General features: G+C 40.2%; 1 protein-coding gene across 6 annotated transcripts; it reads right to left on the minus strand.

The window, feature by feature from the left end:
- Positions 1-11,894: 11,894 nt before the first annotated feature.
- SULF1 (sulfatase 1) lies at positions 11,895-74,897 on the minus strand (the record flags this gene model as incomplete). Of its 6 annotated transcripts, XM_084259954.1 has the most annotated exons (19): positions 12,688-12,718; positions 18,119-18,152; positions 19,071-19,194; positions 19,301-19,443; positions 20,831-21,003; positions 21,456-21,521; positions 21,932-22,026; positions 22,121-22,217; positions 23,325-23,571; positions 26,359-26,575; positions 40,170-40,299; positions 41,313-41,369; positions 41,630-41,758; positions 42,298-42,473; positions 43,494-43,644; positions 54,173-54,342; positions 56,367-56,518; positions 68,988-69,227; positions 74,726-74,864. In XM_084259954.1, the coding sequence occupies 18 exons, from the start codon at positions 69,211-69,213 to the stop codon at positions 12,688-12,690; spliced, it is 2,418 nt and encodes an 805-aa protein (XP_084116080.1). The 6 variants fall into 6 exon arrangements, with proteins under 6 accessions (XP_084116077.1, XP_084116080.1, XP_084116082.1 ...); XM_084259956.1 differs by lacking the exon at positions 41,630-41,758; XM_084259955.1 differs by lacking the exon at positions 41,313-41,369.
- Positions 74,898-144,179: the final 69,282 nt, after the last annotated feature.

Consider the following 144,179-nt stretch of genomic DNA (forward strand, 5'->3'; position numbering starts at 1 on the left):
ATCTTTATCCTGTCAAAATGTGCATTCATTTTCCTTTGATGGGAGGTAGTCATTCTTCACAAAATACACAGGCTAAGAAAGTATAACGCTTGGAGTTAAAAACTTCAGTATTAATTTGTGATAACATTAAGATGTAGAAATCAAACACACATACCAGAGCAGATATATGCATATTTCTGTCACGATACAGGCAGTTGTCTGGGTGGTTGTTACTAGCACCATACTTTTTCTAAAGAAGAAAATAACCAGTGATAGCTTGATAGGAAGAGCTTGGCTGTCCTTCAGAAACATGTGCTAGTCTAGAAACTCTCAAAGGAGAGCCAATGGCCTCATTTCATGTCTGAGTGGCCGCCTGGGACCCGTTGGGCCCCTGGCATCCAGCAACGGCACAGGGTTCAGGCTGGCACTGCTTGCTGCCTGCTGCAGAGACAACCCTCAAGTTGGGGGGTTTGCCTGCCACAGTGCCTGGTACGAGGCTTTCACCCTGGGGAGAGGGTGCCAACTCAGACCCTGGGTCCCTCTCCTCTGCCCCACTCCGTCTCTCCCACTACCCAGTGCTGGGCAGGCTGGTGGGACAGGCCTGGAGGTCCTAGTTCTATGGTTTGTCCAACGTGTGGCCACCTTGCCTTTTTTCAGTTTCATTGGAAGCTTCTGTGAAGGCAAGAGCTAAGAATAGAAATTGTCTGCAAGCGTGGACCCGTGGGACGTGATGTGGCCTTTGCTTATTCCAAATTACTGTAGTTCATTTTCTCCCCAGGAGATGCTGAGTCTTTCTAATCAAGTATACTTGGCATTTCATTTCTTGCTCTGGAGGCTTTGTAGTGCCATGCTTATGATGCACTAATGATGTCTCAAAGGGCAGAGAATGATTTCAGGTGGACACTAGGAGGTCAAGGCTGGATTTTGCCCTGCAGGGAAGGTCTTAGAAGTTTAGGAAAATAAAAGCACTTTTCAAAAGGACTTAGCGACAGTCAGGTTTGGATTTTGCCATGTAGAGAGGTGGCATGAAAATAAGTAGGAAAGAGTGGAACTTCTACCTGGTTTTGAACGGAGTTATTCCTGGTTTAATTTGTAATTTATAATATGTAAGCTGATCAAACATTTTATGGAATCAAGTCCTTGAAATTAAAGGCAGTATTCTCCTTGGCATCCACTGAGTTGTCCTGGGAAGAATAGATTTTCCTCTTCTCTTTCACTGGCTGCCTTTCCTTATCTCTTGACTCTTCTTGATCAGTACATGGGACCCCCGTGGGGCTAGTTCCCCTGCTTGAAATGGTGGGTGTTTATTTCAGGTTGTCTCAGTTCATGTATGTGGCTTATAATGATTCCCACTCTCTCTCTACCCCAAACTACAACACAGAGGAATACAGTTTTAATCACCTCTTGCTCTTCTGTACCTTTTGGGGTCAAGCCTGAGAATTTTTTTTCCTCAGCCACCAGATACAATTCATCCTCAGTCAGCATGTGCCACCTGAGATGTTACCATCCTGATAAATAAATTTCTTTGGCTCAACGGTATTTGGTATATATACTTTTGCCATAGGAGGTCAGAATAGATGATAAGAAGGTTTCCTTTCGCTTCAGTCACAAACGTTTAATGCACCAGGAATTTCCTGCCATGGCAAAAATTGAAGCCAAGTAGTAGGACAAAGTGTGACTGCAGCCCACACCCATCCTTTTTAATCACTTGCCCTTTTTAATTATCCTGGGGTGAGGTGAAGAGTGACAATCTTTTCAGATACCTCATAAGCAGAACATTTAGGGAACTGTAATGGGCTGGAGATGAATCTTCAATCCTGATCTACTCTTGTTTCATGCCTTCTGTGTGTGCTTCTTTTCCACGTGAGTAACAAGGGAGAGTAGATTAGGCTCGTGAGCTCCTCAGGAGCTGACGCTGGTGGCAGAGACTGAGAGTGACGGAGGCAACACATCTGCAACTGCTGCTGCTTCTGAGCTGCTTTCGAGGGAGTGCAGGACTTACTGTAATGGAGACCACCTGTTTGTCTAGGAAATCCCAACCCTTCCACTTCTAAAAACATTCATTTTTTTGGAAAACGTGAGTAACTAGAATGCAGAAGGGAAGACGTTCATTCACTTTGGAAATACCAAAAAAGCCTTGTTTGCGTACTATCAATAGCCTTTTGATTTTCCTTTCAAATTAAATGCAAAACAAAAAGTAATGTGTCACTTTTCAAGCACATTTGTTAGCGTTTTTGGATATAGATAATTTTGACAATATGAATACATTTCTACAAAATCACTTAATTATCATCCTCTGAAAGAAAGGAAACCCAGACTCCGGCCATTTTTCAATCGATTCCTGGCAAAGTGTCTGTTGTTAGTCGGCTACAGCAGTCTGAAGTAAGCCAATGGAGGCATGGAGGGGGAAACACGTTAACTTCCTAGAGAAGTCAATTCCAACATTGTCAACATTGACTGAAATATGGACTGAGACCTGCTGAACAAACACTATTTTCTGAGTCTGCCATTGCTGAAGGAAGCAATGACAATTATGTCATCCCTAGCAGTAGTCAGGATCGATGCATGGTGCTAAACCCACTCACAAGAAGGAAAAAAGGAGCTTTATCTATCACCCAACAGAGGTGGACATGCTGTATTCCTGCTGGGAAATCCTCTGACTGTAGCACATAAAATTACATTGACTTGTAATTCCTGCCACCTTCCCTCTCTACACCCAAACACTAAAGGTTGGATAGCAGTAGGTACAGGAAAAGGTGAACCTTGCCCATGGGCTGCAATTGGTAGCAAACCCAGATCATCTACCTGCAGTTAACCAGCCAGGGATAATGTGGAACAAGGACACATGGCGATTAGCTACAAGTCCACAAATAGGGGTGCAAATCTCCTCATCAGTTTACAAGGCCCTAAATTCGTTAAAAACACTTAATTATGTTTCTTATTTTTTCTTTTTTAAATCTAGTTTACTTAATTCGTAGGATTAAGTATTGGTTCACTATGGCTCTGATCTAGCAGAACACTTAAATACGTAAGTTTATATACTTAAGTAACACCTTTAAAAATAACACATATGTGCAAGTATTGGGCTGAATCCCATCTGCATTCAAAAGAGTTCCTCCCACAGAGTGATTTCCATGCAGCTTTTCCCCCCCTCGGATTCAGTGATCACTGTAGCCAGACTAGCATGAAGTAGTAGTGCTCAAGTGTTCCCCTGGGACATTCATTTGTGGGTACTCCTTACACCTGACAATGGAGGAGGGCTTTCATTTTCAAATATACTTCCAAATATTTTGTGGGCATGCTCAAAGATACAGTCTAGCTCTTCCTGCCATTCATTTATTTTATTGATTTCTGGATGAAAATCTGTGTGCTCTGTGGGAAGATAGATTAAAATAAGGGCATCCTTCTGACTTTAAAGCCAGTGTAATTGCTTGAGTAGTGCCATAGGTTCAGATTTTGCTCTTTCACAGAGTTTGGACCTAGAAGTGTCTAGGAGAGTAGTCAGCACCTTCTGTACTGTTCTTGTGGGTTTTCCCCCCAAATACCTGCTGCCTTACTCCACTGTGTGTGCAATACCACAGCTCCTTGTGGTGTTACGCTGACATAAATATGATGATAAATAGGTCCAAAGTGTCTTACTGAAGTTTTGGAGCCAGATCCTCAGCTTCATCATTCCAGTGATGAAGTTGAAGACCTGGGCTAGTACATTGGGTTGGACTTTAAGGAGCCGGTGCTTTAGCAATCAGGTGTGATACCAAGTGCTTGTTTAGCTTTTATACCCTGGTTATGGCTTCTGTTTTCTGATATGGACAACAAAATGTTTCCTGAAGAAGTTTATCTTTCTCTGTATTCTCGATAATGTGTCTTTTGCACTGGCATGGGAGATGCCATGCTGCAGTGTCTGGTTGCAACATGAGGCTCCCCCCACTGTCATTTGCTTTCTAGGGGCTTAAAACACCTGGTAATGGAGATTTACCTGGACTGCAGTCTGAGTCCACATTGCTTTGGACAGAACGTTTGCCCCTAGTAGATCAAACCTGTATCAACACATCAGGTTCCTCACATACTGGACTTGATTTTATAGACATTTTTATCTGTTAGAGAACTCAGAAGATAAGCAGATGGCATCAGGGTGGTAGATTCAGTCTTTGGTATTGACTTAGGGCTTTCCTTTTTTAGTTCTAACATCTTGTTTTATAAATCAAAAGGTTACATGTAAACATTGTCCAGGAGTGGAGATGTGCAGCCTTCAGCGTAGGGACTTGGTGCCGCCAGGGTTCACGTAATTCTTCTTTACACTGAATATCACAGAGAGATGTCACTGTGTGGCCAGAGGCTTCAAAGCCTACCTGATCCTTAGGAAGGGAATTTCCTCTGTCCTTTCCACAGGATATATTACATATATTAAGGAGGCCGTTTAGTACGTGTCTGTATCCCACAGTCAATAGCTGTAGATTTTATCACACGTGCCCCAGTCCTTCAGATAAGCTGTTGTCTTTTAACTTAATGCAGCCTTTTAAAGACAGACTTAGCTCTGCAAGTTCAAAGTAGCTCCAGACTTTTCTTGGCTTCAAGTGTTACGAAGTAGAAGCTTCTTTATTCTGGATCCATTCTACTGATTGTTACATTATCAGTTGTGTTTGCTGTATTTTCTTTTTTTTTCTGTCTCAGACCAGTTATCACAATGTTTTCCTGTAACAACATTTTGTTCATGGTACAGAATAAGTGAAAAGCTGTGGAATTCATGAAGGGCTACAAAAACCCCATCCAAAACATTGTTCACCTTGAGGAAGGGTGAGCCAGCTTGATAATCTTTAGACAAATGACTAAACAACACTGTGGTGCTACTAGGTACTGAAATATTTTATGATATTCACTATGACCTAAATGACATATTCAAGTCACGTCAGTGATGTAGCTGCATCTGTTTTTGTTCTTAAAGTCTGGACTGCTCCAGCAAAAACAGTGTTTGTAATTCCTGGTGGGCCAATTCCTACCTAGCTCTTCTGTGGGAAAGTAATTTCAGGAGGCAATATGGGGTCTGGCCCAGCGCTAACAGCGAACAGACCATGGAAATCTCAGGTAGGATGCGTTCATCCTGCAGCAGCACGTTACTTTATTTAGTGGCTTTGCTTTAGCAGAGGCTGAAAATAAATTCTGTAGAAATGACAAGAAACACTGGACTAAATTCTGGGACCCCTGAACCGAGCAACATTAGTAAGTGTTTGAATGAAACTGAGGTATCAGATCTGAAGTATTAATGTTCTTCCATGGAATACCAGAATGAGAGGAACAGAATAAGAGCAGGTTCTAGCTCTAGCAATGGAAAAAGGCCAAATCTCGTGAACTTTACAAATAAGCTACGATTTAAAACAGAGATAAAATTTTTCCCTTCTTTTTTGATTTATGAAAGGTAATTATTTTGTGTTACTGTGCCTGGACTGCTCATGCAGAGGAGGCATCTGTATCCTAAATGGCGCAAAGAGGAGGTGTACTCCCGACCAATGGGTCAGAAATGTTACCTCTTTCACATATTCCGTATTTGAAAACATGGAAGGCAATTTCAAAACCACCACCACCACCACCAAAAAAAATAAGTATATAAAATCATCCAGGACTGAGTTTCTGTACAAAAAAAAAAGGGGCTTTCCTCCAAGAAGACCTGTTCTTTTCCCCAGTCGAGCAAATGGGAATCTCGCCCTTGGCTGCAGCACGTACCTCTACCAAATGATTTCAGATCTGAGCAGAACAGCAGTGGTGTGTTAGGAGCATGGAGCGGGCACACTGCCTGTAACTCTTTAGTTTTGTTAAAAACTCATTAGTAAGCCAATGTGTAGAGTAGTAGGGAAATTTGTAGAGTATGTCTGACTGTATGAGTGTGTGGGTGCTGTGCTGTGGTAAAAAGAGACTAATTGGTTTATGCGGTTTGTTTTGCATACTTTAGGCTCCTGTATGGGTTTTTTTAATTGATATTTATTTCTCAGCAGAGCTTAGAATAATTTTAAAGCTGTGTAACACATCATTTAATGAAATCTATTGTCGGCATCTGTTGTAAACATGTGTTTACAAAACAAACTCTTGAATACTTGATATTTGGAAATAAAAAATAGCATATCATGTGTGTTTTATTTCTGACAAAAAGCAACAGGAAGGATATGTGAGTTGCTGTGTGGTAGTTCTGCATCAGGTGATCGAGTATTTGGTCTTTAAGTATCTGGTCAGACAAACCCAAATCTTTCTGCTGAATTCAGCGACCACTGAATCACAACTAAGTATTGGTCATGCAGAAATAGTTCCCTCTAGCATTAAATTCATTATTAGTGATATGCTAAGAAATAAAAATCTGTTTTAATTAGATATTGACAGTAGGGTACAAGTCTGTGTGCATCTACACTGTTCACTAAAAAAGGGCCACACATGAACACAGGGACCGAACTCCTGATGTCCACCCTGCTTAGTGCTTGGTTCACTCCTTGGCTCTGATCTGGATCATGCCAACAAACTACGTCCCTGTGGTTTGTGAGGAACGGCAATATCACAGGGAGCTCCTGCATGTCTGAACTGCCTGAGCCAGGTTTGGTTCCCCCTGGTCACTGCAACCACCCAAAACCATGGGCTGTGTGCTTCAGGGACCCCCCACATCCTTGTGCAGCACCACGGGGGTTTCAGCACACACCATGGTACCATGCTGTAAGTGTTCCTGTGTTACCACAGGGATTTAAAGTGGAAGGAAATGTAAATTATACTTTGGGTCCACTGGAAGATTAGCACAGAGCTAAGGGGAGACCCAGGGCTACGTGCTGCATAATGTGGATGGGGCCAGCCTGACGTAGCAGTGTGACTTTGGTTATGCAATTTGGTTTTGGAGGTAGGTTTTCTATTCTCTGGACTCACTTGCTTTCACTTAAGAGTGTGTGTATATCCACGGATGGAAATTGTGTCCCCAGGCAGCCTGGCCTTTCAAGATCAAAAGAAAGCAGGTTGAAGTTGAATATATTACTCTAGCCACGTCTCATTATGGAGCCTGTATACTGGAAGTCTTTTGACCTGTAGTGCATGTTCCATAGCCAGATGAGCTGTGGCATGTTTCTAAGTTTTGAAAGTTCCTCACAGCCTGGTGTAGCGTGAACACTATGAGCCCCAGCAATGACCAAACAGAGCAGCTGATTTTGCATGGATTCAGGGCACAGCTTGTCTTTCTCAGGTATCCAAATGCCTTGAGTTTCAGCCCACAGTCAGAAAATGCGGTGTTGTGCACAGCACCCAGCAGATTCAGGTCCTCAGATGGCAACGCAGCTTTGGCTCCAGAGAGGAGCTAATGTTTCATGGATGGCAGAGAAACCTGTGGCACCCAGATCCTGTCTGACTTCCAACTTCAAAGTAAGAACTTTTTCAGTTTTCATTTCCAATAGATAGAACCACACAAAAAGGCACCTTGCAGATTCCCCTGCGAGTCACCTGTACTGAAGACTAGAAACGCTAAATCAAGGAATTTACTGAGGATGAAATTGTCACCAGTACATCACCTAGCACATCGAGGGTATCGTTGCTAGTTGAAAACAGGATAAATGGGTGACCTTGGCAGGGGCTGTGAGCATAGCAGGGTGCTGCTATGTGGCTCTGCACTGACATCTGCTGCCTGAGGGGAGTAAAGTGGCCCCAGACATCTCCCCGAGGGGGCTGGCATTGCTTGCCTTCACACGGGATAGGCGTTGTTTAAATGACTCTCCAGCTTGTACCCCACTGATGACACAGCGGTTCTTGCTGCAGAATGGTGGTGGAGCACACAAACTGCATTGTTTTTTTGCTGAAACTAAAGGGAGAAGCTTTATTACAGCATCACACCTTGTGTGCACCAGCCACCCCAGGTACTCGAGCATCAAGCCCAGCCCTGAGAAGATCTTCCCTGAACAGGGCCGTTGTAGCTCCTGGCTTCTTGGCCCCAACTGCTTCACCTTTCCCTTCATGGGAAGACCCTTTCCTATTGCGCCTTAGTGACTGGCAATGTAGGCAGCTAGGGGTTTGGGGGGGTGAAACTGGGTGTTTCTGTGCTCAGACCTGCACTCTGAATGTCTCTTCACTCGGCTGTCACATAAACCTAGGGGTGGCAGAACTCCAGAATGATGCTATGATCCAAATGCTACCCAAGAGCCTTGACATTTTTTTTATACAGCTGTTGGTATATATTAATGCTTCAGGAAAACCAAGATGTTCCTACCTATAACAGCAACTAACAAGTGCCCGAAGTTCTGGAAATGAAGCATTTCCCATCTTTGCTTTTCCTGAGGGCTTGTAAGAGGTGTCAGAAAGTGTCTCACAGAGTCCAAGGATGTGGAGGCAGTGCTGGCTGCTTTAAATCCCAGAGAAATGTTTTGGGTTGGAAGGGACCTCTAAATATTATCTAGTTCAGAACCCCCCTACAATGAGCAGGTGCATCTTCAACTAGATCACGTTGCTCAGAGTCCACTTTAACCTGATCTTCAATGTTTCCAGGGATGGGGCATCTACCAGCTCTCTGGGCAACCCATTGCAGCATCTCACCACCCTCATAAAAAATTTCTTTCTTATGCCTATTCTGAATCTACTCTTTTTTACTTTAAAACCATTACCCCTTGTCCTATTGCTACAGGCCCCACTAACATGTCTGTCTCCGTCATTCTTATACATGCTCTTTAAGTGCTGAAAAGCCATAATGCTCCATCTCCATGGAGTTCTCTTCTCCAGCCTAAACAATCCCAATTTTCTCAGCCTTTCCTTACAGGAGAGATGTTCCATCCTTCTGATTATTTTTGTCCTTAGGACCTTCAAATTACAGGACTGAAGCACATCACATAATATTGACACCTCTGAAATGTGTGCAAGATTCCTGTCCACCTCCAGGCCCTCTTAAGAAAGTAGATAACTATGTAATGCCTTTCAAAAAGGACAGTCCTGCCATTTTTTTTTACTGGAAAAGCCCAGCAGGTCCTCCTCTTGGCCCTCCCCCTGCCTGCTGTGAGCAGTGCTTGCCCATTAAATCAGATTTAGGCATTTGTTCCCGAGTCTGCAACAGCCTGGTGCCTGACGATGCACTGTTCATGGACTCGACTGCCTCAGTTACGGGACAAGAAGTATTGTACAGAAAGAAATGCAGAGCATATGGGGATGGCAACACACTGCTTAGGGCACTCACTTAGGGATGTGACACCTTTTGACCTCTTTCTTTTGGTCTGGTTTCCTATTTGATGCATGTTTCCGGAGAACAAGGGTCAGAGTTCATTGCTCCCTGCACCTCTTCGTTACAGAATGAGTCTTTTTCTCCACACCCTAAGACAGAGCACTATCCTGGAGAAAGGAAGGCAGGAACAGTGCTTTACTTCTTGGAACGACTCATTGTGCAGCTCTGTGCACTGACTTCAAGGAAGATAGGTGAATCGGGGATTAAAAAGAAGATAAAAAATCACAGCACGTCATAATCAGCACTTTCAAGCTTAGGAAGACGCTACCTCTCCCATTTTCTGCCGGAGTACTCAGCTCTCATAGAAGAAGGAAGGACACATGGGGTGAATGGGTGGCCCACACTATTGCACCATTCCCTTCTCTATCTCCACCCATGTGTTAAGAGAGAAGAAAGCATCTTGCTTTCCAGGGGTAGGCATCTTTCAGGGGTCTATCTAGCATTAAGATGACTGATTTTTGAACGCTTAAGTTAACCCCTTTCCTCAATCCCATAATCACCTGTAACTTCATGTGTGCAGAAGCATCAGTGTCCAGGGACTGTGTAGAAGAAAAAAGACCTTAGCCAATATTAGCTTATGGAGCTAACCTTATTCACAGGCCATGGAAAAAACATAGAGTGCAAGTAAGAGACAGTTTACCATGAAACATAAATTCCCTTTTGTGAAGACCCTTGTATGAGGAGACACTCCTTCTGTCTAGAGAGAGATCTGCGGTCCGCTCTTGTTCAGCCCTGCGTGCCAGCAGCCTGCCACGCTTTGGCCTCACAGGGAGAGCTCTGCACAGAGGGGGGGAAGTGGCAAAACAGTAGCAGTGATACGCTTCTGGGAGCTACTCCTGCAGCTTGGTGTGCTGGCTTCAAGGAAGAAGAAAGGATCAGGTGAATTGGGGATTAGAAAAAGTAAAAATCACAGCACGTCTTAAACAAAAAATATATATTATTGACAATCTGCAGGAATAATTTATCACTAAAAGAATGTAGCGTGTTAGTTTGTTACCCCGTTGCTTTAAATGTGGGTGGATTCTTAAAACCGAAGCTGTTAAAAAACCCAATTTAGTAAGGAGCAAAGCTGGATCATCTGGACTTCTCTGAAGCAGGTAAAGTAAAACACTTTTTATTTCAAGAAATATTGCTTCTAGACTTTCCCGAAGCCAGAATTGTTCTATAAAAGTATCACAGAAATATTGTACAAGATTTAAAAACACAGTCTGTATCCTAGTAACTTAAAACCTATGTACAAAGAGCATCATTCATGACCATAAATACGTTTTTCTATCAATCAGCCCGTGACACATACATCAGATAAGGAGCTAGTAATTTTAACATATGTACAGAGTCCATCAGAAAGACTGAGCCTTAAAATTATTAAAATCCTACTGAAAGAATTTCCTTTTTAAAAAGTTTCGACTTAAAATACAATGCAATGAATGTGAGTTTAACCCGCAGTGCTTGCAAGAGCCGAAAAGTACTCGCTACACTAAATAACGCGTAAGAGATAGGAAACACACCTGTGAATTGGACACCGTGGAATTACACCTGTTTGAGGTAATTCTCTTTTGTTGTTGCTGCACTAATTATTTAGAGATTTAGAAAAAAGCAAGGGAAGACACTAAGTTTTGACTAATACGGATTTTCGAAGTAAATTTTGTATTATACTTTATAAAAATTAAGGTTTGGTAAAGTTCAAGTACAACAACAAAAATTATCTAAAATACTATTTTGTACCTCATGTGCCTTGTGTATCTAAACCAATGTGAATCTAACATATGGTCTTATCGTTCCCTTTAATGCCTGTTCAAACAAAACCAGTTTAAGCCTCAAAACAATAAAAATGCTTTTAAGATATTGCTTAGGATAGTAAAAATCAGATGCAGTGACAAAAGCACATATGCACTGATGTAAACCTTTCTATTGGTATCAGAAGAGAAAAAAAAAAGGTCAAAAAACCTTGTGGATTTTTAATACTGACAATATCAACGTATGGGGAAACAATCCAATATAAACAAACCCTCCTACAATTAACAATCATTAGCCATACCTTTCTGAGAGTAAGTTTAATCAAATCAAAGTAACAAAAAACATGCAATATTTTTGCTAAAATAATATTCAAGGAATCTGTTTCAACAGTCTGTGCTGCTGTTTACCTCCTTCCTGTCAATCTGTTTATTGATTTCACAATTACACCAGGCAATGAGCAAGCCAAGAACACGTAAGGTCATAGGTTCATGGGTGGTATGGCATACAGGTTTTTCAAAGTGCATATTTACTTAAAAACATGACATTAGGAATTTCCAGTGGTTAAAATAACTTATGAAAAAGACATTACGCGGACAGATTGGGTGGACTGAAACATTCATTCTTGGTGGGATCATTTGGAAGTAGCAAAAGTAACTCGGAACATCCTCTTCGAAGAAATAATTTGTAGCTTTTGGAGAATGCACGACTGCATTTGAAAGCTAACACTGTTTCTCTTCACTAAAAACTGGGAATCTGGCTTCCCAGTGGGGAAAATTGCTGTGAAAATATGTGCGTGGGAATTAGAGAAAAATAATAACGCACACAGACAAATACTGAGTCGGGCTCAATTTAGCTGCAAATTGTGTCTACAATAAACATGGAATGTCAGTTGTTGTGATTACCTTTATTAGTTTGCTAATAAGAAAAAGGAGAACTTATTTATATCGGTTTGCAACTTGATCTAGTCCAAGGAGAGTGGAGTTGAGGCACTGCCTTCTACGTTCAGGAGCTGTGAAATTTCCCCTGCAAGACTCTGTTCTGGTTTATTAAAGGAAGTTCCTGTTTTCTGGGTACCGATAGATGAATCCCTTATGGATACATTTACAGGCTGATGAACAAGGGGTTCATCGGACCTCATGGGAAGATAGATTTGATCTTCAAATATGTCTTCCACAGCGTCACTGTCCTGATGAGTGTCTTTTTGTGGGATGCTGATGGGTTGTAGCATGAAGCCATGCCGGGACTCCAACTCTATCAGACCGTTTCCACTGAAATCCATATCAAAACGGTCCGATTCTTTATCCTCCATCCATTTTTTCGCTTGATGATTATTTCTCCAGTGTGCATCATTCAAACTACTTTTCTCAGGAATATCATTGTTTAATTCAAGTTTCCTCTCCTGACTTAAATTCACTGTGCTCAAAGCGAGGGCTGTGAAGTCCGTTGGCGTGATAAGCCGCAAGTCTTCTGCAGGAAGGCCGCTCGACTCTTCCGCAGAAGTCATTTCCACCAAGGTAAACGGTGTGGATGATTCGTCCCCATCCTCATTTCTTTGAGCAACGTTAGCCTTGTCTGTTTTATTTTGCTGGTAGTAACTGTTCAGCAGTGCAAACATTCTATCTACATCCTTCAAGTAATTAGTCCAGTCAGCCAGACTAAGTCTATAGTTGTATCTGTATTCATATACACTTTCATTCACACTGTACAAGTCTTCCAGTCCTTGCCAGTTGATGTCTCCAGTGAAATGGGGCAGGTTAGCCTTCCCATCCATCCCATAACTGTCCTCTGTTGAAAGAGAGAATAAAACCTAATGATGAACACCAGCTAAAAAGTGCAAGCAAAGCTTTCCCATGTGTTGCTACTCCAATTCACCTGAAAGCACTGCTATTCATAACGTCACCACTATTGATAGCGTCACCACTATTCATAACGCCACCACTATTCATAACGTCACCACTATTCATAATGTATGTAGCTCAAAATGTAAGACACTCCACATCTTCTGTCATCGTATTGATGGCTCAGACCTCAGGCATGTTCACAGGTCCTGCCAAACACACAGCAAGAAACTCCTTGTCTTCTGCTATGTCCTTGGACTGAGTAAAACAAGAGCAAAATCTGGTCTAATGAGTGTCTATGATGACAGGCAGAGATAAATCTTTCTTCTGATACTTCAAGGCAGGAAAGGTGTTTTGATACACAAGTAATCCAATTGTCTTCCCTGAGCCCTTCACCAAAATACTGAATAAACGAGCGATGGTTAAGTATAAAAGATGGGACTGGCTCTGAAAGCCATTACTGACCTGAGCTTAAACAATGCCTATGGGAATTTGGTGTGTGGGTAGCTTGAGATATACGGTTGACAAACCACCTGTCTAAGTTTTATTAAATAAATGACAACTGAAGGTCGACAAACCACCTGTCTAAGTTTTATTTAATAAATGACAACTGAAGGACATACCTTATTTACTTCGTAAACATTCATTTTAATTTACTTTGAGGAATTAGGCTGTAAAAACTTTGAGTGAATTAATTTATAGGACTGAACCACTCTGTCAAATAGTATTAAAATATACATAAGTATAGAAGCTCCCAATTGATTTCTTTTTTTATTTTTAAATTTTAAAAAAAATCTTTCAGAGAAAATGTCCAACAGCTTTATCAAATATTAAGTTTGAATAAAGGGTGTACATATGTCTCTGCAAGTAGTAATGGGGATGCATTTTTATACTGATCACAGCTTGGAAGAGCAAAGCCATGAAGGAGACCCATTTCCAAAGGATTTAAAAAAGTCACTCACTTGACCCAGCTTATCAAACGTGCATTGTCAAGTAACGCTGAACATCGCTATTTCATTTAATTCACTATGCAACCTGTGTTCAGTCCAAAGATTTTATCAACAAAGTGGACTACAAGGAAAAACTAATCAGGTAATGCAAAAGCCTGTCAGGGAAAGTGGCGAAGTCGTCCTTACAAATGATGTTGCAGGCAATATTTAGTAATTAGTTCACTGAGATGACTTATTCGCTTTCTGAAAATTGTACAGGTAAGCAGGCTTATAGTAAGTACCTCGGAAATTCAAGTGGCTGTAGTCCAACAGCGTGAACTGGTATTTGTCAACATCGAGCCCTTCATCCTACAGTGAGTTCTTGGCATCTCCATTATTTTTTTCACATTTTTAACTTGACCTTTCTCTTTGTTCAAGGAAAACAGAAGATACTACTTATATCTATCATTTTATACTCTCTGCTTCTTGTCCAGCTTGGGATTTTTCAGTGGAAAAATGATCTTTACTCCATCATACAGGAAGCCAGAAAAGCACCATCATGGTCAGAAAAAAACGTGAGATTTTCTTAAGATGAGTGGCCTTATCCTATTCCCACCAAAGGGAGACCTCCTCTTTCCTTACTTGTAAACACCTCAGTCTTAGACCTTAATTGATGTTTCTTCACTTAATACAAAAACAATAATTATTTTAAAACTTAAATATCTTATTTTTTTAAAGCAATTTCTAGAAACACTTGGCGAACTCCCTGTTACAGGAGGCAACAATTTTTTTTTATTTTGTAGAGCAGCTATGACAGAGCATCTTTCTTCTTTCTTTTCCTGAAGTAGACAAGAGAAATGAAATCATGCCATGACCACGTGAGCACCATCTCTGTAAGTCAAATTGTGGAAAATTTGTTTCCTGAAACAAAAAATAATTAAATGCTGCAGAGGTTTCAAGAAGGAAGTCTCATTATTCCAGTGCTTAGAGGCATAAAGGGCCCTAGAAAAGATCTTAGGAAGGGATATAGTTTTGAGGAATTTAATTTTTAAGATATTAACCACACTGCAAATGTGACAATGTTTAAATTTTTCTCTGTTATAACTTGTGTTGATAGGGTTTTTTTTCCTTTTCTTTGCCAAATCAGAGCCTTTATAAGAAAACAAACTGCTGAAGGAACAGTCAGTAGACAAAGTGGTTTGGTGTGTGAAGGCAGAAACTGAAACTGGAGTGCTGGTGTTTGACCAGTAACAGGTTGGAGGATGGATGAGGGCAGTGGGGGGCAAAGCAGGGACCAGAAAGGTAACAGGGACCAGAAAGGTAACTGGGACCTGAGGATCCTCTCATGCTTGTCTCAGGTAGTGGGACAAACTGGCTGGGGTGGCAGGGTGGGCAGCAGGGATGTCAGGAGGCAGGTGAGGAGAAGCAGGGTTTCCATCAGCTTCAGGGCAATAGGACTATGCTGCATGAAAATAAGATCAGCAAGGAGTTTGCTGTGTTCCTACAAAATAGCTCCAAGACTCAGAGCTACATGGTCCTTCGTGCTGGAGCTATTTTTTCCCCCTCTAAGCGTGGCACTGTTTCTGCAGTCTCAGAGGAGTTTCGGAGCTGGAAAGGCACTAGGAATTGTTCCATGAGCTTTGTGTCAAGCAGAAAAAAATAACTTGCTTAAAGTTGTGTACATACACGTTAAACAAATAGGAAAGCGAAGTCTGAAGGTCCTAGAGCTGGCTGTATGTTCATTGACCAAGCAAGTCACCTCACAGCTTAATTCCACACTTCAGTGGTAAGCGTGACAAGTTTCCCACTGAAATGGAAGTATATGGGGGGAAGGAGAGAGGAAAGAAAAGGTTTTCCCCTGTAAGAAATCTCATTACAAATAGACGTGAAATAAGAAAGTGCAGATGAGTTGCATTTCAGTAACAGCACGGCAGCAGTTTCCTTGATCAATATTTTGGAATCTCTCAGCTATGTCATAAACCCAAAAGAGAGAGAATTGTTGCTAACTGTTCATAGTAATACATCTGAATTTTTAAAATCAAGCATTAGCTAAGCTTCCTTCTCCAATTATCACAACCTGGAGTCCCATGATGCCATCCGTGGCTGTGTTGCCTCAAAACTATTATGAGATTTGGATCTATCTCTGCTGAGACTAAAGACAAGTAGGTCCAGTCATCTCCTTGGGTGGCTTTGGAAAACATCAGACAAGCAGGAGAAAAGAGAAAGCAATATCCCACATACTGTAATCATCCATGTCTGTGGAGTCATGTGCTGTCCATCAAAGGACAGAGGTGACACCCGTTCTTTCCTACTGATGCTCTCTCCCTGTGTGTTAAGCAAACAGCACTATGCCTAGTGTTTCCATATGGCCTGGTGTCCCATTTTTGTACTGGCAACACAGGTCATGATGTAGTAACTCAGGATGTGTTCAACTGGAAACAGGTCTGGTGGAAGAAACTATCTCACTTTTCAACTTGGGGAAACCTAGAGAGGGATTCCACTCTAAGACCAAGACACCTGGATCCAGGTGTCATGGCAGGTGTCTGAAGGAAGCCTAAGGGGTAATTCAGATGACAGGGATTTTTTGTTTCTGTTGGTTCCTCTGCAGGCATCAAGAAATGGATACTCTAAGAGATCCTTTTAGTGATTCCTGAGAAACTTTTTCTGTTAATTTAATTGTTGTTGTTATTTTACAGAAAACCTCAGCAATTTCTAGCATGATGGGGCTTGAACAAAAATGCTGAACTTGAGTAGCTGTGTATTCTGAGAAACTGGGTGGGTGGAATGGCACAAAGTAATATCACTTGTTTATACTATACCTGCTATTTATCCCGGGAGCAGAATATTTACTGATTTGGTCAGAAGTGAAAATGTTTTCATTACTAAACAGTGTAGCAAGATGCCATTTACAGATCAGTCCTCTGTGCTTTACTATTTCATGCAATCCTATAATTCAAAAATGCCATTTCTGTTAGATCTGTGGTTAAAATGAGGAATGGTTACAAGCCTGTCTTCTAATGAAAGAATTAAAAGCATAATTATAAGGATTACTTTCTATTATTGTAGTAACCAGTTCCCCCCAGACTGTAGTGAGCAATGCAAACAACTGGGATGTAACCAAACAAAAAATCATCATTTTCCTACATCCCAAAACTACTCAAATGAGAAAATGCAAAATTAGCTGCAAGGGAAAAATAGCTGCTTAAATTGGAGATCTGTAAAACACTGAAATGATCTTAATTGTCCCCTGGCTGCTAGGAACTAATAACAAGGCTCTTTCCAGAAGACCCTGTGAAAAACAAAAGTTTCGTGGTGACTCGTATGCTCCTTCAACCCAGTTTATGCCTCAGGCAAATAATGTATATCAAGAGCTGCTCCATCAAAGTGCATGGAGTTGAAAATGTATAAAACTGATATACCATGAGAAGATACCAAGTCTAAATATGACACTTGATGGGCTTCTTCTAATCTGGTTTTTTTTTTCCCCTGAGTACAAGTATTGCTGAATGTAGAGCAAGTGCAGTAGTGTTAAGAGGTGTTTTCAGTCTCTTCAGGGCTTTTGCTTTATGTTTCACAGATTCCTCCACCATGAGTAACAAGGCTCTGCATGATGAACATGTAGGAGTAATAAACAGCAGTCTTTCTTGTACTCCTCAGATATAGCTATAAAAAAAGGCATAAAACCCCCCTTAGGTATAAAAAAATCCCCCCTCATCTGGTGCCTTTCCTCAGCTCAAATATTGCAACCTTTTAAAGAAATTTTGTTACATGCATGTGTGAGCTGGTCTGAAAGCATCGTCCCCCCCGAGCCCAAAGGAGGGTTTTCTGCCACAGTCTTTCTGTCACGCTTATCAGACTGTCTCCTGCTGGCTTCTGACCTCACATTGAGCACTGCCTTTGCTTAAAGTGGCATCTGCCAATATTTCCTGAAGCCAGTAAGAAGATTTTACATTACTTCCATAGGTTTGGTTAGTCTTTTTGGGCTATTTTTTTGGACTCATAAACCTCACAAAACTTTTAAAGCCCGTTGTTCTACATTTCCAAGGCAGCTATATAGTCTTCCTAAATAAAAACAGAAAAAACCCCCCACCCCAACCCATCCAAAGTGAAACCAACAACAGGAAAACAACCCAAACCCCAGTGATTATTTTGGTGTCATTTACCCTGTGTAAACATCTAAGAAATACAGGCATGAAATATGAGCTGCATGAAGTCTTGCTATGACAATGAGCTACGTTAAATGCAGAATGGTAGGTCTAAAAAACAATGGCCCAGTTCAGTGTAGAGTAGTTAGAAAACGCATGCATCAAAGCTATGTTGTGTGCAACATGGCGGGATACAGACATTAGTTGAAATGGACTGGGGTCATGCAATTATTTGGAAAGAAGCTGCTGAGGAGAATAAAAAAGTGTGGATACCTGTGTGGATCATAGCTTCCTCCATCTTTATTTCCTGATATAGGAAAATACAAGAGTAATTTTTGTTAGTGTTTAGAACTTGTAAAACCATTCACAATGTAGTTTTCCATGCACAGCATCTAATTCCTAAAAAGAAATGTACTGTGTTAAAGACAGAGCTGCAGTCCAACAAAGATTTCCTGGAAGTTTTGTATAAAAGAACCACAGTCTTTGAAAAATAACAAAAGCCCCAATTAGATATCGTAAAAAAAAGAGAAACAATTGTAGCTGAAGAAAGAAATACAAAGATGCAACACCACAAATTATATGGAAGGGAGTATTCCTGTAAAGAAAAAAAAAAATAAATCACAATATTTAATCAACCAATTCCAAGTGCAATGAATGCCACAGTTATGAAGTATACAATTTTGTACTCAGAGACTTTTGTAAGGAAATACTGCTTTCCTCAAAGTTGGAGCAGAGTACTGCTGGTTAGATGTTTGCAATTTCAATGCTCAGTTGGGGTGTAGAGCCTGAGCTTGTGGATATAGGCAGACAGCAATTGGAAATAAACATGGGATTTAATACCTCACCTGCTAGTGGGAACTAACAAAACAACCTCAAACCCTAACCAAGAAAACGCTGCAACAGAGAAAAGAGTTATGAATATCAAGATCTGCATATACTTGTTATTAACTTGAATACAATGAAAACCTTCCTGCAGTGTTTCTGTCACATGTCTTTGTTTGCCATTAATAAGTTGTCTAGAAAAACCTGTGTGAACTTGCAAAGAAGCTTCCTGGTCATGCAGCAGTGCAGGATGGTGTGTGGGGATTGTTCCAAACTATTCAAAGCAATACTTAGGATACAATTAGTACTTCAGCGGAAGAAAAAAAAAAAAAAAAAGAAAAAAGAAAGAAAAAAAAAAAGAGGAACAAAATGGAAATGATGTAGTTTTCTATTTTTCTTGTACCTGTTTCAAGTCCCTTTGGCCTCGGATTGCACTGCTTATAACCTTGACAGCTTCGAAGTTCCATCAGCTGTATGTGTAACTGATTCAAAATGCCTCTTTCCACTGTATGGACTGTATTAGTCAGCTGAGAAAAAGAGGAAGGGGGGAAGAAATAATTGTTAACAGAAATTAAAAAAAAAACATGGAAGGACTTTGTTTTACAACATTTTGTAACAGAGAAAGGGGTTTACCTGATAGGGATCAGTGTTCATATCAAAATATTCCAAGAAGCCAGTTGCAAACTCACAAAAGAGAAAGTTGTGGGTGTCATTAACTGTCCGCAAGCACCAGTAAGTGTTGTTATTTGAGCTTGTGCAAGCACAGAAAGAGCCCACTGTAATTAAAGAAACAAGTTATTGGCTTTCAGTGAAAAATAATATGCTTTTTTTCTTCTACTAGTGAAACTTCTATAGGTTTTCATGTACTTAAGTTCCAGATCAATTTAAAAAAAATCTTATATTTGACTAATATTAGATTCACATCTAAAACAGAATAAATGTTTGTAACATCATTTCTACAGACATAAGGTTAATGAAAGTAGGAGATAGTAGATCCTATAATTAACCAGACATTCTGCTCTGAGCTATATATGGTTTGTTGGGATTGAGCAGAATTCAGATTTTAGAAAAAACAAACAAGACAAATCCTGATCCTTAAGATTTGCGTACAGGAACCACTGGAATTGCTTACTATACAGAACAATACTGTTTTCTCTAACATGTAACCTTAATCTAGTAAAGTCCCTTAGATGCAAGTACAACAGAAAATGACTTGTAAGAATTGTAAGCACTACAGTGGAAGGCCAGATTGCTACCTGACATAACAGTGAGATGGAGTTGAGAAAGCATGAGTCAGCTTGAAGAACTTCAACGTAAAAGGTATATTAGCAGAAGTTCTAGTGCAGTCGGAACAGATGACCACTAGGAGACAACATCTTTCTCCAAATGAAAAATTGCTCTTAGGAAATTTTCTGCTTCAAGTCAAATATCTTGCAACTTGATCATCATTTGATCTTGAAGTTTTTGGAAGTAAAGTTTTAAATTTCTTCTTCTGCCACTAAAGATGCTATTTTGTTGATGCTGAATAAGCAGAAATGTTGAAGTATGCCTCAATAGGATGGTTATCTGTATACCCTGAAGTTTAAAGGAACTTAAAATATACCAGGTGAGTGTTCACAGTTGTGATTTTTAAATTCTTTTATAATATAAAAAATGGAAATTATGGTAAGAATTCATCAGGGATAGCATTTATATTTTCATCACAGTAAGGTGGGATACACTTTGAAACCAAAATCATAAAATGGAAGTAGACTTCTGATGTGCTGAAGTTTGCGACAAAATTAAAACCCAAAAAGGAGTTATGACAATTGGAAGAGCAAGGCTTTTGTTAATAACTGGAAACCCAATTAAAAATCCTATGAAATATTTTGTCATCTTGATCTCCGAGAGATGACACAAATCTCAGTGGCTGGTTACAAAAGTCTATGTTTTAGACCTCTCCTTTTTGCTTTTGCAGCATTTAGCATCCAGCTTTTTGTGATAAATTCATATACACAAGTGAAGTGACAATTTCAAGCACACTCACATGACATTGTTCATACTTAAGAATAATGGCATTAACCAAGTGCCAGTTCTAAATAATTCTCTGATTGCATGAAGTGGAAACTGTAACACAGCAGAAGATACATAACTTAGAACATGCCTGCACATAGACAGACTTACAGTTCCAGAATGGCGCTGTTTGCCAGTGGTTGTTGTCATGGGTAAAACATGTCAGTCCAGGAAGGCTACACTCATCTCCTTTCTTCTGGCGCCTCTTGCCCTTCCTTTCCTTCTTCCTTCGACGGTTCTCTTTGAACAGCTGTAGTTTTCCATCCACTTCCTGTGCTGCTTCTCTGTTCAGAGAGAAAGTTGGGCATGGCTTACAGAGAACTATCCATATTTGATTAATAGCAGCACTAGCAGATTTTATGTCTTTCTGGCTTTTTTGAAGAATAGAAGGTGAGAATATCTTAGCTTCTAGTTTAGCTTCTATCCCAGCTGTTATGACAAGTTTTCTTCAGTAAGCATTAGAAACGAAGCATTGCTGCATTTAAATTTAACTGGATCTTTCTAACAATCATGAGATTAGTGTATGTAATTATTAACTTCATCCATTTTCTATCAATAGGCTTTAAAAATATTCTCTATAGACTTTCACAAGTCTCTCCAAAACTACTGACAGTTTCTCCAAAGTTTGCTATGTGACCTCTCCTTTCCCTCTCCTTCTCTCTTCCCCTCTCGACAAAAAAGCCAACAAATCAAAAAAAAGCAAGCTGAGAGAGTGAGATGATAATAAAAATCTTACTTGAAAGGATGAAGATGGCTTTTGAGTTTCTCTTGGACCTTTACCCCTTTCTCCTTGTTGTAATAGCTATGGGGAAAATTATCAGGAATTATCAAGTCATGAAAACATTTTCAACACAAAAACAAACCAGAAACACTCTCTTTGACATTTTCCTAAGGAACTATACAGAATGATTTAAGATTATAATTTCATTTGAAGAAGTTGTATTAGTGGGAGTGATCCTATGCTAGGTGATGGCAAAACTGCAGCTGGGTTCAAAAACATTAGTAGAATACAAATATATTTACTTTTGAAATTTTAACTTTTATCTTTTTTTGGTTCACAGTAGCTTCTAGTCTTAAAAGTGCTCTACCTAAAATGAGTACCTACACTGGCTATAAATACCAATGAAGTTTGTTCTTTTCTCAAAAAACTTGGAAAATATGTAAGCCTTAGCAGTCGGAGTAGCTTTCAGTGTTGAAAGCCATCTCTCTTACCTCTGTTTACTACAATCACATTCATCTGGTTTTCTTCTTTTGAGGTGTCCTCTAACCTCTCTCAAATTCTTGATTTTGTCTTGGAGAGCTTCAATCTGCCAAGAATATTGCCAAGTCATTATAATTCTTTGGAAACATAGCAGTGCAAAGACTTCACCCAGATTTTAAAATACCTCTAATACCTCTTACCTCCTTATCAATGTAAGCCTTGTGATCCTTCCAGGCTCTGGCAGATTGGTACAGCTCCCTCTCACAGTGAATAGTGTCATTTGGAAGAATAAAACATCTGTAGACATGAATTTAACAAATAAGGAAAAGAAGGTCAATGGTTTCCCAATTGCTTACCCTGCTATTTTCTTTCTTCTAACACTCCTAAGCAATTCTTTGCTATACTCTGTTAAGAAATAAATAAAGTCTATATGGTCCTTATGTTGACTTAATAATGTTAATAATTACTTCAATGTTTCCTCTGCAAAATATATTAAAAAAATCCTTGTCCATGACAGATGCTCTGGGTCTGCTAAGCAAAAATGCAACAGCAATCACAGAAGCACAGAATTGTAAGGGTTGGAAGGGACCTCAAGAGACCATTGAGTCCAACCCCAATGTCATCTTGGAGATTCTTAATCCAGTCATAAATGAAATTGAAACTTAAACAAAAATCTGTTCAAAATTTAAAGCCTCTTTAACCCAAAGTGCAGGTTTTTATTCAGAAAAGATTTTATTTATTTAAAATTATTTTTATGTTTTCCTTCATGTTTTTGGAAAAAAAGAAAAAAAGAAAGAAAAATGCTATTTATATTTTGAACAAAATGAAAAGGTTAAAACTGAAGATGTTTTTGCCTGGATCTGCCTGGCTTTTTCAGATCAATCAGATTAGCTCTTTTAAACTAAAAAATACATTGAGATTTTTGCCTTTTCACTCAGATTTTAGAGTAGGGCTCAAAATTGGAATCCAGGCATCTTCCAGAATAGAAGAATGATTGTGGTTTAACAAAGATGATGTAATTGATCTACACTGTCTTCATTTAGAGTGGGATTTCAGACATCTCAAATTTATGCCTCTATGCTAAACTGATAGCCTAGACTTTGTAAAGAACAGAGTGTCAGCTTCACAGGGTGATCGGTCTGTTGTAAGATGCATGTTTTGATACAAAGATGGTTTTGGTCTCTCCCTTTGGAGATGCCTACACCTTATCAGAAATGAGACTAAATTAGATGTCTTCCTTTAAAATACACACACAAATACAACTCAGGTTTGTCTAAAATCTACAATGATAGATATAAAGTATTAAAACTTGTAATCATAAGATCCTAAAAATGGAAGGAAAGAGAATGCAATTTAAAACCATTTTAAGTAAAAAAAAAAACACATTAAAAAAAAAAATTGTACTTGTGTGTCACTCTGACAGAGCTGGGTTGAGCTATGGCATCAGTGCTGTCAGCAACCATTGTGTCGCCAGGACCGCCATCAGTATCTTCTGCTTCTTCCTCATTTTTAGCGTTGTGACGCTTGGTGATACTTTTGGTCTTTAAGACTTGCAGTTCTTCCTCTTCCAGATTTATGTCGTATATTTCGCCTTCAAATTCCACAGACAAGGACCGGGTTTGGCGAGTGTGAACAAATCTGGGTTTGTATTCTGAAGCAGAAGAAAGAAACATTCTGGATTGCACAAACATTTCTACATGACCCATGCTATGGACACACAGCACGCTCCAAAGAGCAAGAATGCCGTTCAGTAAAACTGGATTATTTTTTCTTCAGCTTCACAGAAACTTATATTTTGAGATCATAGAATCATAGAAGGGTCTGGGTTGGAAGGGACCCCAAGGATCACAGAGTTCCAACCCCCCTGCCATAGGCAGGGACACCAACCTCCAGGCCTGGATCTACACAGTGTTGCCCAGGACCCCATCCAACCTGGCCTTGAACACTTCCAGGGACGGGCCATCCACCACCTCTCTGGGCAGCCTGTTCCAGCACCTCACCACTCTCTCTCTAAAAAACTTCCCCCTAAAATCTAATTTAAACCTTCCCTCCTTTAGCTTTATTCCATTCCCCCTTGTCCTGCCATTGTTTACCCTTTAAAAAAGTTGATTCCCCTCCTGTTTGTATGCTCCCTTCAGGTACTGGAAGGCTGCAATGAGGTTCCCCCGCAGCCTTCCCTTCTCTAGGCTGAACATGTTGGCACCCACACTTTCATGTGTAGCATGACAGTATATTGCTTCAGGGTTTGCATTTCATGCTAGTCTGACCTTAAGCCACAGTTAGCATCTACATCCACAAATAAAACCAGTATCTTAGAAATCAGATCTTTAGAAAGAGACACTCAAAAAATCAGAGACCACAGGATTAGACACCACTTTAGAAAGTTAAACCATTCAGTACTGTGAAACAAGGTCACACCTGTGAATTGGCATGTGAGATGTTTGACTTGCTTAAGAATAAAAATTAATTAAAAAAGGATAACACCTTTTCCTTTTCAAAGGTTCCTTTTCAAAGCTAGGGACTAAAAGGGCAAGAATCCATCATATATCAATATGTATGTATCTGTATGTGTCTATGTATATATACTTTGACACACACATCATCTCTATCTATGTGTAGAAGTCATAGACCACCAAAAACTTGCTGCATTATAGACCTGCTGTGAGGTTTACTGTGTCACATTTACCTATTGAAAGCTTTGAGTTTAACAGGTTTCCAGCTGTTTTGGTTACTGTGTTGGGTGTTTTTTCATGTGCAGCAATGTATATGCATTGAATTAACTAAGACAATTAACACTGTGAGGAGCATCTTCCTGATTTATAACTATATTACACCTAAATAAAGTAATGCAGAAAGATTCATGGGGTCAGATGGGACAATTTCTGGCACTGTAGCACACTCTGATGCTATTTATTAACCAAGTCACAAAAAGAATCTGGAATATAAAAGCATCTTATCCATGTGTCATCTAAAATCTGAGGCCTGAACTAGTCATTTGCTTAACAATGTCTCATCATCACAAGTCTTTCTGTGCTCCACTCAGATAAGTGCTAAGATACATTTGGAGGAGGGAAGAGGAACAAGAATGTTGTAAAGGAGGAAAGCATAACAAATGGAGATTTTTCTGATGCCCCCTTCATATGTTTTCCACTCTTCCCCCTTTTCTCTGTTTACGTCACTTTGCCCATCATTGCAATCACCATTCAGCCCTTGCTGGGATGCTGGAAACAGCTTCTATTTCCAAGGTGGACAACAGGCAACTCTCCTTAAAAATATCGCTTAGGGGAACGTTCCCCAGTTTGGGGGGTCACCCTGTCAGTCTGTGACATGTAGACTTCTGAGCAGCGTTCTGCCTGTACACACCGTGAAGTTCCTTAGATGGTACTAAACAAATGGAAGAAATTAGATCGAGGCAGCCTTTAGTTTCAACAATGAGCCAGCTCTAGACAGACAATGTTGTGGTTGAATGTACAAAGAATACCGGGGATTCTTGGTCAGATCCAGAGTGGGGGAGGCTTTAAATCAGGAAATATTTTTAATTATACTGACATTATTTTCTTATTGCATAGACATCTGTGTAGCATCTTCTAACTTTTGCCTTTCTCAGACAACTCCGCTATCTTCCTGTTTTAAATACTCATTTTTATTTCATTCCTGGGTCCAGTATTCTCGAGGAGAGCTGCAGAATACAGCCTGCTCTTATACAAAACCTGAAATCCGGGTCTGCTTGCCTGTAGCTACAGGACTGTTCACTTTCATCCCTGGGCAGACAGAAGAAAACAGCTTGTTCCATTTAAAACAACTTTAAACAAATTGAAATTCTTTAAATAGGCTTCTTTGGTAGAAATTATCCGCGGAAACAAATCCGAGTCCCGCTGTCCTAAAACCCGCTTGCACACGTTCTCTTCGGCCCACGCTCCACTAGAGGACACTGCGATCTCACTCGTGTCCCGGCGGGGACGCCGGCTGCTGGCCCGCGGGGAAGCGAGAGCCGAGCAGCGTTCCAGGCGGAGAGCAGCCACAGCACTGCGGCGTCTCGCGTGGAAAGACGCCTGTGGAATGCCGCCAAACAGCACGGGAATCCAGCCTTAACGAGGCAAAAACCCGCTCGGCCGGGCCATCGGCAGGCAGCGGTGCTGTCTGGGTGCACCCGCGGCGGGCGCCGGGTTGCCGCGCCCGAGCAGCGCGATAGGTGGCCCCAGAGCATCGCCGCCACCTCCGCCCGCCTAAAGATGATCCCTCATCGACGTGCAAAAGATCGATACTGTTGTGATTATTACCGCTATTACAGAGGCAATTATGTAGAACCTGGCTGCTAATTACGGATGGATTCATTAGATACGGAGGTGAAAACAAGAGTGCGCTGGTAAACCAACGCTCTGCTCGTCATTTCCCATTGCTCTTTGCCCGAGAGTCCGAGAGACCGGGTAGCACTTACTTTGCGCGTTAGGGTTCCTCAAGAACTGCCTTTGATTCTTCCTTTGGGTCCTGCTGTTCCGGTAATCAGTGTCTCCACAGTTGCAGTCTTTGTCTTTAGCACTGTATCCCCGGGAGTGTATGCTGCGGGTCCTCTTCCTGATGGCAAGTATGTCGCTAGGTACTTTACACTTGTGGATCCGAAGTTTGCCGGAAGCATCCTCCGTGCACTGCCACTTCTGTGAGGGAGGGAAATGAAGAAGGTTTCACAGCTGCCTTCCAAAGCCCTGCTACTTGCAGGTGGGTTGCAAAAAAGAAGACAGGCAAATTGCTTTAAAAATTAAGCAGCCCCTTAAATAACGAACTGAGAAGGGAAACATTTCAAGGGACTAAATTCACTCACATTCTCCTCAGCGAATCTCTCATGCTAAGCAAACATAAACTTAAATGAAATCACTGCAAATCTGCATAAAAAATACAACCTAGCCAAAAAAGATATATAACTCAGGAGTTTCTAGACTAAACACATCCCCGAAAGGAGCAAGTAAAAAGTCTAAATTTACTGAGTCACAGAGTACAGCTGTCAGGGCTGTTTTCAGCAACTCTTTTTTCCTTTGAAAAAACAAACTTTGTTCCTTTGTTCCATGAGCTATTTCTAACATGATTCAGTGGAAAATAATAAAAATAATAAAGAAATTCCTCAGAAATGATGATAAACTGGTTCAGTTGCAGGTTTCCTTGGAAATGTGGACAAATTGTGAATGTATTCATAGCAAAATACATGAACTGCTAAGAGCTACTAATTTATTTCCTTACCAACAGCCAGAGCTAGGACCTGCACCCTAAGACATGCCCCTGCAAACCATGCCACTCAGACCTACAAACATTGCTGGCTCTTTATATTTTATGTGAAAAGGGAGAAGCCTGAAAGTGTGATACTCCCAGCCAGCATCCCTACACCCAGCAAGTGCAAGCCAGGACCTACCTTAGGCACCCTAAACAAGTAAATTATCTTGGGTAAACTGCTTTGGATACTTAAATCTCAAGATTTGTATCAGACATGGGAGAAAAAGATGCAGTTTGGAAGAAGTACCTATAAAAGGCGTTGTATGAGTGCTGGATATCAGAGCAAGTGTGGGAGAATAAGAGGAAACAGAGTTTTTTCAAGCTTGTCTGCACAGTATCTGTCTGACTTGATTATCAACATCACTGAACCAGATGGAAGATTCCAGGTGGATTTTTCCAGTGGATCCTGCTATCTTAAAAATGCTTCAGAAAGCAACTGGGATTTTAATTTCCTTTCCACACTGAACTGTCTTAAAAAAGCTAGATGACTTTTTTTTTTTTAAACATGCATAGGTGCTGACAGATCACAGCTTTTTTGCCCATGCCCAAAACTTGCCATATATGGCTGCTGGGTTATAGCTGGCACTCGTAACACCCTATGCACAAGCTAAGAAGCCTGTGAAGATTTTAAGTCAGTGGTAGTCCAAAAAACAATGGGGAGAACTAGAAATAGTATGTCTATTTATAATTTGGATACAACTATAAATGACTATTACCCAACTACAGAATCACTAGGTTGGAAAAGACCTTTAAGATCATTGAGTCCAACCATTCCTGTTCTATGCTAAACCATATCTCTAAGTACCTCATCCACTCATGTTTTGAACACATCGAGGGATGTGTGACTGGATGGTGGTGACTGGATGGTGGTGACTCAACCACCTCCCTGGGCAGCCTGTTCCTGTTTTGAGTTCACTTGTGCATCTTAAGCCACAATGACCAGACTTTGCATACAAAGCAATTAAGTTTGGCTGAATAGTGTAGAGAATGAAACTCAACAATGCTACCACTTAATTTTTGAAATGAACACTAATATCAGGTCACATACATTTTGGGAATCTCTTCCATTAAGTAATGGCTGCTCTAGACTGTTTTGAGGGTGCTGTCAAGCAGACTGAAGAGTGAAGAAAGAAAACTAATCCTCAGGTAGATTCGCTGACCTGATAACCTGAGGAGTGAGCTGATGTGCCTCCGAACAACAGCACCATGAGAGCACTCTCTGACTGAGCTGGAAGATGGATTCCATGCTCAGAGACCTTGCTTGTGGATTGGCATGACTTTGATCCTGGAACAGTAAACTATGTGTAAAAAGGCCACAGACTTGCACATGTCTGATGGTTGCCTGAAAAATTACACTCATGCTCAGACTTCCAGTCTAAACACACACCTACAAGTGACAAGGTGGCTTTCTACAAGTAAAGGTGTCTGAGATCTGTAACACTTTGCAGGGTTTTATTCTGCAAAGCACGGCACTCTTCCTACGGCAGCAAGAGAAGATTGTTGCAGGATAAGAACCAACTGCACCGCTGGATCTCCTGTGTTTGGTGGGTAGATGTTATGTGTGTAAATATATGGCACTAGTTTTTAGTGAGTCTCAAAAGCACCATTATAAAGTAAAATAAGTATTGCCTTTGTCTAACATTAATTATAGCAAGAGATTCAAGGAGTGGCTTCAATAGCCATTTAGATCACTTTTAACAGTATTATGACTAACATCAAAACAACACCCTCTGTGTTACAAGCCAGTAATAGTTTTCTATTTAAAACAGATTGAGTGTGATTCAGTTCCTCTTTTTTATTTTATTTTTTATTTTACTTTAAGATGTGCCATTATAAAGATGCTTCAGAGTTCTCAGATGGAATTTTTTAGACTAACTTTCCTGAATCCCTGCCCGTGCCAGCGTAATCAGGCAGTGAGTAGGCATTATGCAGGAAGTCATAACAGTGCTTCTGCTCATCTTTGGATCTATAAAACGCATTAATGCACATAAAAGAAGATCTGACTGATGCACTGCCCCTTCTCCCCTGATTTTTATCTTCCTTCCTACTATGAATACCCAACTATTCTTTGAAAGTCCAGGACTATTAGGTTTGGTTTCTGGGCCCCCATTTCTCCATCAATAAAAAGAACACTGGCACATACACAAACTAAGTACGTCTCCATTAAATTTTAATTTGTATATGTTTTCTTATTATCCCCATGTTTAATCTTCCTTCACACAGTGATGTTTTGTAAGACACCTAAGTGGATCTAACAATTCACTGTTGCCATAAGAATATGGGATAGTCATTGCTTCTGGCTCCCTGCTTAGGCACCCCTGTGCTGATTTATTCCCTCCCCAGAAGAACTAACTCAGAACTGAAAAAATCCCCAACTAATGGGAGTGGAAAAGCAGGGCCTTTCCATTTGGCTGCAACAAGCTGTTACATAGTTTCAGATATGTTGTGAAACTTAACCTGTGTCAGCCTTTTTTCCTGTCACTGACTCATCTTTTCCTTCTTTCATCTCATTTCATCACCTGCCCTCCAGCAATTACTTCCCTCTCACTTTGGCTCTCCACCTCATTTTCCTTCCACCTCAGTTTAACTTCAGAGGCGAAGCAAACAGGAGAGGATCCTTAATACTCACACACCACGTGGTGGGACTATCCTGCTGCGGGGGGGGGTGGGGGGGGTGGGGGTGGGGTGGGGGGAGGCTTTGCCTGTTTACAGCTGCCCAAACCAAAGCAGGGTGCATTCTGCACACTCGTTTGGGGCTCTGGCTGGCTCTGCATATGCTGGCTGCCAGCTCTCCCTAGAGCCCTCCCTGTCCTGGGCAGCAAATTGCAGAGGCAGCTTAGGAGAGGTAACGGTGTGAAAGGACTGGGCATCCTATGAAGGGCTGTGGAGGACTTTGGGTTTGTCTAGTTTGGAGAAAAAAAACAGGCCTAGGGGTAATGTAATTTCTTTCTACAGCTTCTGGAGGACGGGGAGGGGAAAAGGAGGAGCTGAGCTCTTCTCTCTCACATCTGGTGATAGGACATGTGGGAATGGTTCACAGCTATGCCAGGGGAGGTGTAGATTGGTCATTAGGAATCATTTCTTTACTGAGAGGGTGGTCAAACACCAGGACAGGTTTCCTAGAGAGGTGGTCTATGCCCCAAGTTGTCAGTGTTTGAGAAGCACTTGGACAATGCCCTTAACAACATGCTTTAACTTTTGGTCAGCCCTGAAGTTTTCAGGCAGTTAGACTCAATGGTCATTGTAGGTTTCTTCCAACTGAATGATCCTATCCTATACTAGTCTGTCCCATCCCATCCCATCCCATCCCATCCCATCCCATCCCATCCCATCCCATCCCATCCCATCCTATCATTCAGAAGCTTGAGCTGCTTAAATCTCTGCCAAACCTGAACTTTAAACACATAAGTAAACATGTAAATAAAATGCAAGTGTGACTAACATGTCAAGAGAGGTGATTCTCCCCTACTCCACTCCCCAGTAGAAGAAAGATGTTAACCTGCTGGAGCAAGTCTAGAGGAAAGCCACAAAGATGCTCAGAGGGCTGGAGCATCTCTCCTATGAAGACAGATTTGGGTTGTTCAGCCTGCAGAAAAGAAGACCTTATAGCACCTAAAGGTGCTATAAGGGTGCCTTGTAAAGGGTGCCTTATAAAGGGTGCCTGCAGGAAAGCTGGAGAGGGACTGTTTACAAGGGCATGGAGTGACAGGATAAATGCTAATGGCTTTAAGCTGGAGTAGAGCAGATTTAAATTAGACATTAGGAAGAAATTCTTCCCTGTGAGGGCGGTGAGGCCCTGGCACAGGCTGCCCAGAGAAGCTGTGGCTGCCCCCTCCCTAGCAGTGTTCAAGCCCAGGTTGGATGGGACTTTGGGCAACCTGGTCTAGTGAGGGTGTCCCTGCCCATGGCAGGGGATTGGAACTAGACGGGCTTTGAGGTTCCTTCCAACCCAAACCAGTCTGTGGTTCTATAATAAGTACACATGCTTAAGACGGGAGGCAAACACAGGACTGCAGCAGGGCTGTAGCATGAGCTTTTCCTCATATGATGAACTTGGCATGACATATTTTCTTCTGGGGTTAGAAATTTGCCCTTATAAAGTCATTTCAAAGGCAAAGGGGAGCAAATGGGCTGGTTAAATGGTATTGTTTGTACTTGGTGGTTTTGCTTTGTGCTAATACTGGCATGGCTCTAGTTGCACCTTATAGCTGCATGAGGGAGACAACAGCAAATGATTTCATAAATACCTTGGTTCTCCATTTCCTGCTGTGGATCAGTTTGTGCCACAGCCTTAAAAATAAATATTATGTTACCAAATATAATTAAGACATAAAAATTATATATTCAGTATGAAACATTCTGGTGCACTGCACTATAATATCTACTTCAGCAGGATTTCAAATCCACTGTGTTTAGTTATTAGGCTGTGAAAATATGAGAGAGTTGGTGCCCCCTTAAATAGAGGTAAAATTAATTAGACCATTCCTGAAAGGTGTCTTAGCAGTGGGCAAGCTGAGGATTTCTATGAAATATAATTACCTGGTATTTGTAGTACACTTCAATGTTAAATATCTTGTCAGATTTTATCACAAAGCTATGAAACCCTGAAGAACATGCAACCGGAAATACAACACGGTGACAGTATTTTTACAGGTGCTTTTTCTATTTGGTAATGTATGACTGACTTTGATCATTATTGCTCAGCCTAGGGAATGTTAAGATAAGGCGTGAAAAGGAAGACTTCATGAATTTAAGCATGTCCTCATTTCCCTTTTCTTCCTGTTTTAAAAGTTATGATCTAAATTTGCAAACAGTTTAGAGAAATAAATACCTCAATGGGCAGTGTATGCCTGTACCATTCTCCTCTGTTAGCAGTAACCAGATGTGGGTGAGTGTCAGGGCACCTAATCTGACAATACTGGTAAGGGACTCTGGCCTAAGGCTGTGCTACTGCAGTAACTGAGTCCTGGTTTTGCTTCCTCTATGCCACTCAAAGAGACCACGTCACACAGCGTGTTGAAAAATGCCCTGTAAGTAAATAGTAGAGAGCAGCAGCAGTTTATTTCTGCTGAGCTGGGCCTGAATACTTAGAAATGTTTATGGGCTAAGGCCCTCTACTCATTCCCACAGAGCAGTCATGAACCCTGGTCCTGACCGAGGCGCCTAAACGCTCCTGGAAATATTAATCTGTGTTGTTACTTCTCAGCAGTATTTGAACATTGCACGCGAGTGCAGCTGTTTAACAGCGTGCCAGGTTTGCTCAGGGAATTTGGGATTGCTGCATATTTGTGGAATAAAAATCCCCTCCTTCATTTTAGAACCGGGTTGATGCAGCCTGTAAAGGCAGATCCCAATTTTTGCACAATTCCTTCATAACTGGACCACCTTATATCGAATCAGATAATCCAGAGTATACTGATATGAATATATTCAGAGATGGTTATTTATATACAGCCTTACCCCCTGAGAAACTGTTCCTGAAAAGTGCAATGATCAGTGGTTCAACAAATAGGGAACCAATTTGATCTGTAAGAACTGATGTCATATAGGGGGAAATGTATGACAGACTTTAGAAATGCATTCAGTTAACAGGGACAGAATTGGAGGGGAAAAAAATGAATAAATTAATCATTGTATAACAGAAATAGCTATATAAAACCTGCCAACTTTAAGCCACTTCACAGTGTTTAAGAAATGGGAGAAAGATAAAATAGCCTAGGATGTTTACAGACTACACAATTTTGCATTCTTGATGTATAGACAAGATTGATTTTAAGTGTCACAGTTACAGAATTTCTCTTCTTTATAAAAAATGAATGGACTTCTCTAGAAGTGTAGGCACTTAGGTTGAGACATCAAATATTTATTTCACCTCCATAGCATTCTCTACCAGTCTGTAGTTAAAACTCAACATCAAGAAACTTCTGTTATTATCCAATAACTGTCCACTTTCAGGAGTAAACAAGTAGGAGCCAATGAAAAGGATAAACTTAGTCATTCAGTTATAAATAGTACTGATAACAATCTGTTATCTTTGGGTCATATACATTTAATATGCAGAGGACTTAGTTTATACTGTATTTTAGTGAATACTTTAAAATGAAAGAGAATCTCAAAGATATACTACAAAAGTTCTAAGAATTACCCTTGCACAATCTATGTTTCCTGTCTAAACATTTTTTGGTGTGTAAAATTGCTTTTTGAGGAGCCAAAAAAGTCTTTCTGTTAGAGGACACTGATAAGATGGCTGTACAAATGCTGAACAAGGTCCTAGATTTAAAGAGATGAAACCAGTGATCTTCTCAGACTGGAATATCTCTGGATTTTAACCAGAATCAAGCTGGTACTTCAGATTAAGAATTGCTTAAATTTGAAGAATTGTCAAGTCTGGAAAGAGCTGTCTTCTGTTTAATAGGAAACTTAAATATTTAGGCTGAAATGTGAAATATTTAGGCTGAAATATGAAATACTATGCTTTGAAGGATTATTTTTAGAGATAAAGGAACTTATCTTCATATTTGGTTTTAACTCGTAAACAGAGTGGTATTTTAACAAGGGGTATCATAATTTCTGGCAGTTCCTATGAATTCTTGAGCAACTAAGTTGCAGGCATGTTTCTGTCAACTATGAGGGATGACTCTTCAGGGTATAAAGTGAGCAGTAAGTGCAAGAGCTGTTCACGACAGCACTGAATTACATACTTAGTTTTAAGCACATGACTGGTCCCAAACACATATGCTTCCAGTTAAGCCTGTGCATAGATGCTCTGCTGAATTATGAGTAAGAAAAGGTGGTATCAATGGGCAGATGGCAAAGATGACCAAGCTGATGTTCCGGTAAAACAGGTTGATTTCCAAGGCCTTTCAACTCTTGCAAGCATCAGGAGGATGTTTTGAAACCAGGAGGACCTATGAGTGATATTTTATATGCCATATCATAATTTTAGTTGGGTTTTAGTGAGTGCTCAGGGTCTGGCTGTCAGTGTCTGGCCAGCCATCTGACACTTCTGGCCTGCTCTTACCAGCTGATGTGTTTTTATTCATATTCCGCAGCTGGTCATAAAGCTGACCTTTACAAATGTATGGTCTGTGATATTTATTTTATGAGAACATAGATACTTGAGCCAAACCAGACTACACCTAATAAGTCCTATTCTAATTTCCTTTACAATATTATCTGTAAGCTGATTGATGGCAAGTGTTACTTTAGCACTACAAATAAACATGCTTTCAACTGAATGCTGATATGATAATGTGATAAATGTGAAGATGGACAATAAAATTAAATTCTTACTCTAGATTTTCAAATGGTGAAGGATACGTGAGAAGTTGAGTGTACGAACTATGTAACATGCTCTTTGGATCAGAGCCAGAAGAATCTTGCACATTTACCGCAGAGCTGATGCTTGGATTCAACAACATGTCTCCAGTGACTACCTGTAAAGCCTTAAATCACACTGAGACCTAATCTTAACTACAATCTCACTGTACAGTTTTCAGGTGTATTCTCCAAATGGAACATTATTTCTTCAGAGCGATGTCAAGATATGCTTCCTCAGAAGGAAACATTCTACATCTCTGAAACTGAGGTGCAAGAAAAAGTGAGCTCAAGGGAAGTTAGCAGCTATGGCATGATACCTGTGTAGCTGTTTGAGTTCACAGGCACACATGTCATGCAAACATGGGCAGCCCGATGCATTTTTCCGTTCTGCCCACTGTCAGTGCTTACTGGAGCTGGCAGCAGACCACTGATCTTTACAAGTTTCAGACCTTTGTTGTTCACAAACTGGCAGGTAGTGCTAAGCAGATGGTAGGGGATGTATGCCCATAAAATAAATAGACCTGTGTCTGGGTTTGGCTGCCAAGTCATCCAACCTAAGAGCTAAAATTTTAAACGCCAGGTTTCACAGTCCTCATTTGGGGCGGTACCTTATTTTTTCCCCTCTGTTGGGAAAATTTTAAAAGTAAGGTTGTGATTTATGCAATTTTTGTAAGACGATAAAAATGCATGTTTGGCTGTGGATTTGATACTGATTGTAAATAATGAACAGCACACTAGAGATCCCTGGCCTATCAGTCATGAGACCTGGGAAACAGTGTTCAGTCCCAGAAGTCAAAATTATGCCTCAGGAAAATTTCTATGACTCAGGCTGGTGGAGAGAAAAAGAATGAATACTTATGAATTAACTGAACTCCTTAATTACATGTTTAGGTAAGGCAAGAGAGGAAAAACTGTGTAAATGAAAACAAAGTTAGCATGCTTTTTTTTGCTGTTTTCTAAGTATTCAGAAGAATTTCATGCGTGAGAAGATGGAGCGAGTTCAACAAAAATAATCTGCCAGAGGATTTAAGAGCAGCTTGCCTCTAAACCTCCTGAACTAACACATATTCTCATCTCAGGTAATTTAAGTGGAAAGTGGAGAGGAAATTTGTGTCATGATAAGGCTGTATTAATCCAGAAAAACCTTTGTTCACATGCTATTATTTCCACTCTATGGGAAAATTGACAAAGTTTTAGTTAAAAGTTTGCACTGACTGATCCCTGTTTTAAAACAACAGCAGGGGTAGTTCTTTCTATGCTGTGTGCCTTTTCACAGTAAAGATGAGAGGAGAAACATGTACTAATGAAAAAAAACACAAACCCTGCAAACCATTTAAATGCCAAGACACATCAGTGGTCACTACTAAAACAACTGGGCTCAATCAGGTGAGCTCAGTAAGTTACATCACATAAACTGGTGACAAATTTGGCATATAAACCTCTGGTTCTCATTATAATTTCTTGAGGGCTTTCTGAGATGTACAAGAGGGACTGCAAAGGAAATTTCTACCCTCCACCAAGCCCCAAAGCTGAGCAGAGAGTCCACCCTGCTGGTCCTCCCTTTGCAGGGGGAATGAACCTGGCCCAAGTGTGATGAGACCAGCTGTACTGTGGATGAGTGCAGATCAACAGCTGGGTCAGAGCAGGAGCCCTGATATCCAGTCTGTATCCAAATAGGGCATGGGCAGGTGATGCATAACTCATAAGATGGACAAAATTAACAGCAATTCCCAAGTTACAAAGCTGAGGAGAAGGAAGAAAACATGGAATTCTCAAGTCTAGGTATTAAGCAAGGAAAAATTAAGAGCATGTGCAACTCTGGAAGGAACATCTGGAGGTCATTTGTCCAACCTTCTCCTCAAAGTAAGAACATTATTAGATTTTGCATCCCTGGAAGGACCTTCCATAGCCTCTTTGGGCTTCAGTGCTTCATTATTCTTATAGTAACATTTCTTTGAACACACCTAGTCAGACTTTCCCTTGCTGCAACTAGCTTATTGCTTGTAACTCTTCTGCTGTGCACCTCCAAGATGCACCTGGGTCTGTCTTCTCTCTAATTAGCCATTAGTTAGTCGAAGCAAGTAATTAGATTCCCCCTTTGCTTTCAGTTCTTCTGGTTAAAAAAAACTTCTGCCCTTCTTCAGTACATCCTGACCACCTCTGGGGTCCTCCGCGGGACTTGCTCCAGTGTACCAAAGTCCCTTTGCTAATGGAGGTCCCAACCTAAATGCAGCACTCCAGCTGCAGCTTGCAAGCACCAAGAAGAGGTGAGTGACCACTTCCCATGACCCATTAGCTGTGCTTTCACTAATGCAGTTCCAGCAGGCAGTCTTCTCCCCTGCAAGGGCTCACCACTGATCCACTGGCTGAAGGTAACTCAAAAGTGAACATATCCATGCACTTGGGCACGTTCCACACCTGATATGCTTTCAAGGAGATGAGTGAACTTTTGGAAACTGTCCTTCTGTGAAGGGGATTATGAAAAAATAGCAAGGGGAAGGTGGTCTATGGTGAAAATGATGTAATCTGTCAATGGTGCTGAAAAAATTAAATTTAAAAAAAATTATGAGGAAAGAAGTTTAACTTAATTTTGCCCGCATTTTATAACTATTTTTTCCTTAATGAAACAAAACTTGGGTTTTTTGTAACTCATAAGCCTTACTCTTTTGCAGCTCAATGTAATCTATAATTAAATTTCTGGACTTCTATTTTTTGCAAAGTAATTTGGAACTTAAATTGATTCTTGCAATTATGCAGAATGTTTTCTTTCCCTTTTTATGTTTACTTACTTTCAGTTAGAAAGTGTGCATAGAAAAAAATTGAAATTTTGAAACTTTCATTTAAAAAATGGTCTCTGTTAAGCCAGGTTCTCTTTTCTTCCTCCTTTTTTTCTAAAAAAAAAAATTTATTTCAACTTGACTTATTAAATAGAAAGATGAAGCAATTATTTTCCTGAGTACTACATCCTTGGAGATTTTGGAACCAGCAGATCTCAGGATCACACCTCATTTCAATACAGGAAAACCCCCTCCCAATAGTGTTCTCCATTTCAAATTAACCAGATACTGACTTAAGTAAGCTAAAATGAAGAACAAGCTCTAAATGTACTAGACAGTACATTGGTGTATTAGTTCACCAAACACTTACTCTTAGTTACATTTAGCAGCAACTTCCCACTGACCGGGAATTTAATTATTTAAAAATCTGTCAGCAATCATTTGTTCTGTGAAAGTGATTTTACTCTAAGTCATGTTAACAGCAACTGGTTAGAGTAAATTTAGGAAGTATTACAAACCACCATATTTAAAATTAAGATTTTATATGTATATATATATGTATCTATGCAATTGAAATTAAAGATTTTAATCTCAAAAGATGACACAAAGTGAAGACCCACATAATAATATTTCCTTTTTCTCTCTTCCAAGAGGTACAAAATAGCTAAGGTGGAATTCAATGAGGGAACCTCATATTAAGCTATGATGCCTCATATTGCACACTGGAAACCAGCTGTGCTAAAGTAAAATTATTTGGCCTATTAGCTTTTAATTTTCTTCAACAGCTTTTCAATATGGACAAATTCCTGTGGACACTTATTTTACACAGCAGTGCCTTGCCGATGGTCATGTCATGTCCTATGTCCCTCTTTAAATATATTCCCTTCCTATTCTATATTGATTTTCCTGTTAGCACCGGACTATTTTGGTGTCCCTGTTTAAAAAAATAATTTATATACCTTCATGGCTAGGTGTGAAGTTTGGTCTTAAAAAGATCACTTTGGCCCTGCCTTTCTTTCAGCCACGAAGGATGGCTGCTGGGCTCTGTGGAGCTGATGCATCTTCAGCTTTTAAAGGACCTCGAGGAAGTTTGTAGTTGGAAGAGCCACTATCAAACACCATTTCTCTTATAAGATCTTTGTTGGCTCAAGACCTTCTTCCTGCTCCCTTTGATCAAACATGATTCACTGATAAGGGATGGAATGACAAGTCTACCACAGTGGGCTGTGAAGAGGGCTGCGAACAGTGTTTCCTACCCATCCAGGTGTTGTATCTGGTCAAGATGCTTAATCTTTTCTATTCACATGTGGAACATTAAAGCTATTCTAACTCGGGATTTTGGCATAAGAGGTAATAAATATAAGAAATAATTGCAAAGAAAATATTTTGGCATTTTAAAACTAAACATTTTAGCGTCTAACAGTCTAAATGACTTCATTGATCTCCTTTAGTTTTTATAAAAATGTTCAGTTTTTCAAATTTAATCTCTGTTTACAATGGCAGTGTTTGAACTCCTGAAAACTTTGCCCTTGGGTGAGACTGCAATATTGTGTATATCCCTTCAAAAGTGTCTGCATTTAAGCAGCATGTGTGAGGTGAGAGCTGTGGCGGAGAACCTGATCGAGGATGTGCCAGCCAAAACATATTCGAGTCCAATCTGGGATTAACCAAGATTTACTGTAACACTACGCTCTAATGAATGAGAAGGGGAAAGGTGGGGTCGGAGCTTTTCTCTAAGTGAGCAAGTTCTCCCCAGCGCCCTCCGATTTGCTGTGTAGAGCCCTACCTGCCCTGGGCAAGGCACCATGGGTGGCTGCAGATGGTATAGTGGAGCACAGTAAGGCTTTATGCTCCTGTTCAAAACAGCTTGCTGATATTTCAGTGCCAGGCCTATGGCTGTCTGCAGCAGTCTGAGCAAACATCTAAGCGAAAGGCACGAGCGCCTGCCTGTGAGAAATCACCTCACACTCCTCCAGAGAGGTGTCTGAGGACAGGGATGGAGGGGTAGGATGGCAGAGTGGGGGTAAGCCACTGCGTGGGGGGCCCCCGAGCGTGTGCCTGGCTGGGGGTAGTGTCAGTGGGAAGGCAGACAGCTTCCTTCCATGTCTCCCTAGTAAATTCATCTCCATATTTTACCATAGGTAGTGCATTAATTCAGAATGGTTTGAAGAGAATTTGGAGTCAGACTCACTTTTCTTGTAATATAGCTCACTCCCTGTATGTGCACTGCAGAGCTGCAGGTGTAAGCATCCTAGTCAGGGATGCAGTAACTTCTGCTTGCGTGAGCAGGCAATTGGATCTTTGTGTCAGTCAGGCATTCTGCTGAAATCATTAAGGCTAAGCAAAGAAAAAGTAGTGCTTGGGTATTGCTGTCTGGGTCCTTACAGCGACCACAAGCAGTAAGCGTCTCTGAGCAAGGGAACTCTTCTATTAAAGGTGTTTCAATAAATAATGAAGTATGATGATTACCAAGTGTGTTGTCCAATTGTTATTCCAGCAAATGAAGTCATGTGTAACCATAGGAGTTTGCTCCAATGATTCTGAATTACCTCAGTGAGTATAAACTTTCACTGGTCTAAAAGATCTCTCCCTTGTAATTATTTGAATTATCTTGCATATTAAGCAATGCACTAAAATAAAGAAAAAGTAGTAATCTAATGTTACATTTAAGTGTAGGAGTCTTACCATAAGCCCTGTACTGAGATGGCGAACTGAGGACAAGCCCTCTAATGCCTTAAATTGGACCATTGCTTAGAGCAATTTACATCTGGTTTTCTTTGCTCTGGAGATATTCAGAATAATAGGCTATTCCAAATGCCATACTCTTCATATTCTTTTGACTCATCATGAAAAACAGGTACATAGGAGACTGCAGTTGCTTGTGGCTTACCTGTCCTGGCTGTTCACAAGCTGTCTGGTATCTTGCTTGTTGGCATAATTCTTTTACTCTCTCATATTTTGGTAGTTGATTTGACTGCTGAGTGGTTTTGTTGGGTTCCTCCTTTTTGCGTAGAAATTTTCTTTAAAAAATACAAAGTTCAGTTTAGGCACATTCTTCTAAAATCCATGAATGATTAATGCAACTAGAAAAGTAAAGCTACTTGAAGATTTAAAGTCTTCTCAGGGGAAAAAAATCCCCACATTTTTGTAACTGACCTTCAACGTAGGTCATGTAGTGAAAAAAAAAAAAAAGGCTCAGGTGATTTGCTGGAAATTACCCAAAGTGAAATAAGGGTTGCTGAAATATGTCTAACTGATACGGTTCAGCACCATTCATACATAAATGTATGTTCTTCCACAGAGCAAAACATGCTGAAGTAGTACTCTGCTGGCTGAAAAGCCTTGCTGAAGAGACTACGGGGCTTCTGTACTCATTCAGCACTATGTTGACTGTATCTTATTCATTGCAATGTGTCTTATATGCCCTGTTTTGTACTACATCACACAAGATATCCATAATCTGTAAAGCCATAAAATGCCACGAGGAAATTGCTGTACAAATTTTTACCTAGAGTAAAATTTTCACAGCAGTAATTGGCAAGATGAAAGGGTATAAAGAGGTACCAGTGAAAAGAGGAGTGGTTATAGACATAAACCTCATTTACACATAAGTTTTTCCTTAGCTAGAACAGAAATGAAGAATGCTGCCAATATGTGATGGAAAATACAAAATCAGTTGATAAGAGGATTCTGCACAGCTGGATTTGAAACAGAGATTTGGAAAGAAAATGAGTTACATGATGACATAAGTGGTCAGAAGTACGATGTTAGAGAAAAAGAAGGTACCGGTCAGGAGAGTCACCAGAAAAGCATATTTTCAAATTTCTTCAGGGGCTGTGATTTAGCAGCACAGCAGCCTGCAAAGCCAGTGGTGGGAAACTAGGAAACAAGTCAGGCCTCTAAATTCGCTGGCAAAATTTACTACTTCACTGACCATAAAAAAGGAAGAGGAGTGACTGGAAAGGAGAGCATGTACAAGAGAGTGTTCCCAGTAGGCAGGCTCTCCCAAAACTCTCTCACCCCTAATAATTACCCTCTTTCCACCAGAAATGTGTCACGCCAAATTTTGGTCTTCTTGTTTGTTCGGAACCTGAAAGCAAAATAATAATATTTAGTGCTGGCACCTATGTATAGTGCTGTGAGTGTTAACAGTTTATTTTTGAAAAATCACCTCTCCACTTACATATACCTGCAATTTTATAGGTGTGCTATTTAAGAAACTCTTCAAATGTGAAAGCTGTGGCCATTGGCATGACATGGCTCATTTTCACAGAATCTTTTTCCACTCAGATGTTGATTTACTTAGGTATTTGCTTCTGAACTGGCTAAAATAACCCCGCTGGGACCCACCTGTTTCCTGGCCTCTCCAGGTCCAGAAGCTTTAGGACAGATTTACCATCCATATCTGGAGGCGTGTCAAGTCCTGCTATATCCAGAATTGTTGGAGCAAGGTCAATATTCAGAACTATTTGAGGCACTCTGCAAATCAACAGGAAAGGTCATAGTTGTCATGTGTCCAATATGTAAGTCTTGACATTCTATTCGAAACAGAATGTTAATTAATGTTTATTGGGGCTTTGAAGATGTAAATCTCCACAGAAGTGTTAAGAAAATCTGCTTTGAAGGCTACAACTCCAAGAACAACAGGCCAGTACTGCAGGTTGGCATCACAAAGAAAATGCTGAGCACGATAAGACAAGGAGATCCAGTGGTTACAATTCTCTTATCTCATTGACTTTGAGGGCATGATGCCATCCGTTCACCTAAACCAGAAAGTGAGCAACTACTTTTAAAAAGCAAACCCCAAAGTGTAACCCTTAAATCATGCAACTTTCTCATCTGCGTTATAACTCATTAACAATATGCAGAATGAAAGATGTGCCTCTTCATAAGACTCACTGCTTTGCAATAGTAGGGCATCCTTTATGCAATGAAACTAGGCAGAGTGATAATTACATGCTCTTAGAAGTATTTTACATTAGGTTCAACAGCTGTGCCAGAGACATAAGAGAACATACACTGATCCCGGCTCTACACTTGGACCACGAATAAAGAAAGGAACTCGAATATCAAAGTCATATGGCATTGACTTCCCCTTGACCAGTCCAAACTGCCCGATATGGTAACCATGGTCAGCGGTGTAAATAATGTAGGTATTCTCCAGTTCTCCCATCTCTGCAAGCATTTGGTATAACTGCAACACATCATAAGAAAAAACTTAAAATTAAACGTGCAAAACATCTTTTGGTGAATAACCATCATGCATAATCCTCGTTTTACCCTTCTAAATTCACAGAATCAAACATGACATTGACGAGGCTGTTGAAACAGACATTCTGGTGTGGGACTTTTTTTTTTTTATCTCACCTTTACATTTCATCTTTACATCTCATCTTTAGTGAGCTGCTAAAAAAATCAACCTAAAAGTTCGACTTCGCATTTGACAGAGGGGAAAATGAAATAGGTCCAGAAAATTAAAATAGAAGAATATGGAAGTACTAGTGTAGTTGCATTTGTATGTCCAGAAGTCATTGTGTACTCAAACACAGCTTGGGAAGAAAAGTCTGCTGCAACTTCAGGTTAAATGGTACCCAGATTTGATTTACTGTGTTAGTCTACAACCTTCTCATTCCTTACAGTTGTGGGCTTGGGAAAAGGCTGTAAATTTTTATTAAAGTTTAAAGAAATCTCTCTGGGGGAAGATCTTTGGTCATGGTGCTTGATTTTGGAACAAAAAGTCATACAAAGTACACCTAATAGTTCATGTATCATGTTACCTATAATTAGCTGTACACTGCATTGCCTAACTTCTGCAAACACTAGCAGACTGACACCTGAGTTGCTGTGATTTGTCAATTCCCAGATTTCAGCTAAGGGACGAACTGTAAAGGGAGTGTGTGAAATGAATAGAAGTTGGCATGTGTGCACCTGTGTCTATCCATGTGTACATGCAGGTGATGCATCTTCTGTTAATACCAGGCTTTATTTTAGGCCTGGTGACTTTTCCCTTTAAAAAAAAAAAAAGTAGCCAGCTTATTCACCCAGAAATTAAAAGGACCAAGTGAGGAGCTTGGCCCTATGTTGCAGAGAACCAGAATTCATTTATACTGAGGATATGTGGTGTAATTCTTTTTGTAGCCCAAGGGTTTTTCCCAGGCTGCGGCTGGAGAAAGTGACAAGTAAGATTGCATTCACAGTAGTTTCTTGCACTCACTCTTTCCATAGAGTCATCAACTGACATCAGGGTCTGAAGTCTTTTGCGCTGCAAGACATTTGTAAACTCCATGTGGATAGGCAGCATGGGGCCTGTGTACTGCATGATCCAGTGCTTGTCCATGTTCGGTGCATAGTTATAGCTGGGAGTGCTGGGAGGAAAAGAAAGGGTCTGAGAAGTTGTGCAGTATCACAAACATTGGAGCAACGTGGAACTCCTCTAATACTGGAATAGTCAACAAGCAGTTAAATCACAAATTCCATGTGGTATCTGGTATTTTTAATGCCAAATCATAAAACATCATAAAACATCATTTCAGAGGCTTCCAGGCTTCATTGGTTCATACATTTGTTCCTCAGAAATCTGTAAACACTTGCTTTCTGAGCTTTCTTTGAGGTTTAAAGACTACTACAAGGTGCATATTAAGATTTGGGATATGCCTCAGAAGAATCTGTAATCATTAAAAACGCTCATATGAATGGTGCATCCCAAAAAGATAAGCAGAAAAATGAAGGAATTCAGAGATCAAAGATGACGACTTCTTCAGTGAGGAAATTACCTTTATATTAGCACAAGTTAAACAACACTCACAAGAAAGATATTAACCTGTGGAATAAAGACATGTTCTAGTCAGTACTAAGAATGGCAACACTGGTGTTACTAGTTTTCAAGACGACCCAAAGAGCAAAAGCACTGACTTTTTTTCCAAAGGCAAGTACAAGTGTGGGCATTGCCAGGACCCTGAGTGCTACCCCTGTGGGGCTGGCTACCCAGGCACAGAGTCACATCTGGTACAAAGCCATGCTGCGGCCTTGAAGGAGAAAGTTAAGAAACTGCAGAAACTGCTGTTAGCAGCACTGTTGGCTCCAGCCTCATGTTCAGTCTCCATCACTTGCCCTCAACCCTCCTATTGATTTCCAGTGATGTGGTAGATGTGCGAATTCCACCTGTACCAAAATAATGTTTGTGTGTTACTTTTCCAATGTGAATGCAAAGCACAGAGCATTATCAGCATAGGATGAACTATACCCACAATACTGAACTAAATGCTATTGATACTAACTCTAACAAGTATGGCGCAGTGTCCTACTGATGAATGGTGCTTTAGGAATTCACAAAAACATCAAAGGAAAAATTCAGGAGAGGTGTTTTATCCATGGGTGATGAATTTTTGAAGGATATTGTCAAAGAAATAAGAATATGTTCACAGAATCATAGAATCATAGGGGTTGGAAGGGACCTCGAGAGATCATCGGGTTCAACCCCCCTGCCAAAGCAGCTCCCTAGCACATATTGCACAGATAGGTGTCCAGATGGGTCTTGAATATCTCCAGAGATGGAGACTCCACCACCTCCCTGGGTAGCCTGTCCCAGGACTCTGTCACCCTCACCGTGAAAAAGTTCTTCCACATGTTGGTGCAGAACTTCCTATGCTCCAAAAATGTCACCTGTGAAGAAAAAGTACTGCAAAAAATATGCCAAATATATTTGTGGCATAGATATACACAGTATAAATGCTCTCCTTCAACCTTGTTATATACCTGGCACACATGACAACTAAAAAGTGAAGAGAAACCAAACAAAGCCCCCTACATACAACTACTTTCCTTCTCTAACACTTGCAGAATTTAGGCTTTGAGAATCTAGGCTTTGTCATTTTGGTGAAGTTTTACTTTTTCGCCATTTCTAATACATGGCAGTACATGATACATGTATTGCAGTATTACATTTGAAAAACAAATGTAAATAGACAATGAAAAAAATCTGTTGTGTGTTTGATAGTTTGATTTCTACTGTTCTTCCTCAGTTTACAACAAAAATGAAATTCAATATTAGTTGACTGTTTAGACACTGAGAATTTTAATGTGTGCATTACCCAAAGGTAAGTTTTCCTCCAGAAATATTTATGTGTAGTTGCCCTTTTGTGAGAGGTAGCACTGAATAATATCCAAACTTTTCATACTGATAACTTAAAGTCACACCTTTGACCAGCTCTTCATTTAGCTTTTGTTTTTCTTGACAGGGTTGCGTGAGATCACAGAATGGTGGAAGCAGTTGATTTTACTGAAGCATTTGACGTTATTGTATTACCTATTAGGTGTATAACCGATAAGTATATATTGTGAGGAAAAAAGTCGGCTGAATGGACAACATAATAGACTGATAGTAAACTGCAATAAATTAATGGAGGCCACATTTTAAACTTGAGACCATTTTTGAGAATTTAGGTAGAATTCAAGAAGTATTAATATATCAAGTACATACAGCTAGTTTTGACTAATCTACTTAACCACTAGCCTCAACGGGAAACAGAAGAGAGACCGTGGTATCACAGGATTTGTGAACAGTGCCTTGACTACATCCTTCCTAAGAAGTATGGAAAGTTTAGCAAAGACAAACATAAATTGAAATTTGTTTTCTGATGGAAACTTTTGTTTCAGGTTGAAAAGTCAAAATTTTCACATTTCCCATTGTAGAAATCTGATTTTTAAAAGGAACTTTTACACCACCTCAAAGTTAATGAAACTGAGCCTGGGAGCACGGCCCTCTAGGTAGCTGGTTTGCCAGCAGCCCCAATGGAGCCCTAGACCTTGAAGAAGCAAGTCTTAGAAGTTTTGGTCATCAAGTATTAGACACATTGTCAGAAAAAAAGGATACTTGCAGTGCAAACTTTCCTCTGTTTCTTTGGAAGTTTGTCAAATGAGGTGCTTTCCCATGAAAGAACTCAGTTTTGATTAATCAGCATTTTCCAGCAAAACTGGGTTGGTTTTTTTTTCAGCAGACTCCTGAGTGCCCCCGCCACAGAGGGATGAGGTGGCTGTGAGCCACGCTCAGCCGGCAGCGCCGTGACAGCCTGCTGCTGTGCCAGGAAGGAGAGCCAGCTGCTGAAGCAGGCTCAGGTCTCACGTTCCCAGGCCATTGTCAGAAGCCTCCTCCATGTAATGGATAGTCTTTAAAAAGCAGCACTCAAAGATTTAGCAGGTTGGTTAAAACCTTTCACAGACACTTTCCAAATGCATTTTGAATTTTCTGGGTGAGAAATGCAGTAGGAAGAGAGTGAGCAGAATTTTCATCCCAGACAATTCAAGGAACAGGACCTACTGTGAAATATCCAATGCCAGTGGCTGATGAGGTGAAACAGAGGTCTGAAGCGGAGGGGAAAGAGTAATAGGGAAGAAGTAGAAAGGAAACCAAAAGCCCCAGAACCTGTCTGTGTTCACTGCATACCTCTTCTTGTGCCTTGCAGAAATCCACCAGAATGTCACTGCTTCCCAGGCACAAGACCTGACATTACCCTGAGATCTGTCTACCTTCTTTTGGAGGTAAAAAATCCCCCTAAAAATGCAACAGAAGTGAATTCTGGGGATAATGTTGCTGATTGCTGAAAACCCTTCCAAGTAGACAGGTCTCTTCCCTGTCAGTGATAACTGTTTATCACAAGATTTTTTTTCTTCAAGCAGCAGGAGATATCAACTAAATGTTCATCTGTTATAAGCCCTTGAAAGTCTCATAGCACAGTCTGTCACTGTTTCTATTCTTCCATTTTTGGGAACAGCTTTGCTCTGTATTGACAAGTACTACTGTAAAGTAACACAGCCACATACATTTCCTTGATTCCTCTAAACAGTGGGGATATAGGGTTGAAGAAATGTGACATGTCTTCTTTAGTACATATGTTGGTCCATGATCAGCAGACAGCTCTAGATACTTCATTATTTTAAGGTTGTCCATGGTCTCTAAGTCTGGCAAGGCTTGCATGCCTGTCAGTTATTGCTGGGCTGCCCCTGAACAGCTCAGATGCTGCCCCAGAATGCAGTGAGGAGAGGTTTCTGATTTCAAGGTCATTCTTGCTAGTTGATTGGCAAAGAGTGAACCACTTAAACTGCTGAATGTGCACCTGGAGACTGACTGAGAATTCATTTTAAATGTTACAAAAATAGAAAAAAATGAAAACGTACTCCCCTTCATACAGGTCAGTTCTAAAATGACCAGCAGTGTGCTGCAGGAATATTAAATCTGTAGAGAGGGTAAGGACTGAGAGAACAAATGTTTTCTAACAAGATAGAGTATTTGTCATTCTGGTAGTCTATACCAGCTTGGGCAAACCTAGATTGCTTCTTGGCACTCCATGACAGGTTTGTTCTAGCACTGGTCAGGACACTGGAAGGTAGAGGTTCATAAAAATCTCAAATTGACACCTCCAGTTTAATTAAAAAAAAATCAAAATCCCAAAATACTTAACAATAAGAAATGTGGAACCCAGTCGGGCACTCTCCCATAAATGCATTCTCAGAATGAGAAAAATAATTTATCCTGAGATTTTGTAGTCATTCATTTATATAAATACATTTACAGAGAAACTATCCCATTTTATGTGCACTTTTGCAAAAACCCAAAAAAGAAAATTAGTATCAGCCTTCTCCAGCTTTAGATTACAGCCTCCTGAGGAAAGGGGTGACTCGTTTAGTTCAAGTTCTCTTAACAGTTAATGTCTCTGCATCAATGTGCATTGTTTTGTTCATGCTACATAATGGAAATTGCATTCCCTGTCTATTTGCCACCTGTTAAACTGCAGCAGGAAAGCCTGCAGTGGCGATAACAGAGTGTTCTATAGGTTAGGGAAGAAGTAAATCTTCATAAACAAAAGCATACTTTTCTCTCTGAAGAAATATACACCTTGAAATCTATCATTTATCTGTAAACATTGGTTCAAATAGATACTCAAAGTTGAGAGGAAAGGAATTATATTAACATTCAGCTTTGTGGCCTGACTCCAAAAGGTCTTAATAACCTTCAGTTACATCAGCATTTCATATAATGCATTTTAATTATGCTTATTGTCAATATATTTACTATATTTGTATATTTAAATTTGAAGTTCAGAAATGATAATGCATCTTATTTGGCTTCTAAGGTACCACAATAATTTTAAGTTAGACAAGAAATAAAAAAACCCCAGCAACCCAAACCAACAGATGCTTGTACTGGGGCACCTATTGAAATGGGGTCCTCAAATAGCAAATCATTCAGAAATGAATTACATGATCATTTACCAGTAATGGAACTGCTTTTTCTGAAATATTCAATGAAATAAATGGAGTAAAGTCCTTCTGCAAATTATTATTACAAAAAGATACTTCATGAGTCAAGAAAAGAATGAGAGATTCAGCTTGGCTAAATGCTGTTTACACAGTTGTGGTATCTGTGTGGAAAAGAAATAAAGCAGAGTATAGCATGTTTTAAGAGCTCCCGGGATTCAGTGCAACTTTAAACTAACATTTGTTTTCTAAAATTCGATCTAAATATATACATTTCCATTTCAGATGTGTTAACAGGGAAAGAAACGAGCACGTTTGCAAACATTTGTTCAATTGCTCATACTATAAATCTGTGTTTGCCTCTATTTACCATCTAATTCCCTCCTGTTTTTATCCAACAAAAGAAAATTTTGTTCAGAAAAAATGCTGCCTAAAAATGTTGATTGTGAATAATTCCATTGAGTTCTCAGGGGTTTTCATCCCCAAAGTGTTTGGCTAATCTTCTGTTTGGATTGGGAGTCCTCCAGTTAGTGAAAATAATACAGTGCTTATATGCCCTAGGAACATTTTAGTTTCACAAAAATAGAAGTCAACAACATTGTAAAAGAATACCTATGGTAAAACTCATTGTGAGAACAAAATAGTTTCTGTACAAAGTTAACACCTATATTATTCTTTGAAATATCATTAGCGATTATTGCATAAGTGGTCATGTTTCTTCAGAAAAAAAAAAGTAAATAAATAAAGGAAGCAAATCCTTTGTTTCCAAGGGAAAGTAAACTTCCAGGTTTAACACTATTCTTGGAAAGCAGAAAGATTCTGAGTAAAAATAAGTATATAAATCCCCCATGACGAGTGGCATTGTAAGTGTTAATGTGAAGTTGTATTTCATCATTCTGGGTCTAATTTGCTGCCATTTAAAAGGGGAATCTTTTAAACCCAAAGATATTTATGTATCTGGGGATGTGAGGTACAAAAGTTTCCCCTGCCAAAGTGTAACACAGCTGCTATATATCGGAATACAAAAGAAAAATAAGTTGTTACCTGTTACATATAACAAATTTTTATTTTTGGAAGATTATTTGTTGCTGCTGCAGAAGCAAATTGGGTGACTGGAATCTTTCCACATTTCTATAACATGCTATTTCTTCTAGTCCTGTTTAAAGTCACACATACAATGATGTGTATGATAGCATTGATAATTTATCTCTAGGTCAGGAGTCCAAGTGGGCCTCAGGCCAGCCATGACAAGACACGCTGACATGTCAAGATTTATTACTGCCTACTCTAAATCCTTCTCTAAAGGGTAAGTGTCCACATTACAAGAAATACCGTTGCAACTGGCAGATGTTTAAGACTCGGCCTCAGTGACTAGAAGGCACCACAAATTCTCAGTGAAGACCGCTCTGGGGATTTGGAGGTGCAACAGTAATGCTCTTCATGCTTCACTACCACAATCACAGTGCTATCAACAGACCTGGTCATTCAGGACCTTTCATACTATCTCTAAATGGACATTTAAAACTCTGCCTTTCATAACACCTATTTCTCTTCACATTATCTTGGGAAGCTTTCTGACCCCTTCCCAGATGCCATTCCTAGCAGCTCCTCCCAAGATATTTAGTCTGGCAATAGTATTGCTTCCAGGTAACCATAAAATCTCACTGTCAGGCCTCCCGTCAGCCCAAGGATCTTCAACTCAGCACAGCCAGCAGTGTTTCAGACTTCCATTTTTTATATTCTTCAGTAAACCTGCCTCCCACAGATTATTTCTTCTAATGTTTGTTTACTTCACAGCTTATAAACAGCTAAGGTCTGATTCACAGTTCCCCTAAGACTGGTTCACACTGGAAGGTAAAGGGAAGTTAAAGTGCCAGAGGCTCTGAGCATAACTGAGAATTCAGGCTTTCATTAGAGCATCCTTTGAGTCAGAGGTTTCCTGCTCAGCTGTCTGATGGAACAAGTTTCCCCTGTAACAGCTGCCAGGGAGACCTACAGAGCCACCTCTTGTGTCATAACTTCATAACTCTAATAACAGCATTTCCAAAGGTCTAACAAACCCACTCCCCAACAGATGATGTTCATCACTACAGCAATAATCTGTGTATCGCTTTCATCTAGTACCTCTTCTCTGGTCCCATTTTCTTCCACGGAAATAACTTCTGGGCATGGCTAGAGTACATGCATTAGTATGATTTATTTTCAGAAAATATGTCACTCATTATGGTGACAGCAGCCAGCATAAACTTTCAGAAATATTTTTAGGTGTCAGAAATAGGACATGTTTTAACGAGGAGAGGTGGGAGAGTGGGAGGGAAAATGCACTTAAAAACAATAGTGTCTGCTGCTTCCAGTAAGACACAGTCTGCTAAACTGGAGCTAAAGAGAATTAACAGGGATCACTTAAAATTAATGATTAAACAGCCTACACATCATTACCTTTCTTGTCCTTGTAAGACTTCATGTGTCACCCCAGCAGGCTGTTTGTGCTGAGGCAGACAGGACTGAAAGTAGTTCTTTCTCTTCTTTTTGGTTTTGATGGTTTTTTCATAAATCCTACGGATTTTGCTGCAGCATTCATTTGATATTCCTTTTTGTATGCTGCCATGTGGGGAAATAAGCCCAATGGATGCCCACATTTGAGGTTAGAACTCTCCCTGAACTCCAGTGTCTCCTGCTGTAGCTGCTCCACTCTACATACATGCAAGTGGAAAACTTCTAAACAAACTTCTGATTGTGTTCGATGGTGCTGTTGTTTGTTTTTTGCTTTTTTTTTTTAATGTATTAAGGACAGTATTTCAATCAAATGAGAGGTATTTTCCCAGCAAAGAAATGTCACATAATTTAAGGGCCTGCTTCAGCTACTGCCCTTTTAAAGAAAACTTCCCCTCACATGTGGTTAACAGGCTATCTTAATCCTTGGTTTGTAGGTATAACCTTCCATCTCAGTTTGTAGAGCCAGCAAGCAGCTTTTGACCTGGTTTCCCTTCTTTGTTTGAGGTAGGCGTTACAGTAACATGATATAGCAACTACATTTTTAAAAACAAAATCCAAGGTCAGATGGCTGTCACCCAAGGTCAGAGAGAAAGAGATTCAAATGGTGCTTGACCACCAAGGAAGAAAACCTAAGGGTTAAACGTTCAAATTACACAAACCTTGGCAGGAGGGATTTTATTGTTCTTGTGCTGTTTTCACAGGGAGCACCAAACACTTCCGTGAGAACTGAACTTATGTCTTTTAGAGCACATTGTTAATATTTTTGCTAGAGAAGTCAGTTATTTGGAGGCTTCAGCCACCCAAATTGGCAGCTTATCTTCAGTTTGTCTCATTTCTTAGTCTGCAGACTGAACTCTAACACATGCATGCAGTCAGTCAGTGAAATAAGAAACATGAAACAGCCCAGCAAGGATTTCTTGAGGTCACCAGAGGAAAAAAATCTTTGCGAGAAGGTTGCCAAGAAATCAACAACACCAGAAGACAAGAAGCAGCACAGCTGAGTCTCATATTCTGGGCTGTTTCACAAGCAGCCTAGCAGAGCAAGGTGTTTAGACCCCAGGAATCCACACAAATAAAAATTAATCTATGCAACTGCTCAAATGCAACTAAGCCCACAAATCAATAACTAAGAGCTTTGCTTGATCTTTGCAGGTGTCATGCAGCCTATATAAAGTGGAGAGTCAGTTATTTTTTTTGGAAACTGGCTAAACCCATTGGCTCTAGCATCACCAGCTAGAAAAGAAGTAGGCTGAAAATACCAAGCCGTAGACAGTGTCAGGATCATGTTAACCCAATGCAAGTTCCTACAATCCTTTATCTGGAGACAGTGAACACAAGTAAAATGAGTTGCTCTGGCCTGGGGAGAGTTAGGTTGAAATACAATGATTCAGTGCTTTTCTTCCAGACACGGTCCCTACAGCTAAGCGGAAACAGTTTGAATCCTACCCTCCTGTATGATGGATAGTCCCCCAGCAAACAGGATGGCTTGCCTGAGGCCAGGCAATCTGTGCCACTAAACGGGACACAATCTGTTGAGCAGAGTGGGAACAATTAGATATAACTCTCTTGCTATGAAAAGGGATGATTGAAAGAAGACATGGGAGAAGTCCATTAAATCAGATTTTGTGACTATTCACCAGTGGCATGGGCAACCTCCAGGTTTAGAAGGAAAGAAAAAGCAGTCGTCTGTTACTAACACATGGAGTGGCACTGGTAGCAGAATGGTGGGGTTGCCACTGTAGTTCAAAGGCAGGTTGGACTGATGCAAAGACAATGGAGCTCAGTGGCCTGGATGCTCCCCCTAAACTGATGGTTTTCAGAAGCTAGAAAAACAAGGAAAAAAGAATATCTCTTGGCTGTCTTTTCCCTCAGTGTTCCCTGCTGCTTTCTGCTGGAGCCCCAAATTCCTGTTACTAAGTTAGATCAACATGGCTGGTTCCATGTGCTCATGTCTATCTTATTTTACCTTTAGGACACAAAAGGGTGATAATAATTCTTCAGGATGATTACTTGAGAACACATTTCAAGTGAATATTTACGAACTAAAGTAGCAACCTCATCAATTCTGTATGCAGCTAAGAGTATCTGAAGAACTATGAAACAGTGCTGACTATTATTTTCAAAGTCTAGTCTCAGGAGCAGGGGATGTTGAGAACATAGGCTCAGAAAAATATAGTTAAGAATGTAAGGTCAGAGAAAGTGGCATATCTAGAAAGTAGCAGCCAATAGAAGGACAGAAAAATACAAACTGATAAATCAGTTCATGTATGCAGTTTATGCAGTAACTTACTCCTTTCAATTTCAAACTGTTTAATGCAGCTGCAAAAAACATCCCTGTGTGTGAGCTACTGCAGTGTAAAAAAGGCAATTTTTTACAAGGAGCATTTTCACTGTGTGATGAAGCAGGTTCCTCCTCATTTTCTGAGGCTAAATCCATTTACAATACAGCTGTAGTATTTTATTACCTTTTTTCCCTTTTTTCTTTTTTAAAAAGAATACAGAATAGTCAAGATATAAAGCAAGGTGTACAATTGAGGACTACCCTTAGATTTTTAACTAGAGTTGGCTTCAGGTCTAGAAACAAGAGGTACAGTTCTCTCTTCTTTTTTTTTTAATTTTTCTTTTTTTAGTATAGTGTAATCATCAGAAAAGATTAAGCATGTTATTTTAAAATGAAGTCTGATAGGCTATTTTGGGAACCTGCCAGTATCTAGTCTATAAACAAATCTGGTGCACTCAAAAGCTACAAAAGGGTGTTTTACTCTCAATGCATTCAGTTATTTAGAGCCCAGGAAGTGCATATCTTAGAGGAAGACGAAGGAAGTAATATCTTTCCAACAGATCCTGACCTGTGCCTACATATTTTCAGGGTATTGTAAGAAGCTGCCCTTACAAAGCCAAATACTGACCTTTTAATCTCCCACAACTTCCCAGGAAGAAAAGAGCTTCTCTCTGTTTTAATAATGGTCAGAGCTGTCACTCTCCCCAAAAGGAACAAGCGCAGCAAAAGAAACAAGCATCATTCGGCACTTGCTATGGGTTTCTTATATTTGAATTTGTTGTCCCTATACCATTTCCATAATCAAATACCTCACAAGAAGCAGGTTCAAGCAGTGGGTCTGGCAAGGTGTGATTTTGACTTACATATGCTGTGAAGCATTGGGGTAGAGCTCTGAGAACTGCGGTGCCGAATCCTCGGGGCCATGGGGTGCAGCGTGGCTGATGACCATCATTATAGGCCTATGGGGATATATCCTCTTAGACATTCTGAAGTAATTAATGCTCTCATTAGTGATTAGGTCTGTGAAGTAGTCCTGGAACATACGATTAACACAAAGCAAAAGTTACAAAGTGCATGATTAATTAGATCACATACTATCATGTTATTATGTTATTTTCAAGTCCTCATTAAAGCTCGGATCAGGAAGTAAAAACATACCATCAAAGAGATGTATGATTCAAGGGACCATAGGGGAGACTGGGTGGTAATTACTTTCTTAAGCAGGCAAGACCACATAAAATGAGACAGTATTTTGCAAATCAGATACAACAGAAGGCATTAAGTAAATAAGATTACCAGATTTTGTAATATAATGCTAGTGACATTTTAAATGACAGGCTGTACTGACAAAAATATGTTACTTGAATTTCACTGATAAAACACTTTCCCAAGCTGAGGGCTCCTAACTGCAAGTAATCATTGACTATTACTTGGTTTTGCTTACATGAATATTTCTTGCAGGCTCTTTGCTCAGAATGTGCTTTTGTATGTATACAAAGTGGAAGAAAGCTACAACAGGCAACAGAACGCAAAAATCTCTATCAAAGAAACTGCAAGTGTGAATGCAGGGAGCAGTGGAATTCCTACAGGCTCTGTTCGTTTAATTGTACAACTTTAAGCAGTGCAGCTGCTGAGATTAAGGTTGTGACTCGCTAATAAACTGGCTTAACCTACAGCCAAGGTGGCAAATGGAAGCCTACAAGGGGAAGGGAGGAAATGGAACTAAGAAAAAAAGATGAAAACTTAAATTAAACCACCTGCCACCTTGGAGCATTCGCTGTTGGCCTGGAGGTTTAGTGCGAGCTTCATTGAGAAAGTGCTGAGACAATGTTTGTAATTTCAAGCACTTCCAGGCATGACTAATCATATGTTGTGGATTCAAGGCCCTGAACAGCTGCAAAAGCAGAGCCTGAGGGACAAGGTCTGTGTCGCATGTCAGTGTTAGGACAAGCCAACCAGCTGTGAGCTCCTCGCTTGCCCGCTCTCTGTCCCCGCTGCCCTTCCCCTCTCCTGTAGCAGGCTTGGAGCGCACACAGTAGCTCCGGCTGCTGAAATCCTTGCAGGGATATGGAAGAGACAGTGAGGGACCTTTTGGTGTTCAAAATGGGTAATGAGTGCCAGGTGCTGGTGGTGGGATCACTTCTGAGTTTGTGGCCTGTTCAAGTGAAATGCCTGTGTGATTGCTCTCCTAATGCACGCTTACCCCTCCTATTGGCCTACATATTCTTGCTACATATGTGGGGTGTGGAAGGAATGTATAACTAACCAATACTCTATTTTCTTTTTTTTTCTAACTCTATATAAATATATAATTAGTATCATGTAATTTCTACGGGTGGGGAAATCAGAAACAGGCATCGCGAGCTTCCAATAAAATCTCATTACATGGGTCAGAAACCACAGCTGCAGCATCTGTATCATCTTCCCTGAGCAGCAGTCTGAGGAAATTCCAGATTGCTTTCTGCGCCCTGGAAAGTCTGCGATCTGCACTCCTAAGCCCTTCCGAGAAACTTCACAGCAGTGGGCAGGTCACCTTGGCACACTTTCCAAACTTTGTCAAGAGTACAAACAGATCTGCAGTTTTCCAACGGCCGTGTTCTCCTGCTTATCTATTCCTATAGTCATATCCGGAGCCTGACACCACAGACGCACGGCCTTTTCTTTGGTGTGCACTGTATAATTGAAAGGTTTCTTATGTGGCTAACAACTGACAACACTCCTCTAGCCTTAAAGTTCAGTAGCACGAGGGGCACGATTATTTTGGGGAAAAGGCCTTTATTTACTATTTGCTTCTGCCACTGAACCATCCCTTTCTAGCAGAAAGAGGCAGGCAGTGAGGGAGGAATCACCAGGCTGCACCAAGAGCCCTTGGAAAATCCATTCTATCACAAGATTAATATTCTCACATTGAAATTGATCTGAAATGCCCTGGAGAGAAAAAGACATCTCAATTTCTTGGCTGTAGCTGGTTAATTAATTAATTATCTGGTTAATTAATTATCTGAAAGTGATTTTTATATGGATTAATGATGTGGCATTGATGTGTCTGGAAAATACCTTTGCATAATCAAATCCATGCTTCTCTTTGTTACCATTGCGAGAAATGGTGTAATTATAGAAGCGAGAGTTCTTCACTAATCCAACCCACTCTCTCCACCCAGGAGGGATGTAGCTGCCATTGTATTCATTGAGGTATTTCCCAAAAAAAGCTGTGAAGGTAAAAAAAAAAAAAAGAACACGCACACACATGAGACTTTGCAAACCAAGTCTTTTAGTCTGAGTCAAAAGCATGCATGAATGAAGATAAATGTGTTAGAATGAGTCAGTTGCTTCATCAGAAATGTTCCTTTTATACCTTAGAGGGTTTTGAAATTAAAATAGTTATTTCCAGAGTTTTTATGAGTGTTGAAAGCCTTCGTGACTTTAGGTTTTCTTCTTAATCCTTTGGAATCTAGTCATTTGAAATAGTCAGGTTTTTTGTTCTTACAATAAGTGTGTTTCTCTTGGTTTCCACTTGAAAATGGAATAAAAACTCAGTTCCCAGAGGAAACATCTGAGAAACACCTTATGGTTTTAAGCAAGTTCTGTGATGTTTTGGAGCTTGTCTTCTGACTTTTCAAAGTCTGGGTTTGGCAACCTAACGACATGCTGGTTTGATAAAAGGTCTGGGAAGTTCAAATCTCCATCCCACTGGGACGCATTCAGATAGAGGAAGAGGGAATCTCCACACAGCTCTCCACACATTCCCAAGAGGGAATCTCCACACAGCTTCCAGATAGGCAAAACTAATGAAGAGACAAAGGTTCATAGGTCAACTACTCTACCTGGTCTACCAAACTAAGTGTATATTTTTCTGTTAGCTCCAGGTGACAAGTCAGAACCCTCTCAGACTGAAACTTTCAGCCTTAGCTGTTGGGCTCAGGAGGGTTTGAAAGTGCTCCTGCCAATTCCTCTGGAATGAAGTAAAAAGAAAAATAATCTCACAATGCAGCGGGCTCCCAGCTATCTGGGAGTTGTGAATGGTTTGTGCCAAAGATACACAGACACCAAAAGGAGGCCAGCTGGCTTTGGGAAGGTGGATTAATGCTGGCATGGCACCATGGCACAAGCAGCCGTATTGCTTCTAGGGACATATGGGTATGGAAGCTCTTTAGCTGCTTGTGGACGCTCTCTGGTCTGAATAAAAAAAGTGTGTTTGGATGGCTCTGCCCTGCTTTTCCACTGCCTGAGGAGTGTGGTGACAAAACACCTGACTGGGCCCACAATTTTGGTTATTAGGGATTTGTTAGCTCTGGCTCAGCCCCAGCAAGTTACTGTGGTGCCTGAGCAACTTCAAGGTTTGCAATTTTTTTCTTGAGATTTACAAGTCCTTGGAGGGTCACCTGTGTCCCTGGCAGTCAGCACAAAGGTACTGAAGGTTTTCACAAAAGGAGACAGCCCTGAAGAGAAGGGAGTGAGAGAGACCTCTCCCTGTTCAGGAATCAGGCTACTCTGAGCAATGGCCTCCCATCTCGCTGCACCCCTTCATGGTGCACAGCCCCTGCCCTTCCTGCCAGCCCGGTCTTAGAATCACAGAATCATAGGGGTTGGAAGGGACCTCAAGAGATCGTTGGGTCCAACCCCCCTGCCAGAGCAGCTCCCCAGCTCATATTGCACAGATAGGCGTCCACATGGGTCTTGAATATCTCCAGTGAAGGAGACTCCACCACCTCCCTGGGCAGCCTGTCCCAGGGCTCTGTCACCCTCACTGTGAAAAAGTTCTTCCGCATGTTGGTGTGGAACTGCCTGTGCTCCAACTTGCAGCCATTGCCCCTTGTCCTGTCTCCACAGACCACTGAAAAGGGGCTGGCCATTTCCCCCTGCATCCCATACTTCAGATATTTATAAACATTAATAAGGTCCCCCCTTAGTCTTCTTTTCTCTAGGCTGAACTGTCCCAACTTACTCAGCCTTTCCTCATAGGGGAGATGCTCCAGGCCCTTAATCATCTTTGTAGCCCTTCTCTGGACTCTCTCCAGGAGCTCCTTGTCTTTTTTATACCAGGGAGCCCCGAACTGGACACAAGACTCCAGGTGGGGCCTGACCAGGGCAGAGTAGAGGGGGAGGATCACCTCCTTGGTCAGCCCCAGGCCAGCCTGTGGAGAGCTGCTGCCCAGCGTCACTGCCTCAGCTGGGCTTCAGGACACGTCAGAGCCACGTACTTGTTTCCTACTAGGAAATGAAATTACTTTGGAGAACCTCACATTCAACGTAACCATATTCAATCCAACCAAAAAAGCACATTTGTGGATGGACTTAAATAATTTAGATCTGATTGATGTGGGCATCATGAACTTCCTGCGAAAGCTGGTGGAAAAATCTAAATGTTCATAATTATGGTACAATCAAATCATATAACTGCTAACTCTCACTAAACATAGGTTACAATCATATATAATGTTACTTTCTTATACCGTGTAGAATGTGACATATAAACAAGTCCTACAGACACTAGACCAGGCTTCCAGCTCTTCTCCCACAGCCACTCTGGAAGAAACCCAGCAGCTCTCCTTTTTTCTCCTGAGGCCAACCAGAAGTCAAGAAGCTTGAGGTGAAGAAGGTGACTGGGGCATGGGGCTATGTGCCCAGTATCGTTGCCTCCTGGCATGGAAACCATACCTCTCCTCTAAGACAGCCAAAATGGGTTAAACTCTCAGAGAGTCAAATGTCTAGGGAAAGTGTAAAGGTGAAGTGTGAAATACTATTGAAGGTAAGCCCAGAAAAGAGAAGAAGAAGAAGAGAGAGGGACAACAGTGAAGAAAATTATGAGAGAATGAAGTGACTGAGAGAGAGGAAGCATTACCAAGCAAGTAAAATCAAGGTTACAGTCTATGGTTACAGGGGAGATCTGAGGTCAGCCCTCCTGAGTGCCATCCCAGATCCATCAGCAGCTACTGTATGACCTTGAGGAACCTCTGTGTACTGTGCTCATCTGTAAAGGACTGTACTGCCAACCTGCCTCCCACAAAGATCAGAGGCTTTCAAGCTGTAAAATGGAAGTTATGGCAATTTATCATGTAGGATGGTTTGATAGCCCCACCTATAATTAAGATTGACTAATACTAAGACCTGAACTATGCTATTTACAGTCTTGCCAAACTCCCATCATTAGTGATGATAGTTTCCATGCTATCTGACTCAGGCTGCATTTTGCTGTGTGGAACATTTTAGCCAAACAGTTCAGTAATTTCCAAGAAAAAGGCGAGGGAAAAATAAAAGGGTTTGCCTGTTTGAAAATTATTGGCAACTTTTCTCTAAGAAGTTCTAGGTTTAGATGTAGTGCCTTTGTAAATAACAGAGGTGGCTATGAAAATCTGCCCCAGAATGGCCAAGCTCTAAAAAATGATAACATGCAGGATTACCAGGAAAGAGTACGGCTTCTCAGTTTAATGTCACTATAGGGTGTTTCTTTATGGACCAGAGAAAGTCCCCGCGGTTTTGGATTTGGCACTAAAATACAGTCAGCTCTGCCCTCTCCTCTCCTCTCCTCTCCTCTCCTCTCCTCTCCTCTCCTCTCCTCTCCTCTCCTCTCCTCTCCTCTCCTCTCCTCTCCTCTCCTCTCCTCTCCTCTCCTCTCCTCTCCTCTCCTCTCCTCTCCTCTCCTCTCCTCTCCTCTCCTCTCCTCTCCTCTCCTCTCCTCTCCTCTCCTCTCCTCTCCTCTCCTCTCCTCTCCTCTCCTCTCCTCTCCTCTCCTCTCCTCTCCTCTCCTCTCCTCTCCTCTCCTCTCCTCTCCTCTCCTCTCCTCTCCTCTCCTCTCCTCTCCTCTCCTCTCCTCTCCTCTCCTCTCCTCTCCTCTCCTCTCCTCTCCTCTCCTCTCCTCTCCTCTCCTCTCCCTTTTGATATTCAGGCATTACCAGAGAGAAAGCCACCAGCATGAAATGCAGAAATGAAATGACCTGGGGCATAAGGATGAGAAAAGATAAACTGAATTTAGAAAAGGAAAAGGAGGCTTGGAGCTGGTAGGGGCCAATTCATCTCGGAATTTCCTTGCTTTAGATTACTTAATTTTCCAACTTTAATAATGTTTTGTTAGTTCCCCTTTGGCCCCCTGAACCCCGTATTTTGGTGTGTGTTATGAGACTTTGGATTGACAGCCTGAACCATTCACCTTTGTGTTGGCAATGATTTAGTATTTTATCATAAAAATAATCTCAGAGCTGTCAAGTTTTAAGCAGCTCCTTGAGTGACAGCTTGCAGAAATAGATGTTCCCCCCCCCCCCCCCGTTGTAGAATAAAGCGGTTCCCATGTCAAACGTATAGCAAAGCCCTAAATACCAGTAGAATTTGCGGTAGCCGTGATAATGGATCACATTTGCCAAATTGCTTTAATCAAGAGTTGTTTGTTGGTCAAGAACTCAGGAGGATATGAGTAATGAGACAGATGAAGGGAAAAGCCAGACTGTTACTGAAACACAAGAGTTCAGTCCCTTCACCGTGGGGTTTTCTGAGTACCACTGAGTGTAGGATAGGGCAAGTGAGTCAGAGCTGGAGCCCAGCACCAGCAGTTAGAGTTTGTCTCTTCACACTTGAAGACGTGTGCCAGAATAAAAGGAAAGCACAGTAGTGTCCATGGGGCCAAATAATAATCAGCAAGTAATCATGATGGGTGTCCCAGTTGTTTTTTTTTACCTGGAGGATTGTAAACAATTCAGGAGTTGACACCGTGATGTGCAAATATCTTCACATGCTTGGTCTGTAGAGTGAACCCACATCCTTAATTTAGCTGTAGCCTGACACTTGCTGAATTGCCCAAATCTGAGTACTGACTGGGAATGCTCAGCTTTAGAAGCCACTTGCGATCAGCCATTGCAGAGTTTCGGAAACCTTTTCTGCTTGTAATTAGTAAAACTGAGATTATGACTCAATGGGTAAAAACCTCATTAAAAAGTAATGCCATTTCAAGGGACATCTTTTCATTATTGTGTGTAATGGCCCCCACAGGGATAACAGGAAAGATAAATGCCCATTTTTGCATTTTAATAAGACAGTTTTTATCTGCATTCTGGCAGTTTTGCTAACTGTTCCCAGGACACATTGTTATTTTTTAATCACATGTAGAGTAGCTTAGTATATCAGAATAATTGTATTTTGTGTGAGTATGTTCAATTAAGTTTATGCAAACAGCAACGCATGGCATGGGGAAGTTACACAGACATCCATGTGTCTCGGTAGTGGCTGCAGAGTGTACATGTTTTATACCTAACGTGAATAGGTGCCTTAATATGGGTTTTTGTTTTCCATACAGCAATTAGCTAATTAGTCCTCAACTGCACTGAGATATTCAAGGGGCTGCAATGGGTGCAAAACAAGAAGAGTTTGACCCAGGGGATCTCTGGAGTTTGAAGCAAGGAAATTTATAGCTGAATGTGATTCAAATTCTCATAATTCCCAGTACGTTTTCCCTCAGTATTTTCTACAAGCATTTATGACTAACTCCTACAGTGTTACACAATAGAATTAGTCCCCTAACTCCTGTCAACATTTACTGGATTAGCATGCAGGTGAACTGGACTACAGCTACTGGTGAGACACCTCTGCACTTCCATGGATCAAAGGAGGTATATTATGTTCTATGCCCTTGTTATTTGTTGAGGCTTACGGGAATGTTTCCGACTTAAAACAAACCCAAACCTCTAAAAAGGCATACTGCAGTAAGGTTTAGTCACCATGACCCAGACAAGAGCTTTAAGTAGACAGCCCACTTCCTTTAACAAAGTCAGGAAACCATTTACAGGAGTTGTGAAGCACTGTTTATATGACATTTCAGGGCTGACACACAGTGATTCTGTGCTTCTGGGGACAGAGCCCAACAAAACTGCAACTTGTGGATTATTCCAGTAAATTCCTCCTTTCTCTCTTCCCATTATGCAGATTGTGACAGATTCATACCCGAGAAGTCTGAGTTTTCCCTTCTGTTGAAAAATCACAGAGGATTAGTGTATCACGTCATTAAAGTCCAGAAAGCCAGGTCGGTATGCCAGCACTGCCTAGGAAATGAAATAAGCACTGTCCCAAAAATGTGGTTGAGGAAACTGAGGCACCAAGAGGTTAACCTTCAGCTAGACTTAAGTCATGCAGGAAGCCTGCGGCATTGCCAAGAATATTATTCCGATTTCGCAGTTCCCAGTCTTGTAACTTAACCACAGTAGAAAACCTCAGGTTTTCTACTTTTACTCCAGCTTTGTGGGTCTTTCCCAGTTGCTGCCAGGTTTACCATTGTAACCAAAAAGAGCATTAAAGGTTTTATAACTCAGCAGTTGCAAAAAGCATTAGCCTATAACTTGATATAGCAATCGTTAGCCTGGGTGATGTCTTTAACAAAGCCTGTATTATGGGCCAAGCTGGTAGCACTTTGCCGTATTGATGATGTCTGACACTTCTCATTATAAGACCCTGTTTTCAGTTGCTTATAACGTTCTCATACTTGGACTGAAATTTTCCACACTGGATGTCTGCCTGAGGCTGAATTTTTTGAAAAATCTTAGCCCGAACAGTAGCCATCTTTGAGAACCACAGTAATGGAAAAGGAATTACATTTAACATCTGAAAAAAATTATGCAGGCTTTCATTTGATAGCACTCCCATGCTCTGCGCTGAGAGCATGAACTCTGTCAAAGACGTGATGGACTCTCTGTGAAGGAGGCATCTTTTATCATCCCGGTGAAAATCTCTCCAAAGTTTGCTCAGTTTTGAAAAAGACCCTGTAGTTTGTGTCTGCTGGAGATCTGGGCACTTCAGGAGCTTGTTGCCTGTCCACCTGCCAGTGGTGTCAGTAGGTGTGGGAAAGCTGACTGAAATACAGAGGTCAGCAGGTGACCAGATAAGGGCAGGCAGTTTGGGGAATGGCTGGAGATCTGGGAAAGGAACTGATAGGGGAGAGGGGGAAGCAGTGGGGGACTCAGGGGTAGCACTGGCAGTGACAACCAAGAAACTGGACAGCAAGTGCAGAAAAGGGAAAGAGACTGATTGACAAGGCAAGGGGGTGGGAGAAGCAGATTTGCTGATCAGTCTGGGAAAGGAGGTCACTAATGGTAGTGTTGGGAACAGGACATGTCTGTCAAGGACTGATTGGAACCATGAAGGGACAGAGGGTGGTAATGCCTTGAGCACAGACAAGCAGGGGAACAAGGCTCAGTGCAGAGGCTGAGTGGAGCTCTGGCAGGGCCAAACTGGAGTGTAGTAACCCAGTGAGAAAGCAGTAGAGTTTTGCAGAGGGGATCAGAGTGCTCCGTCCCTCTTCATAGAACTGGTCTATCTTTTTTAAACTGAGAAAATTTCACTCTCCAAAAAGCTGTATGTTATGTAGTTAAAAACTATCACTTGTCCAGGTGAACAAGAGAGATTAAATGCACAGACATTGTTCTACCTAGATTTTCCTAAATGAAACATTTTGATGTCTAAATTTGCTAAAAATCTTTTAGTGCATGTTTCCCTGTGCAATAGCACAGAATTCTGGTTTTAAGCATAAGTAGGCAGACATGGTGTTTTTTTGATGAAAAAAAAACAAAAAAAGTTTCACTTCACAAGATGCTGTAGAACCAGAAAATTCTGCTATGTTTTCCTTTTCAGCCTTTTCCTTCTTCTGCATTTCCATGTTTGTGGACTAATTCAATATATTCGGCATATTTAACTTCTATTTATACTTCCCTTAATTTTAACAAAAAAAAGCAATTTTGTTCTGAGAAGTGAGGCATATTTTTAATTATTCTAAATATTCCAAGTTAAATTATGTTTGATGCCCCTCAACCTCTTTTACGTCAATTAGAAAGAACCTGAAAGCTTGGAGTCCTCTCTCTATCTCTCTTGCTTTATTTTCACTTTAGAAACACTCCAAAACCCAGCACTCACTCCCTGCGCATTCTTTCCCACCTCTGTGTCATATTTTGCCACCCTCTCTGTTTTGAAAGGGTGCATGAGACAGGATACAAATTAGGTCACTGAAACAATGCAGATTAAAAATAGCATGTGCTGGCACTGAATTGTACTGCAAGGCTGCGAACAGGAAACTCTTTGGCTTTGCCTCCAGAGGAAACGTGTTGTCTGCCCACACCTCCAGGAGGCACCATTTTTTGCTCCCTTTATGAAAGATTAACTTGTTCCTCTGTGTCAGAAGGGGATGGTGCACAGTTTAAATACTCCTTAGCTCCTCTCAGTCTCTTGTCATCTCAGCATTTTGTTAGTTCTTTGGTGACTACAGTAAGAAAGGTACCTGTAAATGACAGATGTCAGCTGTCACCTATCAGAAGCTGACGTGTACTATTGAACATATTAACTTGATGTCAAGCAAGTGACCATTTTTTCATCACTACACAGAAGTCAGTGACTGGTGTCAAAACATGCCAGATAATGACATCATGATGTCCATTCACTTCTTGAGTTTTGAGTTTTGCAAATGCAAACATCTTGAAATTAATGTTTGAGGTGCTTAACTTTGCTAAGTTGCTGGTTTTGTCCTGCAAATGGCTGAGAATGCCATCAGGACAGTTGCATGCATCAATCCTGAATGCTAGTCTGATCAGCTGATGCTTCTAAGTAAGAAATAAAATCTTGGGACGTGCATCTTCCCAAAGACAATTCTAAAAAATGTAAGCAAATAATTGCCTGATTTGGTGATCTCAGTTCTTTCAGGTAGGATTCCATAGGGGGGGAGCCTGGTCCTGAGTTTGGCATGTCGCTGTGAAGGTCTCAGTGGCTGCTGAGCCAGGGCAGACTCCTGCTCTCTCCTGCATGGTTATTATGGCTGTGAAGGGCTGCGAAGGGTGAGGACTAGAAGGTACTAATTCTACAAAGAAACACTAAGCAGAGAGGGCTCTGAGTGCACACTTGTGTAAAGTAAGGGTAAGAATCTTAAACTTACATTTCTTTTCATATTTGCAAAGTGATGGAACTTCAGCTGGTAAGAATGTAAAACCCTACAGTATGCAAAGCGTGATGCACTACTGAACAATAAAATGATTGCTACATTTACACGCCCCAGATATTCGTGCTGTGCTGCTGTCATGGCTCTGTCTTCTGAAATACTGAGATACTGCTTGGCTACTGCTCCGTTATTAAGATGCAGTAATCCTCCTGTCCTGCTGGAGGAAGCCAAGGTTGAGCTAGTGCATTCCTGGAGTTTTTCTTTGGTATTGTGTAGGTGACTGACAGCATGAACTGACAACACCAGCAGGCACGTCTGAGAGGCAAGGCTGTGTGCTGTAGGGCTGGGATGGAACAGTAGAAGGTAAAGACAGTGAGAGTTCTTTCAGCCTGCCCTGTGGTACTGTTGAAGTCAGTACCAACAAAATATCCAGCAATACTTCGGAAAGCAAAATCTCTTAACTCCTGCACCTAATAATCTAGCTAATAAAATTTCTCTATCTAAATAGCTGAAGTAATGTCTACTGACATTAAGAACTACAAGATGAATTGAAAGATGCTCAGGCTTTTCTCACAATTTCCACAAAATTTGAAAGCAATTACAGAGTGAGCCTTTTTCCTCCCCAGTACGAGCAGATGGAGCCGATGTAATTAAAACAAATGTCTCACCTCTCTGAAGCTCTCCAAAGTTGCTTTGTTTTCTCTTTCTACCTATTTACTGTGTCTTCCCTGCTATTTTTCACAAATTTTAGTTTAACATTACCAATTTTGTAGGCTGTCAACAATAAGAAAGCTATGCAGTTGACTCACTGCTGCATCACATACAGCTTGTGAGTAGGGGAAACCCTAAACATTGAAATATCCTTAATCATTTGGAGATTTTAAAAAATGATAAACAGAAGCAAAAATGATTTTGGTTGGGCAGTGTTGCTTCTGAATATGCCCTGCTGGCACCCAGCATAGTTCCTGTATGATTTATCACAAAATCACTAAGTTGGAAAATACCTTTGAGATACTGGCATACAATCTTCAAAAAAGGATGTTACCATGAAATGCAACATCTCCATTAGGTCACATCAGAGTAGAACAGGAGTAGAAGATTAAATTAGAAAAAGAGAAGAAAAAACCTCATTCTTTTTTGCCAGGTTTTCCCAGTGGACCCTAATTATGACCAGTTTATTAGAGCACATTACAGACCTCTCTTTAAATGTCCTGTTGAGCTTGTGTAGAATCATTGTGACTCCAGCAGGACTCCCCTCATCAGCAGTTTGCCCACATGTGATCAGTTGCAGTATAGAGGGTTTAGTTAAGGCTGTGGCAAGTTTAGACAGCGGATGCTTTATAGATGTTGGAAACTATTTGGAGTTAACAGAGGTAAGAACATTATATAAACACTCTCCCACCCCTTTATTTCCACCGGCTTATATATCATATGCAAAAAGTGAGAGCTAAATCCTTGTCATTAACCAGGTTGGAGTTATTGCACATTGTCTCATCTGGATTGGAGTTCACTGGACCAATGCCTTAGCAGGACTGTCACCAAACTGTGAGTGGACTTTTCTTTCTCCGTCTCAGTTTCCTATTGAGGAGGATGCAATTTCGTCTCACAACACAGGGTAAATACCCATAGTGTCTGCAATATCAGCACAGTGATGCCTTACCTATGTGGCATGTAGCCATTCTCTCCCCAGTTTCCTCGCTTTCACTCCCAATTATTCTTTACTTCCAGGTATTCTTGAGTCATTACAATTCTACTAAACTTTCTAGCTGTGAAGTGGAGATTATTAGTTGGTTAGTGGACTTTTGATGACTTCTTAATGAGGCAAAATTGTCCTTGAAAAATATATTCTAAGACCTGCTATTAATTAAGCTGCCACTTCAAAAAATAATTGTGTGGTAATTAGAAAGTAGGCTCATCTTACAAGGAATAAATGGATAAATTCTTTGGGGCCATATTAATATAGGGTCGAGCAATGTACCTTGGGCAGAATCAGTTTCATACAAGTGTTTTCATTTGTTTCCATTTCTTTTTTCTCTTTCTGGGTTTTTATTAAAACTCACCTACACTGACAGTTTTAGGACTGATGTTCTCTCTGTCTGCCTTTGAAAAGGGATTTTTTTTTCTTTTCCTTGTCTTTTGACCCCTTTTTCCTTTCCATTTAATAGGGCTAAGTCTGTATTACGGTGACATCTCCGCATTCCTTCATAATACAGGGCACTGTAGAAAATCTACCCAAACCACAGTGTTTCCCACCAGAAGGGTAGTCAGGGCTAGTGATAGAGCTGTCCAATTTACACGAGGCATTTAGTTGTGCAAAAAACAAGAAAATTGATTAAAAATCAATGAAATGCTAAATTTTTTAAGAGCAGGAAAGCCAGGTTGCACATGAGGCAGCCATAGATCAAGAAGAAATGATTTCTGAGACATAAGCCATGAGACAGAGCTTATATTTTAGTGTGAATTCCATACCTTTTTCAGCACTGAACTTCAATTCTTCCCTCCCTCTCTTTCTCCTCCAAAGCCTTGCTGCTGACCCTTACTCAGATGACAACTTCTCTGAAACCAGCTTCCCAGAGACTGAAGTACTATTCAACACATGTCAGAGCCAACACCAGGTCAAATGAAGCTAAATATTTGCCTGTTTTTGCTTTTTACTCAGGATGCAGAAGCTCTCCAGAGGTACAAATACAGAGGGACAGAAGAAAAAAGAATGAGCTGACTGTGTGGTGAAGAAAAGATGGCAAACAGGCAGATAAATTTGAGCCATTGGATATAGCAGCATTAAGAGAATTAAGACAAGCAGACAGCATGGAGACATTCGCCTGCTATATGTTTTGAAAGCAATCTGTTCTTGTGCCTAAGCTGCTGATAGAGACAAATTTCTTTGCTGCCAATTACATTGTAAGGAATAGAGTTGGCACTGAGATCTGTGCCTCCTTGGTTCTGTAAAGGGGAGTCTTTGTAGTTAAGCGACGCTTCTGGACAAATTGCACCCTGATGACCTCGCACAACTCCTGTACCTTGCGGAGGGGAAGTCAGGCTGGAGCCTAACGTGTCTACAGATTGAATCTTAGGGGATAGGTGATGAAGAAATGAATCAGGTTTTACATCAAGCTGAAGTGCAGACGAGAGGAATAAGAAGAGTTCTTTGTAGACAGGAAAAGGATCTCCTGACTACGGAAAACCACCAGGAATTTACAAGAAAACTATCAAATCTTACTGGTTCACAGCAGAACAATCCTTCTTAAAGGCATGTTTCTATTCCTTTTCAGAAAATGCAAATGAAATATTGCCCCATGGCAAAGTTTAAATTATACCATTCACCTTGTTTCACTCCCATGACAGGCACTTCGCTCCTGTGAGGTCTTTGGCACCGGTCCCCAGCCTGGCTCTGACATCTTCCCCTGTAACTGTTAGCAGCTGTCCACAAGCAGGCCATAATACTGACCATAATCTGGGCTGAAACTGCCAGTTCAGACCCACAATGCCACTAAAATGCACCTCTTTTGCACGAGGTGTAACTGCCCAACAGCTTATTTCCCACCTGGGACATCCAAACGTGAAAATATGCTGCTGCGTTACAAGTGAGTTTCTTTACATGGCTGTTAGCTGCAAATCAGGACCAACAGGCAGTACTACCCTCCTAGTCCGTAACACTAAGCCTCTGCTCTGTAAACCCAGATAACAGTCGCTTCATTTTAGACAGTGATTTGAGACCCATTCCTGAATATCTGTCATCTTCACTTTAAACAAAGAACTGTGGTTGATTTCTCTCTTACCTGTTCTATACCCAGTGTTATTGAGATACACGGCAAAGGTGCGTGGCTCGTGAGTAGCCTGCCATGAGGGAGAAGAGCAGTTTTCATTGTTGGTGTATATGTTGTGGTTGTGCACATACTTCCCAGTCAGCATGGAGGAACGCGATGGGCAGCACATCGGGGTGGTTACAAACGCATTGATAAAAGAAGCTCCTCCATTCTCCATAATCCGTCTGGTCTTATTCATCACCTGCAAGGACCCTGCAACAGGAGGTAGTGAGCATCACTGTGCTGCCAAAAATAGAACATATTGGCTGCTATTATGCCATTAAAAGTGTAGTATCGGTGATTAGCTTGTCTTTGGCCATCAGACCATACTTCTCCCTAGTATAGGCAATAGGTAGGAAAGATCTTTATTATATTAACATTTTTTTTTAAAGAATTCCAGAAATGAGTTCTTTCTACTCAAACTTAAACTAAAGTGGAAGTACAGACTAACCTAGAAATAGAGTGTTAACATTTCAGAGCTGTATCAAATTTGTAGGTGAACAGTTCTTCAAACTTCCCTGTAGGAAAGCAGTATGTTACACACATGCCATCATTAGTCAGTGTGCCGGTAAAATATTTAAATGCTGAGATTACCAGTGAATCTGTTACAATTCTTTCCATTTTATCAGATAATCAGACAGTGAGGAAGCAGGAGAAAGAGAGGCAGTAAGGGAAGGAGTGAGATGAAGGGGGAGGAGAGTGAATTCAGTAAAAGTTTTTCCATGGGAAAGGTTCTCTGAACACAGGATCAGTGTGTCAGGTATTGATACCGAAGCACTGTGCTCAAAATAAGCTTTTGGGGATGAATCTGTGTGCGAAAAATATTGCAAAATTCAGCACCTTTCTCAAGAAACTGCCTTGACCCCCCCTTAAAGAACAAAGACTTTTTTTGCATCCTTCAAAACACCTTCAGGAACAACAGGGTGAGACAGGCAGCACTTGCAGATTTCTGGTTGCATAAAGACTGAGCATCATAAGGTCTGTCAGTATTTGCTGAGAGCTGTCAAACTTTGCTCTTTCTGCTATCCAATAGAGCAGAGACTGAAGGGTGAGGCTGAACCATGGATATGTCAGTATCTGTCCAGGAAACAAGCTTGTGGATTGTAATACTTGCACAGTTTTGGTAGTAAAAAAGGGTTTCCGGAATTCTTCCTTATTTCTTTCCCCCCCCCCCCCTTTGGTTTTACAGTTAACTTTACACAGTTGACAGCCATAGGTTTAAATTTAAATGCAATAATTCTACTGATACATTAGGTGTTTTTTTTGGTGGTTTTGTTTGAGTTACTTGAAAATCAAATTTAAAAAAATAAAGTTTGAACACAATGGAAGACATGGCTGTAAAAGCAGAAAACGGCCAAGGAGGCTCAACTTTGGGTGCAAGCAATATAAACTTACAAATTATCTTACTAGTTAAAGTTAAGCACAGCCTGTTTTACTTTTGGGCTAAGGAGTCAGTGCTGAATATGAAAACATTTGCATCAAAATTATTTGGTTAAAAAAGGGAAGAGGCAGTTAGCTCATCAGCATTTCCTGGTGCAGTGCCAATGTCTGTGTCTGTAAGGATTCATTTAATACCCTGTGTATAAGTCACCAGAATTTTGGGCTCTGCCTTTTTCACAGCCCTTTTGTGTTTGTTTTTTCCTGAATTCAGTACAGACCAAACCTATGTATTTAGACATATGGAGTAACTGAGAGGTCTCTGAAGACAAAAAGTCTCCATTTGTATGAGTAGGATCATTTCACTGAGTCAAATACATGATCATCCTCACTCTACATGTCTTTATCTTGGGCCCCAAACTGTCTTTTTCTCATTAGGTTTTTTGTTTGTTTTGTTTTTTGGTGTTTTTTTTTTTTGTTTTTTTTTTTTTTTTTTTTTGCATAGCTCTCCTGTTTGTTACTGAAAGCTCAGCTGTAAAGTGCTTGTAGGTCTTTAGATGGAAAGCACTCTGCTCAGGTAAGCTAATGCATGATAAGAGCAGCAGAGCTGATGTGCACCTTCATGCCTCCCTGCATTATAAATGAGTAGCTGTTAGAGCATTTCCTCATTCCTCTGCATGGTCAGCCCTCCGCTCTTGCAAACCTGCTGTTTATGAGTAAGTTTTTCCTCCAGGTATGCACTTACTGACACTGATAATAGATTTAGCCCCTCTGGAAATTCTGAAACAGGCACTTCAAAGCAGGTGAGTCTTCCTCATTTGGAAAACAGAACGTAAGAAGGAGATAAAACTTGCTGATATAAGTTATAATCCTTTGCTGTCTGTAGCTCTCCTCACAGCTTGTGCTCTTTACCATCTGGCCCACAGTCTTCAGGGCACATGTACTCAGGTGCTGTTTGATAGCAGGACACTTGTGCTAGTCTACATGACCTGTTGGGTAGTACCTCAGGGCAACCAGATAACTGGGAGTAGCGACTTTGGACACAGAAGTTAGTAAGTTTTGCCAGGCAAGAAATTTAGTGTCACCTCTTGTTCCATTCTCATATATCAAGAAATATGTTTTGTAACCAAGGTTTCATAATAAGCCTTAATTTGCTGCAGATTTGCATCCAGGTGGACATCTCTACAAAAGGATGGCTATAGCCACCTTGTCTTTGTATAGGTTGTATGCAAGGCCCCAGGAAGGTGGTGAACTTTCTCAGATCTCAGCACATATCCCCATTTTTTTCAGCCTGTGTTATTAAGTACTTTAGTTCTAGTGAAGACTGAAAGCAAACCAGACAAAGGATGCCTGATGCGATGTATTCAGTGAGCCCTTCACCCTGTGCTGTACTGTTTTTTTTTTAACCTTTCCCCACTTCTCTGACATCTCAACGGCCTTCCAGTTAGAAACAGTGGAACTAGCTGTGCATTTATTAGTTTTAACTCCTTTTTGACATTATGCAAGATTTTATTTACACTGAGGATTATAAAAGTGATTGAGGTGATCATGTTTTGAGGCAGTGATGTGTGCAAGTGATAGGGAATCCAGAGGCTAGGGGAAGAGACTAAGAATGAGCAAAAAGTTAGGAATGGCTGTACTTGTGCCAGAACAGAGTACAGCCCTGACCCTGGGGGGTATGGGGCCACTGCCCTGAAGAGCAGCAGTACATTGTCTCCAGGGGGGTGGTAATCGTAGGGGGTTCTGGGAGCTGGTGCTTTGCCTTGAGCAAAATGCTCTTTTGCTTCAGTGTTGCACATTTATTTCTTTACAGGATCTTGGTGGGGCAAAGAGAGTGCACAGAAGCACAATGTAACCAGTCATTTCCCAGCTTCCAGACCCAAGTTTTTGTTGAGTTTATTCAAGATCTGTAGGCCAGGCTGCTTCACGCTGTTTAAGTCACCATCTACCAGCTGATCTGCAATAACCTTCCTCTGAGACACATTCCTTCCAACATAGATAGGAACTGACTGGAGTTGTGGAGCAATTTGTGGTGTTTATCTGATAAGTTGAATGAGACAGTAGCTCTGCTGAGCTTCTTCGCATTCAGAATGCAAAATTCAGGGGACCGGTGCAGATTGATAGGAAGATACTCCTATGCTTTGAGCACTAAGTGCAAGCTCCCTGCCTCTTGCAAACTTTACTTTGGATAACTCCCCTGTATATCATTTGCACTCAGGCAGCTGATTATTTTGGTTCAATGCTTATACATGCTCTGGAGACAAATCCTTCCTGATTGAAGTCTATAACGTACCTTATACGCTTTTATGTGCAAGCATTCATTTAGAACAGCTTTTAGAAATGTTCGTGCTGGGAATACAATAGCAAATAATCCATACTGAGAGACTTCCAGCCTTGTGATTTTTGGATACCGATGTCTAAGTTTCACTCTGCGGCAGAAAGTGTTACTTCCCATTGACCTTTGGGAAACTTAAGATTTTTCTCAGTAATCACTGAAGGGCAAGGGGATAATTCACACGTGGAAAACAGTATGGTTCTACTTTTCAAATAAGCAGAATGATTTATTAGTAGAAGCATGAATATAGCAGTACAGTAAGTCTTGGGGCCGAATTCTGTTTCCTGTGAAATGATCTATGAAAAGGGGAAACTTGTGTCTTCATTCAATGCAGTGGGAATGCATACACATCCAGGCTCAACTGCTTGCTAATAGGAGACAGAGCACTCTGCAAATGTCCAGAGCAGCTTTCAAAGAGAGGAGCTCTGCAACATGGGCAAAGCAGATTGCCACATCCTTCTCCCCCTTTCACCACTTGCAAACCCCCTCGCAAGACTGAAGACAGCAAGCCGATAATGTTGTTCAGAGACATATGTCTGCTGACCCAGCTTCCCCAGTGCCCTGGAGAAAGTAAGCTCTTTTGGACCAAGGAAAGGGAGGCTTGACCCTTTTAATGAAATTTTCAGAATGACTCTATCAAGAAGAAATGCATTCCTATTGGAACAGCTGTATTTTAAGCCAAAAATAGAGCTGGGAACAGCCATTAATTAGGCAGCATGGCTAAACAGAGCAGACATTTGAAGGAGTGAGAAATAAAAAAGATAAGATGTACTCAGATCTTAGGGCCTGGTCTTGGATCTCTCCTGCATAAAAGCACTAATTCTCACCCACAAAATACAGTTTATTAGTTATGTTCTCAGAAACCTGAAAGACTGTAAATTATCACTGTATCACGAGAAATGCAAAAATGCTAGCAACTAAAGAATTGCTCTTAGATGGAGACCACGTTCTGTCTACAACTTTCTAGCTGAAAGTATGTGATTTTAGAACAAGTGACCTATTTTATTGTGAGTTTTCTGGAATGAAGCATTTTGATTTTTCAATATCATATGGTATTTTGTTTAGAAATTCACTAAACCTTTATTAAAAACATATCTTTCATTAAAAAACACTAAGAATGCAAGATTTCATTTCAAATTGATGTGCCATTTTTTCACCTTTTTGATCTTACCTCCCACCCCCAAAACTAAAATATTTGCTTGGGGGTAACCTCAAATGATCCTCTTTCTCTCCTTGATTTTTCACTTTGGGCAGTGAACCAAATAATCAGTTATATGCATAACTACCATTAATATATTTCTAACTTACTTAATGGAAAACATTCAAAGGCCTCCTGGAACATCATCCAAGTGTTTTAACTTTTTCCACCCTAAGAAAAATATGTGAAAATCACTTCTGGCTTGTATGTCCAGGCTGTGCTCACATATTTGGTATACTCGTGAAAGCAAAACTATTGTATTTTTATACACAGAGCACAGCTTTAATGGAAATGCATTTTAAACAGTTTAATAATTTGTAGAAATACTAAGTTTGTATCCTGAAACCCGACCAGTTTGACTGTGTGCATAAACATGCCAAATGACATACATGCATATCACAAATATGTGGAGAGTATAGATACCCACCCATACAGCAGTGAGGGAAAGGTTAACCTTGTAAGGCTCAAATCTGTCAGTACTACAGAAAGGCACAAATTGAAAAAGTGCTTTGGATGCGAGGTTTTTACCTGTGTGCCCTTGCATTAATTATGAAATCCTTTTACGGTGGTGATTAAAGCCTTCCACGGTGGATTTTGATAAGCATGTATTTCCTATAGTCTGTAATTAAATGTGATGAATTATATTAAATAATATTTGTTAACTCATTTTCCAAACTTGTCCCACTCTCTGATATTGTTCCAGGACCAGTTAATTCCTTTGAATTTAAAGTACTTTCTGCTTGGCAGAAATTACTGAAATACCATGACAAAATAAAGTAGTAAATAACAATTATTTCTCACCTAGCTCCACATCTTGATCATCTGTGAGCACAAGGATTATATTTGGTCTGATATTTTTTCTCTCCTGCTGCACACGTCCTCTGAACCTCGGGGACTTGATGGTGGAACAGTGACTTGTTAGCAATTCGGTACTGAGCACTGCCAAGATGAATGCAAACCAAGAAGACTTCATAGTAGTTCCAGTATTTCAATGAAAAGACTGATCCAGAAGTGCCTGAACTCTAGTTTTCAAGACCTGTAGGGAGGAAAAGAAATTCTGTTCAAGCAATAAATAAACTCCCAGTCACACGGTGAAAAGATGACACTTAAGGAAGTCAAGCCTGACACATACCATTTAGCATGATTATAAGCCATATTGTTGAATAAGAGCTTTATTCTGTCATTTTCTAAGAATAAACTCGGTCATTCATTCTGCAACTATGCTTTCTTGAATAATTTTTGCTTGAAGTCATGCCACTGCCTGCATTTCATATAGGCATGACTTCTGGTATATTCCTCACAATGCTCCTTCTACACCCCACGCTTCTTTTTGTGCAGCATGTTCCTTACATTCAGTACCTGGGTGCAGTAAAAAATTGCTGGGATGCAGACGTGTTCAGAACATCTGTAGGAGGAGCCCTGTAAGAGGGAGAAAGCAGAAGGCTTGTCAGTCAAAGACCTCAGCACTGTGGCTGTGCTTCAAAGTCTCCAGAACTATTCACTACAGCTTCTTTCTCTGTCCTGAAAGAAGAGAATAGGAAAAAAAAATTGCGTTTCCCTCAGCATACCTCCTGAGTTTAGTACCACACCTATGCAGAGGTTATACGGCACCTTGGTTGCTAAAGGACATATATATATATTATGCCATCGAACACAGGTGCTTTTCCAACAGTTATAGTCAGCCTGAGATTCTGAGAATGAGAGTAATTCCAGCGATAGCACCTGGCAAGAGATAAAGCTATTTTAGGTTAACTCACCTGCGCGAGCGACTAAGCCCTTACTAAGCAGAGGGGAGAGCATGGCTGTCATTTGCAATCTGCATTGGATCACTACGTGAAAAGTCATCTTCCCACTGACAAGAAAGCTCCTATTAAGTGACAGTCCGGATGATCTTACCCAGCATTGTGAAGGAGCGTAACTGTCCCTCAATCAATCAACGACGGACCTGACTGCCTCATCCATAATGCACAGTACCTCTGGCACAGCCTTGTCCTTGATACTCCGCTTCCAGACTCGCCTCAGTATGTTATCAGAACCCCCTCTCCGTGCCTGTCAGTCAAACAGCCTTGCTTTTGTAAGACCTGATGCAAGCACAGAGGCTTGGCTTTACTGCAGCAGATTTAAACCTGTGACTGAAAATGACTGATTGGCCCAGGAAGGAATGGGTAGCCACTTACACTTTGACATTTTTGGCATTAGTGACTGAAGATCTGAAAAAACGTCCAGTTACACAAGGGAAGGCAGGGGATATCTGGGGGCAAAGAGGAAGTGGGTGGGAAAGAAACCGAGGAGCCATACCTGCTCCCTCTGGGGTATTGACCTGTCACATACATTCCTTCTGGTTTTATTTTGGGACCACAGATAAAGCACAGTGACATTGGTCAATAAACCCCCCCTACAAAACCATCCAAGCCCAAGAACATTCAGAATGTCTGCTCAAGGGGAGACGTGCATGGGAACCGGGATGCACTTTATGTGATTAGACTGGAGCATAATTCATGAGGAGATCTGTGCACCCACACCTCAGATTTCGTATTCAGACATGCAACATTAACTGCTAACAGATTAATAAGCAGAAATAATCTAATGAGAGCAACACAGAAGACAAAAAAGGCCCCGTCACTCACCTAAAAACGCCTAAATAGGAAGGTGCTCTAAATTTCAGGGGAAGAAGCCATAGGAGAGGGAGCGGATGGGACTTGGTGCTGGACTGCTAGAAAAAGGATCGTGTTCTTGTTTTCACATACACCTTTTATTTTAAGCTTCACAAGCTAAACAGTTTCATGCTCCTCACTCTGGCAGGCTGTAATTACACCAGAAGAGTGTGAATGTCTTTAAAAGGAAAATCCAAGTGTCTGCTGCTGAGAAATCCTGTCTTTCATTGTCTCTGCACCAACAAACAGTCCAGGCTCCAACTAACATTAGAGCACTCCAAAGCCAATACAGAGGATCCGTATTTAATATTAAACGCCATTTAAGTGATTATACAACCTTCAGATAAGTAGACTGGAAGTCTGTAATTAGTCTGGACTGACTTTCAAAAATACTTCAATTTCCATGTATTTATTCTAAGTCACATAAAAGCTGACAAGGCCCTGAAGACCAGGGTTACCAGAGAAGTCAGCCTTCTTCTGACAGACACCAGACACCACATGCTCTTGGTGCAATAGCAGAAATATATTTTCTCTAAATGTCTGATCTTTAAATAGCAAAACTTTGACTCACCTCACAAAGCATGAAAGGCTACGTGAAGTGAGACTCAATGTTTAGTTTCTTACCTCAGTTGTACCGTACAGCAAACTTTTTCAGACAATGTTGACCCAGAAAGCGCAGTCATCCTGACTGCACTGAGCAAACATTGGCACCAACGTGTTTGAATAATCCCCCACAGTACAAAACTGCAAGTTCCTGACAATTACACCTCAGTGTTAATAAAATTTACACTAATCCAAACGAGCATTAACAAGTATTCTTCATTTCACCCTCTTTGTGCTTTATTTGTTAGTTTTAAAAAAATCCTTTTGTTTTAGGAAGTTAGGAAATTCTTTTCTATCATAAAGACCACAAAGTGTTTATTTTCCAACTCTAATTTTTTTCCCTTTCATGGATAAAGGAAAATAACAGGACTGATCTACACCAATAAAATTAATGATCCAAGTTCCATTGAATAGTTCTTGCACAAGAGCACAGTAATGCCACCTTTTGTTGCTCATAACCATTTCAGCTGTACATACGACAAATCTTTATTAAACGGTGATCCCTGACAACTTGTGCTTTTACAGCCTGTTTTCTAGTTCTAGAAGAAAATGAAGAAAACTGTCAAAATACAGTCCTGATAGGGAAGACAAGGCTGCAATTTTTGTGATGGACACTGGCTGATAGTTTACAAGTGCCCCTACAGACACTGTAATTTGTCCTGAGAAATAGATAAAAATAGAAGAAATTCCAAAAGGGTCCTTTTCAAATTCATATAGGAAATACATATTTTATGCAGTGTTCAGAAATCAAGACAGTACTATAAAATGCTTTTCTCTATTCAAGTGAACTAGTGCTGATTATAACTTCTATATATGCTATTTGGAAAATTTAAATTATATTTTTCCCATAGAACATGCCTATTACAAAGTGTAACATAGTCAGTAAATAAATGAAAGCAGAGAAATCAATTTTTCTTTGGATGTATGCAATTTTTTTCTTTTTTCCTCGCACAGGAACACAAGTTCATAACTTGTATTCACTTTTCTGGGATAAAATCTGAAAATGTGGATCTTTAGTTGGTTCTATGCTGTTAGTATTATAACAGGCAGTTCAAGGACCCGTTGGCATGGAGAATTAATTACCCGTGAAACTTGAATTACATTGGCAGGGAACTGCAAAGAAGGGCTACAGTGCCACTTCTTATGTAGAATAAAAACTAGAAGCACTTTATTTCTAGGTCTCATAAGAGAATATCTTTCAGTGATCAAGAATAAAAGCAGAAGGTAGAATAGTTTCTTTTGAAACCATTTATAGATTTTATATTCATTTTGGCAAAGAGAAGCTTAAGATGTTTCAGTGCATTGGATGAAAGTGTTTAATTTGGAACACAAGATGCCAGTCAGTTTTCAAAAAAAGAACATTTTCCCTTTGCAAATCCACTTTGTTTTCATGTCCACATTTTTTACAATGTTCACTCAAATTGCCATTTTGTATCTGGCCAATAAAAATCTGCCCAGAATCATACACTTTATTTATGAAACAGGGCATTGAGTATCCATAAAAAAACCTCCATTATAAGCTTTAAAGGGGTATTCATATTTAATATTCTACATAGGCGACTTCCACATATCTTTGCATAGGATATCTGCCTTACACAAATGGCTTGCTTTCTTGTTTGTAAATTTGAAATCACACATGGGGATAATGAGTATGGACATTGGACGTATGTCTGTTCCCAGTAACATGGCTATGCAGTTCTCCACATCCGTAATTCACAACCAAGTGGCAACAAAGGGCAGGCAGCTTTGTCTTCTCTTCACCAAAGCATTGGTGTTTTCTTTTGAGTATGAGCAACAGGGACAGCAGATCATCCGAAGTCATAGGTTAAGGCCTGCTGATCTAGTGGCCTTTCCCCAGAAACAAAAATAGATCAAATCTGGCCAATAAAGGAAACAGCAGTAATAATAACAGCAACAATGACAACACCACCACCACCAACAAAAATAATAATAGTTATAGTAGTAGTAAAGATGTGGACTGTGATTGTGGAGCTTGAGAATCATAATTCTGGTTTCCTTTCCCCTGATATTAGCGGTGAATATGGCTAGTGAACTGAGAATGTAAGGAACAACAGTCCTAACATGGTAGCAAGTTTGTGGTAAAGTGTTTGGGTCCTCACTGCTATCCAATATCATATTCATTATTTCTCTGCACACCAAAAATGGACATAGTTACATAATTAAGATATAGTCCACAAACGCACATTTTGCCACTTAGGACGTTTTTGAGATTTGCTGACAAGTGCTAGGAACATGCACACAAATATATCAGAAACATGGAAAAGCAGCAGAAGGCCTTGTCATTGCAAGTGATAAGTTGCATCATTTCTTTTACGTAAAAGACCATTTTGGATAATTTCTTCTTACAGGTTTCTCTGATAAATGAATGGATAAAGCCTCTCAAACAAACAAAACTCCAGATATCAATCACCACCAAAAAAATGAGCTTTCCTTCCTTGCCCCAAGCAGAAGAGCATTATCTTCCTATATATTTTACCTATGTCCTGCTGACAGCTTCAGTTTTGATGAAGGTTTTCACAGGAATACGACCCCTGTGTTCTCTGTTTCTTTAAAATCACTCTCCATGGGAAAGGTAGAAAGGCAAAGAACAACGAGAAAAATTCTCACCATTCATAAAATGCAGCGTAGGGATTCTGATATCAACAGCTTCGTGTAATTTCCAAAATGACCTTACAGGTTGGTCACATCAGCGGATACCTGCTCAGCGTTGTTTCAAAAACCCCTCAGTCTGCCCATAGTGCCAGAAATCGCTGTCTTTGGCATCATATTAACTGGAGGTGGCTTCACCCACCAGTGCCTCTACAGAGATCAGATTGAGTGGTTTACGCCTGGCATTTTCCGTTCTTTAGTTTAAAGTGAAATGTGTCCGGTTAGCGATGCCGCAGTAGTCACGAACATTTTGCATGCACGGAAACTGCAAGGTGGAAAGGAGTGAAAGGGGTTTTCTCAGCCACACACATACAGCTTCTGTGAATCTTTGATGTTTATGTCTAAGGGTGGGTGGACCTCTCAAAGCCTCACATAGGCTGAATCATAGCAGGTGTGCGGTTAGAGACCCAATGAAATGAGTCATTTCATGAGATTATTAATTGCATCGGGATTTTGCAGACAGATTAAAATTACATAATAAAAGGTCAGGGAGGAGAGATGTTCATCTGCATCAAAGCAACCTAGCGGTTCAGGAGTCTTAAATCTCTCCTTAAATCATATTGCCTTGACGACTAGAGGGTTGTAACACCCTAAAACAACAATAACAACTCTCAGTTTCACTAATACAGTGAAGCACTTAAGTGGAAAAAGCTGTTGACAGATGACTGTTTCAAGTTTGGTAATGTTAATGCTCTTCTCACATCTTATGCTTCTGTCTCGTATTTAAAAGGCAAACACTGCAATCTCACACTACCAGGCACGACCGCGTAAATCTGTGGGTCAGTTTCCTGTGGGAATATCAAGCCTCCAGCCATGGGAAACACATTTACAGTACAGCAGAAGTCAGGAAAAAGCAAGACCTACCATCTCTTCTTAAAGGTTAATCCCCTAATCTTAGTTGTAAAGTATAGGATTTACAGTGAACACAAAGAATGTGTTCTTATCTGGGTCTAATCTAATCGTTATCTATTGGATTTCCAACACACTTTACTAATCAACCGGTTATCTGCTCACCTTCCAAATGTGATCTGTGTATTATAGTGTTGTATCATCGGTGCCTCTGGGTAGATTAATTTAAAGTAACTATAATTTAAAGTAATCACAGGCAAGGAGAATCATAACCTTATATTACATTTTTACATTGTAATTTTGCAAACAGTTACAGACAGGAAAGGAAAAAGCCTGCAGTGACTTGAAAGTATAACCCACTTTTATAACTTTGTGCAGGTCAAGGTATATTCTTAGTAGGTAAAAGTTTCCAATGCTTCATATGTCAGAGCAAAAAAACATACTCCAATAACATTTTAGAAATACAGAACTATAGAAGAAATCATCAGTCTTTGAGGAAAAGAAAATATGCTTTTGATATTAATGCTGTTAGTATAGTTGAACAAAACAGTAAAGAAAATGAAAAACAATATTTTAATATTAGCTTCAAATCTATGAAAGTTTTAAAACAAAATTCCCAGTAGGAAGAGTGCCTACTGCTAAGCGATAAACTTCTAATAATATACTGTTGCTTAAATTTATTTCTCACCATCTGATTTACTTTGTTTTAGAATTTCATATTTCAACACAGCCAAGAAGTGCACTTGTCATACAAAAGAGCCTGGTATAATTGAGCCAGATGACGTGCCCCACAAGTAAAATCAGCCATTCATGAAAGCTGGTCACCAGAGGCCATTTCAAACAATGCACATTTCAAAGTAATCTAAAGTAATCCCTTTTCTCTACTGATTTGGTTTCCAGGCAGTCTTAAGCACATGTGTGCAGCAAACAGGAGGCTTATTAAAACCTGATGTTATATTGGAAGTTATAATGCCATTGGCTTGTGATTGAATTCTGTGTCTGTTAGCCTTCAAAGAGAGGGAAAAAAATCAATTAAATTTATATGCTTATTAAACATGAGTGTCATGATACGTGTAGTTTATTAGCACTTGCTAAATAATTAAGACTGAGAAAGATAATTAGATGTGCACTAGGCTCCAAATAGGCTTCTGATATCATGGGTTTTTTTATCTTTAAAGAAAGTGGCTTTCTAGCTACCAGGTAATATAATTGCTAAAAGACTCCCCATATTTTTGAAATAGAAAAAGTAAACTCTGTGTTTAAAGGAATTTTAGGTAATTTTAAAATTGCATTTTAAACCCATGTATTTTCTACATCCCTGCTCACTCCAGCAGTATGGGGCATTATGAAAACATACTGTACAATAACACACTGACGATTCAGTGACCCAGTAAGTAGTCTTGAGTTGGGAGATCATATCACAGAGATGAACAACAGCAACACAGTTTTCACGTAGTTCCTATCTATATTCACTGGCTTTACAAACTGTGCAAGAGCATAGCTTTTCATGTCTCCTTTAGATAAAGAACTGCTTCTGTTTAGAAAGCTTCCTTCTCGATATGTTTACTTCCTCTCAAGGGTCTGCAACTCTCTTTGAAAGAGGTTTTTTAAAAAAAAAAATTTTTACTTGCTAAACAGTTTGTTGTCCTGAACAAATTGACACGAATAACCTGAATATGAATGCAGCATCTTTAGCATGGAATATGTATGGATATACATAGATGGGAGAAGACAGAGAATATGCCTGGTTCCTTATGGTAATGTACACACCTCTGTTATCAGAGGGAGAGGTTAAGGTACCTTGTGCAGTTATGTGAGTGGGTGGTCCTGGGCAGAAGCTGAGTCTAACACACGGCTGATCTGACAATTCCCTTTGCTGACTGCACAGGGCAAGCAGCCGGAGCTCATGGGGACCAGAGGAGTCTACGTAAAGACTGAAGCACAAGGAATGTATGAATCTGTACCCCCAGAAGAGGATCTCAGAGGTACTTTTAGCTAGAACACAGAAGGATGGACTTCTTACGAACACCCCAGGAATTTAGATAGATGCCATCCCCTGGCTAACTAGGAGAGTTGGGCAGCTCCTGTAAGTGCTTTTGAAAGACTTACTCTATTACACTGAAGCGCAGAAAGTGAACTTATTCATAGCATCAGTACTGTGCTTACATGCACAGTAAGCGTGCACATCGATCCACTACAGACTGTGTATGGTATCTGCTGACTTTCTCTTTCACTTCCAGATCTGGAGATCAAGCCTAAAAATTAACATTTTTTTTTATTTTTAGCACCATTATATTCAAAAGATATTTATGCTCAGTAAATCCAAACTGAATTTAATAGGACTGCTAAGACAGACTCCAGGGATCAAGTTCTGAGCAGTAGTTTTAAAGCAAGATCTTCCTTACTGGGTTGCTTCTCTTTGTCAAGCAGCTTTTCTAGTCCCGGCATAGTACAAAATTTACCTTCACTGATACATGTGTAAAAGCTCCTTGACAGACCAAGAAAAGTGTTTCTAAACAAGTTCCTCCCTGACAAACCTGTACTATAGAGAAACCAGCCTACTAATAATAGTAAACAGACAGTCAGACCAAGCAAAACAATCTGTTACAAAAAACAGATGCTTCATATCCTTTTCCATAAAGACTAGTCAGCAAGGAAGTTGCACTGACTTGAGGCAATGCTGAGAAGCACATCACCCCTGCTATCTATTTTACTTTGCAAACAAGAGGTCCCTGGTGTTCCCACAGCTGAGTTACTCGGGAGGCACAAGACACAGCTCCCGCCCAGGAAGGCAGGACACTTGTGTCTGCTTTCACAGTAATCCTTCACAGTCTCCTTGCTTCCCATCACCTCCCATCACCTCGCTGTCCCATCCCACAGTCCCACTCAAGGACATACCTGAGTAACTTGGGAGGGGATTCCCTGACCCACCACAGGGAAGCTCTGACTGTTGTATTCACGTGGCCTCAGTCCTGTGTCATGAGCATTACAGAAGCCACATCCTGCCAGGTGAAACAAGTTTTGCACAGAGGTGGCAGCAAATACGAGCAAGGAACACAACTGATTGGGTTTACTGCCAGATCAAGCATCTATATCCTTATTTTCACCTTGATACGTGTTCTGTTTTGCAAAATAAATATGTCTGCTGGACTCCTCACATCCTTAAAACAGTCTCCATCAGGTTTTTCAATAAATCCCTGCTTCAAGGATTCTTTAAGATCTTCATTGAGTATTTCACAATAACTGAACCATCACTGGCACATGAGGAAAGGCCAAAATATGCAAAGCATCTAGGCACTGAATTTAATATTCCTATCAAAAAAGCCTGAAATTAAAGCCCCACATGCCTGTTCAAGGACAGAATATACCATATACAGCTTATCTATTAAGGAATACCAGTTCTCTCAGCCTGAGTTCTAGAAATCTGTTCCCAAAGAGCTGTTTGAAAATAATCTTCAGTCTGAGATCTAAGAGACTCAAGAATGACTTGTTGGAATTATTCTGTGAATAACTTTATCTCAGAAAACATTTTGAAAGGGTAGCACACATAAATGCACCTTGATTTTCGAAGTGAAAATGCCTGCGGAAAGACTTTCTTCATCTTTCAAGTGCACACACAGGTACTTCAATTTCACAGTCATGGCTTCTGAAGATGAGAGATCAGTTTTAAAGCATGGGAGCCAAGGCTGAATACATTCAAGCACACATTTTAATTTCCAATGCACTTCTTATTAAGCAAAGTTTCTATTTAGCAATGAAAAGAAGTGATTTTATATGATCTTTACAAATGATATGTTTATTTTGTATCTTTATAGATAATCGTAAGCCTGCTCCTGCGCCAAGATGGTACTCAGATGCCTGACACATACTGAATTATTTTCTCCAGCAGTGATGGAGCAGGCAGACAACCTTATGTCCCAGCACAGCTGTGCATTAAGAGAGAGAGAAGAGAGGAATGGAAAAATAGATAGATAGATAGATAGATAGATAGATAGATAGATAGATAGATAGAAAGATAGATAGATACATACATATATACATACATACATACTTCTGAGCAAATCAGAATGAATCAGTTATATGAAGTACCAGAATGTAGCAGAAATCCCTTCCAGATAGCAAAAAGAACACAGGAAGGCAAAGGATAGAACTGTAGTGCTTATATTCATTTTGTGTAGGAGGGAATTTGGGAGGCATCCCAGTTTACAGTGATTATTGTGGGGAAACCATCAATGCTTGCTTTACTGGATGTTTTTTTCCTAAATGTAGATGAGATGTTCTTATATGAAAGGTGTCTCATAAACTGTGTCAATGACCCAATTCAGGAATGCTTAGACCAACATACAAAGAATCCATTTCTTTGTCCGTAGCAGGCTCAGCCATGAGGTCAGACCAGGCTGCTCAGCCCTTTACCAAGTCAGGCCTTGAAAAAAACAAGGACAGACACTGCCTAAATGCTCTGGGTCCCTGTTTCACTGCTTGACTGTCCTGAGGGTGAAATGTTTTTCCTTATATCCAGTCCAAACATCTTTTGTTTCCATATATGTCCATTGTCTCTTGTCCTCCTGCCATGCATGGAATAAGGATCTGTCTTCTCAGTGACCTTCCTATGAGCACTGTCAGGGCTGCTGCTAAATTGAAGCTGTCTCTGGTCCATGCAGAACAACCCAGCTCTCCCACAGCCTTTTCACACAGAGAAAGGGCTCCAACCCCAACCACCTTAATGTCCCTCTGTTGAAATCACTCCAGTTTATTGATGTCTTTCCCATATTTGGGACCCAGAAATGTTAGATGCTAACAAGTGGTGTGTCTAGTACATTTTAAATTTTTTTAAAGATGTAGTGCTATTTTTTAAAGAGGAAGAAGTGAGCCAAACTAAGTGAAACCAAAATATCACACTTAGAAAGTGAATGAATCAGTGAAGATGTTCAAAAAGATGGATTGACTCAAAACATGATTTTTCTATTTCTGATTATTTCTCAACTTTTGTGTTATTCTCAGGACCAGGTATGAATAGTGGCATTAAAAAGAGTTGGTTTTGCTATAGTTACAGGCTGATTAAAGTCCTTTGAACTGGGGAGAAGTCTTTCAGTTATTTCAGAGGTTATTGCTTCATCAGAAATAAAACCTGATTCAGACATTTATTAATTTTTTTCTTAAATAAAACAGAGTAATTAAAACCATCAGGATTTTGAAAAGAAGTGCAACTCTTTTTATGAGAAAAGAGAGATTTGAAATCCCCTCTGTCCCTGGCCCCATGTAAATGTAAAGAGCACAGCTGGAATGAAACAAATGATCTGACTGGTTCCTGATGAGCTGGGTGGTGTAAATGTTTCACACTAACCACACTGAGCACTCATAATATAGGAGCTAATTCATCTGCCATGAATACATTCCTGTGTATGTTGTCCTTTAAAATAAACAAGCAAAAATGAGTAATTTATCAGGAGTTAAACGAATATTTTTCCAGAGGGACCCTTTCTGTCCCATATGGCTGATTTTAAAGTCTAAACGCAGACATCTTAAATGCTGCATCCTCTGCTTTACTATGTTAAAGAGCTATTGCTTTAAAATATGGAATTTCAAATTTTTAGCACTGTCAACAAGTTCCAATTGTTCCTGAAAATATCATTCAGGCTGCTTATTAGTTTTTTTAGAAGACTGCAAAACTCTAAACACAGGGCTGCAGACGGTGAAGAATGACAATTTCCCAAAGCGTCTATTTACAATGGCACTCCATTTGCAAAATATGTTTAGTTCTAGATTTAATTTAAGAAATTTTGACAGAAGGTTTATAACCACAATAAAGCAGTTTTACAGGAAAAGCCTCCTGGAAAGAAAGGCTAATCATAACCAGCTCTGCATATATTAAATTTTACAAATCCTTTTTATTTCTTAATACCTTAAAATCTATCAAAACCGTATTATTCTTGAAGATGCCATTATGATCTATTAACATCACAATGATTAATGTATTTCCCAGAGTTTTTCTATAGTTGAAATAAACCTATTAGCTTACATTTGCTACTGCAAAATCTTCCCCATAGTAAGGGGTACTCGTGCAGGCAGCTCTGATAATAAACTCTTAGCAGTAGATATGCTGAGACTGAGAGTCACAAGTTTCTTACACTAACACATACTCCAGATAACTTTTCTCCAAAATTAGAGATGCTTTCCACAGCTTAAGGTGAAGAGCAAACAGTGCCTTTTGGACAGGTTTGGGGAAGCTCTACAAGAAAAGAAGGTCATGACATGACATAATTCTGCACCTCTATTTTCTACCAAACATTTTCCTATGTGGCAGAAGAATTCAACATTAAACATCAGCACAGAAAAACTTTCAGACTGAAAAAGCTATTATTTGTGTGTAGTGTCCTTATGCATATCTGGAAAATGTAACTTGCACCTAAAGAAGGCGGGGGCAGGGGATGTTGGACTCAGTGATCTCTGGAGGTCCCTTCCAACCCCTAAAATTATGTGAAAAATCATGAATACGTTTTGGAAAAAACACTTACTGTGGTGGTGTTAAACAGAAAGTGCAAAAGACTTCAAAACTACAGAAACGAGGATAACCTGAAAAGATATTTTTCTTTCTCTGTTCTTTTATTCAATTTTATAACCCACTTTTATAAAATTCCTAGCTCTCCTTAGCATCTCCTTTAAATGTGGAGTGGTTTCAAGCAGATGACATCCTCTGACCTGCAGGATGGGGGTGACAGCATCCATATACTACACTACATATAATCCACCACTTGGTCACCTGCTCAGGTTACTCCATGTTCATGCTTTTCCATTTTACCTAGAAACTTTGCTCTTCCTTAGCTGGTAAAGTATCTTTAGATTATAGAGGTGTTAAAATTTGGACAAAAAATATAGCAAATATTTCAGGATATAAGGAGAGAGAAAGGATCTGAAATGAAAAATGCATTATGCTGAACTATCACATGGCACATGGTTATGTTTCCATTATCTCCTGCATTTAAAACTCTATTGACCCCCGGTCAGAGGCATTTATCTTAACATTGCAACTATTTGTGAGACCCTTTCACATTTCTTTGCATGATTTTCTTTCCCAAAAGTAGGCCTTTATTACAATATTGAGTTACATATTCAGCTTTTCACAAATACAGCTGGGAAAGAGATAAAGTAAAATGTCTGAGTGTTGGCATGTGTTTCCTATGTTCACTAATGTAGTTTTTATGTATCTGCAAATGAAATCCTCCTGTGTTTCAAATAACACCTACAACCACATTTTCAGGGCACAGTGTGGGCCCTGTGGGCCATGGTGAGGAGCAGCATGGCAGACCTCAGCAGCCTGTGCTGTCACACCCATAAACCAGGAGCAGGGCACCGGGCAGGGAGCATGAAGGCAGCCCCAGCCCTGGGCATTGGCCACTGCTGTGGCGATGGTGACTGGCTCTGAAGGGGCCACGGCCTGGCAAGGCCAAGGGGAGCCCTGGGGGTTGAGAATGGGGTCCTGGGCTGTGGGCAGGTGGGGAGAGTGCCATAGGCTGGAATGGGGTCCTGGGCCATAGGCACAGAGGTGAAGGCCCCAGGGGTGGGGCCAGGCAGGGCTGGTGGTGCCTCATGGCCATGACATGCATGGACAGCAACAGCCTCAGTGGTAAATGAGTAAAGAAGTAGCTATGCAGCTGAATGAGAATCAAAACCCACTGTCTGTAACTGCAGAAAAGTTGCCCTAAAGTTTTCCATGGACAAGTACATTTCACCAGAAAATTGTTACAGATAAATCCACAGAATTGCATGTTCTGAGGGGAAGGGAATAAAAACTGCCAACAAAACAAAAATTGCAATACAGTAGAATGGAGGGTGTCACAAATCATCACCTCTACTGGCATGATAAAGATGGGGCTATTTATTATAAATTATCCTATCTTCTATGGTTTAACATTCAGTTCAGCAGCCTATACAAAATATGTATCAACTGTTAATAGTCAAAGGATACAGGTTTTAGCTTACAGGTGAGGACACAGCGGGAAGGCAATTTTAGGAAGCAAATAACCGTAACCAAATAGCAAAGAGCTTTTGCTAATACATTTTCTTTTTAGCGTGAAATTGCTTAAAACCAAGGCAGCTGATTGACTAGTGTGAATCATATGCATCTATCTCCTAGACAGTGTGATGAATGTCACAAGTTAGCATCTAATACCTGCCTAAGGCTTATTGATGAAAAAACTACTTTTTATGCCATATGTTATGGAAATATCCTGTTGAATAGGACTTTTGGGCAATTTTAAAACGTGCCATTCTCTGTTTGCAAACTATATGTTGAATAGAATGTTTTCAGTATTTTTGCATATTTTCTTACATAACACCTTTCATCTAAGTTCTTTGATTCACTGTGGAAACCATTAGCTAATTGAGTATCACTGCTATCAACAAAATAACACTGACACTAAAATAGAGATGGATCAGCTCCACTACTCTGAGTCCAGGCTTTCTGCTTACACCCAGACTTGAGGCTCAGATGGGAAACTTCAACTTTTCAATCTGAAAATAAATTTCAATACAATTTCATGTTGTGGAAAGAAAACCAAAAAGAATCCCAAACACTGGAAAGGTTTTGTTTCCATTGCAGTGTGAAATGAAAAAAATCTGAATCTTTGAAAGCTGAACTGTCATCCTCCTACCAGCTCTACCTTTAATGAAAGATATAGTACAGATCATACGTCCCTACGATATTAATGACAACAGTTAAGGCCTTAAGTTCAAGGCCTTCCTTAAAACCCAATGATATTGCTACTGAGTATGTAATGCCAGAAGGACTTTCCAACACTAATATCATTTTACAGTTTCTTATGGGTGATGACATGTCAAGCTAGACTGGACCATGAGCTTGGATCCTTGATCATGCAAATAAGCCTCCCGAAAGATGTGTTCCTGACTTGTTTCCATTCATCAACCTTGCATTTGAGCTATGACTGTCTTACACTAATTCATGTCTTTACTTGTAAACTGATCACACACTATTCATGTATTATTAGGGGAGTTGACAAGCCAACTGTGCCATATTTGGGTCAATGTTTAAAGTAAAACCATGGTTTCACTTACTGTTCTATACTGTAGGAATATAAGGCTACATTTCTTCAGTAATGTATGGTGCATGCTACTTAGCAGCTAAGTAAGGGAACTGGGAAAGTTTTACTGATATTTACTTATTTACTAATACAATTTTGTTTCAGGTTGGTTCATGATATGCTGTTCATTTGTGATAAGGTCCTTGGCCATACAAAAATATGCAGCCATCAGACATTCTACATTTAAATGCTCCCCAACCCCGTGCCTTTCTCCCTTTAAAGACAGAGGGCATTTAAACTGCACAATCTGCAGGGCATTCAGACTTCAGTAATGACAACACCACTGGGGACTAAAATATGTCATATTACCCACTGCTGTGTTATGGACTATCATGGCAGATGCCTGAGCTGTTAACTGGACATGTCATCCATTGCAGCAAGTGCAGCATGTTCTTGAACAACTGTAAGTTAGCACAATTATGCCAATAGATGAAGTTACTGGCCTTCTGGTCAGGCTATTGTTATTATCCTTCTACTATGTTCACAGGTCCATAGACCATGTGCTCTCACAGAAAAAAACATCCTCACAACATGCTTGTGCCTCAAGGAACAGCACTCTCTGGCATTTGAACAGTAGCCACCATCTGTTGATGTTTTGTTTCATTACTGGCACAGACATAGGTAAGATGTTCTCTTCTATCCACCAGAACTAGAATTGGTTTTGAATCTATCTAACAATATCAACTGGCATTTGAACCTAATTTTTGCTCAAGCACCTTCTCCCTGCCCTAGCAGCAGCAAAGGAGCTTAAAATGACTGTCAGCATAGAGGAAAGGCTCTTTACCAGAAATGAAGCCATATTGCACATGGGAGGAAATAGGAATTTACTATTCTGTAAAAATGGGGGTTGGACCTGATGATCTCTTGAGGTCCCTTCCAACCCCTAAGATTCTGTGATTCTGTGATATGTAAAACACTGAAACTTCAGTAAAAGTTCTAGTAATCAATGTTTTCTCTACTTCCACAGCCAACTATTACTGCTGCTGTCAGCTGTGCTGACAGTGAAGTATCTCCCTATCACTTTTGGGAATTATTTTGTATTTTGCAATAACCAGTGCTTATGATTAACATATTCTTATCAATTGTCCTTCTAGGGAAGGATATTGACAGATGAAGATGTGATACAGCCACTAATAAGTATCCATCCTTCTTTATTTACAACTATTTCCTGAATTACACAATTTTTCTGTGATGCTCAGTGGTTGTGCATTCGGGGAGTATTTCCTGCCTTTTCCCTTTTTCCAAGAAAATCACATAATGTAAGCACATCAAAGCTGTTTGCTTTAAGGAATTAGCAAGTGATCACCTTGTGGAGGGTCTCTCAGTCTATGAATACTACTAATAAGCCAATAAGTATGAGAGTTTCCTCAATGTGTAATTGCTTACTCTTCATCTCAGCAGGTTTTTCTTTACTTAATCATCAGTAAAATAACCCATGTAAATCACAAAATACTCTAGTTGTTTGATCATTCCCTTTCTTTGTGTTAGCCCTTTGATATTTAACCTCCCATTTCAGTCAGCTTTACAAGGATGTTTTCCAGAGAAACAGTATGTCTCATTTGATGCTATATTAATCATTTGAAGAGAACACGTATGTTGCTAGGCTGGCAGTAAGTGTATGCATATGAAAGCAGGCCCAGTCATGGGCCACAATGAGTTCCTTCTGCAACAGAGCAAGAGCCCTTCATCTTTGTTGACCTAGGGAGCAGGTCAGATATGATGGCTGCTATAACAAAGACATTTCTTGAATACAAAAATGCCTTTGCAGTCACACCAGCTAATCAGTCTGAAAAATCTCAATTTTATTTGGCTTTAAAATACTTCAAGATAACAGCACAATACGTCTGACATGCTAGAAGAAAGGCTAATACTTAATCTTTTCCAAGCCATGACAGACATGCAAATTAACATCTGACCGGAGATGGTAAGCCTTTTGGCAAACTCTAGGTAACTTTTCACCTACTAACTAAACCAAAGCAACAACAAACTCCAGAAGAAAGTGACTTCCACAGGTAAATAAGACACTTGCATCTCTGCTACCAAAAAAACCCCACCAAAACCCACAAACCAACCAACACCACCAAAGAAAACTGATAATACTTTCACCTTCTTCCTGCCCTGTGGTACCTTACCCAGTCTGACCTGCAGAACAAAACTTCTAAGGCCATAATGCAAAATTAATATCCTTATACATATGTATGTGTTACATTGAAGGTAAAGAATTAATAATACTTAAAATAACATTTTCAAAGGCATTTTAGATGACAGTTTCAAAAGAAGGAAAAGCTAGCAGGATGAATACTTTTTTCAACAACAGAATAAGCTCTTACCCATAGGGATACACAGCCTTCTAAAACTGCTCAGAGATTGAGGTATGTAAGTTATGTGGCAAATATTATAGGGATCTTAGTTTCTATCCCGATAAGTGGGATGAAAAGGAGCATTTAACTGCTTGACTCCTGCTGTTCTTGAATGAAAATTCACTGCTTCATTAATATTTATCCCTTTTTCTTCTAACCCTACTATACATGTTCTCTTTTGGAGTTTCAGGAAAACCACCAATTATCACATCAAAGGTCATCAGTCCACCAGGGAAACTTCAATCCTTAACTGATGGAGAATTGCAGCAGCTTTTGCAAACATCTCAGATCAGGCTAGCAAGTGTTTTACCTCCTCCCTTCCCTCCTGTGACTCTTGTTGATTTTATTTAATCAGCTTAGAAGACCTCCTTAGTTTTCCTGTGATTCCATACACTATCTTAGACATCAAAAAGATTTTTATACTGCTGTTAAATTTATACAGAGGGAATAAAAGAATAACAGTGATTTAACCATGCTACACAATAGGTCCAGTCTGAAACAGTCTGAAGGACTTTGCTTAAATTTCACAAAAGATGTTTTTGTTAAGCTCCATTCTGAAGTTTTTGCAACACACTCACTCACTTCAGTAGCAGCAGTAGCATTAAAGAATGAAAGTGATCCATCCAGATGAAAATGAGAGGGGCGTTCAATTTACTGAACAGCAGAAATTAGGAGAACAACTGAAACAAAATGAAGAGACCCCACTCCTGCCAATAGCAAGCATTAAATAAAAAAGATAGGAGTCAAACCCCGAAGATAAACAAAGAAACTGGTTTCAAAATAATGATATTTAAAATATAATAAATGCTGTGTTTGTGCTACTTATCTTTTGGCTTCATAGTCTTTATGGTTGTACATTTTGAAAGGTTTTTTGGCAATCCTAAGGCCTAAAGAACATTTCTTTTTTCTTACAAATGAGAGATAAGTTTTCCTAGAATCATGTGATGCCAAATATGAGATGTCTGATGAAGCAGAGTTGCCAGTGCTAAAAAATGTGTTTTCTTCAGGGCTGAAGATGACAGTCCTGATGACACACAATAAGAAGGACACCACACTTATCTGCATTTTCAGCCTCACTGGAGAATAGATGACCAAACATCATTAATTCTAAGTAGTACTTTCTTTGGCTCTTGTACCTCTGCAGAATGAATTGATTTAGGCATGTAGGAATCTTGATGCTAATCAAAACATGACTTCAGTGTCGTATAGCCCACTAGCCTGGGCAGGTTACCTCCTATAAAACAAAGTATCATTCAGTGCTATAAAAAATCATTAAAATAAATTAACAAATTTGGCAGAACTGTCAGGGAGTACTGCTCCACTTTGTCTGAAGTATCATTTCTTTCTGACTGCTATTTCTGGCTCTGATCCTTTGCACAACTCCTGTGGCCAAGTTCCATTAAATAAAAGTCTTTCCTACTTATGTGTGAAGCTGTGCAGGGAATTTGCCTTCACAATATTGTAAAGCAAAACCAAAAAATTTTATCCAACTTACTGCTTTAATGTAATTAGTTAGTTGATTTGATTTAATCATTTAATCTATGCTCCCCAGTGCCTCCTTTAAAGATAGAGAGTAGGAGAGTAGGAGCAGCCCTGTGTACTGAGCCAAGCCAGCTATATGTTTTTGAAGCATGGTTTTAATTTTAATAGAATTACAAGTTTGTAATTCTATGTTTCTCCTCTTTACAATGAACTAATCTCAGGTTTGTAAGGGTGGGGGCCCAAATAAGAAGCCACAGAACCACGCAGAGCTGAAATTTCAGACCTTCCCAGCTCTGCAGCCCTCCTTACCAAGATGTGAGCTGCGATGTCCCTCAGACATAGGAGACTTCCTTCACCATGCACTACATCATGTAATTGTTTTGTTGAGGATCTTTTTCTTGTGCTTAATTTGACAAGGCAGAAGAGCAGAAGAGGAAGACAGTCAGAAGAGTTGTTTCTTCTCCCAAACAACAGGAAACTTGCTGGCTTCTTACTATGTGTTGACAATGTTGGGAACAGTGGTATTGCTACTACAGCTTTGTGTCACATAATTGCCTTAAGTTCTTTGGACACCCTGCTAATGCAGGGCCTCCTATAGAGTTAATTTGCTTGAAAAAACCTCTGAGATCACTAAATCCAACCATTAACTTAACCCTGCTAAGTCCAACCACTGAACCATGTCCCTAAGCACCACATTTATGCATCTTTTCAATAGTTCCAGGGATGATGACTCCACAACTTCCCTGGGCAGTATGTTCCAATGACTGACAACCCTTTTAGTGAAAACATTTTTCCTAATATCCAATCTCAACCTGTCCTGGTGCAACTTGAGCCTCTTTTCTATTCCTGTTTTTCTATTGCTTGTTACCTTGTCAGAGAGCAACACCCACCAGGCTACAGCCTCCTTTCAGGTAGTCAGGGTGATATGGTCTTCTCTCACCCTCCTTGAGGATAAACAACCTAGTTCCCTCAGCCACTCCTCATGAGACCTGTTCTCTAGTCCCTTGACCAGCTTCATTGACCTTTGTTGGACATGACCTAGCTCCTCTTGTAGTGTGGAGCACAAAACTGCCCACAGTGCTTGAGGTGCAGCCTCATCAGTGCCAAGTACAGGGGTATGATCACTTCCCTAGTCTTGCTGGCCACACTATTTTTGACACAAGCCAGGATGCTGTTGGCCGTCTTGGCCACCTGGGCACACTGCTGGCTCATGTTCAGATGGATGCTGACAAACACTTCCCTGTCCTTTTCCATCAGGAAGCTTTCCAGCCACTCTTCCCCTGGCCTGTAGTTTTGCCTGGGGTTGTTGTGACACAAGTGTAGGACCTGACATTCAACCTTTTTGAACCTCATATAACTGACCTTAGCCCATCGATCCAGACTGTCCAGATCAACACTCCTGCACAACTTGGCATCTTCTAGAAACTTACTGCGCATGCACTTGATCTTCTCATCCACATTTACAGCTTTACACTGGACTGGTGTGGCCTCACCCTGAGTATAGTGTGCAGTTTTCAGCTCCAGTGTACAGGAGGGATGTGAAACTATTGGAGAATGTCCAGAGGAGGGAAACAAGGATGGTGAGGGGTCTGGAGGGGAAGTCTTACAAGAAGAGGCTGAAGTACCTTAGTTTGTACAGCCTGGAGAAAAGGAGGCTGAGGGGAGACCTGGTCGCGGTCTACGGCTTCCTAATGAGGGGGAGCGAAGGGGCAGGCGCTGATCTCCTCTCTTTAGTGACTAGAGATAGAAACCACGGGAATAGTATGAAGCTGTGACAGGGGAGGTTTAGGTTGGATATCTGGAAGAGGTTCTTTACTGAGGGTGGTCGAGCACTGGAGCAGGCTCTCCAGGGGAGTGGTCACAGCACTGAGCTTGACTGAATTCAAGAAATGTCTGGATGATTCACTCAGTCACATGCTCTGACTTGTCTGGCCCTGTGTGGAGCCGGGAGTTGGACTTGATGATCCTTATGGGTCCTTTCCAACTCAGAAGATTCTGTGTTTCTATGATATTAGGCAGAACTGGCCCCAGTGCTGAGACCTGGGGAACACAGCTTGTGACCAACTGCAAACTGGATTGAACTCCAGTCACTGAGACTCTTTGGGCCCAGCCAGACAGACAGACAGTATTTTCCCAGTGAAGACTATGCCTGTCCAAGCCATGAGCAGAGATACAGTCATGTGTTTTTACTGTACTTTCATATTACTTCACCTATTTGGCCTAACCAAGTAAACTCAGGAATTATCTTGGAACATTTTTGTATAGAAATTGACTTTGTTAAAAAGTGACTTGAAATGTTAAATGATTGGTTTGTGCTAATAGCTGAAGTGACCCAACATTTCACCCTGACTTCAGAACATGAATATTCTCACAGCAAAATATGACGCGCTGAGGAATTTTGCCTATGGCTATGGTATGAAAGATTGAATCATCCCCTGAAAAGGAGACATTTCTTCAATTTTCAACTGAACGTGTAAAATACAGGAACTGAGATAATATAGCAAACAAACAAGCTGCTGCACAAGCAGTGAAATTTTACTGCTTTTTTAAATGATTATTACATTTGGCCACACTGGTATTATCAGCTTCTTAATTCCCAGTTACTGCTCTGTTAATTTTGTTAAAATTAAGTTAGATTTGAGAAGTACAGCAGAAAGCAATCACAGAAACAGCTGAAAAAGTTTCACTCAGGTGCACTGAAAGTCCACTCAGGTGGGCTGAAAGGAGCTCCCTGGGTTGGGAAGCATTGGTAGGAGACAAAGGACATGTGACAGGTCTGCCATGTGAAAAGCCATGTATGCTGAACTGCTCTTAAATTAGATCCTAGGTGAAAATAACAGCAGAGACAATAAAGACTTTTTTTAAGGTTTCTGTTAGAAAAAGTGTGACACCATTCCTCTTAGATAGAACCCCACTATTGATATCAAAACCTTTGTCCCGTCAACACAGCATTAAGGTTGTCAAGCTGCTGCTGAACATACAACACCAGAAAATTTACAGAACAGAAATGATGCACTAACAAAAGCTGCTCTGGTTAGCTGTTTCTGGATGGGGTGAGAAGCGCTGATTTCCACCATAAATGGTTCTGAGCATTTTACCTACTAGACCACCTCTTCTCCCGAATTACAGTTCTGCAATAGAGACACCTGGAAGATGGGTTAGTTTACCTGCTGGGTAGTTTCTGAAGCTTTAGGAAAAGATGCAAATTTATGAAACAGAGAATCAGCAGTGTGCTTGTGGCACAGACCCTTTGCGGTCTGGGCTTTCTTTTTCCAATAGGCTGAGGAAATTCAGTTTAAGATCACAGTATCTAAATTACACCACTGGAAGAGGAGAGGTTGTACAGAATACATTGGGGTTTACACTTTAATTAATTTATAATTAAACTAATTATCTTATTGGCTAGCACAATCACAGTGAAATAATAAAAAAAATAAACAACCCAAATCTTCAAGTGAGATACAATATTCTTATTGCCCCCAGGCACTGCACATTGCAAGACTGCTGCTTGTCTGGATACAAGGCTGTGACTAACTGATGATTAATTAACTTAACTTACATTCTCATAAAATTCACCACTTTCATAAGTAATTTCTTAAATGAATTAGCTCATGTAGACAAACTGGGGCAATTATTGACATAGTCCAAATAATTCAAAACTTCTAGCCAAGAGGCTCAAAGAAACACAAGCACACTGGTCTTACCAAATGTCCTTAATGAAGTTTTCTCTGGGGTCACAGGCAATGGATTTTGTCGGCTCCACCGAGCTTTCAGAATCTGTTCCACATGGCATGTCACTGGTCCTTGTTTTGATAAGAAAAGATTAAGGGGCTTTCCCAGGCAAATACCAAGACATGGTTGGAACTACCTGTATTTATGGGAGTTCCCAGTGCATGTAATAGACAGTACTTGCATCTTTCTCAGTTTAGGCAGTGTCCTAATTTTGCCACTGTTTACATTAAATGTCTCGGAAGTTTTGGTCAGAATCTTGTCTACAGTTGCTGCATGTGATTGTTACCATCTGGGTCAACAAGGGCATGTGCTGTCAAACATTAACCACGAATGACTGTATTGTAATGATAAACAGAACCATCCCAAGATAACTCTTATTTACCTTTTAAATTCTGAGGCTTAATTAATTATTTATTAGAAAGTTCTTGATCATAAGAAAGCTGGGGAAGAACTGTTCATGAAGGCATGTAGCAATAGGGTAATGGTTTTAAATTAGAAAAGGGCAGATTTAGGTTAGCTATTAGGAAAAAAATCTTCAATATGAGGGTGGTAGATCACTGGAAAAGGTTGCCCAGAGACCTAGTGGAGGTCAGGGTTGATGGGACTCTAGCACCCTGATATAGGGAAGATGCCCCTGCTTACTGCAGGGGGGTTGGAATAGATGACCTTTAAAGGTCCCTTCCAAACTAACGCGTTCTATGATTCTATAAGTTGCTATGGAAAATGTTTGCAGCCCATAGAAACCTTTGCTTTAGCACAATAAGGATGTTTTTCTTGTTACATTTTCTCTAATTATGTTTCGGTCTTGTCTGTGGCTCTTAGTTTTCCATTGTCTAACTGCATGTTTGAGGTTTCTGGATTTCATTTACACACAAGCTGACACTATAGTTTCAGAAGCTCCACTATGTGAAACAGGACTTTTGAAAGGAAAAGTAAAAATAAAGAAATTAATATACAACATAAAGAAACTGAGGGAATATCCCAAAATTTTTTGTCCAGTATTCCCTGCTTTTGGCAAGGCAAAATCACAGGCATCTAGGAACAGCTTCATTTCGAAGTGCCTCTATCAGGTATGGAAACAGCATGCTTCAACTGCAGCAACTTTCACAGTCATCATAACCCACTAAGATTTAAATAAATTTCAGGCTAGGCTTTCAAGATGACTCTAGAACATATGTGTCTCCCTGTCACATGAAGACACTACATGATGAATGTTAGAAGTCTGGAAAAATGGAAAGAATCAGTGCTGGAGGCATGAAGAGCTGCCTAGGTCATAGTGCCATGGGACTGATGCATTTGAGTCTTCTGATGTGAAGTACAGTTGAGAAGTTAATACATATCCTTAAAAACTCTTACCCACAACTTAAAATATCTATCCTACTAAACCTAAGTAAGCACTAAAACTCCCTCAATCTATAGACATCCAAAATGGGTTTTGGAACACATGAGCTGCTCTGACTGAGCACAGGTCCATGCTACTTCTCCTGACACTTCAGAAAGACATGTTAGTTAAAATTAAAAAATCCGAACAAAACAACAACAACCAAACCAAGAACAAACAACAAAAAACTGAGCAAACTGTCTGAAAACTCGTGGCATTCTGCTTTCACTAATAAACTGCAAACTCTTTCTAGAAAAAATGGACCATGGTGCAGTAGCAACTGCTTCACTCCCCCCACCCTTTGTCACCTGCTAGCCTCAGAGTTGCCACCAATGCCAGCTCCACTATGGGTTTGGCAGACCAGCATTGAGCCCAAATTAATAAAGCCCAGCTGGATACAGGTTGACACCATCAAGACCCTCTGTGTTTCCCAGGGAACTGGCTTACCATGGAGCCAGATAAGATTCATATGGTCTTATTAACTCCAGCTCTGTGTAATGCAAAAGCAGCTGTACTGATTATGGAGTTGAGATGCCCCTGGAAGCAATGTAGCCACATTCATGTGGCTGAGCTTCAGTTAATATCTGTGGCATGAATAATCCACAACACATGGATAGCAAGTGCTGACTGTATCCTGCTTCTGAATGGGTGCACAACCAAAATATCTAGTGAGGCAGTGCTGAGACAGAAGAATTTAGAAGCTCTGAGGCTAAAAGAAATTCAAACCCTTCTTTATTTCCAGGCTGTCAGCAACTTGTTTTGCACAGAAAAAACAGACTGAATCTCATTATTTAAAAGAAGAAATTTTATTAGTTGTAGTCAGGTTTACCTTCATACACAGGAGAAAGCACAGAAATCTATGAATCACTTCAGGTCTGTTTTGATGACTTGTCACTGCTTCTTAAGTCTTAGGCTGAGCCTCTCTTGAGGTATGAGCATGCCCCTGAGGACTACACCCTGCCTACTGCTAAACAGCTTCTGAAGGTGATGAGTGCTCTTCATGGTGCTAACCATTATTTGGAATTGTTTGAACTCTAAAGGACTAGCTCTCTAACTTCTGGTTTTAATGTTTTCATTGGAAATGAGTAAGTGTGATTGCCTTGTGTAATGCTTAACAGGAGTTAGTATTACTAAATGCTTTCTGAACACCCTGGATGTCTTAATCATGAGAAAGAACACTAGAAGTACTTGCCTCATGAATACAGGCATATAAATCCATTTTGAAATAGTCAAATGTACCTAAAAATAAGTTAGACAGACACTGGATTTTAATTACCCCTGAGGTCCATATAACAGAATAGATCGGAATTTATTCATGCTGAAGCCACAACAGTTCCAATCCAATAACCGTCTTTGCTTCACATGTACATCTGCATCTACTTAAACAGTGGGATTCACCTCCACAGTGTAGAAATCTAGACTCAGTTCTCAAAATATCAGTGCCATTCTATGAGGCAGGTATCTAAGCCCCCACGACAGTCAGAGGGAAGTCCAGTCTATACAGTTAAGGGAACCTGGAAACTATTTGGCTGTCCAGGTGCAGTTCTCTAAGCCTCCCTGGCTGATTTGACTCAAATACTGTTGCCTGAAATGGGAGAACTGGTATTCACACACTAACACCTACATTTAGGCCTGTGAATCCCACCCACTAGATCAGGTAATTGCTGTCATTTCTGAGATACTGACTAACCCTTTTTTACTGAAAATATATTTAAAAGCACAAATTTGAAAGAGTTTTAGGATATAATTTACCTACTGTAGATCTTTTTTCTTCCAATACATGTAATAATAAATATCTTTTTTTTTCCTCCCGCCAAACTTGTCCAAAAGCAAACGACTCCTTTAGAATATAAAGTAACATTTTAGTATTTTCAAACGCACTGCACAATGGGGCAGTTTTTACTCCAGTCTGCTTATCAGACATGCATACATGGACTAAAATCTCCCTGGAGATGCTCCTTTGAGTTGTACTTAAAGGTACAACTCTTGTATAACTACAAAAAGTATAGAGAAAGAGGAAGAGGATGAAAGAGTCACACCAGGGAGGGATTCTTAAATTTTCAAGATTTCACACCTTGGAGATTCAATGATCACCACAACAGAACAAGGTTAGAGAGTATATGTCTTTATATCTACCTATTCCCCTGCTGCCCGTCCCCCCACCTCCCCCAATATATGCATGATTTTTCTTTCTTATACACACATTTTGAACTCAGTACAGTTATTTCCTCACAAGAGTAGAGAAAGCATATTACTGTCCTATAATATGAGGTTGGGAAGAAGTGCTCAGAAGCATGAGCTGTGATCTTGAATTTGAACAAAGTAGGCCAATGTGATACTGTTGCCTTTGAAAGAGTAGCACTGACATAAGGCTTCCCTTGCAACACTAAAAATACTCACTTAATGCTTTGCCTTATGCTTTAGCGAGCTGTGCCTGAGTACCCAATGCTACTGTGAGGGAAAGCCTGGCACAGTTTTGCCCTCTAATAATTTTTATTTTCTCCTGAAGCCAAATATACCACATAGTTGACAGTTCTGTGTTAGCCTTCCCCTGCCCAGCTGTGCTAAGCAAGCTAAGGAATCTTTCCAGATACCAAACTTCATTGTGAAGTGCTTGGAGACAAACTGTATTGCCTTTTCAGATCATATTTAGTCTCATCTTCAATCTGCCACTTTTACATCTTCCACAGCTTTATATATAAAAAAAAAAAAAGGCAGTTGGAAAGAGAATAAAAAAGAAAAGGTTCAGGGAAACTTTGAGAAACTTTGATAAGGAAAAATGTGACAACAGGAAAAGGAGAAGGGAGGCAGTGAAACAAATGTCACAGATGTGAGAAAAGCATGTTCATGCACAAATCTGCACTGATTAAGCTAATCAGGTTCAGTTAAACCCCTGCATGGACAGCTCTGGGAACTCTGACACATATGTGAACAAATGAACAATCTCTAATAATACTTGGGTCACTATAACATAGACCAACATGCTTTTCAGCAAGCATGCAACACTCATCAGTGTCCTTTCAGAGAAATTTAGGAGTTTAACTTCAGAAGAGCAATTAAAATAATCCATACCTATCGTCCTGCACAGTTTAAGATACCTAAAGTTCCTTGGAGACCTAATGCTAGGCTTCTGCATCTGCTCAGTTGTCACCCTGTCTTTGTTGCACTAATTGCCTAAGATCCTGCCTTTTAGCTAAAGCTGTTTGGGAGATGCAAAACAGGCATGAGTCTCCAGAGGAGTCCAATTTGTGAGGCACACATTGGCTGTGGGAAATTCGTGAGATATTGGGGATCCACCAGGAAACTGGAAGTCTGAGATCCAAGCCCTCCTCTTCCTGATGATGTCTGGAGCTCCAGCTCCAGTCCCAGGAGAGTTGCTCAGTCACCAGTGAATGGAAAAAAACCATTCAGTCTGTTTTCCGGGAAAGCTGCTTCAGGCAAGAATCCTATGCTGGGCAGGGGAGTTAGGGGGTTGGGGGTGGGTGGACCTCAGTTCTGCAGGTTAGAAATACTTGATGTGGGGATGGAGTGCTGGTATTCTTGAGACCTTTCTGCTCTTTATCAAATCACAATTTTAGGATAACGTATAAACTGTCAAGGGGCAAGCACTGAGACTGAGGACATGACTTCAGGCTCCAAGTATCTGTTTCCAAGAAGTCTGACTGTAGCCCTGATGTAGTTTCTGCATTTGTGAAAGAGGTGGATATCTAGGGTATCCATCCTTTTGACATTCCCTATTAGCTGTTTCCATTTCCCTTTGCTCAGATACCAGTCTGAGAGAAAAGAAAATAAAAAGAAGTACCACACAGTTAGGAGGTGGCGGATCTGGTATACTTACATGAATCTACACCCAAAGCATCATAACCTTATCTCTGCTTGTTGCCTTTTGCCTTAGGGAACAAAACCTTTCTCTGAACAAAACTTCACCACCAAAATGTATAGGAGAAGCCATAAGTAGTCTGTTACAGTTTGGGAAATATCAGGCTCCCACCTGAGTGGCTTAGTGAATTTTCTGATTACCTGTTAAAGATGACTCATGACATTGTGTAACTCTTGGTACTGTTACACGACTTGCTTTGTCACCCAACAACCCGGGAAGAAGCCCGGAAAGCAACACTTCAGCTCTGCTCCCGAGTTTCAGCTATTAGATCAGGCTTCCTTCCTTAGGACTGAGGCTTGCAAAGTTTCACAGAGGCTGTTGCTTTTTCTAAATGCAGTTATAAGGCTAGTTTGACCCACTATACCTAAATATGTTTAAACAAAATTGTGCTTAACCCCCACCCCCCCAATAAATATATAAATTATTCTTTCCCCTTCTTTATACAATGTAGAAAAAATATGCTACCTAGCTTAAGTCAGCTTCGAATTTGTTTGCTATTTAGCTAAAGGCATAAAAAATTCCTTTGGGAGGTCTGAAATAAATGAAGCTATAGATTTCAGAGCTGGAGGTTTAATAGTTCCCTCTGCTGTATGCTCAAAGGCACAGAGCTCTCTTGGGCAGAGGCTACAGTTTGACAAATTCATTGAATGAATGCTAAAAAGGCCCTGATCTACTGAAACACAGAAACAACTTGTTGTTACTTGCACTGTCAATACCTGAAAACATCTGACCTTTGCTGCTGGCAAAGGAACATCTTATAGCCCAGAGGTATATTAAATGAGCTTAACGCCGAATCAGTCTGACACTAACATTAATCTAGGGCATGTGTACTTAGGAGAATCACAAATCTTCTTTTATAGCTTGAAGCAGGTGAAACATCTCCCTTTATAGAAGCAGCATTTGAGTTCAGACAGCTAAAGAAAATACCATTACTTAAAATAAACATCTCTGAGATATGCACAAAATGTTTCAATTAAATAATTGCATTTTATCCTACTCAACTTTTTCTCTGCAGATTTAGCAGCACATATTATTCTACTCCTCACTAAACACTTGCTTAGCTTGCTACCACCAATAAAATTCCACATCCCTGAAATGGCTGCATTTCAATGATGGGTGAAATGATACCTCCTATTTTGTTCATATAATGAAGTAGCAGTGCTATTGCTTTAGTAGTCTACCTCATAGGAAAGTAATAAGTCTGGGGGAAAAAAAATGTCAGTGGAACATAAAAGCCAGAAATCTCTTATATTGATATTTAAATCTCTGATTTATGGAAAAATTTTATTTCTATTCAAAATACTCATCAATATGCACATAGAAATGTCCTGCACTGAAAATTCAGCTTGCTAAGTGACAGCTTTCTAATAATCAGGCTTTGCTTACTGAATAACAACCTTCAGAACTACTTCAACAGAAAAAAAAAGACAACAATTTTAGCCCCTTTCTTTTTCCCTCTTGCTTTTTTTTTTTTTTTTTCCTGGATAATCAGGTTAAAAGTTTAAACAGGATTTTATGTCACCTTGTGTATTAACTCAATTGTTAATTACATTCCTGTGAGATACAGAGCCGGTACGCCAGAGCTAAATGGCTTGTTCAAATACTACAATGGTGATTTTCTAATAAGTAACTATATATAGTGCATCTAAAGTGTCTTTCATCACCTTTTTTCCCCAGAAAACATCTATAAGTATCCCTGTGTCATCTGTTTTAGTTAATGTCCTTTAAGGTAATAGATCTTTGTTACTGTTGTATTTCAGCATCATGCTTCACCTTTACTTCTCCGTACTCTCTTCCCAGCCTGTGCTCTGTGTGTGACACAATATTCAGACTGGAAGAAAACCCTCTCAGCTGACACATGGCAGAAAAGGTGTGGGGAAAGTCTCCTACATAAAGGTAAAGTTAATGTGTGTACAAGAATCTAAAAATGCTGGTGAAGAATGTTTTGATTTCAGTTACAATTACTGTGTCATCATATCTTTATTTGCTTTCAATTAGTTGCATGGTTGAACATCGTCACTCAGTCATGTCTCTGGCTATTTATAAATGTAGAATTAATGGCTATAAAGACCTGTTTTGTTAATCAGTGGTTATATTTTATTGCCTTAGTCATCTTAATTTACATCTCACAGGATTTCAAAATCCCATAGAAGCTCTGGACCTGACCATTGAGGGGTCTGAGAAAGCCTTCAGTGAGAACCAGCGTGGCCTGCAGCTTCCAGGATCAGTTCCTAGAGATAAACATGCCCACTGTGCGATACACAGCTGCTGAGCCGTGAAGCCTGGGTTTTGTCTATGGCATTTATGAGCATCCCATTACTGCATTATCCAAGCACTCTATAATCTTAACTGTATCTGTTTCCACAGCTCTCCTGTGTGATGATGAAGCAATGTTTTCCCTGTGGCACTGACTGCAGCACCAGTACAGGAAAGTCTTGATGGGAGCAGAGGCGAGACTAAATTCCTCTAAATACCTGGTTAATCAACTAACTAGTGCAACAGCTTTCTCACTGAAGTGTAGCACCAAAGGAACTGAGAAGGGGGTGATGACTTTCTTGAGAATTTCTCATGTACACCTCATCTCTTGTCTGTACCTACAGGTATTAAGAACTGCAAAACTGGCTGGAAACCCATGTATTTTTCTTCCAGATGAGGAATAAGGTGTAAAACACAGTTGAATTCTTCCCCAGAAATAATATCCTCACTCTCAACATTTCTTTAGGTGAGAGCCTGCACTTCACTAGTACATAATCTGGTTGCTTGCCAAGACCAAAACCTATCAGCCCTTCATGTGACACAGACAATTGGACATTTTCTTCTTCCTTCTGGGAATAGATTGAAGAGGTGGCAGGGAAAATGATTACAACTTGAGACAACAATGAGCAAAGAAACATTGTCTTAGATCTGTAAATTTGCAAGGCAACAACAAATGGAAAGTTTTCCCATTAGTGTTTCTTGGCCCCAAGTCAGTAAGCTGCTTCATTGCTATGTCAATAGCACGTATACAGATATAAACACATGTCGAAGTGCTTTTCTCACTGCAAGTAGATTTAAGCAGTTGCAGATATGTTGGGGTTTTTTTCCTAGACAGCCAAAAAAGTCCTCTGTGAAGAAATATTAATCTTATCCATATACTTCACTCAAAAAGCATTTACAGTTTTAAAATTACTGTATCTGACCACCAATGTCACTTTAGGCAGTTCTGTTTGTATGGCTTTGCTTTAGCTGTTTTCTTTTGTCATTCTGGTCTTAATACATAAAGCCAGAAAGAGTTTTCTTTCTAGTATTCTTTTTTCCCCATTCCCTGCCTATATCATTACAATCTTAACAAGGCTATAGGTCTGCTTCTTTATAAAGACATTTTGCTTTTTTACAAGGAAAACGGTGAGATACTTCTGAATCAAATAAGTGTCAGTAGACATCTGTGGCTGAAAAAAAGTCTCCATTCTTCTGAAATATCTGAATGGAAATATTTAGGTGGGGTAGAGGAAACAGTGACACATACAGTTCTTTTACAAAATCCACTTTAAAGCCATTCTTTACATGAAATAGCAAAAGTATTTTTACCAGACTATGCATGTATTATTTTGTTATCCTTGCATAGCACCAGTTCTTGACTAAGGCTTGGTAATATGACTTGAACTGGGTAGGAAGGAAGTGACTTGGATCTTACAGGAACAAAACACCACCTAAATGTGGGAAAACGTTCATAAATACTTCTAGACACTGCCATTTTGAAAGCTTGATCATGAAATCTTAAGAGTACACTTAAACAAATGTTCCAGCCTTCAGTTTGTTGTAGGCTGGGAATTAAGTTTTTTTGGATCTATTTTTCTCTTGCCCATCTCTGTTTTCCTTTTCTCAGCATACTGCCCACCAAACTGCTGCCGCCTGTTCCTCATTAAGGCATGCAGTGCCAGTAAGAAAACCAATGAAGCAACCTAATCAGCAGCTGAGATCCCCTTCCACTAAGTAGCAGGAGGAAACGAAGGAGAAAAAACTCATACTTCCTCTTTGGAGCTCTACTGGTGTGAACTAATTTAATAGGGATGAGCAGCCACAAAGTCAAACAAGTGCCTGTTGCTTTGTGTAAGTGACATGTGGTAGGTTATGGATATACTAAAAGTGAATCCCAGAATCTTCGCTTTCACAGCTTCTAAAGGGAAAACTCCAAGATCACAGACTTTGTACTCTATTGATAGGTTGTAAAAAAATTCCCTCTGGATCTTAATCAATAGTGTATATATAAAAAAAAACCCAGAAAAAGTTTATGTGTGACAGGATGATGGAAAAGAAAATCAAATGCAAGGGGTACTCATTTACCAGGTCATATAAAAAATATGCTGAGGGCAAGAGAGTCACAAAATAAAGGGCAAATGAAGGGGCAAAATGTGTCTCCTTGGAATATCTCGTTTTATCAGCTATTTCTATTGCAGTTAAAAGCCATTTACTCTAATACTTTTAGGGGGATACCCCCTTATCTTTCAGCTAATAGTCCTATTCTACATAATCCTCTTTTCCAAACCGATAAACCTGGGAAGGAAAAAAGAGCTGAGGGTGAATTAGGTTTGTTTCAAAAAGTGGAATATACTGACATAGAGCTAAGGTTACTGATGACAGAGATCACATGGGAGAGATGCAAATAGTTCAGCACATGCTTCTTAGCAAATAATTTTTGTGTAGGTGCATGTCTGAACGTGTATATGTATGCAACAGAGATGTACCTCTGTGTTAAGAGGATTTTTCCTGTGAGACTTGCCTATTTTTGGTAGGTATTTCCTTGTGACCTTTTAGCAAGAGAGAAAGAAAAATACCTCTAGACAATGAGGTGAAAATGCTTGACAAAATCCCAGCTAGGGAAAGGCTACCTGATTACAGATTCAACACAGAAAGAGGAACCCTACAAAAAGATCATACTTCTGCTCCATCCCTTCTAGAAGGATGCTCAGCAATACCTTCTGCTTATGAACTGTGATTGTACCCTCAGCAAAAAGAAGGGTGGTGTAGGGAACTGTAGAAAAATGTTGCTTACACTTGCTTTGTGTCTCTCTGTTCCTCAGCTTCCCAGTGTGTTCTAACAGTATACTGCCTGTTGGGATTTTTCTGAGTTATTCTGTGATTCCCATCTAACCATCAACCCAGGCTTCTTGCTTGGAGGCACCACTGGTCAGCCCAGTATTCTTGACCTATCAACTCCTCTTTCCTAAACTCTGTAACCTGGAATGAAATTCCTCTCTGGTTCTTATTCAAGATCAGAATCATTTCAGATGGAGTGAAATGGGATTTTCAGGCTCCTACACTTTCCAGAAATAAACTGGGATCCAAAAGTCTGTTTGGAACTGGGACTGGGATATGAGTGTGTGCATTAATAAAACTACATTTCTAAAAATCCTGACCTTAAGGGTTAAGTTCTATTCAATGTAATTAACTCAAGTTGGCTTTGGAATGCCAGTGGATAATGTACCAGGAAAGGCTTTGCACTGAGAGTGTCATTAATTGATTATATACATGAGAGACATGATTTTTAAGCTTCAGGTCAAAAAGCCACCTTTTCTTTTTTCTTGGAACTTTCCAACTATTTTATCCATGGTGCAAGTGATAAGACTTTATTTCGTAATAAATACTCTGAAGGCATTCCTAATACTGACAAATGTGAATTACATTTATGCATACTTCACAGTTATAGTTTCATTGTATGAGATACCATAACCTTAATTCTATAGAGAAAAAGTACATTTATCATTTTTTTCTTGAGAAATGTCTCTACAACAGCGTATGATATAGTCAGTGAATAGTGAACCTCTAAAGTTTTGGGTTAGATAAACAATGTCCAAGTTTTTCCTAAAAAAAAAAATTGGACCTGTAAAAATTGCTTGGAAATCTTCCAATACAAAGTCCTTCATAAGATTATTTTTTAACTGGTCACCAAAAGGATTACTTGTAATTCATTGAATAAAACTGGAAAGCACTACTGCAAATAATAATACAATTCATTCTTTTCAACAAAAGCAAGATAACTTCTACTGTGGAAATATAAGGCATGCATTTTCTTGGGCCTGACTCTAGTTGACATCTAAGAGCAACCTAGGAAAAATACAGGTAAACCTATAGATAAACCTAGGAAAAAATTACATAAAGTTGGGAGGGGACGTTAAGCTGGGACTGGAGATAATGACTAGATCAATGGTATAGGATGGCCTGAATATCCTGTTATGCTGTATGCAAACGAACTATGTGCTTTGTATGGGACCAATATACAGCCACACATCCGAAGGGAAAATAAAACAGATTGAATAGTCTTATATTCATTCTAATTGTTACAAAAGGTTATCTGAAAATCTCAGAATTTAAGCATTCTGTAATTAAAATAAACATGTCAAATAGTAACTAGTTCCAAACAAAATTCCACACAAAATCTCGCACGTGAAATAAACTTGATGTATACCAGCTGTCTTTCATTTCTAGTCATGTCTTAGTTTAAAATCTGAATTTACCTCTGCCACATACATACCTGCTATTAAATAACATGCATTTGCAAATTGTTTAACCAGAAATACCCTATGTAAATGAGGTGACAGAATATTATATAGGTAAGGGAAAAAATGAGTCTCAGAGCGTTTAAAACTTCCTGCTCTGTGCTCTATCGTGTGGCTTAATATATTTATTTGTTAAGTAGACACATATGATTTGATACTCAGCCTAGTGCCATAATTCCCACATCACAAGGTCACCACACAACTTGCTGTGACCTCCTAATTCCACTGAAAAGTCAGCCAGGCCTTGAAAGTACATAACTAGCGTAGATCTTTTGGAATTGATTTGGCAGTCTCACATAAGACAGCTTGCATAGTGCTTTTCTTTACCATGACCAGCTGCATACAGTGAGATTTGCTTCAAGTTTTCATAATCGTCATGTTCACATAAACAAAGGAAAATTCCAAACCATTACTTTTTGCTTAATGCATATCTTTCCTGGCAGGAAAACTGCACTTTTATCTTGACATGACTCAAGCTTATAAAATATTCCTTCTCCTAGACTCAATAAAGGAATCCATTTTGTTCACAGGATATCATTCAACAACCACAAAACAGAATTTCTAGATGTCTTAAAAAATAGAAATTTAATAGTGGCAAACTTTGGATTGAGAAGCTATCTGTGTAATCATTTACTGGCTCACTAAAGTGTTAAGGGTCCTTGGGTTAGTCTTGAGCCTTTAAAGTTTGGCAGGATAGAACTTCCATAAGATTTACTACAGCTTAATTATTGACCTGACATAATACTTAGGTTATGTAGCACATGCTGATGGCTTGTTTGGTTTAATTAATTACTGAATAAGCATTTTATTTTTGTACCTTTGAAGATTTCCTGCAGTTAATGTGCCTTGGTTAATTTTCATAGCATTGGACAGAAGTCTGTATGTCTTGCTCAGTGAATTTGTTACGGGCAAAACCTGCAAAAAGGGAAAAACACATTAATACTTATAGCTGCTAGGAATCACACATTTTAGTAATAACACAAGCTCTGTTCATACTGGATTTAGAATTTGTTTGCAAAACTAGACTTATTCATTCCTATTTACTCTGCTGAATCACCACGCAGATCCAAGTTTATGCATGTCTAATTACCTTGCTTCCAAATCAGCAAGCTGCCATAGTTAAAATAATTGAACCATTAGAGAGAATACATTAAAATTTAAAGGACCTGACTTTCTTGTGCTTTGCTCATTATTAAAATACCAATCATTATGTACCTGCCCTTTTAGTGCCTTAATACAGACAATAAAACTTATGGCAGATGTTCTTTTACACAAGAAAAAATAAAAATTAAAAAAAAAATTATACTCTTGTAAAATACCTGTACAGAAATGATAAGCTATACTTTATTTAGCTGTCAAAATCAAATGAAAACTTTCCTTTGTTCCCTGTGGGAAAGCTCCACCAAATTTAACAGAATTTTATATCTTCAAGTTAACATAGTCTTACTGTTTGATTAACAAAATTTTTATATCTCCAGCCTCAGATTTTAATAGATAGTCCATCACTATGTTCTGTAACTTACCATGGCATTTTCTAAGAATGTTTGTAACATTTCAATAGACTTTTCAGTCTTGGCTTTCATAATTGTTGTTTTTATTTGTTCTTTTTTAAAAATAAGGTAATATTAAAATAAAGTATAAATTGTCGCAAATGATTCCATTTTAGTTTTAGGCAACTGAAATGTAGCTACTGGTATCTACTATATAAATCTGAACTCTTCACTCATCACTCATCATCTTCCTTTGACGAGAACCAATTGCTTCATGCCCACTTTTCCTCTCCTGACCTCAGTTCCTACTGACACACAGTATCTTTTAGATGACCCCAGGCAGGAGGGAGTTTCATTGGCAGAAAGAAAGCTCTGTTTCATTTATTTTCGTGACATTTTTCACATTCCCTTAGCTTCAACTAGTCACAAGCTTCCAACAGAAGACACCACCATCCTAGCATACCAGCAAGCAGGTTAGTTTGCAGGTGGGTCAGCTGTCATCTGGCTCCCTGTGTTGTCACACTACTGCCAGTACTGTCACAAGAAAGGAGCAGAACTAGGTGCCACCATCTCAGCAGTCATCATGAAACCCTCACCTTGGACATGGGGGGCACTAAAACCACCAGACAGGTTCTTCTTGCCTAAGTCATCCCATCAGTAGTAAAAGCCTCTCTCTAGGCTTTAGTTTCCTCTGCTGTGAAACCTTTCTCTGTATGTCTTGTATGTCTGCTCCCTTTCTTTGGGATCTCTCCCCATCTGGTGCTCCACCCTTCTGGAAGCCTAATGCTTACGCACCCTTGAGCAGCTCTGGGTTTTGACATTGATTTTGGAACAAGCATGCTTTACTGTTTCTTACAGCTGTTTTATAAGGGCAGTGGCAAGGAAGTCTATCTGTTTTGAGGATAATGAGTGCTCTTAGACTCTTCATTTGAAAGTTTCTGAAAGGTCAGACCCAACCTTATTAGGAAAACTCTGGTGACTTGCACAGACACCAGCAATGGGAACAATGAACACATATGGGCAGCATTATTTCATGCACAGCTGGGTACCTGGGACCAAAAAGAAAAAAAAATCCCAGCAAAAATTTGGGCTTTTGTAGCTTCCAGGGAATGGAGTGGGAGGAAAAAAGAATTTTTTTTTAAATAAAGAACCCTCCCTTCAACAAACCTCAAATGGGGATAGGGCAAATCAAGGAACCTGATCTGCACACACCCTTAATATGCTGCTAGAAAGCAAAATGTAACCTTTGTTTTTCTAAGGCAGAGCAGGTCAGTGTAGTGGCGTATATTGTGCCTGACAGTGGACTTGCTGTTTTGGTTAATCAGAAAGGTTTTTAAATTTTAAATCATCAGCTTTTAGGTGGCCAAGACTGTGAAGGTCTGGATAAGATTAAATAAAAAGCTGCCAGTATTTGGGAATGTAACAAATTGCCTCATAATTTTTATTATGCTATAAATAAATACTGGCAATATTATGGTCCTCTAAATCTTACCTTTTTCTTATGCAAGCAAGAAATTTTGTCATTATTTTCCCACTTTTCCTCAGTTCAGTCCTTTGTTTTTCTGTAATAAATACAGCAATAGAAAATGTTAACGATTTCTAAGAAATAAATTTAATATTATTTTAAGGGAAAAAAAAGAAAGAAAAACCTAAACCCACTTGAATTTATACATTATTTCAAGGAATATATCCCAGCACAAGAAGAAAGATATTGCATAGCGTAAGTTTTCTGAACTGTCCCTAAGCCTCACTGTGACCATTGCTCCAATGCAGTGGGGATTAAGGCAAAGTGTGTTGTTACTGCAATTTTCTTCGTTTACTAGCAATTATGTTTTTAAATTATTTTCTTGAGAAGGTTGTACTGCTAGTGTACAGTATCTACAGAGGGCAATAGTTCTGTAAAGCTACTTCTGCAGGCACAAAGCAGAAGTCCATCAAGACTTACTGAGATTCCAACCAGTAACTTCATTTAAGCCTGCTTCCTAATAAATTAAAAAAAAAAAAAACAACAGACTAATGTGCTGTTAGGTTTTAAAGTTGGTAGTGGCTGTGAAAACCAATAGGTCTTCCGCGATTTCACCTTGAAAATCTAAGCCCAGAATCTAGATTGAACACTCTGTGTGAAACAACAACACATACATATGAAATAATTTGAGATGTGGAAAATAGTGTTAGTATTGTATTACTAATCTTTGTTTGAGAGATTGGTGTCTTCAGCTTTTAATTATTTGGTTTTTGTTGATAAGATTCCAATTTTTTTAACAATGTTATAATTGCTAGAATGATCAGACCAAAGGGTTTCTTTAGGATTCTCACTAGCTACTGTTGAACCTTTTTGCTTGCCATTAATGTCACATAAAGTTATGGGCAACTAATGAAGACTTGCCTTTCGCTCCAAATACCCTTAGCACTCTGGAGCATGTATATTGCTTGGGCCAAGAGGCTAGGAATTAAAAAAAGCACTCACAGTCAATCACACTCAGTGCAACTTATCTGTCCCAATGGCCATATAAGCCCTCCTTTGACCACATCATAGGAGCCAGTAATGTCCTGCTGACCTTCTGATTACAATAATTCCTAAGTGACAGCGCTAGGGATGGCTGAGTGTCCCAGGCCCCTTCCCACAGGATTTGGTTGAATGCACAGTAGTGTCACAGCATTTCCCCCCTGCCAACAAACACTGTGATATAATGAAAGTCCAAGAAGTCACAACTGACTTGTTTTTGCCATTTATTATATTAATTAGACCAAGTCTGAAGCACATGGTACGAGAGGATGTGAAGAAGTGATAGGTATGCAAACACTAGAAGTTATCAAATTATTCCCACAATTTTGAAACATAAATGAAATCTTACTACATTTTGTTACACTTATATTTATGTGGAGGTGTGGGCTGTGATGCATAGAGCAGCTTTTTAGCCTGAGTTACATGGGTGCAAATCATGTTGAAAGGGTGACTGTACCAGAGACCCTTGGTCCCTAACTTGCTATAAAAAGTGTATTTTTTACTATTATTGGTTTTGTTATGGGAAACAAATTGGGCAAAGAATTTTTGGAATGACAGTGTTTACTAATGGCCAAGAATGTAATAGTTCAGAAAATAAAGAAAACAAATTATAAACATGAAAATCACCTAATGAAGAAAACAATGCTTAGAACAGTAAATCAGAGGGAAGATGCTTAAAAACAATCTTTAAATTATCCCTGTTCATAATCAATAAGCTGGCTTCATGTGTACAACAAAAGCTTTTTTCCCTGTTCAAACTGTCTCCTCCTATTATGAGAGATCTGTGATTTTTTTACCTCTTCCTTCTTGCTCACCACTGCACTTAAGACACTACTTTCAAGTACATGTGATAAAGTGAAATGAGGAATTGCCTAATGACACCAACTGGAGTGAAACATTTCCTTGAGAAACCTTTTTATGTATACATAAAAAAGGGTAAAAAAATCAGATGATGAAGCCGGGTGAATGATGAAATAAACCATTGGAGGAATGAGTTCAACAGCACTGGAATCAGTCAGAATCTTTACATTTACCTTAGTGGGCACTGAATCACAGAGCAGAAAAAGACACATGGAAATGTTAGGTACCATTGTCAAAGTTCCCAGATCCCTGTTTTACACATTCATGTGCATATGAAAAGATGATACTTTCCTACTTTGTGTACTATAGATGAACGAATGAGTTTATTATGATTAAACATTAGATAGTATCTTATATCATAATTTTACCTTATGGGTAAAGGACCCATTATTTGCTTTAAAAGCTACTGTGTTTAAAGAAATTACAGGAACACTTTCATTTTTCTTCTTTCTTTCATATATCTTCTTCAGGTTTCTGTGCACCATTTAGCATATAAATTCTAAATACAGCCTTAATCAGGCACCCTGGCACAAACACATTTCCAACCTGCTTTACAGATGGAGACTTTGCAGCATCCCATGATGAGAAAGGCTTATAGCATGCCGTAATGCAAGGTTAGTATTTACTCTTCTGCTTTTTGAGCAGCAGGTGTTCGCTGCATGGCATATTGTTTGGGAATGTGGAGGAGTGTAGGTGTGGGACAGTGAGAGAAATCCTTCCTATGTAACACAGATAAACCAGTGCAACATAGAAGGGCTTGCTATGTGCAGGACTTTTTCCATACCTGGGACATACCAATGATAAAGAGTTTTCCGATCATTCCAGAAGTTGACTGTTACCATGTCCCGGGGCTGCAATGATCTTATTTAAGCTCACAAAAGAAACACAGTCACAAAGCCTCTAGAGAAGCCTGGAGAGACTATGGGGAGTGTTGTGTGTGATTCACTCCATCTCTGAGTCAGTCCTGAATTTACGTACTCAGTTTCATGCCAGAAGGGAGGTGTTTCAGAAAACAGGAAAATACTAGACCCACATCTTTCTGCAGACTCAGCCAGAGACATGTTCATTACTTCCTCAGACCAATGCAGCATAAAGAATGTCCTTATACAGCAGCTTCCCATTTAACCCAGAAACAACTTTATTCCAGTGGAGAACTCTGTGACGTCTGTGTGCATAAAATGCTTTTGCATTTCCAGGGTACACAAGTTACAAGTGCAAAACAATTGCAGTTGTAACTCACTGAAAACAGAATGACCTGGAAAACATTTTGGTGGATGGCTTCACAAATGCCAATAAATGGACAGGACAATCCAGTTCCAGTTATCCGGTACTTCTTTGCTGGACCATTGATATGAGTTATTTCAGAGCAGTCTGAGCAACCACAATTTATCTAAGTGTTTGATTCTCCTCTGGCCTTGTATTTCTCCTTGCCTTCAGAGGCACTGTGTTTCTGAATAAGGATATATCCTAGTGTTTCTCAGAACTGCAGCTCCATTACTGACACATAAGGGACCTCCAGCATACACAGAGCTCTCCCACTGCCTGGCACTGTTCTCATGTCACCCGGCCTTGCTCATAATAGATTCAGAAGACAGACTAGTGAAAAAGCACCAAATGCCAGCAATTTATGAGCATTACTGACTGCACCGCTCATGCAGCAGTATTGCCATAACAAAAGAAACACCTGTATTTTAAAATACAATGGATCAGCCTAAGCAGATCAACACAAAGTATATTTCTATTTGCAAACAGTAACAGCTAAAGCCCATGTCATAGCCTTCTAGATATTCACAACTCAGTGGGATTATCTCAGTAGGCTAATTTCTAAAGGGCTTCTATCACTTACTGGTAAAGATTCCTTGGTGAAGAACTTCATCATCAATATATTGGGTATCCAAGGGGCAATTCAGCACCAGGCATAAAATTACCCCTGCCCTCCAGTTCTGGGTGAAGAGTTGCAGAAGAAAACTTGATGTCACATTATGATGTGTGAAATACTGCTTCCAACACTCATGAGCAAAACCCTTACATTAAATAAAACTAATCCTTATGCATCTCTCTTCCTGAGACAACAGGCTCTGATCATCTAATTTTTCATTGCGATTTTGGTGGATATAACTAAAAAATTGTCACGGTATTTGGACTTCCTTTTGGAAAAATGAGTTAGCCTGACACATGAATTCATTTTACTACCTTGTAAAAATGTGCTGGCTATAGGACTCAAGCCTGCTTCACAGAATCACAGAATGTTAGGAGTTGGAATGGGCCTTGAAAGATCATCTGGTCCAACCCCCCTTGCCAGAGCAGGATCACCTAGACTAAATCACACAGGAACACATCCAGGTGGGTTTTGAATGTCTCCAGAGAAGGAGATGCCACACCCTCTCTGGGCAGCCTGTTCCAGAGCTCCGTCATCCTCACAGCTTCCAAATGCTTAGCTAGCTAGTGACAAAACTGGACACAACTCTTACACTTCAGAAGAACAAAGGGGAATAAAAAAAAAAAGCCAAACTAAAAATTTGACTGTTAAGTGAAGCGAGGTAAAAGTACAATGCCCAAGTAATAGGCAATACAAATATAATAAATATCCTAAAATAAAAGATTCAAAGCAGCTTTTGTATCACAAGTCACTTTTACATTTAACTTGCAATTATTCCTACTTTTATTCAACCAAATGTATAGGCTTGGGGGATGTGCTTATAATTCCAGTGGAATTAATCACTGAGGAAATTGAAAGCAAATATCTTAGAAACAACAAAAAGGTGGCATAGTCTTCTTGAAACAGACTAAACCTGACAGGCACTTATTCCTCAAAAATTACTCTTATATAAACTGTTACAACTTCTGAGGGTGTAAGGTAGTCTTTGGTTTCTGCTGTGCGATTATGGGAGAAGAAAACAAATTAATTTGCATTTAAAAGGATATCTATCTCAGTTTCAGTATTTGGGAGACTCTAGCAGCCCCCAAATAAACGTCACGTGTTAACTGATACTCAAAATACATGAAGGAGGAGGTGGAGCAGGAAATTTCTTAGATGTGACTTGACGAGGGTTAATGAGCCCCCAGTTACGTGTGTGCTTTTTTAGTTGATAAAATATCAGCATCTCCCTTAGCCTAACTGTTCTGGCAGATTTGTTTTTCCAGCAGCCAAATACAGCCTTTTGTTTAGCAAGAATTACAAACTATAGACAAGTTTGCTTCAGACAGAAAAATAACTCAGGGGGTTAATAAAGCGGTTTTTCCTGTATTTCAGCACTTAAAATAACAAAGTCACGGTGACTTGAAACCTGACTACTCCTTATTGCCTTCTGAACACAAAGAACAATGTCACTAGAATCAATGAATCAAAAAGCAAAATGTTCTTAATTTAAATATTTAAGGAGCAATTTGGAAAAGTGAATTGTGAAGGCAAGAAAGAGGGAAGGAAGACTACTTGATGGAAACCTTGCTTCTCTGATTTGGAGAATGAAAAATTTACTTGAAAAAGACTGAGAAAGAATGGTAGGTAATAAATCTTTTGTGTTATCTTGTTAATGGCTGTCTTTTTTTTTTTTATTTTATTTTTGAGAAACGTGGAACCATTCCATGGATACAACTGAGCTCTGCCTTCTGTTAAGGGTTGGAGCACCATTGAAGTTTGAACTCATTTAAGCAGTTCTGCTGTGCTTTCAATTCCTCCTACCTTCTTTTTTCCTTCCAGTGGATTGAAATGTGACCAAATAACAGCATGACTGTGAATGGAAAAGATAATTCTCACATGACATTCTTCTCAGTGCTTTGGGGAAAACGCACACATACAAACACATTTGCTCATGTCTTTTTCAAGATGTGAAAAAAGAAAAAGGGGCAAATCTGTGAGAATTTTTTTCTGAAATTGGAAACACACTTAAAAACTCTCCTATGTATTTGTTTTGTTTAGACTAATTAAGACTTCTGCTTTATGTTACCACAATAGACACTAAACATTTGCAATGTATTTACTGAGGTTAAAGGAATTATGGGATGAATTTGTATCTATTACACCATTATCCTTAAACAACACTGCTTTAGCAATCAGTTGGAATGTATTTTTATCAGTCAAAATGGTGACCTGTCAGTCTAACTAGAGGCATTTTGCATCCTCAGTGTATTATATAACACAGAATGGCAGCAAATTTTGTTTCTCAGGGAATAAAAATCCCCTTTTGTTTAAATCTTGCATTATCATATTGGCATAGCTAGATTAATGATGGAGGCAAAAGAACTTGTGGGTTGGCTGGGAGCTGTAGTTTGCAGTGCTTCTCTCACAGCTGTGTAACTTGCTATACTAATGGAAGTCCTTATCATGAACTGAAAAAATGGACAGTTCCTGAAGTAAAATATTCACAAAAGAGTCAAAACTTAGCTAAAAATACTAGCTCTGGGGATAGGGGGATTTACTTCTGCTGTTGTGTCTCCCACGCACACACACACAAACACACAGAGAACAAACATTCACTTCCTTTATTAAAACATGATGGTGGAACTAGTTCTTGCTAACACATTTTTTTCCATATCCTACTCACATAATCTAAATTAGATTATAGTAAAGCTTCAGCTACATTGTCTCCTCTTCCAACGAAGTTTTTTTTTAAAACATGCATCTTTTGAGTTTCTCCAGCAATATGAAGTACTGTGACAGCTCTTAGTTATAAAAGCTATTTTAGATCTTGAAGAAATGTATTTCTACCTTCTTTCATTCAGCTTTTGTATTGTACATTGTTAACTTTTCTTGTAGCATAAAAGCCAGAAAATTGGCGTCAGTAGTCTTCCCATAATATCACAGTGTGCAGGGTAGAAAAGTATCAAGACACCAGTAAAACACAAGGCCCCGATACATTATTTTGGATAGTTGTACTGAATTCAATTAAGAGGATAGTTCTTCCACCTTCTATTTTCTATACCTCCATCTCTGGCTAAGGTTACTGACCCTTCAAAAAACACAGATGAATGAGAGGTCTGTCCAAATGTGAGACCTTCTCAGTGCTTCTTTCTTATAGCTCAACATATTAACTGCCATTTTAAAAAGGTGACTTCAATTTACATTCAGTTTTATTTGCAACGACCTCTAATCTCCAGATTAACAGAGCAACAGCTGGAATGAGTGATTCTGAAATCATCCTGAGGCATCAGAGATCATGGATCAGTGCAGAATAAAGATGAGTTGTTGAGGCTCCAAGTTGCAAGTGAGAAGCCTAAACCTGCATTTCAGCCCCATATTGCCCAGCTAAATAAAGTGTAGACCTAACTAGCTAGCAAGAAGGAAATCTCTGCCGCCTTAGAGCTCAGATACCTGAAATACACTGCTCAGGAAGAGAAAGCTCATTGTCTTGAGGAGGTTCTAGGAGGTGCTCAACCATTAGATGATCATGTTGCTTGTGTTTGAAAGAGACACTTTCTCTGCACTTCCAGAGAAATCAGAAACATTGTCCAGATGAGAGTGGTCACACAAACACATCTGTTCTATGGGAGTACCTGTGAAGCTGGTGTGGGTCCCATGCTACATTAATTTGAGGAATGCTGAGCCAGTTTTAATGCATCTATACAAGTGAGTTTACACCGAACTTATAAAAAGTCAATAAATGCCGTTGTAGACAAGATGTTAGTTTCAGACACAGTTACAGGGTTGTGGTGGTAACTGCTATCACATATTAGTTACCTATGATAAACCTCAAGTTGATGCATAGTGGAGGGTGGATAAAAATTGAATGAAAGCATGCTTGCTTCAGTGAAAATGTCAAAAATAGCAAGGCAGTAACCAGATTTTAAGAAGTATATGTTACTGAATTTTTAGGTTATTTTGAATATTTTCAGTGCTAAACCATATAAACAAGTATAAGAAACATGTTTTCCCCTTTATAGTAATCCTATCAAAATCCATGAAAGTTCCTTTCTCTTTATTTCTTCACACTGTGAAACTCTAACAAAGATAGCTCAGATACAGACTGAGCTTCAGGCTATTTGTATTCCACTCCAAAATATTCAAGGATTGGCTGAATGGTGCAGGTGGTCACATCACTTGCATAACGTACGAGTCAGCAGTTAATCTCCCCTCCTACATGCCAAACAACCTTCTCACTAGAGAAGAGATTCAGATATTTTGCCCCAAAAGTATGACTGGAGAAATTAAAATTATGTTTCCTAGAATACTACCAGAGGTTGGTAAAGTGGTGTGTTCTTGATTAAATGGTTGGTATTGAGAATGGATTGAATGTTCAGAGCCATTCATAAAGTTCTTAAGCTGAGACAGCAGGGATCATTTTAAGAGGGCAGGTATGAGCAAACTCAGGTAGAATAATCACTAAACTAGACTGGCTTTGGACTTTGTATGGTTTAAATTCATAAATTTCAGCTCAGTTGGTTAACTCCCTATCTGGCAACAAATAGAATTTTAAAATAACTTTATAAGGACAATGCATGCATCAGTAAGATATGCATGTTGGACTAAAATTAGATTGTTTTAATTAGCCGTTCTAAAGTTAGAGAGACACATAAGAACCACCACTACTGAGAAAAGACAATGAAGCAATAGGAAGAACTTCAAGCAACATGAAGATGAGGAAAGGCAGCATTGCCAGACCTGCCAAAGAGCATCAAGGATGTAGAAACAGTATCATCTGGTAAAATGGTAAGAGATGCAGTATTTTAAAAGTTATTTTCAGGGCTCCAGAGTGTGGACTGCAGTTGTTTGAAATGGCTCTCACAAAGTTCAGTTTAAGTCCTCTCAAACCTCTGAAACAGACAATAAAAATCTATAACTGAAAATAAAGTCTAAGCTCAAAATAAAAACCTTGCATGGTTTTAGTTTATATGTTTTAAATTGTAGTTTTGAACACTCGGTTTAGTTGGGCTGCACAGAAAACCATTGAATTTGAAAGATTCTTTGAAGGATATCTTCTTAAAGATGTCTATTGTGACAGACCTGGCTAAAACCAGGAAGATAACCATCCCATGTGAATAGAATTTTTAGAAATATTTGTCCTACATCTCCCTGTGACTGAGAGTTGTTTGAAGGTGAGTTAAGAACAACTGAATGTATCAGGAACAAATTTCAAGCAGCTATGGAGGGTTGCTTTAGTATACTGCTTCTTATAAATATCCAGTTTACTCAGAGCCACTGAGAACTTGGGACAAAAATAAAGAATAAAGGATTCAAGTGTAATAAGAAACTGTCATCAAATGTGTCATCTTAATGCTTGTGTCCAGACAGGGTTGCTGTTCTGAGAGACCTAGTGGGGCTGGAGCAATGGGCCTTCAGGAACCTTATGGAATTGAACAAAGACTAATGATGCTAAATCTTGCATTTGGGAAGGAAGAGCCTCTTGCAATGACATAGGCTGGGAATGGACTAGTTGGGAAGAAGTTCTGCTGAGAAAGAGCTGAGGACCATGTTAGACAGCAAGCAGAACTAGAGTGCCCAGGGACCACAGGTCAACAGCACCCTGGGCTGTGTCGACAGCCTCATAGCAAGTATATTGAGAGAACTGGTCACCTCCCTTTGCTCAGAACTCATTAGATAGCACCTAGAGTACTGTTCCCACTTTTGGGGGCCACAGTACAAGTTGAGAGATGGAACACTTGCCCTGCGGCACGAACCTGTGGTAACTGGGCTAGTTCAGTCTAGAGATGAGATGGCTTTGCGGAAGGAGCTTACAGCAACTGTCCAGTACCTGTGAAGAGGTTATAAAGGAGATAGAACCAAGCTCTGTTAGGAGACAGAACAACATAGCAGGATTGCAAGAGAAAATGGGCACAAAATGAACAAATGAGAATTATAAGCAAATATAAACAAAAGCAAGTTTCTTCCCCCCAACAAAGTCAAACCCCATCTTTTGAGGTTTTCCAGATCCAACTGGACAAAGCCTTGAGCAACTGGATCTAACCTTATAGCTGAGCCTAGTTTGAGCAGGGCCTGAGACCTTCTGAAGACCCTTCCAAGTTTAATTTTCCTGTCATCATTCTGTGAGTAAATGAAACATCTAATATATTTGTGAGGACCCTGGTTGAGACTATCTTCTCTTCACAGGAAAGGGTAACTTTATTCCTGATAGACTGATAAAGAATTGACTCAAACATTCCTATCCAGATTTTTTATGGAAGAATATAGTACCAACCATGTGATTGCATTTTGTGGAGGAAGAAGTGGCTCAATTAAATTTGGAACTAAACCAAAATAAAATTTGAGGTTAAAGAATGGCAGTTCTTTCCCTGTACTACATATCAGCTCTCACATTGCCTCTGTGCATTGTGGTATCTCTCATGGCAAAGCTCTGAGGAGCACAATTTGTGGTTGCACAACAAATGGAGACATCTCAAAATGCAAAATTCTGCCATGGGTATGGCTGGGACTGAAGGTAAGAGAGAGGTTCAGACTCATTTCCTCTTGAGAGTATGACAACTAAAGAACATAACCTTTCCATTAAAAGCAGCAGTGTCCTGAGAACACAGATCCTGCTCTCTCTGAAACTCTTTTACAGGGAAACTGCTAAAGTATTTTGAAGCCAGCACAGCAAGGACAGGCAATAGCCCCCTCAATAGCTGAGACCATTCTGTCTCATTCTGCCTGTGTTACAGTAGGTGCAAAAGATGCTCAGATTGAGATGGAAAACATGGCAACTTTTCTAGATTTTTGCAGATACAATGCTATAAAAATTGTGAACTGCAAATGTAGGAATTCTTTAAATTTGTTCTTAATGCCAGTAAAGATGTTTGGGAGAAATCCATTAAGCAAACTGAGATTTGCTCCTGAGATTTGTTAATCTCTAGCATGAGGACTGGTAAAAACATCACTAGCCAAATAGAGCTGGAGACATGAAAAAGGAAGGCTTGACACTTCATCATCATTGCCACAAGCTAATAATTTCTCTCTGAAAATCCAGTTCAACAATTTTGATTCAGGAAAGATGAGTGTCCATAGCAGGAAAAGTAAACATCAACTATGGAAAGTCTTTCTGGTTAAGTTGGAAAAGCTGCAGCCAAGGTATTTCTCACTTAACTTTCATCAAGAAAAAGGTCAAAAAAGGCCAACGTGTTTAAGCAGGACATAGGACAGAACAGAGAAAAACTTCTTATGAAAAGATTAAGTTCATATTCTTTTGGCTTTCATTAAAATTCTTCCACATCACCCATACTTTAATTTAAAGCAGTTTTCTGACAGCATTGAATACAAGATCTTAAAGTAGGAAAATCAAAAGACAAAAGCAGAAATGGAAAACAGTTTTTGTACTGTATACAAAATGGGGGAAAACATGGACACATAAGAATCAGCAAGCAAAAGACATGTAATACCATCTTTTCAAAGTATATAATATGTGGTGCCTAAGGTAAACTTTCATCCCATATACTTCCATGTACCTGCACTTTAAGCTGAATAGTTCCTGGGCTTAATGTATTGGTACAAAGTAGAAGATTTTTGCTTTACATGAAGCTTCTAAGGAAGAAAGAATTTTCTTCCAGCACTACTAAAAATAAGACTGACAATAAGGTCTCCAGGTATGTCAAACAAACTAGCTCCTCTTTGACAGTACCACCTCTCCATGTCCATTACAACAACTATAGGTTTTGGACAACAGAATGGTAAATGCCCTAGAAACGATTGTCTGGTCAATACCATGCTCAGGATTTCTCCTGGAAGAAAAGGGAAGTATGCCTTTCAGTAGACTGATACATAAATGTATTGATAGACATGTGCAAGAAATACGCTGAAATGCCTCCGAGAAAGGGAGAGAATGTGTTTTCTTTTCATCGTTCACTTGCCAAATCCAGTCTACATTCCTTTGGGAGACCTATCAGCCATGATTCAGAATCCTACTCTGTCTGTTTTAGGAGTTGTCTATTCCTTCAGACTCATTTGCGATGCCCAGATCTATAGTGTTCATTGCCTACCTGAATTTTCAACCTCCATTGCTCAGTAACATTACTCCTATTAAGTGTAGATGTCAATGATTCATGACGAAACTGGGCAAAAAACTTCTTCAAACAATGAAAGTGGCCCACACTAAGCTTTGAAGATGAAGGCTGAGACATGGAGTCCTCATTTCATACCAGGTGTCTGGAAGAGAGGGGTGAAGCATTCTTGGAGACCTGATCTGCTTTGTGTTGGGCTCTCATCCAAACTACCTGCAACACTTTTTCTAAAGATGAGTTGTCTGGCAGTAAGCTACGACTTCAAACAACCCCCATAAATACATGTATTACTGAGATCAATTCCAAACTGAAAAGCTTAGCATACGCTTCCACTACAGGCAGGGGAAAAGGGGAGTTCTGGCAACTATAAGTAGTTGGATACTAATAAAAGTGAATTGTTCAAATAGCTACCAGATTCAATACCCTGACATTCCATGTTTCTGTGCCTCTTTTCCACTGTCATGGTAGCACTGGTGTCACAGTTCAGCATATAATCGTATTAGTGCAGCAAATGTAGAAGGGCTGAATCGCTGTTGCTCATTACCTGAATGATCTCTGACTGAAGGGTAAATGTTATTGTGGCAAATTAAAAAGCTGCTCTACATTGGAGCTGGCACTGGAGCTCCTGAGATATGTGCATGCACTCCATTAGTAATCTTCAGCAGAGAAGCGAAGCAGACAGGACACAGCAGTAGCGTCACTCGTCCCAGCTGGAGCTGCAGATGCTTATGTCAATGACCTCAGTAAACAGTGCACAGTGTGTAGAAAACAGCTTTATTCAAATCAACCTTGAACCAGTACACAAGGGAAGAACCAACAGAAAGTCAGCAGTGTGGTGGGTACACTCCTGAGTATGAACCCAGAGCTCACTCACCACACAGGGATGCATTCAAGCTCCTCAGCACATGATTCTCTCCAATAACCTCACAGGTTTCTGACGATCATCAAAGATTCCTATATGGCACACGAAAGGAGCAATAAATGAAGCATGCATGGTCTTTTCATACTGCTCATGCTGTCCAGCTGGCAGGAAACATGATGAATTCTCCAGGCTTACACACAAGGTGGACAGGGTTCCTCAAAATGGACAAGGGCAGAATATGATTGCAGCATGGACCTCAGTTCTTGGCTTTTCCAGCCCATGCTGGCAGCTACTCTGCACTCAAAAGTATTAACAAAATTTGATAGACTTATTTTTTTAAGATAAAGGCACCCATGATATACAAGAACAGAACAGGAGTCTGTAGACCAGACCTATTTCTCGAGATATGCTTATACCACATCTCAGACTTTTTGATCTGCAAAAAGGTGCAAAATCTGTGGAGAAGAACAGGTTGCAGACCATTTTAGTGAAAGGAAAAATTGTACTTGAGTTGCATAATATGGAGATGATGTAAAAAAAGGACATACCTGTTTAAACACATCTTTGTGGCTGCTCATCTTTCTATGTTGAACTGTTTGGGGTTTTTTTGAGAAGCCAGGTGATCCCTGACTATGCATCCCTCAAAATATCTGTGCTTAACCATTCCGCACTTCAGATGATCCACGCTTTAAAGAAATGATCCATGACAAGAAGGAGGAAACAAAAAACCTAACTCAGGGGCCTTTTTCTCATAGGAGTTGAGTTGAGGAGCAGTAGAGCACAGGAAGCCTGACTCTGTGAGCCTATATACCAGCTGAAGTTTCCAGTGATATAAGAAATGCAAATCTTTATTGATATGGAGATAAATGAAACTATTGGAATGCCTATGAGATAAGCTTGGGTTAACTTCAGAATATTTTGGCTGCTCTATGGTAATGGTTTCTCTAAATCCTGCACAGCGGTGGCCTAGCAGATAGTTTTGCAGTTGCAGTTCATAAATTGACTTGATTTAAAATAGATCACAATGAGATAAATTAATTTTTGTTTTACTAGGGACACATTCAGAAATTCAGGTATTACAGTTATTCAATGAAATATTGGGGAATGACACTAAGGGAATCTGTGAAAAATCACTACAAAGGTTGGTTTGATGCATACTTCTTTATTGCTACCAAGTTAAGAAAGCCCAAATATTCTAAAATCTACTATTGTTAGCATCTTTGTGGTCCTTGAAAAAAGTGATAGCTAAAAGGTATCCTGTGCTGATTATTTACAGCATGTTCAGTTTATTATTGCACTGCTGTTCTCTAATTTGTGACGGGCATGCCCTGAGGCAGCCAAGTCAGTGGGGGATAATCCTCAAAAGATTTAGCATAGCTAAATCCAGAAAATGGGTACTGAATCCCTTACAATTCTGCCTTTTTTCCATTCTTTGCCCAACATCATACCCTGGTAAGATCATCTATTATTACTCACTATACCTTTATTGCTTGCAGACACCAACATCTGTGATCCCCCAAAGCTTTATCTGCCTCACAGACCGTTGAGAATTTTCTTCAAGTAACAACAGCATTTTAAAAAAAAAAAACATTTTCCTGTAACTTATATAATTTAGAGAGAAATGGCTATGTGTTTTTCTTGCTGGCATAACCCAGCACTGACACCAATGACACTTTGAATGGGTTCAGTGTTGCATTTTTACAGTCATTACCTCATTTACATTTAGTCTAAAATGAATATCCCAGTCTCTTTAAAGGAAACGCAGCTTCTGCTGTTCAAATGAAAGACCCGCTTCGTGCTTTCTTCTGTGGATAGTACAGGAGACACTTTAAAGAGGTGCACAGGAATTACATCACAGCTGTTCAAATACAGACAATGTTTATCCCTCGCATTGCTCATCTGTGGGCCAACTAAGAAACTGAAGATAATATCAAGTCCCTCCAGCTTAAGCTCTTTAGCAACCCTTGTAAAGCAAGGGGGTAAGCTCCATCCCTATACGTGCAAGTGAAAGAGGCAGGTGCCTTTGAAGGTATCCAAGAGGAAATCCTGCCTGCTGAACCGCAATGCCTGAAGGTCTTCAAAGGGACTCTTTTCATTGATTAGAGAGAGAACATGCCTTTAGGTAGCTGCTGTATGAGTATTTAAGACCCAGGGGCACCTCAAGTGCCTTGGCTATGCAGGCTGGATCTCACCCTCAGAACCTCATTCATCTTTTCAAAGCAGTAGGCACCTGTGTTTCTTTCCTCTTCTCTACCCTTGCCTCTTATAAGATTTTCCTCAAAACCTATTTATTGATTTAAAATGTCAGAAATAGTTAAGTGGAGCCTTTCCATATTCTGAGTGACACCACAGCCATCCTCTCTACAAAAATGGATACACTTTGGTTAGCAGTGTGCACATTTAGTCTTCTACTCATGGCACTGCTGGCAGTCGCGCATGTCTGTTATCACACCTACTCCTGTAGATGCACACAGCACCCTAGTTCACAGGGTGAGATGTCATCAGGTAGCTGAGTGATCTCACAGCTCCTTAAAGGGGTGGCCACGTTGTTCCTCCTCACCCCAAGCAACCAGCCCTGACCTCTTCCCTTACACCATGTGGAGCTTCTACCCACTTGCTGAGCTCAACCAACTCACTAGGCAAGCAGCCAAAGCAGCTTCCCACTGCTCTGGTGAGCTCATTCTGCATGCCAGGAGGTGAGTGAAGAGCCAAACCTGGCACAAGGAAGGAGATAGGAGCACACAGCTGGAGGCAGAGGATAGGAGGATCAAGGATGGGTTTCTCCAGGACAGCAAGTTATTCCACTGGCTGAGCAGAGTCAAAGATCCTCACCCTCCTTCGCATTAAAACATCTTTAACAAAATGGGAGTTATCAAACAAATGATCAGGAATTTTGGGGAGAGCTGATTATGGTAAACCTCAGGGAAAAAAATGTTCCTTGGATTTTTGGGGGTTTTTAAATTATAATTGCCAGGCACAAACCCACCTTGTTCACAAAGTACATTTCATTCACATGCATTTGCATAGTAAGAGTTGGGATTTCCGTTAGTTTCTGTCATGCTTCTGGAGCTGCATACAAGCCAGCTTTCTCAGCAACCAGGAGGATTAGGTTAAAAAAAAAAACAACAGAAAGAAGAGATCTGAACTTAGGTTATATCTTGCCTCTAACACTTGAAGCTTTGCAAAGAAGGCTAAATATAATGAGACTACTGATAAAAGTCAGGAGAACTGGCACTTCTGCAGACATTTATGGGCTTGGTAACACATTTTTCTGGTTTTAAGTGAAAACAGACAAAACAGTGCACATGCTAGAATAATGAACATCTTGGCATATTGCAATTACAATACTGGAACAGACCACTATTCTGTTTTTATGGATACTTTTGAGAAAAACAATCCCTATGTTCAGCTCCCTGTTACATTTATTCTCCAGAACTTGAGTGCCAAAGGCTTCCCCATCTTCTCTGTGGGCTTTCCAAATAGACTCAACCTCCTGTGAAGTACCACAAAAATACAGCTGCTGTGGAGCAGCTCCTCTTCTTGCTAAGATGGGTTAGAGTCACATCACAGAGGAATGGCAACATGCAGTGCCATAATTACATTCAAACAGCATTAGAAGAGAGGGTTTTTTTTTTTTAGAACATAAAATTATTGACTTTCAGAGGTTTGCATCCATTTACAAACTCTATGAAATATTCTGTGAATAATCTAGCATTGATCTACAAAAGAGTCTGGGTTTCCATAGCATGGTATCACATCCAGAAATCTTCCATAATGTAAGAACGGTGTCATTATACTAGCCTGTGATGAAAAAATGGTGGAAAGGAGTAATTTGTGTTTGGACTTCCAGAAAAAAAAATCAAGATGTAGAATTATAGTCAGTTGTAAGTTAAATTTTGATAGAAAATAAATTGAAACAAAATTTTAAGAAAGCCATGGTAAACCCTTGGTTGAAAAAGTCAACTATTACACAAAGCTTTCACTGTAACCAAATCACCAGTGATGGTTAAGGCTGGGAAGGCTCAGAGCTCCAGGATTAATAGAGCACACACAGTAACAAGGGCTTACCAAACCTTTTAAGCAGATTCTGAAAGTGGGAATTAAAGTTCTGGGAAATCACTGATACCAAATCCGCTGTGTGCAATGCATAAACCGGAAGACGAAGCAAGTATTTGTTTCCTTAGAAAATAGAAGTCTTAGGATACCAAATATTAAAAAGGAATTATCCTCACCAGTTAACAATAACTTTTGAGCATGAACAAACAACATTAAAGCACAGATCTTGCAGGGGCTCTCAGAAGGACTCTACCAACATAGTTGAAATATGCTAAAATAATTCAGCTAAAAAGTGTCTGGCTTGGCAATTCACATATTACCATGTTGCGTTCTGAGGTGACACTGGTGAAGACCTTGAGTTTTTCCACTGTAGGTCCTCTATGAGCATGTGAGTGTTGAATGTGTGCCCTACTTGGTAAGAACTACAACAGAGCTACTGTGCTCTGATCGTATGGGAAAGGAGAGCCAGTGCTGGAGCAAGGAAAGTGAAAGACAAAAAAAAGAGGGGGCTGAGGGCAAATGTTACGTTGCCAGTCCAGCTGGGAAGGCAGGTTTAGGACTTGCTAAAGGAAGAAGCAGGCTCACTTGCTGCCACTACTCGGCCATAGCAAAGGAGATTGCATCACCTCCCACTCCTTCCCACTCCTTTCTCCCGCTTCTTTCCATGTGTGTAACTCTGTGGAGACAAGGTCTACAGTTAATTTCAGTGTGGGGACAGCCACGACTCAGTGGATTATGTACTTACTCCATCTGTAGCTGCCTTACAGCAGCTCTACCTGTGGTGGAGGTGTTAGGAAAATCTGGTATGAGAAAGATAACTGCTGGGTGATGTATGTGTCACATAGCTCTTGTGAGCTGTGCTACTCAGTGCCTTCTAATTTAATATCCTTTAAACCTCCTAGGACAGCAGTTAAAATTTAAACAGGTGTTCTGAAAACATGCTCTTGATCCCATTATCAGTGTCGTAGATGGGATTACAATGAGGGAGGTAATGGTGAAAATTTTTTAGGAGAGATCTAGTATCAACAGCAGGAGTGGCCACTAATTGGATTCTTTCTGTGTCACCGCAGAGTTGTCACGGGACCCTCCTTCTCTGTTGAACACTGCAGCTCTCAAGGCACTCAGAAAGGAGCTTTCTCAATTGTTATCGCATCAGTCTGCCTTCCCACTCAAATACAAATCCCCCAAAGCCCTTTCTAAAGCTAAGGAAATCATGGAACCCACGACTCCCATGACATCTGTGACAAGTGCCCAGCCTTGCCTGGGTAAGAATGAGTCCTGCCGTTACACAAGGCTCAAACTCCTGCGTGAACTGAGGCATAGTATCGAGTGCGGTATGTAAGTTAAACAAAGCTGGGTAATAAACTGCAAACTGTCAAAATAGTCTGCAATAAAGTGATCTAGTCAGAACAGAATTTGCAAATCTTTCAAAATATTTTTTTCCATAGCTGTCTAGCTTCCACTGAGTGTGGGTTTTCTAATGGCTTCCACATTTGGAAACACCATCCCCAGCATCACAACATTTTTAGTAAATTGTTTTTATCATCTCTTGACTTGAATGAGAACTGTTACAATAATTTTCACACCCGTACTTGCCATTACTAGGATACTTCTGGATTACTACATGCATTTTTTTCCTTAATGACCTCTCATTTAGCCTACTTTTTGAAGATGTATTTACATGCCATTTGGAAATTCACCAAACTTTTTTTTTCAATGTTAAATTACACCAATCATAATTAATTCCCCCCCCCTCTGAAATGGAGACAAAAATCAATGAAAGGCCAAGGAGACATGCCAGCCAGCAGAAATTGGAGTTGCATATTAAGATGGAACAAGCTCACCCACCTAGATTATAAAGTGCTAAGAAGAGGAAGCCCCTGACAAGCAATAAACTGACACATAATTAAGACAGTTCAGGGCAGAACACATTCTGGCTGGAAAGCATTTTCTTAAGCTCTGCCTCACTGCTTGGAGCAGCAAGTGAAAGAAAAAAAAAAAAAAGAGTGACACTTTGATAACAACTTTATGAAGACAATCAGTATCCCACCTAGTAGTCTTCACTAGCTGGGGGAAAAAGAAACCCAACAGCTTTTGTGCAGTGCAGATTCCCTCACATCACAAGCACAGTTGATAGTACAGACATGCCTGGTATGTTCAGCATTCCATATCAAGCAAAGATGAATTAGCCGCAACAAAAATGTGTTACAGCTTTCATGCAGCGGTTTATGGATCTTATTGTACCTCTGGAATTTTTTACCTTGAGCATATCGTGGATCTGCTGAGGTTGTACCGGTTTCAGATCTTTTCCTCAGATTATTTTTATCTCACTGTGAGGAACATCTTTGCGAGTTCTGAACACTTTTACAGCTGCTAGGATGCTAATGGGAACTTCATGTGTGTACCCACTACAAGTGCTCTCAGGGAAAAAAAAAGCCAATGTCAAAGGAAGGTATGTAGAAGTCACCATAAATATGTCTTTGAATGTTTACCATCTGGAACAGTAGATTACATTTTGACAAGAAGCTGGACTGCCCCGTGGGCATTGTCTTTTAAACAGCCCCATCATTATAAAGGAAGGAAAAACATGATTTGCTGCTCCTAGTTTCTCAGCAAGATTTTCTGGCAGTGTTAGAGAACTTGTTTTGGGTTTTGTTTTGTGTTTTTGTTTTGCTTTTTTTTTTTCCCCTAGCAAAGCTGGGAATGTATAGTTAGCTATGTGCTTTCCTAAAAAAAATGTTTCCTTGTAGATCATCCGATCTGTGATCTGACAATACCCACAGAGACGGATGTGTTTCAGTTAGGCTATGACAGCAGCAGGCTGTGCAAATTACGGGGCTGCACCTTAGCTTTGCTGGAAGACTAAATCTCTGTGTACCAAAGCTTTTCACAGGAAGAGTGAAAAGGAGAAATCCACCATATAAGGCTTTAACATAGAGTCATAGTGGGGGGTTCCTTTGGTTTTATTTTTGTTTTATAAGCTTGGAAAAGTTTCCGTCACTTTTTACAATGAGAAAGAGTGGACTGAGGGAAAAATCAAAATAGTCAAATTTATTCACATATGTCCTGGCCTGGTCATGCAGTCATACTAGGGATTTAACTAATTTTCTGTTTCAAAATTCTGTGTGTTTCTTCTGAGGAAGAAACTCTTCATTCTTTCTGTAGGCTGAGTTTGAAAATACAAGCTGAGGACAACTTGTAAAGGGGCCAAACAGCCTGCTCAATAAAAAAAAAAAAGCTAGCAAAAAAGTTGAGTTGAGGCAAAAATGAATGTACAACCTGAAATATGGGTTTATGGGCATCATTACACTGTTGAATGCCAAAATCACAAAGCACCAGCTATAAAACCCCTTGCTCAGCCTACTAAGCAGATCTTATTTCAGAACACATCATATACAGTATTATTTATAGAATATCTCACCTGTAAATGGTGAGGACAGTGTTAGATTTCTTTCACAAGTAGGAGGCCAATAATTCGTAAGCACCACAGGTATTTGAGAGTTAGTGTGAAGATCTGTTATAGTGTGAAAGAAACAAATCATTTTGTTACTCTGCACAGGAAGATGGTCTCTCTCACTATACACACAGAGAGTACATCTTTTATTTAAAAAATAAAAAAAGAGGAAAATAACCCATGCTCTAGTTACGCCATCTAGATCATTTAGAGTAAAACAATGAGAACATCTTAATTCTCTGATAAGCTAGCATACAGTAATTAGTGATAACATTTCTGACTTCTTAGTTAATTTGCTGGGCTTCCCACGCTCCAGACATCAATGAATGTAATAGCGGAATTAAACGGAATGATAGCAGAGTACTTCCATAACTATTTTCTAATTACGTTTCTACCCCTTTTCCATCCCAAACATGCATTTTTGCTCACTTTTAATTAACACTTCAGATAGCTAGTTTAGAATCTATAAATACAGCGAGACTTTAATGATCCATTATAGTGATGCTACTTAGTTTTCAATGACTTGTAAAACTTTCACAAACAGATCTGCAAATGAATTACATCCATCTGCTCTGCTGCAGCTGCAAGAGCAGCAGTATATTGTACCCTGCCTTTCCCCGCTTTCCTGGTTTTCTCTTAACTTTAAAGGCATGTGTAAACCAAACCATCTCGGTACCGATCATCAGAAGCCCGGCCAGGTCTCCATAAAGGAGTCTTCAAACTTTACAGACATCTCAAATGCACTTTCAAACCACTCCGGCTTGCTTCCCAGCTGAGCCCCAGACAGGCTGCACGCTGCTCAAGCATCCACCCTTCTCAAAACCTAGGAAATACTTCGCAGCGATTCCTTCCCCCACGCCCGACCAAGCAGCTTCCACGGGTCTATTGGAACACGGAGGGATTTATACCCGCGGAAACAGCCACGAACACGATCCGGCTGCCGCTTCCCCTGTGCCGGAGGTCTCGCACAACACGTGTGTGCGGGAGAGGAGAGCGGAGCCTGCGGGAGAGGGGGAGAGGAGGCGCCCGCGGTGGTCAGATACACCGCGCCGGGAGAGATTTTCTCATCTACACCTTCAAAAGCGTGACCTGAGCCGAGTTAAGAGTGTTAGCTCTATGAAGACAGCCGAGCATCAGGCTGTGCTCGCTGTTATCTGTCAGCCGTACAATAGCAGCATTGATAAGGCAGCAGCAACTGGCTTTGACAAGTGTGCTGTGCTAGCATTCCTCTGAAAACCGTGAAGGAAAAAGAAGGAAGAAAAAAAAAATAAAAAAGAGAGAGAGAGGAGAGAGGCATGAGGTGCCTTTTACTTTACCTGAACAAAATGTGGGGTTTTATTTTTTCCCTCTGAGCTGCTGGAAACGGTTCCTCCCTCTTCTCCCCCAAAGCTAGGTAGTTCTTCTTTTGCTTGCAGCTCACACTTGGGGAAGACCACACAGCTCCAGCAAGGCTGCCTCTCTCCCCTAATCCCCACTCGAGTGTGATGACACACACTAACCCCAACCATCTGTTGAAACACGTCCTCAAGCACTCGGCACAGTGGTGTGTCAAGACGGGCTGCCCAATCCAATCGCTGGGGCTGGGTGGCTCTTAAGGAGCTGGAGGCAGAGACAAGGGCAGAAACTATAGGGCTGAGAACTCTTTAGCAAAGTAACCTGAGATTTTGAGAAAGGGCTGCTATTGAAAAAAAGAGCAGAAGGGGGAGGTACTAGCGGGAAGGTAGAGGGAGTGGACTAGTCTGGTGGCCAGTTGTGTTACTTCTCACAACTCCGTGTATTCCCAAGGGACCACTGGGACCCCCTCACAGTGGGATGCACAGAAGCACAAGAGCAACACTAAAATCTTTTTTATGGCGGGTCTATTGAGGGCAATCTCCTCTGAGAGACGCTTTCCTAAAAGAGATAAAAGATGCGGTTTGAGATCCTGATAAAGTGCTAATGTGGGAGTCGTTTGGTCTGCCATGTGACCTCCGCATCCCGAAATCCCAACTCCTTACCGTGCCGCGGTCACCCCGGGGCTGCCTCCAGCCTTCCTGGGGGAACGGCGTAGGGAGGCAGAAGAAAAACCGGGCGGCGAGGCTGGGAGATCCCAGGACCAAATAACTCTACTTCTCCACAGGCATCTGCAAGCCCCTTCCCAGGAGCCCGCGCTTCCCCGGACCCGCTGGGACGGCCGTGCTCCCCGGCGTGACAAGCGGCGCAGCTCCGGCGCCCGCGCCCGGCTGCTGCAACCGCCCCGCGCCCGCCGCGTTGCTGTGACAGCTCCGGCCGCCGCGCCGCGCCCCGGCCCCGCGCCGGGATCCCCGCGCCGGGAGCGGCACCGGGAAACGGTGCCACCAGCCTGTTGCTTACCACCCCCCTCCCCCCCGCCCCTTCCCCACCGCTTCCGTCACCGCCGCGTCCCCTCCGACTTTCTTGTGGGATTCAGCCCGAGAGTTTAAGGTTCGATGCCCTTCCACTCCGGGCACGGCCCTCATTCAACACCACCCCCTCTCTCTCCATCCCCATCCCGTGCCCAAGCCGGGGCTGGGGGCTCCGGGCAATGCCTCGGTAGGTCTGGACTGTGTCTAGTCTGTACCTCAGCTTCCCTCGGCCACAGAGCAAACATTATTACACCTTCCTTCCTCCTAGGGACACTGCCAGGAAAAATACACTAATTTGCAGAAGATGTCCGGGAAGGATAGATAAAGGACACAGAAAAGCTGCTAAGCTCCAAAGAAACTGTTCTTTCCTTTCCCCTCCCTGTAATAGGATAGTGTGGAAGAGAGACTTAAAATCTCAAGGGTTTTTACCTCATTACTGAGTGCCTGACTTGACACTTGCATTAAATCTACATTTCACATTATGACAGATGTTGTGTTTTCTTTGAACTGAAAGGGAGGAACGTCGTTTTGGCATTAAAAGTTACTCTGAAAGTGTTAACATCCAACTCGAAGAAAGGTTTGCAGTTGTGAAAAGACGCTTTTCTACCCAGCTATATGAAAGCCATATGAGAGCCTCGAAACGTTGATTTGGCTCACTTGTTCTTTAATACCTTACGGGAGGCTATTTCTGAATCACTAGTGGCAAAGAGAATACTTAACAAAAAGGGAGATTCAAGAGCTGTGCTTTGTGCTCAGTTAGCTGCTATCAGAACTGACCTGGAGGAGAAAGGAAAAATAAGAAGAAACTGGAGTCACGATTGTTTTTGCTCAAATTCTTCCCAAAAGTGATTATTTGGTGTCTGATTCAGCCTATTAAACTGAAACTGCTTTCACAGATGTTGGGTATTCACTAAAACACTATTCCCTAATCTGCTAATTCCAGATAAATAAACAACCAAACGCTATTTTTGACAATACTATGTGGTGAAGTAGAGAGGCAACTACTGTCCCTGGGGTATTGTAAGATTCCTAACATTGCCAATTATGTCTTCAGGGCAAGGGTTTGGTTTGATTTTGTTTTATTCTAGTGGACTGTGGTCTGTAAACAGGCCGGATAACCCTACGTACTCCGAAAGCCCCGGAGACGTTAAACTTGTTTGCATTCTCTTTAGCTGTACTTCTTACCTACCAGTATTATATTAGTAACTGCATCAAAAATGTGTGATGATCAGAGATGTGGAATATCAGAAAGCCCCCAAAATTGTGCTGTATCATACTGTGTACTGACCCTCTGCCTAAAATACCTCAGGTCATGACCGCTCTGTTTGATACTGCTGAGATGAGTTGCAGTCTCAAAAGAGTTTAACCTATAGGTGCTTCTAGATGCTCTAGGGTTAACCTCTAGATGCTTCTAACCAATAAGAATGAGTTATGTGCAGTACATTTTTTTTGGGTGCTGTGTATGCTTACACAATATTGTGTGCTATATCTGTGTCTAAACGTACATCAATAAGATACTAAGCATTCATGTGATGTGTACAGGCCCAGGTATGGTTTTTTTATGCCTGCATAAGTCAGGGATGCCTGTGCTGATGTCTGTCAAATAGAAGTAGTGTAAAATTTACATTGTTAAAAGGACCTCTAATTGCATGTTTTGTTCACAGAGACACATGCACACACACACACATATCTTCAAAGACTCTTCAATAACTTGAAATACAAGCTTTCATCTCCAAACCCAATGTTAGCAGTAGCCCTCATATATTGCACATGATCATGTTTTCACATAAAAGCTACTGCTGATGTTGCGGGATAATTTAACCACTACTCTCATGACTGCAGCCAGATTTAGTTTGCTGTGACAGTTTATAACCGGCTTTTCCGCCACTTTATCCAGACTGCCATCTGCAAAGTGTTTAGGTTTTAAAGTCTGAAATGAAAGCTGCACTGGAAGAGCTGTACCTGAAATAGTTTTAAAATAATGTGTCCTCAAACAAGTTCTCAAGTTGACTCCAACCCGTGAACTCTTGCTAAGGTCAGACTGACCCCACTCAGATTCAGACTTGCAACAAAGCAAATAATGTTTTACTCAAGTAGCTCAAGACAATCCTAATATGCAAGATTAATTGTAAGTAATTGTGATACAATTAGTGTCTCTGGTAGCCAGTAGCATCTTTAAGCCAGGGCACTGAGCTTCACTCAGCATGGTCTAGACCAAACTCACTACCTTTCCTCCAGCACTGATGCCCTTGGCAGTTTTATGTGTTTGTGCAGACACATGTGGATATTCATGCATGTGCATTTCTGCTCAAGAACCTCATGTCATTCTCAACTCTGCCATTTTCAGCTCTTGTAAGTAATTAAAGGGGATTTTTCACGGTTCCTGCAACAACTCCATTCTGTTTCCCTGGCAATATGAATTATCTGGGTGTGTGCGGGTGCGTGTGTGTATGTGTGTATGTGTGTGTGTGTATTATCTACTTATTTCCTTGAGTTATTACAAGTCTACCCTGAATTAAATTAATTTTGAAGAGTTTATATAGGAAGAGGAGAGGTTCTAGAACATGACTGTAAATCCACAGACCAGTCCACAAGTCAAATTCTAGCCTAAAATGTATACATGCAGAGGCTCTTGTTGAGCTTGGGTGATAGATAAGACATAATAAAAAGGTCTCTCGGATCCTGAGTGGCAAAGAACAGGTATATAAGGAATTACCAACAAATGTTTCTCTTTAAAGGTTCTGGTAAGTAGCAAATTCAAAGAAGCACATAAAGATACGCTTCTTCACACAGAGCAAAGTGAAGACTTGGAAGCCCTTCCTGTAGGATGCAATGGAGGTAAATACTTACATGCATTCCACTGACTGGGCAAGTTCATGGAAAAAAATAAATAAATCTACTCACAGCAATGAAATACAAATACAGAATTTCTGGTACAGGGAATTCCTGAACTGCCTGGAGAAGATCCTGAATGCTTGTCATCATTCTGTGCTTGTCCTATTCTTCCTCTTTACTCCAAGCATTTACTATTTTCTGCTATTGGAGTGTGCCAAGCCTGTTATACCCGTGATTTAGTGTGGTACAGCTGTTCTTTCTTTCTTAAAGAATTTAGCCATTGGTAGTTTTGGGGCCTCATCACAGGTAGTATAAGAGATGAATTTGTTCTAAGAACTTCAGCCAAGATTTTCAAAGGTTGGCTCATAAATCTGTATTCATGAACCTAAGTAAAAATGGTCTAATCAAAAATATTGAGTATACAGCAGCTGCTACTGAAGTTGGCAGTTAATTTTATTTTTCTCCATATATAGGCATTTCAAAGTCAGACATGGGCTCATGTAAACTTTAGGTGCTAAATCCTAAACTATATTCTGTGCAAAACTCTGCTCAGCTGTTTCCTAACCTGGAGTCACCTAAATTCCACAGGCATGTGGTCTTTTAAAAGCATTGCCCTGGCACCGCTATGCATTCCCCCATGCTGAAGGTCTGTGCCCAAGGCCAAGCAAGATTCAGGAGCCAGACATTCTTTCACTTCAGTCTTCTGAACTGCTTCATCAGGCTCTCAGAGTGCACCTCTCCAGACTTGGAGAGCTTTGATTGGCATCATTAAAGATCAACTCTTCTAAAAACTGGCCCAGGGAAGAAGGAATAGATTACTCATAAGATGTGCAAGCAAGTACCCACTGGGGTAGCTTTCTCCTTGCTATGCCTGTTCAAACCCATACATTTGAACATAATATTCCAAGAAAAATTATTCTGTGTAAAAATACAATGAGCTTAATGTGCACAAATACTGAGAGATTCAGTGAGTTACACACAGTGCGAATGCAGGATTCTGTATCCTAGAATTGTTGATGCTATTTCAGATGTCCCAGAAAAATTTCCATATCTTCTGTGGTAATGTGTACAGGCATATACATATATTCTCTCAGTGTGAATCGAGATATATGCTAGGCACAAAAGGACTACTTTAGAAGTGCATGAAGCGTGCAGTTCCAGACTCACAATTACCTGCCTACACATACCAGAGTCACGCCTTCTTCAGTTTTTAAAGGAAGCTCCTGCCCTCCTCCATCTTCCTTGCAACGGAATCAGATGGTACAGAAGCTATACCCAACTACAATTTATCTCAGGTCTGCAATGCTAAACAGACTTCCCCTGAGGGGTAAGTAGAACAGAGGATAGAGTGCAGGTGAGACAGACAAAAGTTCATAATTGACTCAATTCATCACAGGACTTTACAATTTGTCAGATTGTTGTCATCACTATCACTTGTCCCCAGAAGAAGATTAATGGTTGCAGTGATCATCAGTTCCAAATTTGTGTTGCTTCACCTACATCCCCTCCCAAAATACTTGTTCTCCTCAGTTACCCTTATTAGTGGGTGCATAGCAATTCAGTATCAAGCAAGGACACTTCAATAATGAAAAAAAGATGTGTTTCTTACCCAGTAGGAGAGCTAGTTAGATTTGTCATAGCTAAACTTTTTTTCCTTTTTTAAAATATCCCAGAATAAAAAAGAAGAAGGAAAAAAAAGCAACAAATGAAAACCCTGCATATTTGTCATGTCATGTTTAGGGAAAAAGAAAACAAAGCCAGAGAAAGTTTTTCCAAGCTAGAGCCTAATATGACGATTTAATGCACTGAGAAGCTGTGGTTCTTCCCTTCTCAGCTGCCAGTTGGCCAAGAATTCCAACTCCAGCACAGTAAACAAGTGATCAGTGAGTCTGGGAAGAGTTCAAAACACCAGACAGTTGGAAAATAGAGGCAAATAAAGGCAGGAAAATGAACAGACTTAACCAGTCAGCACAAGGTAGGTGATCCCATGTTCAGCAGTAGGGAAAGTGCTAAGGCAAGGGTATATATGGAGTCTATAAGGCTTTAAAGTGTGAGAACTCAACAAGCAATGTGCTCTCAGAACTTGTGCTGACTTCACATTTTTGGACAGAGTTCAATTTCATTACTGAAAGAAAAATTGAGGTAAACCATCCAATACTTAACAAAAATTGAAAAAATGCCAACAATTTAGAAGCCAGAATGTCTCATAGCATTTAATGTTAGTTATTAGTAAACTGATGACCAGCGGTCATCTTTAAATCCATCCATCATACACTATTCCCATCTTTGTCCTTACTCAAAACTTCCACCCTGAAAAAAATTGCAATGACAAAGAATGAAGGACTTGAGCGACTCCTAGGTTAAAACCACCAAAACTAGTAAAACTTTCACAGCAAATATTCAGCCTTACTATTTCCCTCTTTCAGTATGACTCTAACGTTGCACATAATCAAGGTACCACTTGCCTAAAAAAACAACTATGTTCATGATGTTGTGCTGGACAGAGCGTGGGAATACACATAGTTTAACATACAGCTTCATTTTTTCCTAGCAAGTCAAGGAAGCAACAGCCCCTGTAGCCCTTTTATTTTTATAACAACAAAGCATCAGCAAATCCCATAACACTTTACGAAAATACTTCATTTAACCCCTTTGTGATCTCATCTCAGACATAATCATGAGAATGTTTGGGCACAGAAAGACCAGACACATTGCAGGACCTGCTATATGTATATATAATTTTATATGGTAGCAGGGACTTTTCAGTCTCACTTCTGTCCTCACTGTGAAAACAGGCCAAGATACTTAAGTTGCATTTTATATTATATAATTAACTCCAGAATTGCACCTGCTAAGACAATTAACTTCAAGGAAACTGGCACCTAATGTAAGCTCCTACAAGTAAACAGCTAGGTTAATACAGCCATAATAGCTGGTAGACTCACTCAAGGCCCTCTTGACCATAAATCTTGCTGTAGTCACAGCATTTAAAGCAAGCACATACTGAAGTGAACCCCAGGTTACCAGAAGTATGATAAGATGGTATTCATTTCATAGGAGAATGCATTTGCTGGAGCCAAGTTTTCTTGGGTGCTACTGGTACCTTCTCCTACACATGGGAATGACTTAAATGCCAATATCCATACCTAAAAAAGTATATGTAGGCATCTATGGATAATATTGATATGAAGAATGAAATATTTATGCATATATAAATCACGTGTATTATTCTACATCTAAGTTATTGTTTCTGGGCCTAAATGAAGGATAACACTGATTGGAAAACAAATACAAGCATCATAAACGAGTATGTTTATAAACATGATCTTTAGATAACAATTCAAATGTAGTCAGCTACTTTAAGGAAAAAAAAAGTTAATATCCCAGTGACCCAAACCACTTGTCATTCCCCTTCTAGATGCCAAAAGCCCAGAACGTCCTTACTCTACAGCCAAAACCTCTAGTTCACCTCCTGAAAACATCCATGGCTCACATCTTGTGTCAGTAAAAAAACCTTATAGTAGTGAAAACTGAAAAAGTGAGGACGGAGTAAAAACCGAAATGTAATATTGAAAAAGGCCAAGAGGGAACTGTTAACATGGGGTGAAGAGTTGCTGGAAGACATCATGATTACTTTGCAGGTCAGAACATTCCCTCTGGATGTATAAAACATCCCAAGAACAGGTGCAGGTCCTGTGTCTATGTTGATGGAAGTCTTCAGTGATAGAGAGACATAAATTATTTCCAAGCAGAGCTAGTTCAGGCAGGCATGAGTGGTGCCATCTGAGAGGCCTACTGATCAGCTAATTGTTTGGCTGTATTGACTAGATGTAATTGTGTTGTCCCAAGGATGGAGAAAGGATAGGAAAATTCAGAGTTGTAGTAGTGGCAGAAAAAATTTGAGGAGAAAGGATAGAAAAACTCATGGCACTTTGAAGAACATTAGTTGAATTTTAGGAAAGCAAAAGAGGTTAGAGGGCATTCAAACTGGGCAGCAAGGAGTTGGAGGGTCTTCAAAGAGGGAAAAAGGTTTTGGAGGCGTAATGTATGGTTTTACAGGAATAGTTGCAGAAAAGGGGTGCTGACAGGCTTGATGCATTTTGAGGCGGTTTTCAGAGAAGGCAGTCTGAAAAAAGACATTGGGCTGCAGAACCTACTGGCTGTGGTATTTCTGAAAGGCTGTGGGTAAGAGATTCCTGACAGTCTGCATCTCTCTGGACTTTCTCTTTAACTCATGTGGCACAGGAAAGTCTTGTTCCTCAACCTCGTGGCTTTCCCACATCTCTCTCCAGGTACACACGTCTCACCCCACTGCCCTTTACACAGCACTCACATCCCCTGTCTCTACTTAGGCAGCCCCTTGGCACTTTCCAGACTAAGGGGGAAAGGACACAGGAGAAAGGGGCAAAATGGAAGTCTGTGTGGAAAAGCATTTGCTGCTCCTGATGCCACCCATAGGCCTGAGTAGCCTCTTCTCCATCTCCTTCTCCAAGAAAAACCTACTAGAGCAGCAAAGGGAAACTCCGAACAGATAGTTCCATCCGCTGTCCTTAGGCTGACACTTACCCAAAACCTCCTCTTATGGTGCATGTAATTATTATTTACTCTCAGTGGTAATTTAGGGCACTGAATCTTTTCCAAGCTTGTGTCAGTGAAGCTGAATTTTAAAAAGGACTAGAGCAGGAAGTTGTAATATTTGCCTGGCTGGTTTATTTTGTTTTTATTTGAATTCCACATTTGGTTGAAGGGAGGGAAAATATTTTTCCTCTTCCTTCATTCTGGTATCGATCAGTGGGAAGGTGGAACCTGGTTAGTTAGATGAGTGTAAAAGGCAGAGCCATTCTTCTGGATGCTCCTATGGAATTCAGAATACTTTTTGTAGCTGGCTCATTCTCCTCCCAAGGCGGGACATGCCGTTCTAAAAAAAGGACAGAAATGTCATTTTGCAACTAGTTTTGAAATTTGTTTTCATTCCACGCTTTAATAAACCCGAGGCCTTTCTAACATTCTCTTCAAACTGAATGTTATCAGAGAATCACTTTTACACTGAAAAATCAAAATTTGCAAAAGAACTGTAGCAAGGGCTGTGGTCTGACATGCAGCCCAACACCTGGCTTCACGGTGCAGCTAGGAACTGCTCTCCAGCTGCCTGTGATGCAGCCTCAGAGGGCAGTTTCACATCCAGCAACAACCACGATAAGCAATAATCCATCCTTTTCCCTTGCCCTGCTCCTCCCAGTTCTCATTCCTTGTGATTCCTTTACATAAACATCAGCTGACCACTTGTTGGGGGTTTTTGTTTAATTGCTAAATTTCAATGAGGTTTAAACAGACCATAAAGCTACGAAAATACTAGTGCTGGCACAAGAAAAGGCACAGAAACACATAGCTGAGGGAGCAAAGGAAGAATACATCTCTTTTCACAGACATTTTCATCTTAAATGGATTTAAGATGATCTTAAAACCAAATTTTGGACCTCATACAAGCTCCTGGCTAATCAGACTGAAGAAGCTTTACAACCATCTTCTAACAAAGGTTGCCACTAGGGACAAAAAATGCTCTACTAATGGGCAGTTGTTCCTGAGATGCTGAATTACCTCAAGAGGCAATCATCAGAAAATAAGTGCTTTTTTTTTTTTGGTACTAGCCCAGGTGCTATTTAAACCAGTGTCATTGCCAATAAAGAAGTTTCCAGTGGAGTCATGTCTGATTTCCCCATAGGGATAGACTTAGACAGAGTTTAATGTCTCTGGCCATATTTGTTTGAGAGACATGAAGAGGTTGTTCCTGACACAGGAACCCCATAAATAACCTTGGCTTGTGGTGGAGATTTATTCTGCTGGAGAATGCCCTTTTGAAGTCATATTCTTTGGGTCTCAAGAAGGCCAAGGTGGTATTATTCCAGATAAATGAATACACAGGTGTTTTACCCTGCTGTAAGAGTCTTTAAACTTGACTACACCCGCTATGTGCCATCATGACTTTCCTTCATAGGTGGTGAAATGGTCTATCTGAGCTCTCTGAGAAGAAAAAGAAATTACATTATATGTACGTAAATATATATACACACTGTCTTTAATTCCATTTAATATTTTTCCTTTTTAGTTTAGACTCTCAGCAAAAGAAAAAAACCCAATTTTGACCTGCAGTCTTTCCAGATGCAGCTGAAAGCCTGAACTAAGCTCTGTGCTTTTACAGCCTGGCCCTGCGGTGGGACCGAGTGGACAGATCATTTCACTGAAATGAATCACGCTTACCCTTCTACAGGACACCATTTCACCAGAAGGAATCCACAGCTAAATTTTAGGACAGCAGTACCTGAATCATGCATACTAACATGATAGCATGTCCCTAGCTGTGTCAGAGCACTAATAATAGACATGCTAACAAACACCCCTCACCCCCTTCCCCATAATGCTAATTGCAGATCTTGATCTCTGATGGCCTCATGCCTGATGTAATAGCCCAAGAAATGAAAATAGTGGAGTTTGTTGACTATTTTAGGAGTAGTTTGAGCTAGAGATATGATCTGCTTTCTTGTGATCTTCCTTTCACTAAAGAAAATCAAGAGAGAGGTATTTGATCATTGAATGAGAGCAATCATTGGCGTATCAACAGTAATTTTTAACAACGAATCTTTCCACTCAGGGAGAGTTAC

Source organism: Gallinula chloropus, assembly GCF_964237585.1.
Source record: "Gallinula chloropus genome assembly, chromosome: 2".
In the NCBI taxonomy this organism is placed as follows: domain Eukaryota; kingdom Metazoa; phylum Chordata; class Aves; order Gruiformes; family Rallidae; genus Gallinula; species Gallinula chloropus.